Source organism: Rhinopithecus roxellana, chromosome 6 (assembly GCF_007565055.1).
Source record: "Rhinopithecus roxellana isolate Shanxi Qingling chromosome 6, ASM756505v1, whole genome shotgun sequence".
NCBI classification, from domain to species: Eukaryota; Metazoa; Chordata; class Mammalia; order Primates; family Cercopithecidae; genus Rhinopithecus; species Rhinopithecus roxellana.
In genome coordinates, this window is record NC_044554.1 from 12,968,521 (window position 1) to 13,112,699 (window position 144,179).

Consider the following 144,179-nt stretch of genomic DNA (forward strand, 5'->3'; position numbering starts at 1 on the left):
AAAGAGGAACTGAGAAAGAAAGAAGTAAAATCTCCTTGATATACAGATGACAAGGACTATGCCGGGGAGCCATCACAGGCCAGAGACGTGCCCTGTCTGCTGTTTTTATGAAGGCCATGAGAAACAACGGCAACGCTTGGAAGCTGGACTGGCTTAGGAGACACACGGGGTGGGAAGCCAGGTAGGGAGAGGAGCTCAAACCAAACTTAGGAGAGCAGAGCAGCAAGGAGAATAGACCATGACCCAGGGGCTTGCTTGGTCCCACCTGACTTAAGGTTTCACCATTTCTTAAGAGTGGCCAGTTGGGAAGTAGCACCCAAACCCCACTGTTTAGCATGTGTTATTTATTGCAGGGGTCACTCACCCCTGGGGCTTGTTAGGAACCAGGCCACACAGCAGGAGGTGAGCGTTGGGTGAGTAAGCGTTGCTGCCCGAGCTCTACCTCTGTCAGATCGTGGCAGCATTAGATTCTCAAAGGAGCATAAACCCTATTGCGAATGGTGCATGCGAGGGATCTAGGTTGTGCACTCCTTATAAGAATCTAATGCCTGATGATCTGAGGTGGAACAGTTTCATCCCGAAACCACCCCATCCTCCTTGTTCATGGAAAAATTGTCTTCCACGAAACTGGTCCCTGGTGCCAAAACGGTTGGAGACCGCAGATTTATTGGACAAGGAGTGATGCAAACGTTCATGGCATACTAAGCTGTAGCCAGTTCTCATTCTGAGCATGAGTTCAGGCATTTCAGGACATGCTTTCAGCTGCCTGTTGAGGCTCTTAAAGGCTAACCAGGAAAGGTTTCCGAACAAGGTAAGCTCCCAAGGAAGAGTGCCAGCAAGATCCTGAGTGAGCAGGCCACATGGGGAGCCCCTTAGGAAAGGCGCCTCGGCAGGCCTGGCTGCAGGCTGCATGGGCTGCTTGTTACACACAGCTTCTGCCTTGGGCTGATAGGGTTGTGCACTAGGGAGACGGGTAGCTTTGTTGCCAGCTGAGGGAGTCCCTTTCTACCTGAACTTGGTCTAGAAGGTGCTAGTTGTCCGACATGTTTACCGTACCATCAATAGCCTGTCCTGAGGTCCTCCTGGAACTCAGTGTTGGGCTTGTGAGGTGGAGTGAACTACTTTTCTGATTGAAAATATGCTCTCTAGGCCGGGTGCGGGGGCTCACGCCTATAATCCTAGCACTTTGGGAGGCCGAGGTGGGTGAATCACCTGAGGTCAGGAGTCTAAGACCAGCCTGGCCAACATGGCAAAACTCCGTCTCTACTAAAAATACAAAAATTACCCAGGCATGGTGGCACATGCCTGTAATCCCAGCTATTTGGAGGCTGAGGCAGAAGAATTGCTGGAACCTGGGAGGTGGAGGCTGCGGTGAGCCAAAATTGTGCCACTGCACTCCAGCCTGGGCAACAGAGTGCGACTCTGGCTCCAAAGGGTGAAAATGCTCTCTAAAGCCCACTTGGCCAGATGAGACCTGGGGAAACATCAAAGGAAGGATGAGGATGGAGTGAGGAGGCCTCTGGAAACTGGAGGATCTGCCACACTCGCCATTGGTGAGGACAGGAAGGGAAGGGGCAGGGGAAGACTCAGGCTGTTAGTGGGAGGAAATCGTGGGAAGGACAAAGCAGAGGGCTCTGCAGAGCCTGACAGGCCAGGCTTCCCAGGAAGAGGCCCAGGGCCACTGAGAGCCATCCAAGCAGCATCTCCAGGCCCCGGAGAGAGACTGGAGGAAAGGGACTGAAGGAAATGGATCTCATTGCCTGTTTTGCAATTTCCTGGATACTGACGAGGTTAGCACCTCCCTGTGTTGACTAGCCCTATGTGTTGCCTCTTCTGTCAAATGCCTATTCATATTTTTTCCCATTTTTCTTCTGAACTATTTGTCTATTTCCCACTCCCTCCACCCCACCAGGCATTCAGGATTCGATATATTCTTGAAGCTAATCCTTTGTCACTTAAGTGCTACACATATCTTTTCCCAGCCTGTGGCTTATCCTCTGAGTTTCTTTAAAGGACCTGTGATGAACCAAGGTTCTTAAATTTAATGTGGTTGAAATCATGAATCTTTTTTTTTTTAATGATTTGTGATTTTTTGGTGTGTTATGTTTAAGAAATACTTCCTTACTCCAAGATCAAAGAGAGATTCACTTCCACTTTCTTCTGGTCAGATATCCCACCCACAGGGATGCTGCTGTTGTTTGAGGACCTATGCCGAAGGCAAGGATGGGCAGACCCCAAACCTGACATGCTGTCCCCAGATGCCAGGAGGACCACATGTCAGGGTCTGCACAACCTTAGGATGCCTTTCCTGTAAACCAGCCCCAGACATCACTGGGTACAAGCTCCGCTCCTAATCTACCCCCTACTCATATTTCGGCCAACACAAAAGGTGCCAGTGAGCCTGAAGCCATAAGATCCCTGTGGCAGATTTGAGGGCCCCACATGCTGCATTCAACTGGGGGTTCTCAAAATATTGTGATCAGCACAGATCTGTCTGCTCACCACATGCCAGGATCTGCCAGGGACCATCTCACAGCTAATGATAAATCCTCCTGTCAGGGCCACAAAGCAGGGCTTTGTGACACTGTGTGAGCCCACATCTTCCCAGGGCAGGGCTCCAGGCTGAGTTGGTCAGCCCAGGCCACTGCAGACAATGGAGCCACAGTGGGGCAGGGTTTGCAACGGAAGTCAGTATGGAGGATGGTGACAAGAAGCAAACACCCTGACAGCAGCCAGGCCCATGCACGCCTCCCCGAGGAGGGAGGACAGGGCGGGGCAGGCTCCGCAGAATCAACTGGGCAACTTGAATCTTGCAGCATCTGGCTAGCACCCAGGCAGGCTCCACAGATGCCCGCCTGGGCCTGATTTTCCTGTTCTGTCTCCCACGTCTGCCAGGAGGCCTTGATAAATATTCAATAGCTCTGGCCTCAGAGCCTGTGTCTGGAGGACGTTCTTAGGCAGTGAACTGGAGAGAAGCTGAGAGGAGGCCTTTAAAGGAGCCCCAAACCTCAGCCTCTCCTTTCTGCTCAGGGTTTGGTTTTAAAGGGTCCCAGGGGAGCCACCCACCTACAGGCCTGAGCCCCTGAGGTCGATGCGTGGGTTCTCTGAGCCCAGCTCTTAGGGAAGAAAGAGGCAGAATTCAGGCTGCTAGAGCAGCCGGGATGAGAGAAGTGACGCTGGCAAATGTGATATTTAATGGATATTTTAAAACACCAATAGCAAATACAGTCATTTCTGGGACTTCTTTTTTTTTTTTTTTTTTTTTTAGAAGATGTTGAATTAAAAATTTGCATCTTCCCTCATTCTTGATCTCCTTCTGCAGTTCCACTTGAGCAACCCCACAGGCTCCGGTCTCACTTCTGCTCACACCCTCCACCTGCTGCCCACGCAACTTCCTGCCCCGCCCCCCTGCGCTGTCCCAGCTCACCTGTTGGCCATCAGACACCACTCACGATCCCTCCCTCTCACCACAGACTGTGGCTCCAACCATTTTGAGTATGAAGTTTCTCATTTATCTCAAAATATCTGACAGACTCCCTGCCCCATTCATTATATTAGACACATAGAGTCAAATATATATTAAACTTCAATTAGATCAATTCTATATTAGACTTCTATAAAACATCCAGTGAGTGAGAAACTATATAATGATCAAAGTGGCTATGAATTCAGTAATCACATTGTGCAATGATATTTTACTTATCAGAGAAGCATCTAGGCACCTTTGAGAACCAACAGGACATCCATGTGCAAAGGATGTGATTTGTTCAATCTAAAGACAGTGGAGAGAGGGGTGTGTGCATGTGGGCGTGAGCGCACATACACAAATTTGCTGGCCCCTCACAAAAGCTCTAGTTTCTGGAAGGAGAAACTGAGTGTCCTCAGGCCCAGCGGTTCCAAGCATTACTGGGTCCCTCCACTGAGAGAGCAAAAGACTCACAGGTCTCCAGGCACCTGGTAATAATGTGGAATTGGCCGGGGCTGCCTGCTGCTGAGGAAGTTCTTGTCAAGTCTGGCCTTGGTGGGAGCACCAGTGGTAGTCAGAGGTTCTTCACCTTTTTTAGGTCATAGACCCCTTGGAGTGAAAATGTTGGAGGTTTCTCCTAAAAAGCACACTGCAATTCAGGAGATCCTCCAGGTCCTGGAGTTCATGCATAGGCATCATGGACCCCACATGGAAACCTTCCGGATTGAGAGGTCTCAAAAGCTTTTCCAGTCCTAAGAGTACAGTTTCTAATTTGCAGGAGTCAGCTGGACTTTCATTCCCTGGCAGAGCTATTTTGGAGGATGAGAAGTTGTGTCTTCTCTACCACCACATATGCGGTCCACAGTGATGGAGGGGAGTGTCATGGTGCCACCTTGTGTTTCTGTCCTGAAATTGCAACTTCTCTGGGGCCTACGCTCAGGTCCGCACTGCCCACCTCCCACTCCATGAGCCTCACTCCCTACCACTCTCCCACCTTCTTACTCTGACCAAGCCACATGGACTCCTGACGTCCCTGCCTTGGGGCCTTTGCACTGACTGTTCTCCCTGCCTGAGGTCTGGGTTTAAAGCCGTATACACAAGTGCAGTTTGTATAGTCATATCATGAACCGAGAAAAAAAAGCAAATGTTTATGAAGATGCCTTCACTTTCACTTGGCCTAAAACGAGAAAATATCACACGAGTACATTAAAGAATGTTTTAAAATGTGAGGCAGCTTTGAAGAGAGATTGGGGAAGATGAGAGGGTATAGTAGCAAGCTCTCATTAAGTTTTGCTGCAATAACAAATAGCCTCAAAAATCTCAGTGGCTAGGCCAGGCATGGTGTTGGCTCACACCTGTAATCCCAGCACTTTGGGAGGCTGAGATGGGTGGATCACCTGAGGTCAGAAGTTTGAGACCAATCTGGCCAACATAGTGAAACCCCATCTCTACTAAAAATACAAAATAAATTAGCCGGGTGTGGTGGCAGGCAGCTGTAATCCCAACTACTTGGGAGGCTAGGCAAGGAGAATCGCTTGAGCCTGGGAGGTGGAGGTTGCTGAGATCACGCCACTGCACTCCAGCCCAGGCGACAGTATGAGACTGTTTAAAAAAAAAAAAAAAAAATCTCAGTGACTAACAGCAACAAAAGTATCCCTCAAATTGCTTCTTTATTTTTATTTATTGTTTTTTTGAGACAGAGTCTTGCTCTGTCACCCAGGCTGGAGTACAGTGGTGCAATCTCAGCTCACTGCAACCTCCACCTCCTGGGTTCAAGTGATTCTCCTGCCTCAGCCTCCCAAGTAGTTGGGATTACAGGTGTGCGCCACCACGCCCAGCTAATTTTTGTATTTTTAGTAGAGACGGGGTTTCACTACGTTGGCCAGGCTGGTCTCGAACTGCTGACCTACAGGTGTGTGCCACCACACCCGGCCTCAAGTTCCATCTTCATGGTGAGGCAGCTGTGGCTCTGCTTCCTTGCAGGATGGAGGAGCGAATGAATTGCTGGGAAGTCTTCTCACTTTCGTCCCCTTAAAGACGAAAGCCATGAGGAATGAAGAAGCTGGGGCCCCCTGCTTCCCTTACATCAATAGCCTTTTTGAGGCTCCTGGCTTTTTTGCCTTCACAGAGCAGGACTGAAGCTGTCCCTGCTCCACAGGCTTGAGCTGCAGCCATGGGGCGGAATAGAGCCTCCTGCCCCGGCCCCGAACCTCCCAACCAACACGCATATGGACCCAAAAGTTCCCAAGAACTCTGGGGGGATTGCACAACCCCAAAGCCCTTCTATTCCGACTGCCACAAGAGGGAGGAAGAAGTCTTCTGGGTGCCATTAGAAGACTTCAAGCAAAGAAAAGGAGGAAAATAATCTTAAGGGAAGCGGAGGCCAAGAGAAAAGAGAGGAAAGAGGAGGATGCGTCACATGTGTGGAGTATGGCAGCTATTAACCCGGAGCCAACCCTGAAGTCTTCTCAGCCTCTCACCTGAGCCTCTTCTCACCGCAAAACAGACATTGGAACGACCCACCTGGAAAACTGATGGGAGATTAGTTTCCCTCCCTTGAACGATCTCTTTTCTCAGCCACAGGAAAACAAGTTTCAAAGTTGATTGGGAAAGGGGGGGTGGGATTCAGATATGGAAAGAATGAGGAGGGAACAGATGGTGCCTACTAAGGCGACCAGATTTTTTCCCCCAGTTAATCTGGGAATGACCTAATTTACATAGTATTTGCATAAATTTCCATTTCAAATTAAAGCTGTCCTAACTTCAAGTATACAGGAGAAAATAAATGAGATCAAGCAATCTACTGTAACTGAACTCAAGCCGGTCCTGACTTCTGCGAAATGCAGGTCAGGGTTTTAAACTCCGGCACAGGAGAGGGAAGGAAGTTGGCCCCACTGTCCCTTCGCAGGAGGGGACTAGAGGAAGCCTGTCTCCATCTCTGAGATTAGAGAAAGTCATCACAAGGTCCTGGGCCAGATTGTGGGGAGATGAGGAAATGCTGCCTCTCTGCTCTACTCCTCCCTCCACTGCAGGGCCTCGTTAGGAAGAACCAAAACTAGGAATGGAGCAGAAAAGCCAGAGATGCTTTCCTGAAGTCAGACTGGACTAGCTGGCATCTCACAAATGAAGCAAAGGGAAGGTCAGCGTCAGGTCCAGCCTCTTCCAGGCACAGTAGACTGGGCTCTTGTGCAGGGGGTGCAGGGTTCACATGCCCAGGTGCATGGGACCTGGGAGGCATACACCCGCGTAGTGTGTGGGGTTGTTTTTGCCTGCCTGACTCCTTAGTGCTCCATCCTTTATTCTTATCCTCCACCAGTTCCCAGATCCCATCACACAGCCTCACAGACACACAAACATATGTGAGTGCCAAGGAACACACACACACACCCCCTAGGCATTACCACCAGCCCAGCCTGTGCAGTCCCAACCTAGCGACGGGAACTCTGGGAACCTAGGATGTGCTGGTCATCATGTTCACTCTATGTCCGGCCCCTTTGTCTATTTCTTGGATTAACTCAGATCCAGGGAAACTGCAAGGGCAGTGAATTCCTAGGGCATGTCAGATGGGGAAAGAACCAAAGTTGGAGGCTGGGACGGTGTCATGCTCTGTATGGAGTCACCAAGGAAGTACTGGCTGCTGCAGAAGGAAATCTCCAACACAATGAAGGAAGGCCAGCCAGTGGCCCTAGATGTCACCGACTTCAACGGAGGCTGAGTGGTCAAGGTGGACTTGAATCTGCCTTTCACACGGTCCTCTGATGGATGTCCTGAGTGCTGGTCTCTGTGTCTTCAGGTGCTACTACTGTCTTCTCCCCTCACGCACTGATTCCTCTGCACTGAGCAACCCTCTCTGTTTCCCTACACACCTCCAGGAGGCAGGAGAAGCCTTGCTCTATTTTGATGTTCACTGAAACAATTTCTGCTGAGAATTCTCAGGCCTCCCTGAAGTTAAGACAGAAAAACTCCCTGCCCAACCCCTTACTCCCCTGAAACAGGAGGGCAGAACAGCCTAGCTTCTTCACTGGGGAGGCAGAGAGTTTGAGGAAAGGAAGGTGAAGAAAAAAAAAAGACTGGCCAGGCATAGTGGCTCGCACCTGTAATCTCGCACCTGTAATCTCAGCACCTTGGGAGGCCAAGGTGGGAGGATTACTTGAGCCCAGGAGTTTGAGACCAGCCTGGGCAACAGATCGAGACCTTGTCTCTACAAAATAAGTTAAAAATGAGGCAGGAAGATCACTTGAGCCTGGGAGATCGAGGCTGCAATGAGCTGTGATTGCACTACTGTACTCCTGCCTGGTTGACAGAGCAAGACCCTGCCAGAAAGAAGGGAAGGAGGGTGGGAGGGAGGGAGGGGGAAAAGGTAAAAGGGGGTTCATTAATATTTCAAAAAGTTACTTTGCCACATGTTTTTTGAGAAATAATGATGCAGGGATCATATAAGCCGAAAGAAAGAAGAAAAGGCCAGAGAAAAGAGTGGCTAGCAAGACAAGGAGGGAAGAAAAGATCAAATGGAGACATCAGAGTCTAATTCTGAATTTTTCAAGGGCTTGCACCCACTGAGCCGCTGCCCCACCCCCAGACGCCCTCAGCCAGGCCACGCAGTACCGGAGAGCCAGTCCGGGTCTCTGGGCAGCTGCTGGACAGCTGCTCACCCGCTCATGCGGTTAAGATGAGTTCACCACAGAGTGGCACCACACAGATGCTCCTGCTGGCCAAAGAAGGCTCCGGAAGGCCAGGCATTCTCATTCAGCCAGCCCTTTGGAGGCTCCTCACCAGCAAAACCATTTATTTGGGGGTCACTCCATCCTCAGCATAAGAAATACCACACTTTAACCCAGAGGTTGGCAAACTCTGTAAAGGGCTGGACAGTAAATATTTTAGATTTTGCAGACCATTTAGCCTCTAAAGCAGAGACTCAACTCCCCTGTAACGAAAAAACTGCCATAGAAAATATGCAAACGAATGAGTATGTCTGTGATCCAATGAATAGACACACTGAAATCTGAATTTATATAATTTTCATGTGTTGTGAAATTCTTTTGATTTTTTGTTTTTTCATTTAAGATCATTCTTAGTTCACGGACCACACAAAAATGGCTACAGACCTGACTTGGCAAGTAAGGTGGATTTTGCTTTAAACAAGCCCCAAAGTAGAAAGCTTGGTCTTCTTAAATACAAATTGAGAATAGATTGATTTGATTTACAGAAGAATTTACCTTGGTGATCTAAATAGAGAGTTCCCTGAATGCATTCAAAATAAGATTTGATTGTAACTTTTTCCTGCGGTGTTAGCTGTCTTCCTTTTTTACTCTCAGTGTTTTTCTTTCTTTCTTTTTGAGATAGAGATGCACTCTTGTCACTCAGGCTGGAGAACAGTGGCACGATCTCAGCTCACTGCAAACTCCGCCTCTCAGGTTCAAGCGATTCTCCTGCTTCAGCCTCCCAAGTAGTTAGGACTTCAGGTGTGCAATGCACACCTAATTTTTGTATTTTTAGTAGAGATGGGATTTTGCCATGCTGGCCAGGCCGATCTTGAACTCCTGGCCTCAAGTGATCCACCCGTCTTAGTCTCCCAAAGTTCTGGGGTTACATGTGTGAGCCGCCACACCCGGCCCTTCAGTATTTTTCAAAATGACATTTGCCATCCACTAGTGGGCTGCAAAATTCATGAACATCATTTTGGATAGAATAGAACAAATAGAATAGAATAAAAACATATCAGAGTTCCTCACACACAAATAAAGGTTGGTAATATCTCATAACATTTTGCCAGGTGTGTATTTTCATGTGTATACATTCATATAGCTATGTTATATTGGGTTGTAATGTAAAACATATTTCTTGGCCAGGCGCGGTGGCTCAAGCCTGTAATCCCAGCACTTTGGGAGGCTGAGAAGGGCGGATCACGAGGTCAGGAGATCGAGACCATCCTGGCTAACATGGTGAAACCCCATCTCTACTAAAAAATACAAAAAACTAGCCGGGCGAGGTGGCGGGCGCCTGTAGTCCCAGCTACTCGGGAGGCTGAGGCAGGAGAATGGCGTAAACCTGGGAGGCGGAGCTTGCAGTGAGCTGAGATCCGGCCACTGCACTCCAGCCTGGGCGACACAGCGAGACTCCGTCTCAAATAAAAAGGAAAAAACCATATTTCTTATAATGGATCATGGTCAAAAGTTTGTGAAGTCCTGGTCTGATTAATATCAGGAAAGAGACAGGTTGCATTTCCAGCCCTCCCGAATTGCCCCGAGTCTCCCATTTCTCTCTCCACCCCATGAGATTCTCTGCTGATCAACTCCGAGACCGACAGAAGCAGGAGGCAGAGCACTCTCTAGGCAGATAGGGAAGGGCCCTCGGAGAACTTCCCACCCACCAAGGTCATTGTGCACAGGCGGCTTGCCTAAACATGCTTGCAGTGAAAAATTCTGTCCCTTAACACATGCGCAGTAAGGGAAATAAATCAATGTGGAGTGGCTCAGACTAAGGGCCCACATGTGCACTAGAAGGACAGGGGTGGAGCCACCAGGAATTCATGCCACATACAAATAGGGAACCCAGCCCCATCAGTGGATTATAGAAGCCCCTTGTATTCCACTGTGAAGAGGGCCAACCAGCAACCTGCTTTCAAAACCCTCTTTTTGCTCTTTCCTTTTTGCTTCATAAATTCTATTCCGTTCACTCTTTGATGTCCACATGCCTAATTTTTCCTGGTCAAGAGACAAAAACCCGGATCTAGCTGAGCTAAGGAGTAAAAAAGCCTGCATCAAGACCACTGTTCAGATGCCTCATAGTGACCATCACAGACAGGGCACCAGTAAAAGATGAAGAAGGGACAAGCCACACCTCACCTTCATTCTCTGCACCCCCACTGCCCATGTTTTGTTCACTCAGCACCTTGCAGATGAGAGTATAAGCCTGGAGTATAAGAGGTACTTAACAAGCGTGTGTTGAATGAATGAATGGCTGAATCCCAGACAGCAGGGCTGTAGGTAAAAAGGCCCTGAGATGTGAGGGAGCAGAGCACAATTGTGGAACTGAAACTCAATGCCTGTTCTCCCAACTACACCACCCAGCCTAAGCTTACACATAACATTCATTAAGGGTCTGGTCAGGTTTCCAGGCAGAGTGTTCTCCTCCCCACCGCTTTGCCAGGTAGCAAAGGGCTTATTTCTCCAGGCACATGAGCTACATGCACATACTTGGAAGAGCTCACCTTGGCATGAACAGAGGGACATCTCTATCACAGACTGAGAAATGCCAGTTATTCTCGAAGGCCACTGGCTTCTGGAAGACAGGGAACTGCACTCTAGCAAGCCAACGGAATGATTCATTTCCATGGGACTTGGAGAGCAGTAAAGCAGGCGGTGCAGGACTGACAGTTGAGGGACCATGCAGGGGAGGGCTGGGCTGGGAGCAGCTATTACAAGGGAGAAATGAGAAGGACTGTCTTGGGAGCAGTGGCAAAGGGAGATCTAGCCCCTTTACCCACAGAAGTCCTCCTCCATGAATGTTCTCCCCCTCAAGACTCCTGCTCTGTCTTGGCTTTGTGCCTCTGGGGCCGATGGTGGCATTACAGGTGCTACTTACAGTCACTGATAGTTTACTGTTCCAGAGGCGGTGGTTCCAAAAGGGTCTCTGATCCATGTCATATGGGCAGCTCCCAGGGAGGAGATAGACACCTCATCCAGGTGTCCTGCCAGGCGGGCCCATTCTGGGCTTCCCCCTGTCATGAACCAGGTTTGAGAACTCTATAATCTCACACAGCACCAGTGAAGCAATACGCTTTGGGGGTAGGGCACTCACAGAGCTAAAGGAGAGCAAGAGGAGTGAAGTGAGTGTGCATCCCCCATTCCCTCATCATTCCTGGGTAGGGGTGAGCTGGGCCGACAGTGCTGTCCTGTGTTCTGCTGCAGGACCACACAGGCTACTTGGCTCCAGGCAGAGGAGATATGCAGACATTGTCTAGATGTTGCAATGCTTCCTGCATGTAAGAGGGGTAGGGAGGGTAAAGAGGAAGCCTCCAGCCCCACAGCAAAGGGATTGTGGGCACCCTCTTGCTGGGAGGCGGCCTGGCCCCAGCTGGCTCATGGTCCAAGCAATGCAAGGAGCTCCCAGGGTCCCTTTCGGACGCCCCTGCCTTTGCTCTGCTGACCCAGGGAGAGCCACATGCTCCCCAGCATTGAGGCCAGCTGTGGCACAGCTCTCTGAACAGTGGGCCCTCCATATGCAAGGTCCCCCAGTTGTTCACGATTTTGAAGAGTCTGTTGTATGCTGATTGCCACAGTCACTCCTGTGTAACTCCAACAATGAAATGGGGCTCCATGCCTACCTACAGGCCACCACTACACCAGCAGGGACCTGTGCCCTGGGGGTGAAGCCTGAGAAAGGGATGAGAGACACGGAACTTTCTCTCCCTGCTCCCAGAAAGACCATTTTTGGTGCAGTGTTTTGTTCTGTTTTATTATTTTATTTTATTTAGGTGAAACAAACATCTGCTACACAGATCTTCATCCATTTTAAATGCCTCTCTAAACCCTTACGGGTGTTGTAACCCCTCCTCACTCCCATCCTGCATGTTAATTTGAATATGAACTTAATGGACTCTAAATAAGTCAGCCAAGATGCCATTTTTAGTGCAGCCAAGCAGATGTGTTTCTGGGGAAATGTGCTTGCATGGGCAACGTCACCCAAAAGGCACCTCAGTGAGCGCCCTTCCACCCAGGGGAACCCAAAGGGAAGCCGCAGCACAGCCAGCCTGGCATAATGCTGCGGGGGAGAGCATGGGGTGGCCGCCCTTTCTGGGGAATTTGCTTGTGAAAATGCTACCCCGTCTTCCTCGGGACTTGCCTCTGCTTCAAGTTTCCCCTCCCTTCCTATGGAGCACCTGCCAGATGCTGTGCAAAGGACTCTGCCCCTGACTTCAAGTGGCGCACAGACAGCCCAGTGCTGGGAAAACAGTCTGTGCTCAACTATTTTAATGGATTCAAACCAGAGATCAGGCTTTTAAATTCCACCTAGCCAAGTCCCAGCACTTTCGGAAATTCTGGGTAATGCAAGACAGGCCAAGGAGTGCTTAGGTTAGCCTGGGTGCACTCATCCCCACAGGTGTAGAATTCTTATCCGAAGTCTGAGATTCCTAGTTTGGGTCTTGGCAAGGACTCAAAGAGACTCTTTAGGCTATCTGAAAGCTGGAGCTGTCACTCAGGCTGGTTTTATCCCCTCTGCCCCACCAAGGACTGTTCCTGAAGCTGCACTGGTGATGGGGATATGGGTTGAGGCACAAAGCAGCCTAAATCTACACATGGAACTTTCTGTGCAGCTGCCTTTCAACAGAGCACAGGGTACCCCTGCATTAGCTACAGTGTGCACAGCTGAAAGAACGAGGTTCCAGATCTGGCTCTAGCTCTGCACCTAATTAGCTGAGAGACCTCACCCTTGCTGGGCTTTCCTTTTTTCTTTTTCTCTTTTTTTTTTTTTTAAGATGGAGTCTCATTCTGTTGCCCAGGCTGGAGGTCAGTGGCATGATCTCGGCTCACTGCAAGCTCTGTCTCCCAGGTTCACGTGATTCTCCTGCCTCAGCCTCCCAAGTAGCTGAGATTACAGGCACACACCACCACGCCCAGCTACTTTTTTTGTATTATTAGTAGAGATGGGGTTTCACCAGACTAATCAGGTTGGTCTCGAACTCCTGACCTCGTGATCCGCCCGCCTCAGCCTCCCAAAGTGCTGGGATTACAGGCGTGAGCCACCATGCCCAGCCTGGGCTTTCCTTTTTTCATCTGCATAACAAGAGGGTAAAGCAGATTAAAACTCCATGGGGAATTTCCTCCTCTCTAAACTGTGAAACTCAGAATTGTTACGAGGATTCAATTTGATAAGGTATGTGCAAAACTGAGATGCAGAGCCTGGATTTGCCTGGGCCGTCAATTCCAGACACTCTCCTACGGGATTTGCCAGCTCCTTAGATCAATGACTTAACAGAAACCTGGCTGAGCCCAGATTAGGTCTCCCAAATCCTGGGCTTGGGGGCCTGTCCTGTCGAGCCACTTTCTTAGAGCCAGGTGATATTCAAAGACCAGGGTGAATGGCCAGAAGTAGGGACTCCTCCTCTATGCCCATCCCCTGCTCTGAAAGTCCTATCCCTAGTGGCATCAAACAGCACCATGTCCTTAATGAAAACCCCAAGTAAAGAGTGGTGGCTCATTCACCCCCCCTCTACATTCCAAACACCTTCCACTTGGTGAACGACCAGTCCTGGCTTGCACCTTCCAAGCCTGCTGTTGCCTTGGCCATCTCTCTGAAACTAATAACAGTTGGCCTAAAGCACTGAGAGGCAGGACGAACCGAGCTGGGAGGAAAATCCCATGATGCCCACCTATGATATTTCTGCCACCCCCACCTGGAAGGGCTCCAAAGTGGGCCACCCAGCAGGTCTCTAGGAAAAAGATCTGATGGCTCCCCAGAGAAATTCCACCTAGCAGAAAAAACAGTGAGTCTTTCCTGAGTGCTTACTGTGTGCATGATCTCACTTAATGTACACATGCCACTATGGGGCAGACTTATGACATCATCATCCCCATTTTGCACAGTAGGAAACACAGCTCCGAGATATTCAATCACTTACTCAAGGTCACGCTGTTCGTAATTGCAGAGCCAAAATTTGAGCCCAAGTGCATGAAGTATCAAAGTCTACACTCTTAACCACTAAGCTGTGTCTTCTCCAAAGTGTGAACAGGACACCTTGGTGTTGTTCACTTAGTCTAGAGCCATTTTTTTGTCTTGAGACACTCATTTGGCACAGAAAGTCAAATAAATCACCAGAACCTGAGGGATTAAATAAATCAACCCTAAGCAAAGACCCTACAACTTAGAAGAAACAAACTACCAAGGTTTGCAGAGTTGCATCTCTGGGACTCAAAGAGCCTTTAAATATAAAAAGGGATTAAACTTTAGTGATAGCATTCTAGGCTTTGGCAGAAGTCAGCCCAGGGGAAGATGTAGCTGCCCCAGCTTAATACTCTGTTCCAACCAGGGACAAGGCCAGAACATTCAAATCAGGGAAGGGGGACTTCTAGTACAGCCCTATCAGATTTCCTCCAACTGCCAACCCTGGTGGTTAGAGATTTTATTTTATTAAGAAAAGCAGTGTTCCGGTGTCTTTCAGTTCATTAAAAGGCCACACGGTTAATTAATGTCAGAGCTGCCAACCCTCCGTACGTGGGAGGCCTGAGCCATGTCTCCCAGGTAGACTCTCCTGGTTATTTGGAAGACACTTTGGCTTGAAGCTGGAGGTTCTGGAGTTGCCGTAGAGTGTTGCTGCAACACGACAGGATAAATTCAGAAGAACAAGCCAGAGGCCAGCATGTGGATCCACAGCCCTGCCCTCAGCTACAGGGGGAGGCTATAGGGGAAATGTGTCCTTGTCTGGCTTCAGAGAAGGAGTTGAGAATACTCAACTCTCAACTCTGTGCCCACAGCTCAACTCTCATGGTCTCTAAAGGCCATTAGGCCCACAGCAAGGGTGGTGTGCTCTGTGCTGAGGATATTGAAATCCATGCTAAGCAGTTCCTCTTTCCTCACAGCCCCACAAAGTCAGCCCTCTGGCTCCTGGAAGCTGATCACTTTCCCAGAGACAGCTGATGAGTGGGACATAGGAAGAAGAGAGGTGCTGAAGGTAAAGCCAGTCCTTGATAATTATTATCATTCTGTCCCCTGCCATCATCTTGCTTTTCTCATATTATTTATACGATGGGAGAATGTACCAGACACACAGATCATGGTAGCTATCATACACACCATTCCCACCTAAGAAAAACTGCCCAGTCACAGCCCCCAAGGAGGGAAGTGTCCCCAAGCTGTCCCTCATTCAGCGTTTGCCTTGTTCTTAGCCATGTGACCCACACCTCCTCTTGACCAGCTGTGATTGGACAGGGACAGACGCCTTGCCCAAGACCTCCCATCCAGGGACTAGTGGGATTTTCTGATGTGGCCCAGCTTACCACCTCTGCCCAAATGATAATTCAAATTAGCAATTAGATCAACTGAATTATCTTTCCCTCTGCGAAAACTAATTTTAGGGTCTAAAGAGAATTTCTTTTATAGAAACACGATCTCACTGTGTTGGCCCGGCTGGTCACAAGCTCTTGGCCTCAAGTGATCTCCTGCCTTGGCCTCCCAAAGTGCTGGGATTACAGGCATGAGCCACCGCGCCTGGCCAGGAAACTGATTTTAGAGATAAAGAGAAAATGAGCCAACTGGTAGCAGAACAAAAGTCACGAAGAAACATTTAGAAGAGGTGAGTGAAGAGCGAAGGCAGAGAGTCGTATTGATGCCAGGGCCCTAGGACCAGTGGTTCTGAACCCAAACATCTCTGCACACCCACAGCGGTTGGCGGCATACCTTGCACAGGTGGCTAACACATTGTGCTCAAGGTAGAAAATGCACCTTTTGTTGCAACTGAGGATATGTATTGTTACAACAGTGCTTGTTGGACAGAATGTTGAGAAGAATACTCCTTGTAGAATGGGAGAATCCCAAACACACACATCGGAGGGAAGAAGTAGAGTATAATGACAAGTGTGTGCCAACACAACCAAGTTTCCCAGAATGTGTGAAAACTCTGTCTTGTGAGGACAGAAGAGAGCACAGTTGGGGCCATAACAGTTATTCTCAAAGATATGGGCTTGCAGAGTAACCAAGTTAATGCTATAATAACCAGGGATGTAATTTAATTCCTCTAAAGGCTTGCCAGAAATTCTGGGATTTGAACATGTGCCATTGTATTAGTCAGGACCTTTTGGTTTCAAGTAACAGAAACCCAACTCAAAATTAACTTACAAAGGAATCTGATGGTTCATGTCATTGAAAAATCTAGGGATAGAACAGATTTCAATGATGGCTGGCTACAAATGCCCAACATCATCAGGAATTATTATTTCTCTCTCTCTTCTTATGTTTCTTTCCTCCAGTTGGCATTATTCTTTGGTTGGCAGGCTCTTCCCACACTCAACAAGGTAACCAATATTGGCTTCATGCTTCATATTGACTTCCTTCCAGCTTAGCAGCATCAGCAGATAAGGAGTAATTCCCTAGATCCACAGCACAAGTCCCAGGATAGTTCTCACTGGTCCACCTTGGAACATGTATCCATCCCTGAATCAATTAACAGAGGCAGGGAGAAGCTGTGATCTGATTGGCCTGGCCTGGGTCATATGCCCAGTTCTGGAGCCAGGGCATGATATCACACAAATCCTCGCCTGTCTGGTCACAGGCTTGATCCCACTGCCTTTGGTGCGTGTTACTATTATCATCTCTGCCTCTGGGGTGCCATGTCCCTCCGCCATGTTCCACCCCATCACCAAGAACAATCCCACACAGCAGCTTCTCCCTCGCTTTTCACTCTTCTGGACTGAAACCTCATCATATTGCATCCAATCCACAGAGCCTATGTCACGTGCCTGTGTCCTAGCTGCAGAAGAGTCTGAGTAATTGAGTTCTGATCTCCACCCTGGTGAGGTGGCACCCCCACATGGCATATTTTCCAAATTTAAGAAGGTTCTTCAAATGATGATGGACTGGCACCAATATAACTTATACCTATTATGCTACACCACCCTTCGAGAAGTCAGATCTTCTGCTTCTTCTGGGTTCTGGACAGACTGAGTAATGGAGCGAACTCTTTATTTTCACATGTGACATCCCAATAAAACATGATTCTCTGTTCTTTGCAACCAGAAAGAAACCCAGTTAACAAACACAATTTGGCCAGTGTAATTTGGACAAAATTTAGCTTGGAGACAGTGGTTTTCATCCCAGCAGGATTGGCTCACAGAAGCTCATGGCTTCTTTACAAGGAAAGGCTCCAGTGGGGCTTTTGAGAGGGTCTGGAAAGCATGACCACATGGAACCCTCCCAGGAGTACCAGCCCACAGACATTTAATAGGCCTTGTTCCAGAACTCTGCAAATGCCACACTGGGCTACCACTGAACCACAAGTCATCCCCAGCTATTAACAAGAAGCTGGGTTGCAGGTAGGGACCCCCTAGCAAAGGTCTTGCTAGTCCAATAATTTCCCTTCAGAGCCTGGAATCCTCTGGCAGCGCTTCCCAGGGACTGAACTCTCTGACCTTCCTCCTGTGGCGTCTGCTGCTCCATCAGGAGCTGAAGCCAATCAGTAAGAAATCATTTTTGAGTATCAACGATGTCTCAGGCATTGTGCTCACACTGGACATGCTCTGTCTCCAGGGAGCCTTCAGACAAGGAAGCTAGTCAAGGCTTAAATGGCATGAGAGAAGGCCAGGGAGGGAACAAAATGTTCAAGTGCTATTATCCAGAAAGAGATGCATTGTTTTCATTTCTAAGCAGATTTATTGATCAGGGTCACTATGGACAGCAAGGTCTTTGACCTAATATAGAAGTATAATCGTTCTATTTTCTGAGCAGGTCAACAACCAAGAAATTTCTCTGACTGGAGAATTCATTTGTGTAAAAGCCGTCTGAAGATTTCACCATTAAATACGTTTAGTTATATTGAATAAATGAAGAGAATAAAATTAGAGGAAATAGTGACCACTTCAGAAAATCTAGATGCTGTAGAGCCAGTTGGATATGCATACCTAGTTCGTCTTGGGTGAACATTAGAAAGTCCAGTCCTTCTTTTTTTCTTTTTTTTTTTTTTTTGAGACAGAGTCTCGCTCTGTTGCCCAGGCTGGAGTGCAGTGGTACAATCTTGGTTGACTGCAACCTCCTCCTCCTGGCTTCAAGTGACTCTCCTGGCTCAGCCTCCTGAGTAGCTGGGATTACAGCCATGTGCCACCATGCCCGACTAATTTTTGTATTTTTAGTAGAGACTGGGTTTCAGCATATTGGCCAGGCTGGTCTCGAACGCCTGGCCTCAAGTAATCTGCCCGCCTCAGCCTCCCAAAGTGCTGCGATTACAAGCATGAGCTACCGTGTCCAACCTGGAAGTCCAGTCTTTTACCAATGGCCCCCGGCCCCACCCCTGACTCTCCTCAGAATACTGACATGTTTCACAAAGTGGGAGAGTGAATAGTTGTTCAAAATATGCGCGCTTACAGCAAGGGAAAAGAGGAAATGTCTGATTTGGACCCCAAATCTCCTCCAGGAATCTAGTCACCCCGCGGCCCACCGGCCTTGCTATTTCTGCAGAGGCGACAGGTGCCCCAGGAGACCACTAGGTGTCGCTGTGAACCTGTGCGAGCGCCGCCTCACCCTGCGGGCGCACACCAGCGCGGTCTGTTTTCAATCAACACCTTGTCAGTTTTTCTCCCCGAGGCCCCAGGGGTGTGCTAGGAATTTTTATTTCTTGAGAAATACTGTGATTCAGCTGCCCTTTGTTGGCCCTGCTGGAGAGAATGAAGGTTGTGCTTGCTCCTGCCAGCCCCCCAGGCAGGGGAGTCCCCTGCAAGCTCTCCAGGCCACTAGCCTCTCTCTATCTCCCTACCTCCCGTTATTCCTCTTGATTCTCCTTTTTGTCTTTCTCTCTCGGTGCCCGGTAACACCGATGTGCTGCTCAGGGAAAGGTTGCCATCCCGGAGGCCTCCTTCAACCCTTCTAAATTTCACCAGCTCCTAAATAAACTAGCTTGCAAATTCTGTCCTTATCCTCCCCTTCTGAATCTGCTCCCAGCCTTGCCCCTTTCTTTCAAAGCAACCACAAGATTGAGGCAGTGTTGGGGATGGGAGCAACAAGAGGCTCAGCTATCTTTTTAATTTCCTTTTTTTTTTTTTTCTGACACAGGGTTTTACTCTGTTGCCCAGTCTGGAGTGCAATGACACGCTCACAGCTTCCTGCAGCCTTGACCTACTGGGCTCAAGCAATTCTCCCACTGCAGACTCCCTAGTATCTGGGACCACAGGCCTGAGCCACCATGTGCAGCCAATTTGTGTATTTTTGGTAGAGCTGGGTTTTCGCTATGTTAGCCAGGCTGGTCTCAAACTCCTGGACTCAAGTGATCTGCCTGCCTCAGCCTCCCAAAGTGCTGGGATTACAGGCATGAGCCACCACACCTGGCCAAGGCTCAGCTATTCTTACTAGGCTTGTCAGACTCCACTCCTGGCACACAGGGGCTTAAAAGTCACATCTGCTTTCAGATCCTACCTCCCTCTGCCACTTACTAGCTGTGTGACCTCCCACCCTTTCTGAGCCCCAGTTCTTCATATGTAAACTAAATTTACACATATAAATTTTACATTAAATAGAATTATAAATGTGAAGACCCCACGTGATCTGGCATGTAGCAGGCATTCCATAAATGTAAAGTGATTTTCCTTATGACTACAGGGACATTTACCCAGTTCTGAGCCCAGCTGGGTGCTGTCTTGGTCAGTGGCCATAGTTTGCTTGGCAAAATGCCAGGATAGCTGTCCTGGGCCCTTTGGAAAAAGGCCACTTGTGGGTGGAGCAGCCGCTCACTCCCTCCTCCAGAAGGCTTGGTGCCGCCACATTCCCTGGTTTCCAGCTACCACATTGCTGCTGTGGTATTTTGGGGTGGCCACAGGGTGGAATCTTGACCTTGGATGCCCTGTGCCTGCTCTCCTCAGGCATTGAGGCCACATACCCTGAAAAGCTTGGGAGAAGGTGGAGGGAAGGGAGACCCAGTCTTTTACCAGAGGCATTCTGGACCATTCGCTGGACGCTAAATGGCTAATAGAGGAGTCACGCCCCTGCTGGCCAACATAGGTCACTGCAGCCCCTCAGCCTTTGGGAAGAGGCTGTCCCTGAGTGATTAGGATCTCTGCTTGGAAGGCACTTTACAGCCAGGATGAGGCTGCTTTTGTGGAGCAGCAGATATGTAGGGGATGTGTGAAGAACAGCGAAAAGAATAAACATTGCCTCTTGCATTGCCCAAAGCAGTGTGCTGGGCTTGGCAGGGGTGCAGGAGGCCAGGGGCTGTTGCAGACCCCTAACTCAAGCCTCAAAAGACAGGACATGCTCAGAACACGTTACTCCTGCAGACACTGGTGTTGACTCTGAACCTGTGAAGATTTCTGCAGCCATGAGCAGCACTAGACCTTCAGGGTAGAGAGCTGTTCAGCCAGAGGATCTATCTGGAGGTCCAGTCACCTGACCCCTTTTCTCATCAGAACACAAATCAAAGGCCATCACTAAGTCCTTCCTGCCTAGGCTCAGAGGAGACACACTTGGTTGCCATCCTGGCTCTGTCACCTCTGGACAAGTCTCCTAATCTCTCCAACCTTTAGCTTTCTCATTTGTAAAGTGGATGCGATCCTCAAGACACAGACCATTCTCAGAGGCGTGTCATGAGGATTATAGATGGTGCAGGTGGAGGGCCCGTTTGTGGTAGGCATGCACTGCCATCACGAGGTTCCAGAGACCTCTCTGCAGGCTGCAAAGGTGTGGCGGGAGCTGTTGCTGTTAACCTTGGTGAGGTCTGCCAGCACTCCAGACCAGACTCCTCAAACCAAAGCACACGGGAGCTGGGAAGAGCTGAATGCCCCACACTGCAGCCTGGGCTAAGGGTGCCTCACTTGTCTGTTTGAAAAACTTATGAAACCCTTGAGCATTGCTTGTGGGAATTTACAATGGTGCAGCCACAGTGGAAAGCAGTCTGGCAGCTTATCAACAAGGTAAATATAGTTACCACATCACCCAGTAATTCCATTCCTAGGTACATACCTAGGAAATAAGAACAAATGTCCACAGAAGAACTTGTATGCAAATGCTCATTGCAGCATTATTTATAGTAGCCAGAAAATGGAAACAACCCAAATATCCATCAACTGACAAATGGATAAATAAAATGTGGTATATCCATGCAATGGGCTATTATTCAGCCATAAAAATGAATGAATGGACCTACAACGTGGATGAATCTTGAAAATATTATGCTAAGTGAAATAAGCCAGACACAAAAGGACAAACATTGTATGATTCCATTTCTATGAAATGTCCAGTATAGGCAAATCCATAGAGAGAGAAAGCGGTTTAGCGGTGCCAGTGCCTGGGGATGGGGAATGACTGTTAATGTGTGTGAAGTTTATTTTGGGGATGATGAAAATGTTTTGGAATTACATAGCAGTGATGGTTGCACAACTCCGTGAATATCTAAAAACCACTGAATTCTATGGCATGTGAGTTAAATCACAATAAAATTGTTATTTTAAAAAGGACCCTTAGCCTGCCAGCTGGAGTGTGCTCTGACCGTGGACCAGCAAATGAGGTGGGCCGTGCGGGGAGTGCAACTCTTATGAGCCTTGCCTATAAATCAGATTAAGCGACTTCCCTCCCTCAGCTGCACCAGGTTCTGAAGGGGCTGCAGCAGCCACAGGCTGTCTCTGAACAACACCATAATGAAAAGGCTGCTGAGGGCACTGCAGCACGATGCTCACTCCAGGCCCTGGGCCAGCCTCACCCAGATTGCCCAGCTCGCAGTCACATGGGAAGAATCAGAGTTTACGAGTGCGCCCTGCCTCGGTCTCAACCCTGATAGGGATCATGTTTTCCACACCAGGCATCAGAACTGATTGTATGGTTTGTACCCATGGGGACAGTGGGATACACCATTTTAAGTGAGATCTGCCTCCAAAAATTTGGGCATCAGGCTCTGGTTTTCCAGGACACACTCATCACCTTCTATTCCCCCAAACAGACAAGTTTTCTAGGAATTTCAACTCTCTGGGGAGTCCTAGACAGAAGTCAGAGTTTCCTACAACACAGGTCTCCTGATGTTTAATCAGAACTGTACTTTTTCAGACTAAGAGCCAATCGAATGCATCGTTCAGCTTGAGGACTGCCTGCAACCACCTTCACAGCCAGGCACAGAGTCCAGACCTTGAAATCACCAGGTAAGCCTGTTTCCTGTTTCCTTGGGGCATTGACGGGCATCTTGTTGGGAAGCGCAATGTGGCAGGAACACTGACCGGTCTCTTCACTCTACCCACACACCTATGTGTGCACACATGATTGCCATCCCCTGCTGCAGACCAAGCATGGGGCAGTCACACTCAGGAGAGTCACTCAGTTACCTAAAATGGCTGTATCTGGTAGCTTCCACTGAGGGAGGGGCTCATGCCTGCTGGGGAGCCTTGATCTCATACAGGAACAGGGCTCAAGAGAACTCAGGACTTCATTCACATCCGGGACACTCCTTCAGAAAGGTACCACAAGGTTTCTACTGTCCTCCACCTCTGCCCCTTTGACCCAGCCCCCACCATCTCATATCTGGATGAATCCAACAGCTACAGAGCTGGTCTTTCTACTTCTACCCTTGTTCTCTCCCTTCCTTAAGTATCTTCTCAAATCAGCAGACAGATGCTTTCAAAACGTAAGTTGTGTCACTCCTCTGCTCAACACCATGCAATGGCTCCCATCATACTGAGAGTAAAAGCCAAAGTCCTTACAGCGGCCCACAAGGCCCTTTGTGATACGCAAACTCCTCTCCACACACATCCCCCAACCCACACACCCCCACTCGCCACAACACATACACTCACCCGCCCCCACCTCCCCACTGACCCCTCTCTCAAGTCCCATCCTCCAGCCTCATGCTCATCACTCTGTTCCTCCTGCTGTTCTTCCACTTCACGTTGCCTTGCACTAACTGCCTGGAAGGTTCTTTCCTGTTATCTGTGCAGCCCCTGCCCCACACATCCACCACTTGAATCTCCCCTTACCACAGGGGCCTTCCTTGGCCACCTATTTAAAGTGGCCATCCTCCATAACCCCGACCCTGTTTATTTTTCTTGATGACACTTAACACCATTCACATCTCTCATATATATATACACACACACACACTTATATTTACATATATCATATGTGTATATATATCTAATCTGTTTGTCTATCATCTCAGTGGGAATAAACAAAGACCAACCCTATGATAAAGTGAGGGCCATATATTCCAAGCTTGCTATATTAAGGGAGTCAGCAACTGGCACTTGCCTTTGGCGAGAGGCCCAAAGGCAGGCAGAGGAGAGGGACAGCTTCGTGGTGGAAACCGGGGAAGGCTTCAGGTGAGCCCTGCTTACAGGCTGTTAGCAGGAGGAAGCTGGAGGTGGGCTAGAGACAGGGCCGCCTATGTGATTGGTTAGGGTGCATATTTGGCTTTCTGTGATGGGTCCTAATTAGGACGCGGGGACAAAAATAGGGAAACTATCAGTTATTAACCAAGTTCTGGCCATTTGGGGTCCATTGGTACATGGGTTGTTTAGCTTCCTAGATTGTCACTAGAGATAGCAGTTTGGCCTCCCGAAAGTCTGATAGCAGGCTGGTTTCATGCATTGTTTATTATACTACCATAATTATCTATAATAATTGTAGATAAGGGAGTGGGTTTCCTGGGCAGGTTCCCTGCTGCAGACTGTGGGGCAGTGTTCTGTTTTTATACAGAGTCCAGCCATCTCTCTGTGGTTCTGTTGTACATTCAGTCTTTTATACCTCATTAGAATATAAACACTAAGAATACTATTTTATTTGCTATCGTATCCCCAGAGCCTAGAATAGTACCAGTTATCTAGCAGGTATTCAGAAACTATCTGTTGTTGATTATGATCATGTTTATCTAGCTCTAGTTAGAAAAGTTGTGATTTTGCTACATGATGTAGAACATAGGCCAACCACAAGCCTGCTTCATTCAATCCAGTTGTACAAATGTTTGTTGAGTGCTTGCTACATATCCAGGAGGCTCTGTGTTAGGCCACTCCAGGTTACACAAGACAAGTATTAGCTGAAAATGGATTGATGACCAGGATTCTAAATACTTTCACCTTTCCTCCAAATTTCTCTTCAACTTTAAATTCAACTCCACCTATAATACCACTGCAGGTTCCAGGCCCATTATTCTTTCAGAGGCTGTGCGGGCCCACGTCTAGTTTCTCCAGCACTCACTGCATGTGGAGCTCATTTAGCTCCTCTCAGAAAGGGCCTATGTGGCAGCCGGTCATCTTTTGTATGAGCTGATTATCTTCTTAGTTGGGTTATTCCCTGAGAGCCAGAGCCACACCTTGCCCCCAGTACAGGTGACACATAGGAGGGTCCCAGGGGTGATGGGAATCTCCCCCACTCCCCATTTTTTACCTTTGCCCTGAACTCCAAATCAAATATCTCACTGATGGTTTGTACCCATGGGGACAGTGGGATACACCATTTTAAGTGAAATCCATCTCACTTTCATCTTCTGCACACAGAGGTCACACTGGCTCAGAGCTGCCATCTGGAGGTACATTAACTGTCCTGATAGCCCAAGACTGGGAGCCCTACTTGGACATCCCAACTATTTTATGACAAGGGCTTTCTGCTTTTTTTTTTTTTCTTTTTTCTTTTTTTTAAGGTTCTGAATTACCTCTTCCTCTGGGGAAAGATTCCAGGGATTTTATTCCAGGCTAATTTATCTTTCAAGTAGAACACTCAAGGATCCAAGAAGCAAATAGGCCAGGATGCAGCTGGAACTAGAATTCTGTGGAATAGCTTATCAGCAGGCCACATTCAGCTGTAGAAACAGAATGGAGGCTGCTGAAGGGCAGGGATGGAGGCTGCTGTGTTTCCTAATGAGTCAACGCTTGGCACATGGTAGTTGCTCCATAGTTATTTACTGAATGAATAGGAAGGATAAACACACTCTAAGTTTGAAATGAGAAATCCCAAGTTTAAATAGCAATAATTTTCTTCAATGTTCACTCATTTTGTAGCTTAATTTTCACAGCCATTACAAAACACATTAAGTAAAAAGGCAAACAATGAGAACCCCAGGTGTGAAAGGAGGTTCTGGGGAGCAGAAGTGTCATTTCCCAGTTTCTTCTTGTGGGTCACCCGTGCTTGCTGCACAGGCTGAGTTGCAGACCCTGCATTCTACTGAGCACAACAAAAAGCTCCAATGTCCCAATCTACTGTGCAGTTTCAAAGTCTTCAACAATTATGATTGCTACGTGGTCTAATTCCTGAATGTATTTACCCCAGTTTTATAATGAATCAGAATGAGAAAAGTAAACAGTGGCTATAATCAACTCATACCTGTTTAAGGCCTTGGGAGGGAGATGGGAGAAAACTTTCACCAGATCCACGATGGTTGCTGTCTTCATTTTATTCAGATAATTTTTTTTCCCCAAAACCTGGTCAACATTGGGAAATTGGCTGCCTGCAACCAGTCAGACTGATTGCCAGTCAAGTCTTCGTTGCAACGTTGTAACTTCACCTTAGCCTCTGATTGGTTGCTTTTTGCAACCAATCAGATGTTTGCACAGGTGTGTGACCTTTGTAACTCCATATCAGTCTCTGATTGGTTGCTTTCTGCAACCAATCAGAGGGATTGTGGGCCGCCACTTCATTTCCATGAGGTGAGCATGAAGTGGCCAACGAGAAACCTCTAAGGGGTATATGGACTGAGAAGACTCTGCATCTGGGCCCTTGAGTCACTGCTCAGGCCTGTTCCCACACTGTGGAGTGTACTTTGGTTTTCAATAAATCCCTGCTTTTATTCTTTCATTGCTTGATTCTTTCTTTGCTTTGCTGGGCGTTTTGTTCCATTCTTTGTTCAAAACACCAAGAACCTGGACAACTTGCAGTCAAGACCTCCACTGATGACACTTTGACTTCTAGATTTCGCTGAACCAAATAGCCAGATATACAAAAGAAAAGGGGCGGCAGGTGTTCTCTCCTCCCGGTGCACTCTTGCCCCTATTTCTTGAGTTTCTCCGGGCCTGCCTTGAGACTAGGAAGACTCTCAGCTCTCCTTGCCCATCATCAGAGAAGACACTGAGCTCTTCAGGGAGGCCCCAGGCTTCAGGAAGTCCCTCTTGGTGCCTGACTTAAATCTCTTCTCTGGCCATTAAGCACAATTCCCTCTTGCCCTGTCATCACTGGAGAAGAAAGAACAGCTGCTTACCACTCTCCTTTTAATCTTTTTTTTTTTTTTTTTTTGAGACAGAGTTTTGCCTTTGTCGCCAAAGCTGAAGTGCAATGGCGCAATCTCGGATCACTGCAACCTCTGCCTCCTGGGTTCAAGCGATTCTCCTGCCTCAGCCTCCTAAGTAGCTGGGATTACAGGTGCCTGCAAACACGCCCAGCTAATTTTTGTATTTTTAGTAGAGACAGGGTTTCACCATGTTGGCCAGGCTGGTCTCAAACTCCTGACCTCAGGTGATCCACTTGCCTCAGCCTCCCAGAGTGCTGGGATTACAGGCAAGAGCCACCGCGCCCGGCCCTTTTAATCATTCTTAATGGGCTTATAAGTGGTTATTAAGTCCCCCTTCAGCCTTCTCAGAGCCTCATTTTACTTGCATTGAAGCTGAGCGCTTCAGAGGAAAGCATTTGACTCCAGGCCCCACAGATTTGCAATGTCTTAAATGGGCAATCAGCCACTTCACTCACTTTAACCTGCATAAATGAACAGTTCTGCCTTCTTTTGCAAAGTATAAAGTCATTCAAAGGAATTCCCTGCCAACCAACCCTTATTAATAAATCACGCCCTATCTAGGCCAGGACAGGGCATTTCACAAGTGCTTCTTTTGCTTGAGAAGTGACACTGGCACTAGGTACACAGTAAACAAGCTGCTGCTCTCTCTGAAGCTCTGCATTTGCTGGATGGATCCAGTCAGTCTCCCACAGGACCTTGTGGGCCTGGTAGGCTCTCACCTGACTCCCCAGTTGGGAAGGGAGTGCTTCCCCAATGAACTCTCACCTGGACCTTTCTTAGGGTTACTGGACTAGGGTCACAGCAGCTGGGCAGCAGGGCATAGAGCTCGAGTGAGACTTGCTCAGGCTCTGCTAGGCACATATTGGAAAGTTTCGTTTTCTATTCCATCATAATACCATTTATTTCCAGTTCATTGTTCATGCCTACAGGTGAAAGTCTGAGTTGTATGTCTAGACAGGGCTTCCAGTATGTCCTCACTCAGAATCCCACAGTTCCTTCCGATCATAGGAAGTGGGAAGGAGTAAGGCAGGTAGGTTGTAAGGCTGATAGCATTTCAGCTTTGAGGAAAAAGTGATTTCACTTCAATAGTAATTTTGACCAGAATGGCTAAAATTAAAAGGACTGACAATCCCAAGTGTTGACAAGGATACAGAGCAATTGCAACTCTTAGTGTTTGCTGCTGGAGTGTGAATCAGAGCCACGACTTTGGAACTCTTTGGCAGCATCCAGCAATTGCTCCAGCAATCCCACTCTTAGGTATATGAGCAAAAGAAGTGAGTGTTTATGTTCACCAAAATACACGTGCAAGAAAGTTCATAGCGTTGTAATTCACTTTTTGTTTTTGAGACGGAGTCTTGCTCTGTCGCCCAGGCTGGAGTGCAGTGGCACAATCTCTACTCACTGAAGCCTCTCAGGTTCAAGCAATTATCCCTGCCTCAGCCTCCCAAGTAGCTGGGATTACATGCTCCCACCACCACACCGAGCTAATTTTTGTATTTTTTAGTAGAGATGAGGTTTTGCCATCTAGGCCAGTCTGGTCTTGAACTCCTGACCTTAGGTGATCTGCCCACCTTGGCAAAGTGCTGGGATTACAGGCGTGAGCCACCATGCCCCACCTGTAGTTCACTTTTAAGTACATTTTTTAAAAGTAAAAAATTTGAAGCAGCTGCCACCCTAGTGTAGAATGGATAAATAAGTTGTGATATAATCATAGAATGAAATCAGACACAACAATGAAGAGAACTGAAGTACTGCTAGACAGGACAACATGGATGAATCTTACATGCAGGATGCTGATCTGGACACACAAGCACATTCTGTGTGATTCCACTTATATGAAATTCAAAAAAGGCAAAACTAATCTCTGATGATAAAGATCAGAATAGTGGCTGCCTCTGGGAGGAGTGTTGAACAGATCTAATGTGTTCAGTCATCTAGTTGAACACATTAGATCTGTATACTTTGACTATAAGTTACACAGTACCACAAGAGAAAACAAAAGAAGGTGCCTACTGCATTTTCTTCTTCCCAGATGACCAACTCTTAACGTATTCATCTGTTTTTTCACTGTTCTGCTTCTTTTGAAGAAGATTTGAGGTGACTTACAAAGGTGTATGGTATATTTATAAGTGAAGAAATCTGGGTGATGTTAAAACCAGGGCAGGAAAACAAGGTAGAAACCAGATGTAAGGATGGTCTTCACTATGTGTCAGGAAGTCCTGTGAACTTCCTGTGGTGAACAGAATAGAGCTTCCTAGCAGTCAATGCAAAGAAGAAACACAATTCCACACCCCAAAGTTAACAGTCCTGCTGATCAGAAGCACAGGTAGTTCTGAGATCTGATAGAAAATGTTCCTGTATCATTTCAGAACAGGAAACTATGTGATCAAACCCCTTTCTATTTGTTTAAAAATTTGTCAGGTATCTCATGTTTGACCCTGGATGTCTGAATCCCCTCAGCCCACATTGTCCCACCTACACCATGCCCACACTGTCCCCATAGAATTTAGGGTAAGGCAGCATCCCAGTGATTGACAGGTCTCTCCTTAGACCCTGTTTACTTTCCTGGGTGTGGTTTGGGGGAAGCCCTGTTAATGAAGGCTGGATTTCTGTTCTTTGGGGTGCCCGGCTTGCCATCCTCATTTCTGGAACCCAGACCAGCATCCTCAGCCCGCACTTTGCCACTCAGCTCATCTTTTCCCCGGTTGGCGCTTCTCAGTGGCCCCATCCCTTCTCCAGCAGCGACTCTGCATGGGGCCACTCCCTGGGAGCTGAGCTCTTTCCATTTTGGCATTTGGGTTAGTGGATCTTTCCACTTTCTGGATCCAGTTTTTGAGTTGAATGCATACATTTCCCCGGTCACTAGTGAAGAAAAAAACACAACAATCACATAAACCAGAAAATTCCAATGACTGTCTCTTCTCCCACTTCTACCCCGCTCTGTTCTGACTCCCAAGGGAAGATGAAGCGCACTAGAAGATGTGAATCACTGACACCGACAGCAGACATGTGAATAGCACTGCAGTCTCCACCAGCCTGCCCTTGTCACAAGCCATGCTGCTTGGACCACACAGGTAGCAAACAGCAAACCTCTCTGGACAGAAACACTTAGGGGCATCTCAAGGACATCTCAATTGCAGGATGAGAAGGCCATGTAAATCTTGAACTCTATGCAAGCTTTGGATAAATTAGGTTCAGTTTCTAATGGGATTACCCATTACTTTCTGATTCATTTTGTTTGTTTTAAAAGACCCCTGAATTCCTGCTATAAAAAGGAATTCACCAAGTGAGAAGGAAAAGGCTGATTTTTATTTATGTTAGGTTAGCAGCAATTTGTAGACACAGACACACAAATCTGGTCCCACTTGAGATGATGCAAGGAAGCCATTTTTATTGTGTCCGAGCCAGCAGACGCTAATTGATTTAAGCCAGTTGGCTCATGTCTTTCTTTTTTTTTCTCTCAACTACACAAAAACACAAAAATCCTCCTCTGCCTTTTGCTCTGGAAGATCAGGTTTAAGGCAAGCCCTTGCTTCTTGTCATTTCCATACAGCATGAGTGGCCTCTCAGCTCAGGATCCCACCAGCACTTATGCTAATGTGGGCACATTATGGTAACAAGCACCTAATAATAGAGGGAAATTTAATTCCAGCAGCAGCAGCAGCAGCGGCAGCAGCCTCTCACTGGAGAGGAGCCATCCTCCTTAGGAGGAGGACCGGTGCCGTTTGCATATGAGGGTGGCAGGAAGCCAACACACTTGCCTCCTGAATTTGGTTTCCTTCCCTTTATTCACGTCTATAATTGAGCCTTTGTAAGTGGAGGGATGAGTGTAAAGGAGCTAAATTTGGAGCTGATTTCACGGGGGTGATGAGAGCTCTGGAGGCCAGCTCTACCTTATGTTCATCTTGCCGACCAAGAAGAAATTCTTGGCCCTGATCTAGGGAAAAAAGAAACTACACTTGCCATTTCTCTGTATCTTCCACTACTAATAAAATGCTATTAGAAGCATCCAGGAAGAATATGGATGGGGGGCGGGGGGTGCAATGAGTACCAACAAGCAGGAAAAAAACATGGATTCCTGGATTCACCAGTTGCCTCAGCTGGTTCGTAATTTAGGAAGGGAGGCAAGAAAGAGGCATGGCCCTTGAACGTGAGCCTTTAGGTGGAGACCCACTGAGGCCTCACGAGTGTGATCCTGTAATTGAGCATCTGCAAGCCAGCTGGGTTCACAGCTGATCTCACATTGTTTTAGCCTGGAAGAGTCAGCACTATATAGGCGACATAGCCAAACGGATTGACAAAATGAGTTAAAACCAGGAAATTGGATAAGGTCCTCCATGCTTCCACCAGTCTGGAATATGAAAAGCATTCTTACAGTGGTATTGCCACTTAATTACCTGGATTTATGGCTTCTTCATCAAAGACTGTTCATCTGGATAGTTTCCTAAGGAGAAGACAGAGACGGCATCAAACACAACCCTACATTCCTCCCCCCAGGCAAAGCCATGCATCCTCACAACCCAAGTTCCTTACCCAAAGCCTTCTTGACTTCTAAGTCTTTAATAGGCACTGTACTAGATGCAGGGAACACAGCAGGGAACAAGGCAGGCATGGTTACTGCCTGTACAAAGCTTGCCAACTACAAACAGGTGCTGCAATGCAGAGTGATAAGGCTATGATGGGGAGATGTAGGCTGTCATGGGGTAGAGGTAGGGGTAGAAGGGACATTTAAACCACACTTGGGGGTTAAGGAAGCATCCTGAGTAAATAAAATCTAAGCGTAGAAGGAAGAGTGGAAATGCCACACAGCATGGCTAAGACCTACGTTTTGTCAGTGGATTGCTGTCAGGCATTGTCAAGGTGGACACAGTTGAGCTCCTAGGTGTCCGTACCTCTGGCCCTGGCACTCTGGCCCTCCCCTGCGGCCTCCCTTTGCCTAGGCCAATGCAATGTCGCATCTGGGCCTCACCTAAGTCCTGTGCTCCAGGTCTCTTCTGTTCCCTGATATGTCCTCGGTGCCACCCTCCAGGACCTGACTTCTGCCTACTGCACCTGTCCCTCGTCCCCATAGAAACACCCCTTCCCTCACATGCTGCCCTCTAGAGGTGCCAAAGTCAGGGTAGGCTAGCACAGTAGCAGGGATTGTGTTTGGAGTTTGGCAAGCTTTCCAATCCCCAGGTTTTATCACTTGAAGAATCCCCTACCTAGTTCCCCACAACTCCCCAACTCTGAAGAGAGAGGAAATGGGGATTATACAGGCTTCATCAATTTGACCAGCTAAGCAGTCCCACTTTTTGTGGTCACGGGTATTTATTTAATAGACTAATTTAATATTACGTAGTTCTAGAGCAATCTCTAAGTGGCATCCCCAAGGGTACTCACCTTAGACAATAAGACCCAGGAGACCAGAGACTGCCTCTTCTTCCTGTTTGTACACTGGCCAGAACATAGAAGACTTAGGGGATGGATGTGCCTGAAGCTAAAATTCCAGCGCCCTGCATTGACTTCCTCATTGGAGGAGCCATTGAATTACCATGCAACAAATTCATGAAGCTTGGACCATGACAAAGCCTTATTCATGAGGGTAGGGAAGAGCTGGAAGGAGCCACCTTCAAGTTCTTTCGCTTCACTTCCCGGGGGTAGATAAGGTTCTGTCAAAGAGAGAGAGAGAGAGAGAGAGAGAGAGAAAGAGATAGGTGGAGGAGAGGGAACTTTCCAGCTATCCTGTAACACTTTGCATTTGTGTGACACTTAACAATTTTCAAACTATTCCTCCATCTGTTATCTCAGGGCAGATGTCTTCACCCCCCATTTTACAGGTGAGGAACCTAAAGCTCAGCAAGGCCAGGGAAGTCCCCAAGGTGATAAGGCTAAGTGGGCAGAGCCAACCCCGGACCAGGCAGGGCCCTTTCTCTGTCACTTTTCTGCATGGTAGTGGAAGAGCAAAGAAAATTCAAATCAGCTGGGAGCAGTGGCTCATGTCTATAATCACAGTGCTTTGGGAGGCCGCAGTGGGTGGATCACTTGAGGTCAGGAGTTCAAGACCAGCCTGGCCAATATGGTGAAACCCCATCTCTACTAATAATACAAAAAATTATCCAGGTATGGTGGCACATGTCTGTAATCCCAGCTACTTGGGAGGCTGAGGCATGAGAATCGCTTAAGTCCAGGAGGCAGAGATTGCAGTGAGCCGAGATTGTGCTATTCCACTCCAGCCTGAGCAACAGAGTGAAACCGTGTCTCAAAAAAAGAAAGAAAGAAAATTTAAGTATCGTTGGAGGCTGAAGCACTAGTTTTGGTCTTTAAGCTTCACTCCCCCAACTCACTCTCGTGGAGAGCTGGTATAGATAATAAACACTACTACTCAATATTTATGAAATCCAGTTCTTCTGCAAATATATCAGCAGGCATGTTCAGTGGAGGGAACAAATTCTATCAGGAGCTCGTCACACAGCAATCTGTTCCAGCAGCCAAATGCAAGCACCTCTCTGAATGATAAGCATGCCCACAAGGCTGTGTCAGGCCTGCCTTCGGGGGAGATGGGGCCCCTATCCCCCAGTGTCTATGCCCAGTGCCCCACACTACCCATACTCACCACCACAACGTCTCTCTTTGCAGTCTTCGTTTCTGCAGAGAACAGAACAGGCAGAAGTTAAGCTTCTTGGGCATTAAACTGACCTTAAAATTCCACCCCCACAATGGTATTTCCCCTAAATAGGCTTCGATCTCAGTCTTGCAGACACAGCAAAGAATTGTTCTGTCTGTAGATGTGTTTGTTGACAGCTTTCCATCTTCTCAGAAAAAAATGCATACATATACGTATATACACACACAATAATACACATACAATTTGGGTTTTTTTACTCTTTTTCTAGCTTGTTATCAGTGGACTGAGAAAACTGGCTTTTAATGGCTTTTAAGATAAGAAAGAAAGATTGGATTGGATACCTCTTTTCATAAGGTGGGGGTTTTGTGCATTCATTCCCCAAGCCCTTTTATTTTATTTCATTGTTTTATTTTATTTTGAGACAGGATCTCACTCTTGTCACCCAGGCTGGAGTGCGGTGGCACAATCACGACTCGTTGCAGCCTTGACCTCCCGAGCTCAAGCCATCCTCTCAGCTACCTCCCCAGTAGCTAAGACTGCAAGCATACACTACCACACCCAGCTAATTTTTAAAATTTTTTCTACAGACAGGGTTTCACTATGTTGCCCAGGCTGGTCTCGAACTTCTGGGCTCAAGTGATCCTCTAGTCTCAGCCTCCCAGAGTGCTGGGATTGTAAGTGTGAGCCACCATGCCCAGCCCCCAGCCCCTTTTTAAAAAGTGGGATTAGAGACAGTTTGTGAAAATCTCATTTATTAAAATCATCACTTTCAATATGATCAATAACCACTATAATCAAATTTCTAACCCTGTTGAGACAAGCCTTAAGCATGTCAGACACATGCCTGTGAATGGAGTGATTAAAGCAAGCATTTTTTTTTTTTTTTTTAATTAAAACACTGTCCAATTCTTTGTTCTGTCTCCCCAACACTCTGGAGTCTACTTGAGGCCCGGCCAGGACACCTCCTCAGACCTGGAGCTGCTCAGATGGACCTTCCCCGCCCGCCCCCCAATTTACCCACTTCCCTGAAGTCATTCAGCTTTCTTAGCCCATCTCACCACCCCCATCTCCCCTTTCTCACTAGTCTGATCTAAATAATTTGTGGAAATGATCAAATCCATTAGAATCTGGGAATCAAGTATTATCTGTTCTTTTTTTTTTTTTTTTTGAGACAGAGTCTCGCTATGTTGCCCAGTCTGGAGGGCAGTGGTGCGATCTCGGCTCACTGCAACCTCTGCCTGCCAGGTTCAAGCAATTCTCTTGCCTCAGCCTCCCAAGTAGGTGGGACTACAGGTGTGTGCCACCATGCCCGGCTAATTTTTTGTATTTTTAGTAGAGACGGGGTTTCACCATACTGGCCAGGTTGGTCTCAAACCCCTGACCTTGTGATCTACCCGCCGCGGCCTCTCCAAGTGCTGGGATTACAGGTGTGAGCCACCACACCTGGCCTTATTTGTTCTTTCAAAAGAGGCCTGTGTCCAGCACAAAGCATTAGCTGTCCTCAGGACACCCTCCGTGGGCAGCAGTAAGCAGGTCTTGTCTACGTTTCACACGTGGAGAGTTCTTTCCTCCTGTGCCATGCAGCAAGGGACAGACCTAGGTGTTCAACTGAGCTGATTGGAGAGGGCGCTAGGTAGGGCACAGACAGGACCAAATTGAGAGATCCAGGTGGGCCAAGATACTGTGCCCCCACCCTTCCCATTCTCCAGCTGCAACCAACCTCCACTTCCTTCCATCTGCGGAAGATGCAGCTGAAAATGCTCCAAGACATGATCGCAGCCTGATTCTCTGCCAAGTTGGAACCTTTTTATGTAGCACAACAGAGCAAGCAAAAAACAACAGACGAGGGAAACAGGTACGAACTTATTTCCTTTCTTTGTCCTATGCGGGGGAAAAAAAAGTGGATATTAATTCACTTGAAAGTATGCTGCACTGGCACATACATGACACCATGGGGTTCTTTGGGCAACTATGCCCTTTGAGATACAGGGGTTAACTGAAAGAGGTGCCAGGGATAGGGAACAGAAAGACTAGACCACCACATCTGCTTCAAACAAAGCAGCTTCTCACTATTGGCTTTGGACTAGGGACGTTCTGAGAATTTGATGAGTTAAAAAGTATCCCCTTATAAACTTTAGGGAATACATTGTCTCTGATGAGAACACCTGGTGAGGACATGACTGCCCTAGTCAGACTGCCTAGCAAGTCTTCCTGCCCCATCCCTTTCTCCCCAAGAGCCAGCAGAGCAGAAGGCTTGGCTCACAGCAGGGAGACTTGAGAGCTGGCAGTTACATTTTGGTTTCCTGTCACATAAAGAGCTGGACTTGGACCCCACGACCTTTCCCACGATCACCTTGGATTCTATAACTCTGTAACTCTAATTTTCTTCTTTGCTATTTGACAAAGGTTGGCTGTCATATGGTATAACTAGTTTCCAGAGAGGTTGAGTCTGAGTCTGGTTTTCTAGGTAGTTTTTCTTTTTTAAGTCAACCATGTTGAAAACAATTAATATTTACAACATAAGTTAAAAGAACCAGGTTCAAGGTACATATTTAACATTTAGCCATAAATTACATGAGAGTTGCAGTGTCTATTGGATTTGTTTCTTCAAGAACTTCTATCCAAATCCCATTACAGTACACCACCATCCTTACAAGCAATTACTCTTTTAGAGCTGTTTTTATAAAAAAATCAATTTGTGAATAGAGTTCAAACAAAAATGCCTTTTTTAACTTCAGCAGATGCTCGAGGATTTCTTACCTTGAAGTCAAGGTTGCCCATAGCAACAAACTTTCACAATAAATATAGCAAAATGCAATGCACATCTTTATTCTAATGCCTTGTGCTTTTATACAGTCTTTCATCCATAGATTTTGTTATTTGACAGTTAATGGTTAATATTTAAAATGCCCTTAAAAGGCACACATGTCTCATCACCCCCTCTTTTTGCCATTGAGAGATCCTAGAACTCAGAGGTTCCAATACCTCAAGATACTTTGGCATAGAGCTAAACTTGGAATCTAGAATCCTGAACTCACTGGGACTCATCTATGAAGAATAATGAAACAAGATTTGTCAAAAATGTCTGGGTAGTGTCCTAAGCATTTACTCTATATCAGGAATACAGTTAAGTGCCTTGTTGGCATTTGCTCATTTAGTTGATTAATTTTACAAACAAGAGAATTCAAGCTCACAGAGGTGGTGACTTTCTCAAAGCCATATTCCAAGAAAACGGTAGAGTAAGACTCCAGCCCAGGCCCATCGAACTCCAAAACTCAGGCTCAGAACCATCTAAGCTGTAAGTTGTTAAGAGCTACTGAGAATCAAGAAGCCTGGCTCTGGGAGAAGTTTGTGATTCTTTGGTGCTCTCTTCATGTCACTCTACTACCTCACTTTCAGCCAGTAAAAGACACGTCACAGATTGGCACAATTAGAGGCATATTAGTGGGCAGGTGAAAATTGGAAAGAGAGAAAACAGGCCTGCGTTTATAATCCTTAAGAGTGAGAGACTGAGACCACATCCAAAACACTAATAATTTGGTCACACAAAAACCCAGCTGAGTCACTGGAGACACAAGCTTATTTCCCTTATTGGTTTTGTGTGCTTGCCTTAATTCCATACTATCCTTTAAATAATCTACAAATAAGAGCACGGCATATTCTATCACTATTCACAATAGGGCTTTTCTGAAGGTTTTATCCAGGGCAAGGTCATCAGAAGGTTGATGCCCCAGTCTCATTGAGAGCCTCAAGGACAGAGTAGGTTGCCAGTGAAAGCCAAAAGGATGGTTTCCTGGCCTAGCAGGTGAAAAAAAAGTGCACCAGGACCGAGGGGAGCTGGGATTCCTTCCCCCATATCTCCTTTTCCTGCCTTCATTCCAGGCAACCTGCCTTGTAGAGAAATCCTGATTCTCCATTTTTCCTTCTCCTAATATCACCAGAAAGTGCCCTAAGGGGGAGGGGAAGAGGGCCCAGCCCACTGGCAACTTACAGATGTTCCTTGTTCTTCCCAGTCTTGCAGGGGCAGTGTCTGTGGATGCCTTTGGCCAATAGGACGACCAGGGACACCAGGAGACCCAGAAGAAATATGGAGCCCAAAGTGATGACAAAAGGCACGTACCACGCGGATGGAGAGTAAACGTTTTTCCTCAGGACCTGGTAGGTGACCCTGGGCTTGAACAACAGAGAGCAGGGAGGGTGAGTGGAGGATGGTAGTGATTTTAACATTCAGCACTCTCTCGTGTTGAGTATATATTCCACTCTTTGTTATTACTCTATAAATTGGACATCTGTGTGCTCACAGTTCTTGCTGCTTCAACCCATCACCTTGTTTATAGTCTTTGCAGACATCCATTAGATCAAAACCCAGAAATTTTAGGGAACTGAAAACTGTAGGCCTAATTTTATTCTCTGTCTTCCACTTCCCCAAAGCTAAAAAAAGTCCATTGGCTTTTTTTCTACCATATCTGGGCATAACCCAGGGACGAATATAGCCATTGTCTCTCACCAAGACGGCATAAGCCACGAAAGTTGTTTTTTTAAACACCTTGTAGGCTTTTCAGTGTTTTCTCAACTATAAGCTGCCACTGCCAGAGGAGTGGGCTGATATCACAGCAAAGCCTCAAGTTCAGCATCTGCTTCCTAGAGCTGGAGACAGATAACAAACAAGTTACGGAGGTTTCAGGATTGGAGATGTCACAATTAGGTCATGCTCTGAGCCCAAGAAAGGTGGGAACTCCTCACTCAGGGGAGGCTACCAGCTCCTCCCACAAGGAAAGTCCTTAGGGTTGCCATATACCTTCATTCACTGGGGTCATATTGACGTGAGCACGGGAGAGAGAAGCGTGAACCAGCTCCTGGGAAGACTCTGAGAAGAAGCTGGCCGCCTCCATAGGGGGTTCTCTAAGGTTCTGATTATCTTCCTTCTGGCATGCTGCAGGTATGAGGCTGCTGACCAAGGGTGCAGCTTCTACTAGGAGGAGGAGGAGGAGGAAGAAGAAGAAGAAAGGGGACAGATGAATTAGCATAGATGCAAGCCAGTTCCTCTAAGGGGCAGGGGAGATAATCCTGTTGTCAGATTCCAGGCTCTCCCTTCCTTCTCCAAGCCGATTCTGTGATAGCACCTGGTCATTTTCTTCCTACCCTTTCCCACAGTCTGTATTTACTTTGTCAGTTTGAATACTTGTTTGTAATCTGTCTGCCCCTTTAGATCAGTGGCTCTCAGACTTTAATGCACATTAGAATTCCCTGAAAGGCTGATAAAAAACACTGCTCACTGAGCCCCACCTCCAGAGTTTCTGATCTATTAGGTTAGGGGATGGAGTTGGGGATTCCAGCTTCCAGCATCCTTCCCTGGAGGTCATGGTGATGATCATGGTTGCGTGACCTATAACTTTAACAATCTAGGCTGGGCCCAAGAATTTGCATTTCTAACCAATTTCCAGGTGGTGCTGATTCTGGTGGTCTAGGGACCACACTTTGAGAACCACTCACCCATACAATAAGCTTCCTGAGAGCAGGGATCATTTTTGGCTTGTTTGCTAAAGTGACTGGCACACTATAGGCATTAAATCGATATTTGCAGATTGGATGAATTTTTTGGAGTGGAGGTGGGGTGTAGGGTATAGATTGGTACATGGCGATTCTTCAAAAGATGTGGAAAAGGGCTCCCAACAGTAAGCAAGCAACCTGATTTCATGGATATTGATTTGCAAAGACTTCTGAACAAGCAGAGAGGGGTTGTGAAGGTAGCATCTGGCAGCATGCCCATGAAAATTGGCTCCTGTGCCACAAGCCACACAGGTGGTTGAGGTCTGATCTCTCACAAGTCTCTGCACAAACAATACACTCTTCTCTACCAGAACAGGAAATACGAGTGGTTTTATGAGTCTGAGGTCTCACCAGATTTTTGCCACCCTGTAGCTACTCCAGTCCAGCCCATGGTTGCCATTTTTGGCAACATCCTAATACCACAACTCTTCAGTCCACCCCACATATCTCCGGGGAGGGGAAAGAATTCCATCAGCATAACTCACAAGGGAACATGCCTGGGGATTCCGGGTCCTAAAGCCCTTACCCTGGGGGTTGTGGTGATGACAGTGGTTGGGTGGGAAATGACTTTAATACTCAGTGTCACTGTTCCTGTCTCAACAAGAGCCTCATCTTTCTTCCTGCCAGACAGCAAGTTATCATCAGTTATGCAGACAGTTATGTAGCTTGTAGTCCCAGATCGTATCAAGCCCACCAGCATAGTCAAAGGGAGATGTAAGCAGCAGGTGTGCGACGTTGGAACCAGCATTGGGAGAGAAGGTGAAATGATTGTTGATGTTACCTAAATGAGATTTGATGCAGGGGTGTTGGTAAAAGGAAGAAAAGAGAGTAAGAAATAAAAATTTAGAAGAAAACTGCACTCAATCTTTTTCTCAAATGTCCACACCTCAAGTGTAGACTGTATCTGTGACACACCAGAGCTGGATTAGTTATATGCTACAGGCTTTACCTGCACCAGAGATGGCATTAGTACAAAGAAACTCTTGCTCACAGCCAGCGTGGCTACAAACAAGGCTGAGTAGAAAAGGACAATAGGACAAAACCCTTAGCCTAGGCGCCATCTTGCTGAGTATTAAGCAGAGACTTTGTAACCCTGGTGCAGCCCTTCTGATTTCTCACCCGGCAATTATTTGGTAACAACACTGTAATTCACACTCAGACAAATGAGTGGGCGTCAAGAGGGTAGAATAGGTCACGTCCCTAGCCATAGGCCAAGTTCACTGCATGCTTTTCATGGGACCCAGTGGGTCACACTGGTTATGGATGTCCCTGGAGTCCCCCAAAAGAAGGTGCCTCCTGGCTTTGCAGGAATGGCAGTCCCAGGTCCTCCTGAACCCACCCCATCACACCCCCAAACACACACGCAGCACTGCTGGGGCTCATGGCTCAGCTCAGGGAGCCTGGGGCAGAGAGGCTGGCAGCCCAAGCACACCCCTGCTCATTCCTCCACTGGCTCCAGACTCATTACCAACTGAACACCAGTAAATGGAGCAGGAGATGATGCAATTTTTGCTCCCTTAACAGCAAAATGCTCCATAAAGGCCTTAGGGCTCTCAGTATGGATTATTTCCATCTTCAGCAACTGCAGTCTCGAGGCAGTTTCTGCCCCTGGGTTTTGTGACACAGCCAGCTCGAGAGGCTTCCTACTGTTCAAGTTCCTGCTCGGCCAAGGGCACAGCAGGCAGCAGGGATGGATTTTTACTCTCTCACGTGGAATTGTTCTGCTTGTTTAGGTTTAAATCTCTGGCCCCAGCACTTCATTAGATGAGCTATTTTGGTCTAATTTCCATTGAGGGGTGCTCTTTTTTCCCTAGAATGGTGTATTTTTAAAGAGAGAAGATGAATGGAGCAGAAGAGAATTCCTGAGGACACATTTCAAAATGCACTTAATCTATTTAATCTATTATTATCCAGAGAGAGGACTGGGATTCCCTGCCCCCACCACAAGCTTTCAGGAAAAGAGGTGGTTGAAAAGTTGGACTGCATTTTTTCTAATGACACTAATAGGCTTTATGACTCATACTGTAGTCAGGAATTAGGGGATGGGGTTCACCCTTTTCTTGGGCTTTTGAGCAGTCACATATGGGGTCTGGGAGGAGTACGACGAGAAGGGGAAACCGGGAGGAGCGTCAGGAAGCATAGGGGCTGCTAGATTCTGTATCTCTGCTTTCCTCATTCAAACACTTCCCCAGCAAGCTGGGTGCAGTGATGTATGCCTCTAGTCCCAGCTACTTGGGAGGCTGAACAGGAGGATTACTTGAGCCCAGGAGTTCAAGACTAGCCTGGGCAACATAGCAAGACCCTATCTCAAAAAAAATAATGCCCTCCCAACTCCCATCCCACTTTGCCCAGATCAGTGTGTGAGCACAGACCCCCACCCTAGACAACTTCAGGGTCCTCAGAGACAGGGTCAGGTTTGTCGACACCAAGTACTATACCTGGGCCAGTGGAATAATGGAAAGATCTGGGGCTGGAATCAAGGTCAGTATACGTCAGCTTGAAATTCTGAATATTTGTGCCAACTTTCAGATCCACTAGGAGGGCCAGGAAATAAGAGTTTGGAATACAAATGGGCTTTTCATCATTTTCTTCAAGGATGTTCACGGTAACCTAGAGTAGCAAGAAGGTGGTCATTCTCAGTAGCTAAAACTCATTGAGTGCTTACTGTGTGTAGGCAGTTTTCAGGCTAAGTACTTTTCATAAATTAGCTCATTTAAACTCACATGAGATAGATAACATGATTATTCCCATTTTATGGATGAGAAAATGGAGGTTTCGAGATAGTAGGTAATTGATCTAAGAGCATTCAGCTAGTGAATGGCAGAGCTGGGATTTGAATCCTGGTCTGTCCTACTCCAAATCCTATGCTATTAATTTCTACCCCGTGTGCATGTGTGTGTACACATGTAGTGTATGCATACCTTGTCCCACCCCCCCACACACACACATGCACCTGAACACATAGGCTCACCTGCGGATGACATTGAATTGTTTTTCCAGGAAGGTATGGATTTACGGTGACTCCATGTGCTGCCTTACCTGCTGCCCCTTGTGAATTGGAAGTTCTTTAACTCTGGCATATACAGAAATGGTTTTCAACCCTGGCTCTGCTTTCTTGGGCCCACTTCAGACCCAATAGATTGGAGGGTAGGGGTCAGGGCCCTCACTGATGTTCCCTAGCTGATTCTAATATGAGCCAGGACTAAGACCCACTGGGACAGAACAAGCAGGCCTGGTTAAGCTGGGATCTCATCTGTAACCTGGGCTATTAGCACTGTACTAAGCCCTAGGGCTAACCTGCCATAAGCAGGGGCCAGCCTATTCTCTTTCATCGCTGTCTTCTATGCCTGCTGAATTGGAATATAGCTTGGGATGCCTGCCAGCACAGAATCGTAGAACGTCAGCCCTGAAAGGGACTTGTGTGATCATTTAGTTCATCACCCTTTTTAAAAAGCTTATGAATTTTGAGTCATATTCATACTACCTTTGAAATTTGGGATTTCAGCTATTTCTGAGCCCGGGAATAAATTGAAATGTTCACTCTAGTTAGTTCCCAAAGTAGGGTCCATTCATTTTTCTAAAAAAAAAAAAAACAAAAACCCAGCCTAACAAACACTGCAATTATTTCCAACTTTCCTTGGGTAGCAATGTCAAACCTTGCACATCATTAAAAACATCATCCCATTAATTCGAAGCAAGCTATCAGAGGAAGCAGACTATTCAGGCACAGGGTTATCAGGAGACTCTCCATTTAAGAGAGAGAGAAATAGGGACACTGAGATAAGCATTGCTCAGACTCCCTCGGAAAACTGGGATCAAAGTTGAAAAATGAACTTGGTCTCCTGACTCTGAGCCAATCTTTGTCTATAGCTGCCTGCTGCTAACTGAGAGTTCATTTTGCCTTCATGCTTTTTTACTTTACTAATGGGAAGGACCAGGGAATAGTTTGGTCTTTGTGGCTATCATGTTGCCCCTGGATAATCCAAACCACTGACAACAGGGACCTATTAGGCCCTTGCCACTCGAGGTGTGGCAGGGGACCAGAAGTGCCACCCTACTTGGAACCATATCAGAAATGCAGAATCTCAGGTCCCAGACCCGCTGACTCAGAATCTGTATATAACAACATTCTCAGCCTCAAAGGTTGGGAAGCAAGATAGCAGCACAGCATCGTTTTAAGATCTACCCCATCTAGTGTGCGTAGAGGCAGGGTAGGAACATGGCATAACTGCTCCTGGGGAGGAAATGCATAACTCCAAAACCACACTCAACTTCTGGACAGTGCGCATTTCACCAACAGCCTTCAGTGAAGGCAAAGCAAGATTTAAAGGGCCACAAGAGGAACCTTGTCCCACAAAGTGGCTTTGTGGTTCCACCCGACATTCCAATAGCTGGCCACCAATTTCAGTGCTTTTCTCAGTCACCCACAAACTTGGGCCTCAAAAAAAGGTGGGGCCAGGTGCAGTGGCTCACGCCTATAATCCTAGCACTTTGAGAGGCTGAGGCGGGTGGATTACTTGAGTTCAGGCGTTCAAGACCAGCCTGGCCAATATGGCAAAACCTGTCTCTACTAAAAATACAAAAATTATCCAGGCACAGTGCTGCACACTTGTAATCCCTGCTACTTGGGAGGCTGAGGCATGAGAATCGCTTAAACCCAGGAGGTGGAAGTTGCAGTGAGCCAAGGTTACACCACTGTACTCTATCCTGGGCTACAAAGCGAGACCCTGTCTCAAACAAGAGAAAAAAAGAAAAGAAAAAGAAAAAAAGAAAAATGTGGATCTTTATTTCTCAGGGCACCTTGATTTGTTTCTCACCACATCCGCAGGATGTGGCCCTGGGAAGTTTCCTCATTGCCATATCCACACTCTGTAGGTGCCGGAGAGACCCTGAGTCAACCAGTTGGGTTACCGGGACTACAGCAAGCAGCCCCACTCACAGTGACAGAGCTTGTGTCCTCGTTGCTGGTGGCCTGGATTCTGAGAATATAGATAGGGGTTGTTTCGTAGTCCACTTTAGTTACCAGCTGGAGTTCTCCCATCTTGGGATTAATCCAAAATACGTTCGGGTACTGGAGGCTGGCCCCTCCGGTGGAGATGGAGTATGCGAGGCTGCACTGGGGGAGGTCTTTATCAGTGGCTTGCACCTGTCCCACTCAGGTTCTGGTTGGAGGAATAAAGTACCTGCAATAAGTCCTGCTTTTAAGGGGTAGGGAAGGATGATTCAGGAACCGATGTCCTCACTGCCATGGGAAGAAGGACTTCTGGAGGTCTCCTTGCTGTCCAAACTCTGTTTTATAGCTTCAATTCTACTAAATTGAAATAATGCTAACCATTACCTGCTAGGTAACTGGCCCTATGATCCAAACAGTCCTGTGAACTGTAATAGACAATTTATGCCTCTGTGTGTGTTTGTGTGTGTGTGTGTGTGTGTACGTGTCACGCATGTGCGTGAGACAGAGTCTCACTCTATCACCCAGGCTGGAGTGCAGGGGTACAATCTCCGCTTGCTGGAACCTGCATTTCCCAGGTTCAAGCAATTCTCCTGCCTCAGCCTCCCAAGTAGCTGGGATTACAGATGCCCACGACCACACTTGGCTAATCTTTTTGTATTTTTGGTAGAGACGGGGTTTCACCACGTTGGCCAGGCTAGTTTCGAACTCCTGACCTCAAGTGATCCACCCGGCTTGGCCTCCCAAAGTACTAGGATTACACTTGTGAGCTACCGCGCCCAGCAATTTATGCCTTTATATAGACTCCAGGGACACCAATCATTTTGCTATCAGAAACAATAGTACAAAGAACATACATCCTCACACATACATCTCTTTGCAGCAGTGTTGTCTAAAAGTCCCGTGTTTTTCAATTTTCTGTAATGAGCATGAATTGCTCTTATAAAAATAAACAATTGTTAAAGAATTTAGCAATTGATGATTACAGATTATAGATTTTTAAGTCCTCTTCCATTTTGCAATTTTTACAAATACTGTTGGTGGAGCTGCTAGCATTCTGGCTTGCTTGTTTTATAGGAGTTCCTTCTCATAAATTACACTCCTCAAGGGCAGAAACCTTCTCTTGCTCAATTCTGTATCCCAGCACTAAGTGTGTGACCCAAGGTAGGTGATCAAAAAGAACTGCAGTAAGATCTGTGAATTCCCAGAAAGCCTATTCCTTTCTAATTTGTTATTCACTGGATAAGGTATAAGAAATTAAAAGCATTTTCTTTGGACCTTTATTTTGCCTTTTGCTTGAAAACTTAATGTCAGGAAATGGAGACCATCCTAAAGAGAATGGATCATTTTAGAGGGAGTGTTTTGGTTTTGGTTTGATTTGTTGTTGTCTTTAATATGGAAAAAGGATCCATGATCTAAAGATGCAAGGCTGTGAGGAGTCTATCACACAGCATTTATAGTATTACCTTCAAACTGAGAGAGCGAGAGAGAGGCAGAAAGTGAAGCTGGAAGTGGGAAGTGAGTCTTTTCCTTAGTGGGGGAAGAGCCTGCTAAAAGCAGGGTGTTGTAAAGGGCAGAAAAATAGGCCTTCAGGGAATCCTAGTAGGTGAGAGAGAAAATGCCTTTATTTTGTTTGTAAATGAAGGAAATATAGACATGGGAAACCATTTCTGTTTTTAAATTTTAATTCTCCGAGTGAGCAGGATAAAACTCACAGTGGGGACCAAGAGAAAACTTAAGCTAGGAAAAGGGAGGATTAGCGGAATCAGGCAAACAGACAAGGAAGCAATCAGAGGCTTCCGAGAAATGCAGTTTAATCAACAGTTTTCAAAAGTCCAAGTTTCACCTGAAGGGCTCCTCAGCAACAAGGAAAATTTAAAAGAAATAAGAGGTGCACTAAATACTAATCAGCTGTGAATCACTGTGCACAACAGCATGCGAGGCCTCCAGAAGGGAGTTTTCCACTCCACAGAACACACATTTGGATGGAGTCCATTGAGAGCCCTCTGGTCTGTGTCTTGCCTGTTACTTACCCGGCCTTCTTCCTGACTCATCAAATACGTAGGATGGCCTATCAAAAATGAGAGGAAACTCATTTTCTGGGCTTGTTAGGATATAAATGTAGATATTATCTAAAAATGGAAATAGAAACACATTCAATCACAAATCCATACTCATCCATTTGTTTATTCAACGTCTTTAAAGAATCTCCTGTGTACAGGCTTTGCGTGTAGGGGATACCAGGTGACTAAGACATGGGAGCTCCTGCCTTTTAGATGCTGAGGGTGATCACCCTTTGATAAACACATGAGCGCACAGAGCACTGCAGAACCCGGAGGAGGAACAGCTTCCAGGAGAAAGAACAAGCTGAGCCTTATAAGGACAGAATTAGACAAATGGGGCAGGGACGATATTGGGGGGTGTTGCAGGTGTATGCAAAAATGCCAAGGTATAAAACCACATAATTCACTCTGGAAAACTTCAAGCTGTTTGCCTAGTTGGAAAAAAATGGGGGCTTGGAAGCAAGTGACAGGAGGTGAAGCCGGAGAATCAAGCAGCAACCAAATGATGAAAATTCTTGTATGCCAAGCCAAAGAGTTGGAACTTGAACTTGACAGCTACAGGAGATGCTCGAAGGCTTTAACCAAGGAAGTCATATGATGGCATTTGCATTTCCCTTCAAAGACTCTTACATGTTGCAATTCAGCCGAGAAAGAGGGGGTCCCTGCATGAGGGCAGTACTATTGAGATGGGGGACCTAGCACAATACCGAGTGTTGCCCAGCAGAGTTTAGTCATTGATACTCAAGAAAGACACTCATGAAATAAAACAAAATGATACTTGCTTTTATAGTAAGGGGGGCCACATCCTGCACCTGGATTATCACCGTATATTTATTGCCAGCTGCTAGGTTACTTGGATTTTCATAGTCTAGATCACCAATCAGCTAGACTAAAACAGAGATAGTAGATTATACAGATTAAACAATCCTATTTATTAGGCTGTGAGAGATATTTTCATATACTGCTAGTGGATATATAAGTTGGCAAAACACTTTTGGAAAACACTTTGCCCATAAAAACGAGGAGCTTTAAAAAGTTATGACCATACCTTTGCTCATTGCTAGTGAACTTAACGGAAATGATTTACCAGGAGAGAGAATCTATGTACAAAGATGTTCATTAAGCACTATTGCTCAGGATCACAACTTCAGATTCGTTGAAGAAAAGCACAAAACTGAATCTTATATGCAAGGTTATTTCATCATAGTAGTCCCCCCTTATTATCTGTGGTTTTGCTTTTGACAGTTTCAGTTACTTGCAGTCAACCACAGTCTGAAATAGTGAGTACAGCACTATAAGATATTTTGAGAGAGAAACCACATTCACATAACTGGTTTTCTTTATTCTTTTTTTAGAGATAAGGGTCCCCTTTGTTGCCCAGGCTGGCGTGCAGTGGCTATTCACAGGTGTAATCATAGCTCACCGTAGCCTCAAACTCGTGGCCTCAAGTGATCCTCCCATCTCAGCCTCCTAAGTCATTGGCACTATGGGTGTGCACAACCATGCCCAGTGTCACACAACTTTTGTTATAGTATTTTGGTATAACTTTTCTATTTTATTATTATTATTGTCAATACTTACTATACCTAATTTATAAATTAAACTTACCATAGGTATCTATGTATAGAAGGAAAAAACATAACTTATTTAGGGTCTGGTACTATCTGTGGTTTCGAGCATTCACTAGGGGTCTTGGAACATATCCCCGGTGGATAAGGGGGCACTACTGTATTTAAAATTCATATGCAGGCTGGGCACAGTAGCTCATGCCTATAATCCTAGCACTTGGGGAGGCCAAGGTGGGAGGATTGCCTGAGACCAGGAGTTTGAGACCAGCCTGGGCAACATAGCAAGACTCCATCTCTAGAAAAACCTGAAAAATAAGCCAGGCACGGTGGCACACTCCTGTAGTCCCAGCTGCTAGGGAGACTGAAATGTGAGGATCACTTGAGCCTAGGATTTTGAGAGTTTGAGGCTGTGGTGAGCTATGATTGCACCACTGCACTCCAGCCTGTGTGACAGAGTGAGACACGGTCTCTTAAAAATAAATAAATAAAAATAAAAAATACCTATGCATATATGTATAAAATAGACATAAAATATATCTATAGAAAAGAGACAAGAAGGACATGTACCAAACTATTAACACTGGTTTTCAGTGAATGGTGATGCTTTTCTGTGCTTTCTATATTTTCTACAATGAACATGTATTAATTTCCTAAACAGAAAAAAATAGAAATTATTTTTAAGATGGCACTATGAATAAAGTGGGTGAGATGGTCTTGGGGATTGAAGAAGGGTTTGGGATGGGAGGTGGAGAAGAAAGCTGGGTGAGGGGAAGGGTAGTGGGTTGCTGGCTTCCCTCCCTGAGGCTGCTGCTTTCCCAGCTCTTTCATTTTTCTCTTCTCCTTCCCCACCACCTTGCAGCAGGAACTCTGTAAGGAAAGGTCTAACTCCGCTCATTGGGACCCACTTTTCATGTCCATCCTTCTTCCAATGCAGCTTTTGTCCCTTGGAGTTGCCAGGGAGGGGGCTCCCTACACATCCTCACTGTCTCACACTCCTCTGGTCTCCAGTGGTTCCACGGTGTGGAATTTATCCAGACACACTCAAGGTCCCGGCCCTGCTTTCTATCACGTCACACCTCTATGGGCCGGGAATGAGCACTCAAATAAACAAAAGTGCCTGAGCACAGAGGGCACTGATGTGTCTGTGAAGGCATGCTAAGCAGGCACACAAACTGCATGCTATGCAAGAAAGAATCCAGTCCTTAGCAGCCCAGGCACAACTATGTGTAACAAACGATTCCTGGAACCGGGGTAAAATAAAGAGCGATTGGGGAACACAGACTCACTATTAAGCCTGTCAGTTACGGTCGCTCTGAGAGGGGGTTACCTTGGAAATTTCTCTCTATGGGGCAGCAAAAGCACGATGCATGTTGGACCGATTCCCGATGCCCTTTTAATGATGCAATGACCATTAACTGACCACAATTTTCCCAGAGCCAGCTGGATCCTGTAAAAATCTGCCACCGCTCCCCACTCCAGATGGCATGGTGAAGTTGAATCTGTTGTTTGGTGCCTCACTGTCATCATCAAAGCAGAACTTGTTCAGGTCAAGAAGCAACGTCCCCTTGGCTGTTCTTTCCGGCACCATAAGGCTGGTGAAAAGACACAATCCAGTATTTCCCCCAACAAATGGTAATCGACTGTTCCTTCTCACATGGGTCCTGGGCTAGACACCTCTACTTTAACTGCAATTCAAAGTGAGTCCATGGTCATTGCAGTCACCTCCTAACTGGTCTCCCTGATTCTGCCCTTGCTACCTTTGGGCTATTTTAAACACAGCGGCCAAAGGGATCCTGTTAACATGTTGTCAGATCATGTCACTCCTCTGCTCCTAAGTCCCAAATGGCTCCTCATTTCACTCAAAGTCCCACTTTTGATCTGCAGGATGCTTCATGACGTGCCTGCCTTTTCCTCTCTGAACTCATCTCCCACTAGCTCCTCTCCTTGTTCACTCTCCTCCTGCCACTCTGGCCTTCTGGTGCTCCCTGAACTCTTCATGAGGCTCTGGCCTCAGCATCACTGCATTAGCTGTGGAATCCTCTCCCCCCAAATACCCACGTGACTCACACTTTCGCTTTCTTTCATCTATCTAATCAAATGTCACCTTATCAGTGAGGCTACCCGATCTAGAATGGCAATATTCCCTGCCCTGTACTTCCTCTCCTATTCCCCTCTTTATTTTTAATTCCCAGCACACATCATTATCTGATGCACCATATATTTCTCTTGTTTATTCTGTTTATTGTCTATTTCCCTCCTAGAAAGTAAACTCTATGAGGGCAAGGATCTTTGCTTGTTTCTTGGCACACTCAATAAATATTTGTTGAATGAATGAACAATAGACTTATAAGACTAGCACAGTCGTGAAGAAGAATAGAAGAGAAATACAAATTTTACCTCCTGCCTGAAGGAGTTTCTAATTGGGCTAGGGAGAATCCCTGTACCCCTCATCTCCCATGCTTTGAAGATTGAGAATTCCTTGACTTGTGTTCTAGTGGCTTCAGTGGCCTAGAAGGGCCTCCTAACACCTTTATATTATTCATCCAAAAGATGTTTATTAATGATCAAATTTGGGGGTCTCAATCTCAGTAGACTCCAGGGTTTAGGCAAATAACACAAATGAATAAAGCTACCCCCAAACTCAGAGCCTTCCAATCAAGCCCAGCTTGCTGTAGGAGGCTTTGAGGGAGACAGTGAACACCTTGAGGCTTCAAATCATTGAGGGGCTTTCTCATGTCTCCAGGTTTCAGTTCCTCCATCTATAAAATGGACATAAATGATATCAATTAGTTTTTACTACATAACACACCGTCCCCAAACTGAGTGAATTAAAACAACAAGCATTTATGATTTCTCACAGTACTATAGGTTTTCCCACAGTCCTTTTGGTTTAAGTTTGGCTTAGGTGGTCTCTGTGGTCACTGACAGCTTGGCTGGGGCTGGATGGTCTAGGATGGCCTCACTCACATGCCCAGTGGTGGGAAGGTGCTTGGTTTCTGCTTCTTGTTGTTGTCATCTTCTAGGAGGCTAGTCTAGGCTCATTGTATGGAGGTCTCTGGGTTCCAAAAGTAACAAGAGAGGGCAAGTCCCAATGCACATGCATTTTTCAAGCCTCTGTTGTGCCATGTTTGTTAATGCTCCAGTGGTCAAAGCAATTCACATGGTCAAGTTCAGATTCAAGGAGACCCATCTCTTGATGGAACAGCAAAATCACATTGCAAAGGAGCATGCATGCAGAGCAAGCAGGGAGGAATTTGTGGCTTTTCTTTTTTGTTTGTTTTGGCTATCTTAATCGTATTTTGCCTTGGTAGAATTTCTTACAAAAATATATCGTGGCTGTCGTGAGAATGTGCCTGGAAGACCTTCAACCACTAGAGCATAACTGACCATCAGCCTCAGCTGCTGAGCTCTGAATCCATCACTGTGTTTGTGGTGAGGCCACGTATCAACAACTGGTCATGGCAAAGATACTAAGGCTCATTCCTGTCCTGTGTCAGCTGACACTGACTCCAGGACCCCCAGTGCCCTAGCTGAACACTCCTTAGACTGCATGGCAGCCTAGAATACGTCCAACTACCTTTTCTCCCTCTTTCCTTTACTCAGATCAGCCTTGCATCATGATCTGATGACTTGCCCAGCCTTGTCCATCTCTCTCCCCATTTTCTGCCACAGGCATCTCCCCTAATAATAGCCTTGCACATTTAACCCCATCTTAGCATCTGGTTCTTGGAGCATACACTTCTCTCGGCAACCAAACTCTGCTCCCTTCTTTGTTTTACATCCTCTTTTCATGGCAGATAAAATCGGCTCTGGGCTCAGTGCATACAGAGCAAAGTCTGACAGCAAGAATGGTCATGGGCCACTGACGATAACAGGTTTGCTAGCTGGAGCGAAAACAGGTGTAATGGAGTCTCCATGATGCCTCATTGGCAAAGATTACCTCTGTATTTCAGCAGGATTGGAGTCTGAGCATTCCTGCCTTGGTTGCACAATGTCATGGTTTCATTCATAGGGACTTAGAATAGACACTACTTATTCAACACCAACTGCATGCTGTATCATACCGAGCACTTTAAAAACACTATCTCTAATTTTCTCATCTCGGAGAGGTTTGTATTCTTGTCCCCACTGCACGGGGGAAGAAAGAGTGGTTCCGAGCATTTTCAAGGCCTGTCCAGGAAAGTGGATGTATACAGACTCGATCCTCTGCAGTGTTAGAGTCACTGTAAACTTTAATTTCCATCGATAAGTATCCAGGCTCACAGATGGTTTGGGGATCTAAGCCTTGATTTCAACTCTGCAGAAGCCAGGAGATTGCGTCATTTAAAGAATCCAAGGTTCTGAAGCCAGACATTTCAGGCACTCCAACAGAGGCCTCTTCACTTGGCCCCCCGAACTGCTTGGCCTGTTCTCTCATTCGTCCCTGACAGTTGAGTTTTTTCCCCTAAACGCCTAACTTAGAAAGCCACTCCCCTCATTCAGCAATCCCTGCCTCAAAAGCGGACTACCCTCGCTCCCAGCCATCAGACATGTTTCTCTCCCCATGCAAAGGCGACTGTGTCATTCTGAATCAGCCAAACTGCTCCTCCTCTTGCTCACAAACAGCTTGCGAAGCGCTTTCAGTGAAGCGCCTGACAATTTACAGTCAGAGCAGGGGTTGTCACGGTGCCTCGGAAGCCTCGCTGGGCCCTGGGCTCATTCATTATCAGCCTGGGAAAGCCGTAGGGGCCACGGTGCGAAGGGCTGGGAGCCTGCAGGGGCCCTCGCGGGCAGCAGGGGGCGCCCGCCTCCTCCAGGCCGCCCTCCTCCCAGCCGGAGCACAGCACGCGGCCTCCAGCAGCCGCGCTGACCCCACCGGCTCTGCCACCTGCTCTCAAGAACTTCATAGCAGAGACCGCGCCCACAGCCTCTGAGGAAGGAACAAACATACAAGAGCAAGTGTCAGAGACTGTGGCAGAACCACTGCCATTGTCACTTTGTTCTGTTTTGACCTGCTTGTGTGCTTGGCTTTGACATAGTCCGACTGGAGAAGCTATAAGGCTGGGAGGGTGGCGGGTGCTGCAGTTCAGGGCTTCTCAGCCCTCTCTGCACCCACCCTTATGCAGCCTTGGGACGCGGGGCTGGGCTTTAGGCTGAAGACCTCCACCGCTGGAACTGCAGAGGAGGCGTCCCTTTCGTTGCCCTTCCTCACATCTTGGCGTTCATAAGGTGGCTAAGAGGTCCTCCCACTAGAAGAGCCCAGAGAAGGGACTTGAGCCTTGGTTAGATTATCTTCAGTAATAAATGCAGTTAGTCCAGTTACGGATTTCACTTCGGCCTTCAGGGCTAATCTGGAGGGAAGATTATCAAGAGCAGGACTCTGTTTGGGCTTTGCCTGGACAGTCTAGGATATTCAAATTGCAGTTTCACCAGCTAATATGGAACACAGTCTGCAAACTATCCTCCCATACCCCAGGGGAATCTGGACTTCAGGAAGCCAAATATACAATTAACAGATATGCACTGAAGAGAGAAAATGGACAAGGAAGGTTTGAGACAGCACAGCCCTCTCCAGACATTCTCACTTCTTAACCTTCACCCCCCACCTCTTAGGGCAGAGGAACAAGGAAGAGCAGGAGGACAGACGAGGGCAGGAGCTTCCCAGGATGTACTGGAACCACCCAAGAGTGCTACCACAGATTTAAAATGTCAAATAAAGTGTAAGTGTGATGCTGCAAATTGTCTCTACTCCATCCCCAGGGCCCAGACATCTCTCAATTTATGCATGTAAAGGTGTGGAAGTCACAATCCTAACTACCCATACAGCTATACCCACCCATCTAATGGACTTGTAGGGCTTAGGTTGGGATAGGAACCTACTACATGCTCAAGATTGTGACTGACGTTATTGGGGTGTCAGCAAGAAGCAGCTGGTGAATTAAGATCATTCTAGGAGGGGTCAGTAAAGGGACTGTGAAGAAGGTGCTCACAGAGTATATGGAAATCTCATGGGACAGTGCAATATCTCCAGGCTCATGAGAGTGAAGCACCCTTACCACCTCTAGGCCCAGGGGAGCCAGTGGAGGAAGCAGGTCCTGCCACCAGGGACAGAGAGCTGCCTATGGGAATGGAAATATTCAGGCAGGGGAGGGATGTACCCAGCTCACAAGGAGGAAGACTGACCCTCCTCTCTCTCTCCTTCCAGGACTCTCCATTGGCCAACCAGAAGCTGAAAGGCAAGGGAGCTGGTTGGTACCTGATATGGTTTGGCCGTGTCCCCACCCAGATCTCAACTTGAATTCCCACATGCTGTGAGAGGCACCCAGTGGAAGGAAATTGAATCATGGGGGCAAGTCTCTCCTGTGCTGTTCTTGTGATAGTGAATAAGTCTCACGAGATCTGATGGCTTTATAACGGGGAGTTTCCTTGCACAAGCTCTCTCTTTGCCTGCTGCCATCTGTGTAAGACATGACTTGCTCCTCCATGCCTTCTGCCATGATTGTGAGGCTTCCCCAGTCACGTGGAACTGTAAGTCCATTAAACCTCTTTTGTAAATTACCCAGTCTCATGTATGTCTTTATCAGCAGTATGAAAATGGACTAATCCAGTGAATTGGTACCAATAGAGTAGGGTACTGCTGTAGATACCTGAAAATCTGGAAGCAATTTTGGAACTGGGTAACATGCAGGGGTTGGAACAGTTTGGAGGGTCCAAAAGAAGACAGGAAAATATGGAAAAGTTTGGAACTCCCTTAAGACTTGTTGAATGGCTTTGATCAAAATGCTGATAATGATATGGACAATGAAATCCAGGCTGAGGTGGTCTCAGATGGAGATGAGGAGCTTGTTGAGAACCAGAGCAAAGGTAACTCTTGTTATGTTTTAGCAAAGAGGCTGGTGGCATTTTGCCCCTGCCCTAAAGACTTGTAGAACTTTGAACTTTAGAGAGATGATTTAGGGTATCTGGTAGAAGAAATTTTTAAGCAGCAAAGCATTCAAGATGAGACTTGGGTACTCTTAAAGGCATTCAGTTTTATGAGGGAAGCAGAGCTTAAAAGTTTGGAAATTTTGCAGCCTGACAATGCGATAGAAAGGAAACTCCCATTTTCTGAGGAGAAATTCAAGACAGCTGCAGAAATTTACATAAGTAACAAGGAGCTGAATGTTAATCACCAAGACAATGGGGAAAATGTCTCCAGGGCCTGTCAGAGATCTCTGTGGGAGCCACTCCCATCACAGGCCCATAGGTTTAGGAAGAAGAAGAAATAGTTTCATAGGCCAGGCCCAGTGTCCTTCTGTTGTGTGCAGCCTAGGGACTTGGTGCCCTGCATCCCAGCTGCTCTAGCTGTGACTAAAAGGGGCCAAGGTACAATTCAGACTATTGCTTCAGAGGGTGGAAGCCCCAAGCCTTGCCAACTTTCATGTGGTGTTGAGCCTATGGGTACACAGAAGAATTGAGGTTTGGGAACCTCCATTTAGATTTCAGAGGATGTATGGAAATGCCTGGATGCCCAGGCAGAAGTTTGTTGCAGGGGCAGCCCCTCATGGAGAACCTCTGCTAGGGCAGTGCAGAAGGGAAATGTGGGGTTGCAGTTCCCACACAAAGTCCCTAGTAGGGCACTGCCTAGTGGAGCTCTGAGAAGAGGGCCACTGTCCTCCAGACCCCAGAATGGTAAATCCACTGACAGCTTGTACCGTGCACCTGGAAAAGCCACAGATATTCAGTGCCAGCCCATGAAAGCATCCGAGATGGAAGCTGTACCCTGCAAAGCCACAGGAATAGAGCTGCCCAAGATCATGGGAACCCACCTCTTACATAAGTGTGACCTGGATGTGAGACATAGAGTCAAAGGAGATGATTGTGGAGCTTTAAGATTTGACTACCCCGCTGGGTTTCAGACTTGCATGGGACCTGTAGCCCCTTCATTTTGGCCAATTTCTCCCATTTGGAACAGCTGTACCAATGCCTATACCCCCATTGTATCTAGGAAGTAACTAACTTGCTTTTGATTTTACAGGTTCATAGGCAGAAGGGACTTGCCTTGTCTCAGATGAGACTTTGGTCTGTGGACTTTTGAGTTAATGCTGAAATGAGTTAGGACTTTGGGTGACTGTTGGGAAGGCATGATTGGTTTTGGAATGTGAGAACATGAGATTTGCAAAGGACTGGGGCAGGATGATATGGTTTGGCTGTGTCTCCACCAAAGGCTCATCTTGAATTCCTACATGTTGTGGGAGGGACCTGATAGGAGGAAATTGAATCATAGGGGCAAGTCTTTCCTGTGCTGTTCTCGTGATAGTGACTAAGTCTCATGAGATCTGATGGCTTTATAAGTGGGAGTTTTCCTACACAAGCTCTATCTCTTTGCCTGCTGCCATCCATGTAAGATGTAACTTGCTCCTCCTTGTCTTCTGCCATGATTGTGAGGCTTCCCCAGTCATGTGGAACTGTAAGTCCAATTAAACCTCTTTCTTTTGTAAATTGCCCAGTCTCAGGTGTATCTTTATCAGCAGCATGAAAACAGACTAATACAGTATCCATCCAGGTCAGCATCTTGGAGCACAGAGCAGGGTGGAGACTGGATCTGAAGAGACAAGTCAGGGGTGCGTCCAGAACAGAGTTTAACCGTTTTGATACCAGACTTGAGGCCACATGGATCCTTTAGCATTATGCTGGGCATGCCATTTGGGACAGGGAGGCATGCACGAGTATAATAAAGGAATTTCTATTTCCCCTGCTCCTCCAAGGCAATCCTGGTCTAGGGTCCTTTGTCCTCTGCATGTATTGGGTCTATGTCCAGAGTCGCCTGGAGAAAACTTACAAAACCACTCAAAGATAAACTCAGGAGACTCTCCCCATGGGGACATCTGGAACTGAGACCCACCCCGGTCGTCAGCCTTGCTCCGGATACAGGGCTGTCTTTTAGCAAGGGCTACTGTGGAGTTGCTCCCCACAACTCCAATTCCTCCCAAAGAGCCCTCTTCAGCCTCTCAGGAGACCAGAGACTGGCTGGAACCAAACCTTAGAGATGAGGCTTATGTGAGAAAGTACTAATCATGTGACTCTTTGACAAAATAGTAGAAAGATAATATTGTTTTCAAAAAGCATATTAACCCAGAATCACAAGCGACTTTATTGTAAAATAATAGCAAATAGATTGTGGGACAAAGAATTAGTCAAAATATACAAAATCACTTGTATCCCACTTGTACCTGCATTTTTTCCCTTTTGGATGTCTTTTGTTTATATTCAATTAAGTTGTGTAAGGTGAATTCAATGCTTTGTTTGGTTTTACATAAGTACTTGGTTTGATTTATTCATCTGGCTGGTGGTGTGTTTCTCTGGGAGTTCCTATTCACTGATCCTAAGTCTCAAACATCTATTATAACTGCTAACTAACAGCCCCATCTTGCCACCCGTGGCAATAAACAAAAACAGGCATGGTCTAGAGAGGGCCTAACAAGTCCCTGTGGTCCTTTTCACCAACGGAGATGAGCAGGATATAGAAGGGAGCAAAATAAAAAATAATTCTTAAGAGTAAGAAAGTGAACAAGGGAGATAATGAAGAAGAAGGAAAATGAAAGAGAAGGAAGAAAAAAGGATGACAACAGGGAAACCTGTGGACAAAAGTGAACAGTTCACATCGATTTATTCTACTGAGCTGTTTCTCCAAATGCTTATAATTCTACAGGTCCTCCTGAGAATATACCAGATAAGCCAAAGGGTGGAGGACCACCAAAGAGGTAGAATGTCTAACCCAGGTTTCGAAGTGTGCATACCTGAAGGTGAACCTTTGGCATGTGGCAGGATTGCCGCTGATGTCTTCCACAATGAAGGTTATCTGGACGTGATTCTCCTGACCCCCATATGGTCTGTCCTTCACTAGAACTTCCAGGGAAATGGTGGGATTTTGTCTCAATTCACCTGCATCTCGGTCTATCATTTGGGCCACTTGGATTGCACCAGTCACGAAGAAAGCAAAGGTTAGAATGTGACCCTTTGAAGAGAAATGAAAAGGAATACAGAAACTTGGAGAAAACTGGAAAAGACCATTCTAACGTGAGGAAGAGCTTATGGAGAGCATAATCTCTATACAAATACATTTTTGAAAACTCATTAATTTCCTCTGTTAGACATTTATTGGGGTATCTGGCCTGACCCTTCTAGGATTTTTCACACTGCACTCCAGAGTTGGGTCCCTGGTGGCAGCCCTTGCCCAGAGTGGACTGGACTGGTGAATAACTGACTCCAGCTTGACCCACAGGGCTCTCTTATTGGAGAATTTGTAACTGAAAGGCACACATTGGAAGATCAGTCAGGCTAATTGTGGAGCTACAGAGCCTAGGTCCCTGGAGCAGCACTGGGTCACATCCTTCGTATGCCCCCATCTTTTGACATTTTCTTAGGAGATGCCCAGATTCCTGTTGATAGATGTCCCTGCCTTTTTCTTTTATTTGTCTTTTTTTTTTTTTTTTTTTTTTTTTTTTTTTTCTGTTAGCTTGGTTTGCCTTAGTTTCTGTTACCTGTGACCAAAGAATCTTAATAAATATGCTCAACAAAAAAAAAAAAAAAAAAAAAAAAAAACAACTCGCTCTGCTTGTTAAAAGTTGAATTTTGCAACACTAGAGTGAACAGAACTCTCAGCTATGGTTGTCCCTACACTATCAGCTGACAGGGCATTAGGACATTTTCAGAGGCAGTGCACAATTATTGCCTTTGTCTGGCTCTCCTGGGAATATGTTCCACTCTACTCCAGCCTGGGTGACAGAGCAAAAAAGCCTGTCCGAAAGCCCGAAAAGCCTAAGGAGCCAATAGCACATTTTTTTTTTCTGGGATCGTCTAAGGCTGGAAGTCCTTTCTGGTGATGCGATCAGGACTTACAGGAGTGGGACAGTCTGGTAGTGGTTAAGAGGACAGGCCCGAGGAATCAGGTGGCTTAGGTTGGTACTTTGGCTTCACGACCTACAAGCTGTAAGACCTTGAACAAATTGTTTAACCTGCCTGAGGCTCTCCCTAGGCCTCAGTTTCCTCATCTGTAAAATGTGAACGATGATAGTTCATTGAGTTGCTATCTTGAGTACTTGAGATGAGATGTATGTGAATAATCACTCAGCATAATACCTGGTGTGTACTAAGGCCCCAGGAAAAGATGGTTATAGAAGTGCAGAGAAGGGGAATTCGTTCTCTTCAGAGATATTCAGATGGGAAAATAACTCCATCGGTCTGGCAGACTGAGCAAAATGACACTGTCCCATACAGTTACCACTAGTCACATGAGAGTTATTGAGCAATTAAATGGTGCTAATCCAAATTGAGATGTACTGTAAGTACAAAACATACAACAGTCTTCCAAGACTTGGTACCAAAGAAAATGATACGAAATATCTCATGAATCACTTTTTTTTTTTTTTTTTTTTGAGACAGGGTTTTCCTCTGTCACCCAGGCTGGAGTAGAGTGGAATGATCATAGCTCACTGTGGCCTTAAACTCCTGAGCTCAAGAGATCCTCCTGCCTCATCTTCCTAGGTAGCTGGGACTATAGGTGTGGATCACCACACTCAGCTAATTTTTAAACTTTTAGTAGAGACAGGGTTTTGCTACATTGCCGAGGCTGGTCTCAAACTCCCGGGCTCAAGCAATCCTCCGGTCTCAGCCTCCCAAAGTGTTGGGATTACAGACATGAGCCACCATGCCTGGCCGTGAATAACTTTTAAGTATTGATCACGTGTTGAAATGATAATATTTTATACATGTTAAATAAAAATGCCTAATTAAAATTAATTTCTCCTATATCTTTTTACTTTTTAAAAATGTGACTACTAGAGACTTTGAAATTATATAAGTGACTTGATTCTATTCTTATTGGACAGTGCTGATATAGCCCCTCTCTTCAGAAGACTTCAGGGAACCCTCAGGATAAGTAACCCATCCATCCTTACACACCTGCCTTTGAGAAAAAGGTGATGGGATTCAGGACACATTATCTCAAAATATGGCACCTTGGCATTTGAGAAAACAGCAGAAGCAGGAAGGTCTCTGACCTTCTCCTGCCCTTCTTCCCTGAAGCAGCCCATAAAAGAGCTCTCTGGCTTTCGTTTGAAGCAGTCATAAGATCTTCATTCCAGAGGTATCCTACCTATACCTGGAGGAAAGGAACATCCTATTCTGGAAGACAGAGATGCCAGGAAAAATCTGAACAAACGGACCTCACTGAATTCCCCAGGTTTATTATCATTGGGTCATACCCTTTTGTCCTGCAATCATACTTCTCCATAATTACTCACTTCATCAAACTGAGCATAAAAACACATGGATTTCCCTGTTTCTTTGAGTCTTCATTTCTGAAGACTCTGGTGTAACATAAAACTTAACATTGAATAAATTTGTATGCTCTTCTCTTGTTAATCTGTCTTTTTTTATAGAGGTCTCAGTCACAAACCTAACAATGGGTAAGAAAATAAATCTCTTCACCACCCCCGACCCATCCCCCACAAAGGTGAAGAGTCACACAGCTGTCAACCCTATTTAGTTTTCCCAGCCCCCATGCCAGCTGCTTTTAATACATCTATTACCTTGGTAACCAATGATGACCCCAGTCAGAAAGACGTGCCCCATACCAGAAGATAAGAAAAATACAATCAGCCCTCTGTATCCATGGGTTCTGCATCCTCAGATTCAACCAACTGAGGATTAAAAATATTCAGGAAAAATAAATGGCTGGTTGCATCTGTACTAAACATGCACAGACATTTTTTTCTTGTCATTATTCCCTAAACAATACAACAACTATCTACATAACATTTACATTGCATTGGTTATTATAAGGAATCTAGAGATGATATAAAGTATATGGGGGGATATGCATAGGTTATATGCAAATACTATGCCATTTTATAGGAGAGACTTGAGCATACATGGATTTTGGTATCCACGGTGCGTCCTAGAACCAATTCTCATGGGTGTCGAGGGACAACTGCATTGTAAAACAATTCAAATGGCTGAATTAGAGGATGCACTTAAGGATGGAGGTGAGTGGCTTACACTGATTTATCATGAAATATTTGCTAACAGTGGTAATGCTGTAGAGGAGGTGGCTAGAAAAACCTTCATCATCAGGATTCTCCACTGTGATATTGGCCATGATGGTTCCTAGACTCAGTTCCTCCAGGATCGTGTACACTCATGTCTGACTGGAACAGAGATACTGCAGACACAACTAATTTTCAGGGGCACGGGAAGGTAGTGTCTAGGTGATTGATATTTTGGTTAGTGCTAAATATAGTGCAGAGCTGTTCAAGTTGTATCAACATGCTCAGAGGGAGAGCACAGCAGTGGAAAGGAGGGGTGGCTGGCTTTTGTATTCCCAAAGATCACATCCCTGTGGATGTGAAGAAAGTACCATGCTGTCGTTGCAACAATTTACATGGGCCACAGTCTCTGACTCTACGCACATCTGCCTGATGTCATTTCAGATTGGCTTTGGCATTAACGTCTTTTGAAATAAAGATAGGTGTCCTATCCGGCTATCTTTTCTCATTTTCCCACTTTTTGTGCAGATTTCCCTGAATTCTTTTAGAAATCAGTGTGTCCAGAGTTACACGCCAGGGTCATGTACAGAGTTGCGGGTTCCCTCCCTTGTTCCTGACTCCTATCCCATGGCTGCCATCAGAAGCCAGAAAAATTGTAAAGCTTCTGTATTCTCATGCCTTTGCTCACTTTTTTTTCTTCCTTGTCTTTTTTTTTTTTTTTTTTTTTTTTTTTGCCTGAGGATATAGAATTTATGCACAGAACTCGTGCACCTTTCCAAGTTGTATTAATCATGAGGTCAGCTTTCTGAACTGAGAAATAGGTCCCCTGGCAGAAGACCAGGCCCCATCACTGTCCTCCTTCTTGTAAGATAACCCCAAATCACCAACTTACCCATCTTCCTCAGACCTCCGCCGATGCCTTTGGAACAGGCCAATAGTGAGACTGATAGGTTGGGAGTTTTAACTAACTATACATTGAGTAATTTTGAATGCTCTAAGGGAGGCTTATTGTTTAAAATAACTCTGCAGGAATATGGGGCAAATAGTCACCTCTAATTCCCTGGTTTCCCAAGTGGAGGTCTTCCCATATGGGATCTTCAAGAGGGGTATAGTACTTCTCAGATCTAAGTGACTGCATTCCTTTCATGAGCTCGGAATATTTCTGCTGTGCTATCTCACCATCCCTATAAGGTAGGTAAGGCCAGAGGAAGGAGAAATGGCAGGAAATCAATAGCTAGAGTCAGGGGTAGTCAGAGAAAGGCAGGAACCAGGGCCTCACCCCAACCCTCCCTACCAGGGCTCCTCCCTGGATCCAAGTTCCCCCCACATCCATTCACAAGGTGGTCTTCTGTGGGTATACTCCATTGCTGGGGGACAGTAATCATGTTCAGCCTAAGGTCACTCCAGGGTCCCACTGAAACAGGCCCATTCATCCTCTCCCTTACCTGACATACCTCCTTCTCAGGGAGTCTGTGATGCTGCCCCTGGTGGGTCTAGGAATAGGCAAAGGGGGATGGGGCCAAAGAGATGGGGTGGCAGGAACCGAAACCAGAACCAGGAGGGAAGGAGATGGCCCCAGCTCCCTAGGCTGGGCCAAGCCCCTCAGTCCCTTCTGTGAGTGCCCCTGTTGCTGATATAGTATGCTTTTGCTTTGGTCATCATGAGTGAGTTCTGTTAACTTCCAACAAAGAGGTCACTAAGATGCCTGTGCTAATCACACAGCCGTGCACTACTGCTCCAAGCATGCTCCTAGTAAAAGCATCGCCAAGGAGCTGGTTAGACATGCAGACCTCAGGTCTGCCCACCCCAGCTCTCCGAACCAGGATTAGCTTTTTCACAAGATCTGCCCAGCAGATCTATATAGGATTTAACATTTCAGAAGGAAGATTATAAGGTGATGCCACAGGTGGCAACCACAGGCTCCCAGCCTCCCACAGGACAGAGAGAGGACACGGAGGAAAAGCCCCTTCCTCCCATCATCCCTCCTTCCTTCTCAGGCAGTGGTTCTCAGCTGGGGGGTGGGGGTGGTGTCTGAACACATGTTTGATTTTCACAACTAGGGGAGAGAGCTGCTATTGATGTTTAGGGGATAGAAGCTGGAGATGCTGCTAAACATCCTCCAATGCACAGGACAGCCCCTCTACAAAGGGGTACCTGGCTCAATGCCAGCAGTGCTGCTGTTTAAGAAACACTGCTCTGAAGGCTCATCTAGTCCATGCTGGGTGCTCCAGAAACCCAGATCCCCAAGAAGGGAACTAGTCAGGCTATTGGCCACGACACAGCTGCTCAGGTGAAATATTCTCTCCTTGGTTAACCTGACATTGAGCCTGGCAGGAGATAAAATCTTTAGTCTATTTGATTTTTGAATCCAAGATACAGGTATATATAAAATATCATTCAACATAGACGACAGTTAAGAGCTATTCAAAGCACAGTGAAGCCAGGTGCCATGCAGCCACCCTGACAGAGTAAAGCTCTGCTACCACTTGTATTCCCACACCCTTCTTCCCTGTAACACATGACCCCCAGAGCCTGGGCCAGCAGCCACACTCATGGGGAAGGGTGTGAATGCTGGGAAGCCATGGATGGCTTCACCACTATGAATGAGTATTCAGTAAGTGCCCAAGGTGTGCATGACACTGCCAGGCACCAGGTGGAAAAGGACTGAGTAAATACAAAAGAAATGGGCAGGAGGGGAGAAAGACCTACCTACCCAACTCTAAAATAAAGTGCTCTGCACACACAGCAAGCTCCGTGCACAGGAAAACAGTAAATATGTCAGGTGCAGTTCTGCTCTTGCTGCCCAGGTTGGAGTGCAGTGGCATGATCTCGGCTCACCACAACCTCGCCTCCCGGGTTCAAGCGATTCTCCTGTCTCAGCCTCCTGAGTAGCTGGGATTACAGGCACCCGCCACCATGCCTGACTAATTTTGTATTTTTAGCAGAGACAGGGTTTCACCGTGTTGGTCAGGCTGGTCTCGAACTCCTGACCTCAGGTGATCCACCCGCCTCGGCCTCCCAAAGTGCTGGGATTACAGGCGTGAGCCACTGCACCCGGTCTGTCAGGTGCTTTTATAATAAGATGCTCAGCTTCAATAATGGCAGATCATGCATCCTGAGTCTATAAAGCTTTCTGACATTTGTCACCACCCAGGGGTAAAATGGGAAGACATTCTCAAGAATAGACATAGGACTTGCTTTGGTTGTGTTAATTGCATGAGTTTAACAAATAGTAAAGATAGAAAGGCTGTCTGTACATTTTACATTTGTATTTCACCCTCAAACTCAGTACACTTGAGTCTGTTTGAGGATTTAATTTTGTTAATCCTGAATTAAAGAAGTTATCATTAGTGCTAGCACTGATTTATGGGAAAAGGAGGCTCAGAAGCTCAAGGAAACCATGAAAGCCCCCGAAGTCAGCATGTAGTTTGAAACCGAGTAAATCCTTTCAAATGGTGATGGCTGAGGGATGAGGATGACTCTCATTGACTGCCCCCACTCCTTCTTTTGGAGTGAGGCTCTAGCAGACCCATCCTCACCTTCAACCAAGGAATGCTGTTTGAAATAAAGTCGACTGACTTGAAAAGCAAACAAACAAACAAAAGACTGTTACACAGATCATGCTGTCTGCCTGGGGATGGAGCCCAATATGTTCCTCTTTCAAACCTAAAATAAGAACCAGAGAGTTCCAGGCTGACCTCTGGGTGCATCCTAAGCCAGCAAGGGTCATGTTCTCTCTCAGCTAAAGTCAGTTTCTGTATTTTGGAAGATGTCGTCCAAACCAGATGGTTTATAAGCTCTGCCCCTGGGGAGGACTTATTATTTTTCCCTTTGCAACCCCATTAACCCTCCTCCCCTCCTCCCAGATGGGATTTGTGGGGAAGGTGTCAAAGAATGCATCTGCTCCAGCCCTGCAGCCATCACCTTCCTCTGGGGGTTCTTGAAGAATGCAGAGCTGTGTGGGCCCATACCTGAGCCTGAGTCTGGGTTGGGATATCATAACTGTTAATAGGCTGCCTGGACTTTGCTCCAGGAGCCACCTGTCAGCCCAAAGGCACTGAGCTCTCCTTCTGAACCTAACCCAGCATCAGGTGCTGATGGAAAGCATTACATAACAATTTAATAACAGCAGAAAGATTGAGGGTCAAGGTTTGAAAGAGGAACGTATCAGGGCTCCATCCCCAGGCTGTGGGGGTGGAGCAGATGCATTCTTTGACACCTGCCACTGGACTGGAGACTGTGTTAACATCCAGAAGTTGTACAATTGTGGTATGTTTGCCAAGCGGCACCAGGTTAGTCTGGGAGTAAGGTTGCCTTAATACCTCCCAATCTTGGAATACTTTTGCAAGCCCTCTACCCACCTCTGAGGCCTAAGGGTCTTTTATTGGTGGAGTATCCTGTGCTGAATCTATTCATAGCCATTCATGCTATTAAAGGTGATTTTGCCACTTTCCTTGTGGCTGGCTCCTATGCCCATCTCAGGGACTGGGGCAGGCAGAGGCTCTGTAAGCAGTATGCCAGGCTGTTTGCAGTGCCATCTACTAGCTCACAATCCCATCATCTCCTCCTAAATCCCCATCTACGATAGGCTCAGATCTTCTTTTGTGTCTGGGATAGTGCCAGGCACATTTTCACAAACTACCCTCCACCCGATGCATTTACCCTTCCCACCTCTGCTGGACAGAGGAGCTGCCAGACACAGCCGGATGACTTTTTTGGATCCATGATGGCAGGAAGAAACTTTAGAGCAGCCAGTAAAGGGCAGGCACCCTGAAAATAGCCCTCTCCTCAGTGCGAGGATGACATGCTAGGAGCGGGCATTAGGGAGTCGTGAGTGATGGTGCATGCTCTGGGACGCTGCTGTTACTAACGTGTGGCACTTTATTTTAAAAGCACCCTCTGCATGTGCACAGCGGCAGGCCACACCCCAGGGCATGTGTCCACCCCTTCTCCACACCATATCCAAAATCCCATGGTGCATGTCAATGTCAGGGTACAGGAGGCAGAGGCAGCAAAGGTGGAAAACAGCAGTCCGGAGAGTCCAGAGGCCAGGATAAAGACTCTGAAGAGCTCATGCCTCTAATCTCTCCTGCAGGCCAGAGCAAAGGGCATCCCTCTGCCTTGTATTAAATGTGCCAGAGGAGATGAGGCCACCTAAGAAGGACGTGCCTGCGGCCCAGGGAGTCCTGCATGCCCTCAGGCCTACCTGGTAAAGTGAGGTGCTTCACCTGGAGCGCTGTGGAGGCTTTGAGGCCTCTACTGTCCCTCACCTCCATGATGAGATGGAAACTGCCAGGGAAACATTCCACGTAAGAGAATCAAGCTTTGCTGGCACTATTTCAAAACAGGATGGGGAAAAATATGGAGTAGGAGGAGTGAGAGCAGAGCCTGTCCTTTTGGTGGTGACCCTCTCCGTAATGCCCCCACAGTCTCAGGGCCTGCAGGGCGACCTTTCTCCTCCCGTCTCAGAACCCACTGGCTGCTTCTCATTCTGCAGGGGCTGTTCACCACCATCGTCCCACCAGGTCAGCGTCTGCTCTAGCGCCATGCTGCACACTCTATCCCGGTGTTTCTCACAAGAGCCCTGGAACGTGCATATCACTCCCATGGGAGGAAGCGAGGCTCCCACGGCTCACATGGCTAGCTCTTGTTCCCACACCTGGCGCAGAGCCAGGAGCCTCACCTCCTTCACCCCAAGGCCAACATGTTTTCATCCACAAAGCCTGGACTTTCCCCAAGGCCTGCTCACCCTACTTTATTGCTTTCCCCTCATCAGACCCTTTGTTTGGATGGCTGCCTCTCCCAAACAAGAAGGGGTTGGAGAAGTCTTGTATAGATCACCCTTGACATTAGTGACTCCATCTTAGAAAAAAAAATGCCATCTTACATTTCAAAAGGCATCAAGCCAGCAGGGTCCAGCTGTTCACCTAATCAATAGAGACAACACTCAACCAGATAAGGGCATAATCCTTTACTATCAATCTTCACCAGAGGACTCAAGGGCCGTAAAACGAGCAGGACTTCACCGGCTTGACATGGCCATCTTGACAGACCCCACCTTGCTGTCACCTGTAATCAGCACCCAGCATCTGCCCAAATCAAAGACTCGTCCTTGCAAGACATTGATGACCATCTGGATATGGCCAAGACACTCTCCTTGTCCTTGGAGAGTCAGACCTTGGACATCACTGTCCTTGGTCTGGTTTATTAACCTCTTTTTCCTATTCCCTTTTCTCATGATGTTAAATGTTACTTTGTTTGATGTAGAATGTTTAATTTATAACATTTATGTGCTGATGAAGTATACTATGTATGGTTTACAATATTGACTGACCTGTGGAGTGGCTTGAGTCTGTGTGCTCTGACTACTGAGTCAGCAAGAAGTCTAAGCAGAGTTGCCTCCTTGGGAATTCCATGTAGCTCATGGCTTTTAGGATTGAAATAGCATCAGTAATGGCCGGGCGCGGTGGCTCACGCCTGTAATCCCAGCACTTTGGGAGGCCGAGGCGGGTGGATCACGAGGTCAGGAGATCGAGACCATCCTGGCTAACAAGGTGAAACCCAGTATCTACTAAAAATACAAAAAATTAGCTGGGCGTGATGGTGGGCGCCTGTAGTCCCAGCTACTCGGGAGGCTGAGGCAGGAGAATGGTGTGAACCCAGGAGGCGGGAGCTTGCAGTGAGCAGAGATTGCGCCACTGCACTCCAGCCTGGGTGACAGAGCCAGACTCTGTCTCAAAAAACAAAAGAAAGAAATAGCATCAGTAAAAACCTGACCTTATGGAAAGACACAAATGTGCATGAACCTGGTTATGTCTGACCTTGCACTGCTCATGACACTCCTGTACTTGGGCACCCTTTCCCATACTGTCATTCTTGTTCTCTGGAGACCAAAAGAGGCCTCTCAGACAATTGCCTTATTTCCCATCCGTCTCTGGGGTTCACTACCATCTGAGCTTACAATGAGGCTGTAGACTGCTCAAGGGCCCCCACCCAGCTACCCTCAGGTTGCACTGTGACCTATTCCTTATGTTTTCCTTGACCCTCAGATCAATAGTACTTCAAGCAAGGTCAGTAGCAAGGCTACCTGCTGTGTCCTGCTTCAAAGTCTAGTTCTGTTATGGAGAAGAGGGTGCCATTAGCAGACATTCTGAAGCTCTTTGAGGGAGAAATCAGGAAATACTAAAAAACAAGGGAAAAAATTTGGTGAAATCAGCCCACCTACCCACCCTTCCCTGGAAGATGTGTGTGCTCATTTCCTATTTTATATTCTTAGCCCTTGGAACATTCTCAATGCATCAGGATGCGGTTCAAATGAGCAGTTATCCAATTTAATCGCTCTTGAATCCAGAAACTTCTGGCTCTGTTGGTCTGAGCCCTGGTTGACCACACCCTGAAAACCTGGTGAGTGGATCCTGTTCTAACTACAGAAAGTATATAAAAGGCCCCTGTCAAGGCAGGCTCTGCTTCTGAGTCCAGTCTTCTTATCCCTATCACTGTGTTCTCACTTCTTCTGGACAACTTGTGATTTTGATTCTATGCCTTCGCTTTAACCAACACTGTTTAAATACACCTACTACCCACTAGGTAATATACCAAAGTGAGTAAGATCCGTCACTACCCTTAAAAACAACTTACAATATAGCAGGGTATAAAATGCACAAGCATCACTCATTGAAATGACTAAAGGAACAAGGGACAAAGGTGAACTGAGAATGAAACGTAGAAGGGCTTACAGTATAGCTTGGAAGCTGGTTTAGGGATATAGAAGAGCTGTTTTTATATCTAATCCCTGGCATGTGGCCATTGGGAAAGTCCTTCCTACATCTCTGTTTAGTTGAGAGTCTTTGTAGTCCTTGGCTCCCAGCCCAGCTCTCTTAATGACACCCTGCCCAGAACTCCTTGATCTGATAGAAGAGACAGGTTTGTGTGTACAGCCCACTGAGGGCCAGCCCATAGGAGGACTGTGCCTGTGCCACCCATGGCAGCTCATCAAGATTGCTATGTTTCTCCTACGTTGGAGTCAAGAAAACAGGGGAAGAGCCTGGATAAGAAGAGCTGGGTTCAAAATCCAAGTTCTTTTTTTTTTTTTGTGAGACAGAGTCTGGCTCTGTCACCCAGCCTGCAGTGCAGTGGCACTATCATGGCTTACTGCAGCCTCCGCCTCCCAGGCTCAAGCGATACTCTCATCTCATCCTCACGAGTAGCTGGGACTACAGGTGTGTGCCACCACACCTGGCTAATTTTTTTTTGTATTTTTTGTAGGGACAGGGTTTCACCATGTTGCCCAGGCTGGGCTTGAACTGCTGAGCCCAAGTGATCCACCTGCCTCTGCCTCCCTGAGTGCTGGGATTACAGGCATGAGCCACTGTGTCTGGCTTAAGCTCTGGTCCTCACCACAAGGTCTGGGACAAGTGCCTTTCTTGCCTATAACTTAGGGCCGATACAACCAATTGCTCCTTCATGTTATTGAGGATTAAATGAGAATGCGTGCCGTAAAATATGAAGGCTCGCAGCAACGTTACAGACTTACATGTTTATATTCATTTCTTCCAAAGGGCTTTAAGGTTAGAAGGTTTCATTATTTCCTGCTAGGATGAGGGATGTTCTATCCTCAAGGCCTTAGATCTCTGGATCAGATCATCAGTGGAGGTTTTGCAACCACAGCCACAGCCCCTGAAGTCTAGAATCAAAGGAAACACCTGCCAAGGTTTCCAACCCAGCAATTTGCTGTGTTATGAGTGCTGCTGAGCTTCCAGTACAAGAAGCAAGTGTGCACAGAAGATAGATGAAAGGCCTCCTTTGAGGCCAATATAAGGTTTTCAAGCCATTTTTTAATGTTTCCTTTTGTTTATTATTTAATAATGTTTTTCTAGTTGTAATGAACATATTTTATGCAAAACCGAGGCAGACAGAAAAGTATAAAAAAGAAATGAAATATGCCACCTATTAAATCTCATTTTGGTGATTAGCCTTCTGTTCTTTCCTATGCAAACGTATACCCTCCAAAAATAGTTGGATGATGTTGTCATCAAAATTATAATATCTGTTCCTTGCATTTATATCTTGAGCATTTACCCCTATTCTTAAGTCTTATTTTACAGGCTGGTTAGTTAACGATGGCACAGCATCCTACTACAGGGGTTTATTTTACTAAATCATTCTTGCTGATCATTTAGGTATTTTCTGCTCATTTTTAAGGGGAAATATTTGGGTGATTCCACAGAGCACCCTTCTTCCAGCCCCACAAATTGTGCAAGTACCTTGGCAGTACTCCCAAATGTGGGGTTTAAATCCCAAGCTCCCCATTAATATGCCAGCTCATGGCCTGGGAGCAATTGCCTAGGCCTGCAGCTGCCCACACACAGAGCCATCCTGTGTCTTTGAGCAGAGCCTTCCCTACAGAGAAGCCTCCCATATCCATAAATCAGAGCCTGAAGCTACATATGATAGAACAACTGGGTTATAGAGACTCGTGGGTTGGGAAGGAGATTTACTATATGTATCTGAATCAGGGCGTCCTTCCACATGTGTTTTGAAATGCTCCAGGAGCTGGGTCTCCAATTCTGGTTGGTCCCAAGCATGATAAGGTCTTGGGATACAGAGAAGACAGACAGGCCCTACGCTCCAAAATCTTATGGTCAACTGAGGGAACAAAGGTTTGGGGAGGTGCTCCAAAGGGGATACATACAGGATATGATGGGAACTCAGAAGGACTTTTAGACTCATCTGGAATACAACAGTCACAAATTAGGGTAGTAAATTAAGTTTGTTTGGTAACTCTGGAGCCAGAATATCTGGATGTGAATCCTAGTTCATCACTTTCTAGCCATGTGAGTACCTACAAAGAGTAATAATACTAGGGCATGCCTCATGGGTTATCATATAAAGTGCTAGAACAATGCCTGGCACATAGCAAGCCCTCAATAAATGTTAACTACTGCTGTCCCCTTAGAAGGGATCCATGAGGGAAAGGGCTTCATTTTATTCACTCCTATATCCTCAGTAACTAGCACATAATGGATGCTCAGTAAATATTTGTTCGATGTTAAATATTGGAGTTTTCTTCTTGCTCATTTCCCATCTAAATAAGATCAACATTCCTACCTTAGAGAATCTTTAAAAAGCAACAACAAAAAACCATCCTGCAAAACATTTTTTAAAAATCTATTTGAATGTGATAATGCTAGACTTAGCTATAAAATCTTCTCCAGTTGGGCCCACAGTCTCAACAACTCATGCAGAAAGGAAAGAAAGGAAAAAAGAAAAACAGCAGCAGATAAAAAGGATGTGGAGAACTGTAGAACTAGGCACACAAGAATTTTCTTTTTAATTTTGATTAAGAGGGTGATTTCCTGGAATCTTGATTTTTTTTTCTTTTTAACACCAGGCTAATTTCTTTTTTCTCTGAACCTAAGGGCTGTGTTAATGGGAATAGCAGTTTTGTACTTAGAAAGGAGATAATATCCAAAGACTAAAAATATTGTGTCATGTGGCCATTTGCCAGCAACTCAGCAAGGCTCTCTGTAAAACCTGGCATTTTCTCCCCCTTTTTAAAGGCTTGTTTAATCAGAGCTGCTCCCTTGATATTCATTCTTGGAAAACAGAAATTAAATGGAATGAAAAGCAACTGCAGCCCCTCTCTGCCCCCAGTCCTGGCTAAGAAAAGTCCTGAGTAATCAGATCAATTCAGTTAACAAATGCTTGTCAGACAAGCTCTCTGGTTTTCCTGCTGGGAATATTTCTTTACCACCACCCCAGGTTTCTCTATTTGCAGCCCCTTTGCAGCTAGGTTTGCTCTCAGACACAAAAGCTTTAGTTTGGAAGACAAGAAGCCCATCCTTCCTGTCCCATTCACCCTTGATTGTGCCTTGGTGTAGGGAGAAAGGAAGGTGGGAGGGAGCTGGCCCAGTTTCCAGAAATGTCAGGCTCCCTGGGGTAAGAGGGGAATGCCACCTCCAGGCTCACTTCCCCACTGCAGTCGGAGTCACAGGCCAATGATTCAACCTGTGCCACTTTGCAGCTATCAGTTGCTTTCAGGCCTGCAGTAGAAACAAACAAGAATTCAGCCTCTTGTCTTTTATAGAATAGAGGAGTCAACTACCAGGCCACCACAGGCCGAGTTTCCAGAGGGAAAGACCCTTATTCTGCCCACATCCAGGGAGTGTCAATGGCTCCACAAGCCACTGAGTACATGGCTCCAAACCCACCCCAGAAGGCCAGAGCACTCAGGACTGTGGCAAGTTACAAATACGTTGCCACATTCCTATATTTTTCAATGGAAGCTGAATGTTTTGTAAAAGCCTCAATTCCTCTCTTTGTTTTCCCCTGTTCCACCCTTGTCTCAGCTCAGAGGTGGGACGTGGAGGAGGAAGGAGGGAAGAGTGCCTAGAAGAAAAAAACTACCGTTAAAAAACTACCCACTGCAAGCCCTTAACGTGGCTCCTGCTTGTGGTTCATTGTTCTGAGGATGAGCTAAGTGGGTTACAGGCAAGTACTTGAATGTTTTTAAGAAGAGACAGGATGACAAATGCAAAACGCTGTTATTAATGTAATCCTTCACCGATAAAGCTGCAGATCCTATGCCCTCACACTCTGTCATTCTTTTTCCATAATCGGCCTGGGTTCTGTGCTGCAAGATTCGGGCTTTGCTAATCTTAATAACAATGATTCCCATCTATCTGAGTGTCCCTCTCAACATACAAACAGCCAGCAGTGACCACATATTTGGAGTGGGAATTGTCCAATACCATTGCTTTTTCCTTTTATGAGCATTTTAACAAGAACCTGGAGTAGAATGAGGAACGCCTTTTGCTAAGACTTCAGGTGGTGACTCCTGAGTTGGCAGGCAGACACCAGGGCAGCTGAATGAGTGGGGCAGGTGGGGATGTACGGTGGGGACAGGGATGCTGTCACTCAGAAAAGAATGGGGTGGGAAGCCAGTGGCAGAACTTGCCAGAACAGAGTAGAAGGGAGTTGGGTCAGGAGACCTGGGTTCTCACTGGAGTTACCTGGCCCCTCAGTTCCCTCCCTCATCCAGAAATAAAGTACTGCTCAATAGACCTGAAAGATCCCATCCAGCTAGGACCCTTGATAGGGCCAGGTTTGGCATATGATGACCACTTTATTCACAGGAAAACAAAAACTCACAACCGGCTGCCACTTCCTAGAGCCATGAGCAAGATGAAGATAGAAAGAGAACAATGGCCCCTGCTGCCCTCCTAAAAGTCCAGGTAGTAGCTAGGTTATTGCTCTTTCAATTTAATCCTTTGTCTGCCCTGGTGAAGACAAAGCACACTGCATTTTATGCAAAAGCCCTTCCTCAATGGAAAGGCCAAGAGAAAGCCCCTTAATGGAGAAATTGCTGCACTAGATCATTTTGCCTCCAGCTGCGAGATTGATTAACATCCTGGGAGTCTCCAAGGAGGCTCTTCTGCAGTCACGGTGGCCATTTCCAAGCAGAGGGGGAAGCAGAGAGTGTGGGAGTTGAATAGGAGGAGGGTGGTCTCAAAGAGCCTCCTTCAGGGAGTGGAGAAGAGGTGGGGGAGTACCCAAAGAAGAAATGCCAGTAAATATAATTATTCACTTGCAGATCATCCTTCTCACGTTCTGAGCCCATTATTAACGCATACCTCCAAGCTCTATCTGCATGCCCACCACAGCACAGAAGGTACCCAGGGAGGGGTAACCAATGCTAGATCTAAGCCTGTGCCTGGCCAATGCAGTAGCCACTACCCTCATGTACGTGTGACTATGAGCATTAAAATGTGGCTGGTCTGCACAGAGATGATCTGTAAGTGTAAAATGCACATGAAATTTGAACACTGAGTATGGAAAAAAATGCAAAATATCTCATTAATCATTTTATGTTGACTATGTTGAAATATTTTGAATATACTGAGTTAAATAAGCTATTAAAATTAATTTCACTTATTTTGTTTTACTTTTTTTTTTTTTTTTTTTTTTTTTTGAGACGGAGTCTCGCTCTGTCGCCCAGGCTGGAGTGCAGTGGCCGGATCTCAGCTCACTGCAATCTCGGCCTCCCGGGTTCATGCCATTCTCCTGCCCCAGCCTCCCGAGCAGCTGGGACTACAGGTGCCCGCCACCTCGCCTGGCTAGTTTTTTGTATTTTTAGTAGAGATGGGGTTTCACCATGTTAGCCAGGATGGTCTCCATCTCCTGACCTTGTGATCCACCTGTCTTGGCCTCCCAAAGTGCTGGGATTATAGGCTTGAGGCACCGCACCCGGCTTTTGTTTTACTTTCAATGTGGCTACAAGAACATTTAAAATTGGCCGGGCGCGGTGGCTCAAGCCTGTAATCCCAGCACTTTGGGAGGCCGAGACGGGCGGATCACGAGGTCAGGAGATAGAGACCATCCTGGCGAACACAGTGAAACCCCGTCTCTACCAAAAAAAATACAAAAACTAGCCGGGCAAGGTGGCGGCGCCTGTAGTCCCAGCTACTCGGGAGGCTGAGGCAGGAGAATGGCGTAAACCCGGGAGGCGGAGCTTGCAGTGAGCTGAGATCTGGCCACTGCACTCCAGTCCGGGCGACAGAGCGAGACTCCGCCTCAAAAAAAAAAAAAAAAAGAACATTTAAAATTACACATGCAGCACTCATTTCTGGTTCACACTATAGCTTTGCTGGACAGAGACGGTGCAATATTGAACAGTGTTGGTCCAAACAATGTACCAGCACATGCCTTTTAAATTTCACTAAAAAGAAGGGAGCAAATACAAGTGGCTTCCAGATTAGTACCTATTTTACATTTACCGTGATACAGCTTCATTTTATTAAGCTGGAGAAGAGTTGTAAGATTTGTCATTTTAAAGGGGTTGAGGTTTCAAAATGCATCCTAGAGCTATTTTTAAAAATCCATTATTCATTCTCTAGTTGCTGCCACAAGCAGGGTGACTCGTAGACCCCACCAGGTTAAGATGACAGACACAAACTAAGCCTAGGTCACTTCAGGCATGTGCTTTGGTGTGTTTTAAAGTCTGTCCCTGTTTGTTCAGTCCAGTGGTTCTCGAAGTACATGGTACATCAGAATCACCGGGGAGGTTTGCATTCAAATTCAGTGTTCTCATGCAGTGTCCAGGAATCTGCATTTTTAAAATCAGCCTAAGTATGTTCTAATGCCTGAACACACTTCTAAAGCCTGCAAAACACTTAAAAACCGGTGTTTCCATTGGGTGTGGTGGCTCACGTCTGTAATCCTAGCACTTTGGGAGGCCAAGGTAGGTGGATGGCTTGACCCCAAGAATTTGAGACCAGCCTGGGCAACATAGCGAAACACTATCTACAAAAAATACAAAAATTAGCTGGGCATGATGGTGGGCACCTGTAGTCCCAGCTACTCGGAAGGCTGAGGTGGAAGGATCACCTGAGCCAGGAAAGTTGAGGCTGCAGTGAGCCGTGATTGCACCAGTATACTCTAGCCTGGGTGATAGAGGTGAGACCCTCTCTCAAAATAAACAAACCAATGTTCCCAGCCTTTTTCACCAGAATAATTGCCTCAGATATTTGCCAAATATGCAAAATTATTCTCAGATAATGCAGAAATGCAGACTCAGACTCGAAAACTCCAGGAGTGGGACTTGGAAATTTTGGGAGATGACGTCACAAACCAGCAGTCCTCAACCCTGGCCATGCATTAGATTCCCTGGGGGCTTTATAGTCCTGATGCCCAAGCTGTATCCAAGTCCAACCACATCAGACTTTCACTGGGTGGGACTTAGACATCTGTGTTCTTTAAAGTTCTCCCAGTGGTTTCAATTTACAGCCAAGGTTGAGAAGCACAAGTTGGTCTGTAGCAAATTAACCCACCTCCCTTCTACTTTTACGAAGTTAACTATGTCATTTGCTTCTACTTAGTACCCCCAAGCGCCCAGAATAAAATGTCTAAGTACAAAGGCTATAATATGTTATGTCCTAAACTGTTATTACCTTTTTCTAATCTGAGAAAGTTTTCTTCCAGATTATGTCCACCGCTCCTGCAGGCTGACTGTTGACTTTCTGTACAGCTGTTAGTTCCAGCACAGGTGTTAAATATTTCATTAACAATATGTGCTGCAACTCTGAGTACCCCCTCTCCAAACAACCCCTCAACTCACTGCAGAAGCCACAAGCCCCTGCAGCTGCTCTCAGAACACTTTTGATGGCACTACTTTTTCTGAAGGGAGCAACACCTGCTGCAGTTGCTTCCCACCTGGGCAGCTTTCCCACCTCTGAAAGGGTAACTACCTGATTGATGAGGTGTTTTTAAAGGGGCCATGACCTTATTCTGCCTGCATAATTTGGAGAGATACATTTAAAGTGGAGATTTAAAAACAAATATATATTTGTCTTCACAACTGAAATTCTTTCCAGTTTGCCCCCACTGGATCCTATACAAACTTTACAGTGATTGCCATACTGAATTGTAATTAGTGTATGCATGTGTCAAAAATCAGAACATGATAACCCAAAATATGGCGTCTTGGCAATTGAAAAAAACCTCAGAAGCAAGAAGCCTATTTCTCCCGACTTTCTCCCCTGAAGCATGATCATAAAGGAATTCTCTGACCTACCACCCCTAAAAGTAGGTCATAAGAACCTGATTCTAGAGGATTCCAGACCCTACGACCAGAGACCAAGAAGAATCTGAACAAACAGGGCCTTGCTAAGTTCCCTCAGTGTATTACCTTTAGGTCATACCCCTTTTAGTCCAGTTACGATTCTACACGACTGCCCATTCTTCATCGAACTTCAGCATAAAAATACAGTTTTCCCTGAGAGTCTTTGGGTCTTCATTTATGAAGCCTCCCATGTCACGTAAAACTTTGGTTAAATAAATTTGTTACACTTTTCTCTTCTTGTTAATCTCTCCTTTGTTATAGGAGTGTCAGCCATAAACTTTTTGACAAGGGAGGAAAAGCTATTCCTTCTCCCCCACGCATGAATCTCTGCCATTCAGTTTATACTTCATGAGGTCAATGTGTCCTACTCAACTCTGTTTCCAAAGTCTCTAATAGGATGCCTGGTACACAGAGAGTTCTTTGTAAATGTTGAAATCAACTAAATACGTAAGTGAGGTGCTATACTTTGGGTTTCTGACCTTATCTCCATCCAGAATCCTGGGTCACCAGTAAGCAAAAGTGGCCATAGGGCACAGTTCTGGCCAGTGAGATATAGCAGAAGTCCTCTGAGTAGGGCTTCCAAGAGTTTTTGTTTTCCTGACCAAAAAAAGGGACAGATTGGGCCTGCCTTCTCTACCCTGTATCCCTCCCTGCTTGCTTCTTTCTTCTTCCTGCATGGAACTCAGAAGTAAATCCTGGAGGTGCAGCAGCCATCTCGCAATCATGAGGTGAGAAAAGGAGGACAGTGCCAACAAACACGCTCTGGTTAGAAAAACAGAAGCGTAGGAAGAGCCCGGGCTCCTGATGGTAGCAGCTGCACCAGTACTGAACTCCCTGCCTGCGTCTAGACTTATTAGAGAAGAAAAAAGTTCCAATGTATACTCCCATGGTTAAGTTTTGTTATTTGCAGACAAACACATTCCTAACTAGTATGAGAAGGATGTTAAGAAGTATGCATTTCAAGCACCTAGGATTGCTCTTGACACATAGACACCCATTAAATGTTTGCATATTCATTTATTCATACAAATATTAACATGAATGAATTCTGAATGAATGAGTTAATGAATGAATGGGTGATTTTTTTTTTTTTACACAGGATCATCTTCTAATAAAAACAGACTATTCCCTTACTTTAAGTTGTATCCAATAATTTTATAACAGCTTTGTTTCAGAGTCTGTAGACTATATATATTGGTCCTAGCATTCCCGAGGCTCATTTCTTCCTGTTAGAAAAAGTAGTCCAATTGAAGCCGCAAATCATGCAACAAACAGTAGAAACAGCCTCCTGGTGTTACCAATTCCCCGAGTGTCATATTTCAAGTATTCTGTGTAAGGCAGGGTTGGCAGAATGGTTTCCTGCTCCAAGGTTAGTTGGGTGGGATTCGCCTTTTTTTCCCTCTCCAACCTGGGCTGCTCAGCTGCAGTGTGTGCACAGGGCACGTTAGTGGGCAGAGCCAGGAGCTAAGGCATCTACTCCCAGGGACCAACTGAGAGGCTTCACCTGAGGATTGGTGGTTACAGTTGCCCCACTAGTAGCTACATTAAGAAAACTGATTAAGAAGGGAGACATCTGCTGTCTCAGACTGAACCATGAGGCAATTCCCAGGACCCAATCTCCTGCTCTACAACCTAGAATTCTGTGGACTCTTTAATTTTTTTTTTTTTTTTTTTTTTTTTTTTTTTTTTTGAGACAGGGTCTTGCTCTATTGCACAGGGTGGAGTGTAGTGGCATGATCATAGTTCACTGTAGTCTAAAATTCCTAGGCTGAAGTGATCCTCCCACCTCAGCCTCCCAAGTAGCTGGAATTACAGGCACGCACCACCATGCCCAGCTAATTTTTTTATTTTTTGTAGAGATGAGGTCTCACTACGTTGCCCAGGCTGGTATCAAACTCCTGGGTTCAACTGATCCTCCTATCTTGGGATTACAGGCATGAGCCGCCGCATCTGGCCTCTTTTCATTTTTTAAACTTGGCTCTAAGCAGCTTGGCTTCATATCTTGAGAAAGGTATGTAAATGCTTGGATTTGGGGTATACATTTTATGATTTTAAAATAGAGCTGGTTTTTATCAGCTTTGATTTTTAAAATATTGAGCAGTTATGATATGCCAGGCACTGCACTAAATGGTTTTACATGCATTGTCTATGTAATACTCACAGCTTCTGTACTGCAATAGGTGCTGATACTCTTCTTGGTTTACAGATGAAGAAACTGAAGCTTAGAGAGGTAACAAATGGGCCTAGATCACACAGAGCCACACATCCACTCTAGAGTGTCTGGCCCCAGAGCCCCTTTATTCATTCCAACTATCCTGCATACACTGCGTTTGGAAGTGGACAGCACATTCCCCCGATTGCCACGCCCAAACCCACCCCACCAAGACTCAGGACAGCAGGCTCCTGTGTCTAACCTAACACGGACAAACACCACCTCTTCCATATAAGGACGCTTACACCGAGGGGAATGTTTCGGCTTGTGTCTTCTGGATCAAAGGCCTCAACCTGGTAAATGAATCCAGGGTTTGCTCCTTCTACTATGTAGAGGTGTAGACCTATACCAGTGTCCAAAGTGGAATAAGAAACATCTTATTAAAGCAAAAATGGGGAATTCCAAAATCAGGGCAGCTGTACACAACCAAGGGAATCAAGCGCGTTGGCATCGTGGGGCCAAGAACGCAATAAAAAAATCCATGAGCAAGACCACTGGCCAGCTGTCCTGGGTGGATCCATTTAGGGGAATTCATAAAGTGCTAGGGTTGGCCAAGCGGGTACCGAGTCTTCATTCATGTCCTCTGTTGAGAGGTGCTCCAGGGTGATGCTGTTTGAGTTGGGGGAAGGAGGAGGTGAAGAGGCAGAGAGTTGGGAAGTGAACCCAGGTAGGAACCTCTGGTGTGAGGCTCCCCATGTGCTGAATCCACTTTAATGTGCAAATCCCTCCTCAACTGTGCTAAGTTACCCTTTTAAGGACACTTGGCAACTCGGCAGAAACGAGCCGCTGAAATGAGGGACCTTACAGCAGAACAGAGATAGACAGAGTAAGTAGGGGAGGGCTACAGAGGCTCAAGGGAGGAACCAAAAATTGATTTCATCTGTTTCAGAGTTTTTCACAGTGATGCGGGAGGAGGGAGGAGCAGGCGGTACCAGCACTGACCGAGGGGCCACAGAGCTCTCATTGGGGCATTTTCTTTTTTCTGAGTGATGACGGACAATATGAAGAGTAACTTGGCCGGGCGCGGTGGCTCACGCCTGTAATCCCAGCACTTTGGGAGGCCGAGGCGGGCGGATCACGAGGTCAGGAGATCGAGACCATCCTGGCTAATACGGTGAAACCCCATCTCTACTAAAAATACAAAAAATTAGCCGGGCGTGGTGGCGGGCGCCTGCAGTCCCAGCTATTCGGGAGGCTGAGGCAGGAGAATGGTGTGAACCCGGGAGGCGGAGCTTGCAGTGAGCTGAGATTGCACCACTGCACTCCAGCCTGGGCCACAGAGCGAGACTCCATCTCAAAAAAATAAAGAAAGAAAGAAAAAATAAAGAAAAGTAACTCACTCTTTTGGGGGCACCATGCTGAGGACTTAACATACATTTTCTATTTTCATCTTCATAACAGTTCTGTTAATATAAAGCAGCTATTGTATTTATTCTTTTAGTGTAATTAGTGCTTTTCAAATGAGAACACTGAGACTCGGGGAAGCTATGAAGTCGTCCTAGCTAGGACATGATAGAATCAAAATTCAAATCTAGATGCCTTACATCTAAGCTTGAGCTTTCACTCCCTTTTTGTCAGTCTCATGCTTCATTAAAAAAAAAAAAAAAAAATCTACTGAGGGCTATGTCCAAACACTGATCTACACACTAGGAATACAGCAGCTCACAAAACAGAACCTTACTCTCATGCAACTTCCGTTTCCGTGGGAAGATATGGATAGCAAAATAATTGAGTAAAATCTGTGTATATTAGTGAGAAACATTATGAGAAATATCGGGGAAGGAAGTGTTACAATTTTAATAAAGTGGCTATGGAAGGTTCACTGTGGCGGGGAAGGGCATGACACTTGTCAAGATTTTTTTTTTTTTTTTTTTTTTTTTTTTTGAGGTAGGGTCTTGCCTTGCCACTCAGGTTGGAGTGCAGTGGCACAAACACAGCTCACTGCAGCCTCGACCTCCCGGGTTCAAGTGATCCTCCCACCTCAGCCTCCTAAGAAGCTGGAACTACAGGTACCTGCCACCACACCTGGTTAATACTGGTATTTTTTGTAGCGTTAGGGTTTCACCCTGTTGCCCAGGCTGGTCTTGAACTCCTGACCTTAAGCAATACTCCCACCTTGGCCTCCCAAAGTGCTGTGATTACAGGTATGAGCCACTGCACCTGGCCTTAAAGAAATGAGGAAGGGCCAGGAGATAGGAGGGGAGGCAGAGGAATCAGCAAAAGCAAAATGCTGAGGTAGGGTCATGTCTGAGGCATTTGCAGGTCAGTAAGGGAGCCAGAGACTGGGTCACAGGGACTGAGGGGGAGAAGGGGAAAGGAGGAGGTGTGGGAGGGTAAGGAACGTAGGCAGCTTGCCAGATTTAATGGGTTCTTAAGAAGACACCCTTTGAGTGAGACGGGAATTTCTTGTAGGGTTTTAAGCAGAGTGCCTTGATTTAACTGATGTTTTAATGGGATCCCCTGGCTGCTGTATGGAAAACAGACTGCAGGGGGGCTGGGAGGCCAGCTGCCAGCCATTGCAACAATCCAGGTGAGAAGGGATGAGTGGCTTGGACCATGGTGGTAGTGATGCAGACACTAGGGCGGGGTCAGGTTCTGGGTATATTTAGAAGCTGGCAAGATTTCCTAATGGATTTCATGTCAAGTGTGAAAGAGAGAGGAGTCAAGGATGACTCAAGGCTTGGTCCAAGCAACAGGAAGGATGGAGTTACTGCTAACCAAAATGGGAAAGATACAGGAGAAGCAGATTTGGGTGGGGGGTGCAGGGTGGAGGGTGGAGAGGAAGCCAGGAGTTTGGTTCAGAAGCACATTAAGTTTGTGCTGTCTGTTAAACATCCATGGAGATGCTGGGTGAGAAAGGTGGATATTTGTGTTATGACTGCCACAGTTCAGGGCAGAACCTGGACTGAAATGACAGACTTGAAAGTTGTCAGAATAGAGATGGTGCTCAAAGCCATGAGCTTGGGGGAGATCCTGTAAGACGTTAGTTACTGTGTGCTTTGGTCCCTTACATTGTCCCTATTGTAGCAGACACACACTGCCCTCAAGGAGTGAGAGTCCATGGGGAGAATGAACAAGCCAGTCAGTGACTGGGGTACACAGGGATGAACCTAGGGGCGGCTCAGCCAGGTTCCTCCACAATGATCCACTCGAGGTCTCTCTCTGAGCTTCAGTTTCCTACCCGGGACTGGGAGGGGACCAGGAGAAACCCTGCCTGTGAAGGGCTTTGCATTATGATTGGGAGTGTTGAGCTGGAGGACATTTCATTTATTCCCTGCTCATTAAGCAGCTGCCTTTTCCAGGGAAACAGCTGTTTGTTTATATACTTTTTGTTTCTCTCTGTCCCTCAGGGCCCTCCCTGATGCCACCGTCTGGGCTGCAGTGCACATCCTGGTGTATCCTACCTTCCGCCAAGTCGCCTTGAAACTGAGGTGGCTCGTTCACATCTGTTACCTGGAAGGTGAGGACTTGCAGGTCTGTGACACCAACCTCATCCTTCACATAAATCTGCAAATCAAATATGTTTGGTCCTGTTTCAAAATCTAGTTGTTCCTTCCCAGTGGTGACAACCTGAAACAAAATGCAAAATTCTTAGTAACCTTGTGAAAGAAGATCTGTTTTGCATGCATGCACTTTGCAAAGGAATATTCCTAGGAAGGAAGCATCTGGCATCCCGGAAACCAGCATTCTTTCACTGTCAGAGGAACCAGTTGTTTTGCCTTCGTCCTTCCAACATAAGCTCTATGATACTTCACTAAAGGGACTCCTGCATGTGATGCTGCGTTTCCTAGGAAAGAAAAATAGGAGACATTCTGATGCAATTGACTGGAGATGGAAAGCCTGATAATTAAAAAACAGAAAGCCCTCCACTACTTGGGGGTAGGCTCCTAGAAAAATCTTTAACTACCCTGAATATAGTTGGATTTCCTCATTGTTAAGAAAGAATACTGAGCTTTCCTGGGATTGCCGTTAAGTGATATCTTGACTCATCACTTCATTCTAATTTTCCCAGAGCCACATCCAAAAATAAACAAGAGATGAAAGATACATCTACGTAAGTAATGATATTTACTTAATCAACAGACTGTTCACTTTCTTTGTGCCTTTCCATACATTCTTCCATTGTCAGGAGCTCTTGTTGTCTGCACTATCAGTATTTTGGAGATGTGGGAGGGATGTGAGGAACCAGGGCCAGAGAGACATCACCAGAATCTAGAGCTATTGCCAGCAGGAACTCTGGCAGTCTGTGTTGGGAGGGTCCTGCTCAAACCAACAGGAGACCAGCCTGTGACTCTTCGTATCTATAGGCACAGACTCCCAGCAACTTAGAGCCTTGAACTCCCAGAAAGCCTGGAGCCCTTCGGGACACTGAGGACTAAATTCCATGTATGTCCTTAATTAAGCCAATAGAAAATTTTAGTTATTAATATGATTGGGGCCAGGTGATGAGACACTCAGCATCTTGCAGTGAAGACAGAACTTGGCTCTAATTCCATTTCCACCACTGAACTTCTGGGTGGCCTTGGGAAAATCACCTTCCCTTTCCCTGAGTTTGTTTCCATGTGATTGTAACTAGGGAACTAAACATTGCCCTAGTTAAACAGCTGAAGAATGATACAAGGTATTAAAAAGCTAGGTTAAGGTACTATGGAAACTGAAGGAGAGAAAAGTTCACTGTGAACTGTGTTTAGCTGGGGAAGGCTTCGTGGAGGAGTTGGTAGGTATTGTGTTGGACGCTGCAAGTTCTAGGTTGGTTAAGAGAAGAACAGGGCCACAGATGTGAATGAGTACTTGTGGTGAAGGAAGAGGGTATGGAGGACTGTTGGGGGTGGGGGGAAGACATATTCTTGTGTCTACCAGTGAACAGAAGCAGCCTAGGAGGCACGTAAGTGGAGATGAACTGGTCTCTATGGTGGGCACATGGTAGTAAGGGGCAGCACAGGGGTCAAACACATAGACGCTGGAGCCAAACTGACTGGCTTCAAAGCCCAGTCTTCCCATTGCTTGACCTTCCTATGTCTCAGTGTTCCCATCGGTAAAATGGGGATAATAACACCTACTTTTTGGGTTATGAGGATTCAATGAGCTAATCTATGGGAAGTACTTAGAAGACTGTCTGGCACTGAGCAAACACTCTGCAAATGGTGTCTTTTCTAATCATTAAGTAGTCAAAAACTGTTCAAGGAATATATGTCCACTAAAGCAGGTGGGCTTCTGTTGAGATGATCTGCTGTCATGATTTACACCCTGGCTCCCTGCTAAGCCTGGAGCCCCCTCCTGCACGCCAAGCTTGGATAGATCCTTGACCTCAGTATTACCTGTTGCCAGCCTCTTCTCCTTGGGGAGTAGCTCTCACACCCCAGAGGAAGGAAATAGAACAGTGAAAAAATGGTCCAAAAAAGTTGTATCTTGGAACCAGAAGAATGGGGTTGCTCTCAACACAAATGGAAAAACTGTTCTTGTTGTTGTTGTTACCGGCATTTATTGAGCATTTTTGTGCCACACTTGCCAAGTCATTTTGTGGAGCATTTCATTTAATTATCACAATGACCATAGGTTGATAAAACTTCCACCATTTCACATTTAAGGAGATTAACTAGGAGAGGGAGGCGAAGGAGCTCTCCTAAGATCATAGCTGGGAGTGGTGGAGCCTCAATTTGGTTGTGGGCAATCTTGCTACAGAGTTTTAGTGAAAGACAGTAAGTGTTGCTTTAGGCATGTTAAATTTGAGGTTGTTCTGGATAAGGCCGAGCACATTTGTAGGCCACAGTGCTCACGACGGTAGATGGGAAAAGAGAGGAGTCAGGCTCAGAGATGGACAAATGAGAGGGGCAGGTGCTGGCCTCCAGAGGATCTCAGAGAGCCCCTCTTTCCACAGCCGGCTGGCAGTCACTCCTCCCTGGCCTCTTAAGCTATGCTTCTGGTGCTGCTCCAGGAGAATACCCTTGACCCATGATTAGCTACAAGTGGCTGAATGAGGATCCAACATCCCTCCTGCTGGCCAATAGCAAACCAGTGCAGTATGAGGGCTATGAACAAGGATTCTTGGAACAGCCTGCCTGATTGCAAATCTCAAGCCTGCCATCTCCTAGCTGTGTGAACTTGGGCAAGTTGCTCAACCACTCTGTGCCTCAGTTTTCCCGTCTTCAGTGTGCAAATAACAGTACATCACTTCACAGCATTCTTATGAGGATTAAATGAATGCCTTCACAAAATATTTAGGGAAATTGCTGGCATATGGTAAATGCCTCGTTAATGAAATGTTAGCATCCTCCTCCTCATTATTATCATTACTCCTCCTCACCACTCTACACCACCAGAAGTCTCAATAGCTGTGTCCCAAAGAGGCTTGGCCTCTTGCATAATTTGGAGTTTACCCTCAGAAAGTACAAATGAGTCACAAGAAATGGTGACCTAGACTCGCCATCCTCCAGAATGCCAAGGCTATCAAAGGAGGGGCCAGGTTCTGCCACAGAGATTTTCATGTCTGGAAGGCTGCAGGAGTAACTCTTGTGAGTGATTTCGGTTGGAGAGCAGGATCTTCTTGGAGAGATGGTAGACGATGTTGGGTAGTTTCTGGGGAGAAGCAATCAGTTCTTAAGAACAGTTTCATGAGTTGTGAAACTGTGGCCATCTTAGTACCAACACAGGGTTGTACGCAGCTGTGGGGTGTGGTGCAAGGAGTGCATATGACTAGGACAGTACACCAAACACTTGAGCGTAGCTGAGTTGCGGTACTAAGCATTCTGCCCTTTCTAGAGGTTAGGAACAGGATGGAATTCTTCCTTGATTGACAACCCTGCTTGAATCCCATGGAATGTGGGAAGAGCAGGTCCCATGAAGACAGAGTTGAGAGCTCACCCAAACAGCGGTAGATGTGCATGGCAATATGACAGAAAGCCTGGGACTAGAAATCAGGAGACTGAATGAAGTTCTTATTTCACCTTTTACAGCTATATGATCTCAGATAAATCATTTAAACTTGCTGCATCTCTGTTATATCTAAAATAGGAATAAAACATTTCTAAATAGTGATGATATTAATGTTAGTTGTAACAATCAGGAGATCAAATCGCGTGTGGTGGTGCAGTGCCTGTAGTCTCAGCTACTGGGAAGGCTGAGGTGAGAGGATCACTCGAGTCCAGGAATGCAAGTGCAGCCTGGGCAGCATAGTGAAACCCCATCTCAAAAAAAAAAAAAAAAAAAAGAGATCAGGTATGTGAATGTGCCTTGGAGCCTCTATGCAAATTCAAAGGAGCATGGTCATTTTCATCAGTAAAGGCTGTAGACCGTAAATGCTGAGGAAGAGAACTCCCACATGGAGACAACCCGCATGTCTGTCAATTGATGAATGAAAACACAAAATATGGAATATAATATAATTCAGCCATAAAAAGCAATGAAGTACTGATCCAGGCTACAATATGGGTGACCCCGGAAGTTTATGCTAAGTGAAAGAAGTCAGTCATTAAAGACCGCATACTATAATGATTCCATTCATAGGAAATGTCCAGAATAGGCAAATCCATAAAGACAAAGTAGATTAGTGGTTGCCAGGGATTGAGGGGATAAGGGAATAGGTGAGTGACTGCTAATGGGTACAGGGTTTTGTTTAGAGGTGATGAAAATATTCTAAAATTAGATTGTGGTGATGCTTGCATGACTGTGAATATACTAAAAACTACTGAATTGTACAATTTAAATGGCTGGACTATATGCTGTGTAAATTATACACAACAAAGCTGCTTTTTAAAATGAGAGCACTGAAGCCAGACTGCCTGGCTTCCAATCTCAGCTACCTACTAGCTGTGCAACCCAGGGTAAATTACATAACCTTTCTGTGCTTCATTTTCCCCATCTATGAAAAGGAGGTAATAAGATAGATACAATCCTTATGTTTTGAAATGAGAAAAGCAAACACATGCAAAGCACTGTCAACAGTACCCAGTGTACACAACTCGCTGTATGAGGGTAAGAAATTGACAAGGCTTACAGGAACCGAGGAGCAGCAGCAGCTGTTAAAGACAAGCTGGATGTCTAGGGAGTCAGTGGACAGGGCAGTTCAGTCACAGAACCAGCATCTGGGACCCAGGAGTGTAAACCGCATGCTGCAATGTAGACTGACTGTGTGCTCCTTACCTCCCCGAGGGCTCCCCCGGGGTGATGAGAATACCAGAAATCTGGGCTCTGGCCTCGAGTCATGGGTTCCGCAGGTCTGCTACAGGGCCCCAATATGCATGCTTTTTCCAAGCTCCGCTAGTGATTAATGATAAGCTGAGTTTAAGAGCACCTGGTGGGAACCTCAGGGAAGTAACCCTGACTCATGACCCAGAGGAATGGCAGGTTGGACCAATGGCAGAGCTGATGATAACAGCAGGAGGTTCCCAGGCCAGTTGAGGAAGGAGGTAGGGGCAGGGAATACTGAAAAAATAGGCAGATCCAGACATGGGACCCTAAAGACGCCTTAGAAGTCATCTGCAGTTACCAGTGGAAAGCATGCAAGAAGCAGGCTTGTCCCTGCTTTAGGCAAGTGACAGCTTTGGAAAAGAGTCAAATGACAAACTAGAAAACAGAGCAGCAGAGGCATGCCTCTTGAATGCCAATGGTTGGCTCTGAATTATCCAAGAGGAAACATTCACATGGTAGGGCTGGACAGTTAGACTTATATTTTTATTAAAGGGTGTATGGCTTTTTAATTAAACAAGTCTCCTCTTAGATTATCTTCTGAAAAACTCAGACTCATAGGAAAGCAGAATCACTAGACACAAGTTCATCAGGGCATGGCTTTTAAGGAGATCAATATCCAAACTACTCCACCCAAAGGATTTAGATACTGTAGGCACACCTAACACCTGATGTCCTGTGAGGGGTGGAGGCAAGAAGAAGCAGCCTTCTATTTGCAACACATTGAGTATAATGCTTATGTGAACTGTATGGAGTGGAGAAGGTCCAAAGGCTACACAGGCATCTTAGCACAGAAAGCCCTGGGATATCTCAAACAGGACTTCTGGATCTTACAAGAGGGAAGATTAAACCAGAATGGAGGAATTAATCACCTATCTGGAATCCCATCCACCTTCATTTTCAGGATCACCTCTTTGCAGACAACACCCATGTTGGTAAGTTGTTGCTTACTTCAAAGTAGGTGCCTGACAGCCGAATCACCCTGAAGGCTTCAGTGAGGGGATTTGAGTTGATTATCTGGGGAAGTCGTGGGATCACAGGTGACAGTGATGCTAATAACTTCACAGAAAACTTGTGCACTGAAGTCCCAGGTGGAGAATTCTCTGCCACGTTGCCTACAGCAGGTAAGAGGATTAGGTGTAGTGCTTCTCCCCCTGTGGAGTAAAAAGGGTGCAAGATGACATGAATGCAAAGCCTTTTGCTGGGAACAGGGACTTAACAGCTTGGTTTGTGGTTTCAAGTCGTAGCTCAGGGTGACGATGGGAGCTGGTCACTCCCCAAGAACAAATGCTCTTGCCAAGTGCTGGCAATGGATATGTGAGATCTTCTGGGAGCCAAGAAAACAACCACCACCAAACAACCAAGAAATCTGCTTCTGTCACTCAGTAAATAAAGCTGCTGCTTTTCTCTTGTCTCCCTGCTTCCCTTCTCTTTTCTCCCAGCCTTTGGGAAGAGCAGGGAAAGAGAACTGTGACACCTTAGGAGACAGACGTTGCCTGAAAATGTCATCTCTCTTGCCAGGGCCCTGTAGCTTACAAGAGTTTGTTTTCCTTCTCCGTGTCAGTGATCTAGAGGTCATCTGAGAATTGAGTGTGCATGACTGGAGAACACCAAAATCATGGTAAATCTCTCCACATCCATTAGTAATCTCAAGGACAATTTTTGGTTATTATCGGACTCTGCAGGCATCATGCGGAGGGCCAAGCAGTATTTCTTGGTTGGTAAATTAACAATCATTCCACAGAGGAGAAAACAAGAGGCTCAGGGACAGCATGTGAATTGCCTTGGGCTGCCTTACAGGCAGGGAATTTTGCAATTTAAGAGAAAGCACATTTCTTCCAGGAAAGCCTTGGTACCATTCTAAGGTGCATGACACTGCAAGACTTTGCCAGTGCAGATAAAAGGAACAAGCTGTGTTCTCACATGCTTCCATGATGACAGTTACTGTTGTGGGCTGAACAGTGTCCCTAAAAGATTCATGTCCACCCAGAACTGAAGAATGACCTTATTTGTTTTTGTTTTTGTTTTTTTGAGACAGTCTCACTCTGCCACCCAGGCTGGCAAGATCTCGGGTCACTGCAACCTCTGCCTCCTGGGTTCAAGCGATTCTTGTGCCTCAGCCTCCCAAGCAGCTGTGATTACAGGTGTGTTCCACCATGCCTGGCTAATTTGTATATTTTTGAGAGAGATGGGGTTTCACCATGTTGGCCAGGCTGGTCTTGAACTCCTGGCCTCAAGTGATCCACCCGCCTCAGCTTCCAAAAGTGCTGGGATTACAAGTGTGAGCCACCATGCCCAGCCAAGAATGATCTTATTTGGAAATAGAGTCTCTTGTGGGTGTAATTGGTTGAGAGGCAGTCATACTGGATGAGGGTGGGTCCTAAATCCAGTGGCCAATGTCCTCATAAGAAGACAGGACATGCACAGAAGGGAAAAGGCCATGATATAATGGAGGCAGAGACTGGAGTGATGCAGCTACAAGCCCGGGAATGGAAAGCAAACGCAGAAGCTAGGAGGTAGGCATGGAGCAGATATTCCCTCAGAGCCCCCAGCAGGAACCAACCCTGCCAACACCTTGATTGTAGACTTTTGGTCTCCTGAGCTGTGACAGAATAAATTTCTGTTATTTTCAAGGCACCCAATTTGTGGTAGTTTGTTACAGCAGCCCTAGGAATTGAATACAATGATCATTTATCCAATGTTACAAATAAGTGCAAAATGTAAAATCCTGTATTTCATTTACTCCTCAAACACTCCTCTCAGACAGGTATTAATGTCATCATTTTACAGATGGGGAACCTGAGCTGAAATTCACACAGCAAATAATAAATAACAGAGCCAAGATTTACACAGGTACCCCTTCCTAGCCAGCTTCCCAATCTTGGCTGCCATCAGAGCCTGAGAAGAAAACCCTGAAGAAGTAGGAGGCACGGGGTGGGTAGGGACAGTAGAAGATTCTGTTCTGCTGAAAGGTATAAATGTTCTAGGAACAAACAAACCAGGATGTTTTATTTCAGTTGGTGCGTGGTGGGGTGAGTGCAGAGGAGTAAACGGAAAAGAGGAAAAAATTGAAATATAAGCACATTCACTGATACAAGCTTTTATAAATCTAAAGTCATCTTATTTAGTTTAGAGGCTAAAATGCATAATGCATAAGTTATTGTCACTCTCAGAATTATCAAGTTTTATGGACAAGGACTGTGCAAGGACTCAGAAATATCAAAACAGCTGAAGTTGAGGGTGATGCGAATATGAGTAGATTTTTTAAAATCTTTTACAATTGACTTTAATATTATAGCATTCTTATGATAAAAACCAGGAAGGAAAGAGTATGATTGAAGTATTTGAGACAAAACTCTCAAAAATAGTTTTTCAAAATGAGCAAAATAATCTGTTGCTTTGACGGGTTGGGTATTTGGGGCATAATTCCCTCCCATTCTCTTTTCTCATGAGTGAAAGTCACCAGGGCAGCTCTCTGAGCTGTTCATGAGAGTGCTCCCTCACTGTTCAGCAAGACAAGCACAGCAATACAGGAAATGGAAGGTTGGCAGTCTGTCTCATGGGATGCCCATCTTCTCACCCATATTCTTCCCTTGCCCCTTCCAACCCTCCCCAGTGACTCGTGCCGCTCCAGGCAACAAGCAAAGTTAGAACTTGCTATGTTTTTATCAATAATAGCCTAGGGTAAGGTAGTGCCTAGCCCAAATGAATAGACTAAAATAAGTACCCACTTCATTTACCAAGCACCTGCTCAGCTGGCATCGTGCTAGCTCCTTGACTGCCTGATCCCCTTAATCCCAGCACAATCCTCCAACATAGGTATTGCTGTCCCCATTGCACACATCTGAGATTTTAAGCTCAGGAAGCAGTCATGGAGGACCCTGGTTCATGGCATCTGGATCTTGTAGCTGACAGACTACACATACCTACTACAGACAGTCGGTCACTCCATGCCTGTCACATGACCATGCACATAGGATGCATCGTAGTTATTCAGTGACCCTGGGACACTGCAACAACATGGCTGTGGGAGCTGGTAAAAGATTGACCTTCAACCTAGATGTTAGATCTGGATGATGTGATTTGTAAGAGGCTGTTTTTGGAACAACACAAAGAATTGAGCTGCAGTGTGAGCGTGGTGTGAGCTTGGGTAGGAGGACTTGCTAAGCTCCACTCAGGGCTCTCCACAGCCTCACCCCAAGTGGGGAGTTCACGGTGGCTCCCAACCTTAGTGCAGCTCCTTTAGGGAGCTGGGCTGTAGAGAAGCCATACTCCCCAAATATTGCCTGGTGATAGTTCCTGGTTTGCTCTGCTAGAAGTATATCCACTGATTTTCTTGAATTGATCATAACTTTGATAATTCCTGGATCTGAGAGACTAATTCTATGAAAGATCCAGCATTCCAATCCTAGGCTTCTGAATCCAAGGACAGCTCCATGATGTCTCCTTAAATCAGAGATGTCTCCTTAAATCAGTGAGTTTTTCATCTTCCTCCTTGAATGGTCGTATTTTGAATGGCAGTGAGGGAGATATTTTTGAGAAGTTGATATAGCAGTGACTCTCAAGCAATTTTTATTGGGAACTGCCTGTCTCATGTATGGCAAAAGCCAGACTGTCCTTGGATATGCCCTTTCTGCTGATATTCTTGCTAGAAATGGTCTTTTTTTCAGGGTGGCCTGTCTTCCCAGGACAAGGCCATGTGTGCCAGGGTCATGCAAATGAATCCTTAAAACTTTGAGGCAGACGTCCTAGTGATGCTGATTTTTTTTTTTTTTTCCTTTTAAACGAAGTCTCGCTCTGTCGCCCAGGCTGGAGTGCAGTGATGCAATCTCAGCTCATGGCAAGCTCCGCCTCCTAGGTGCATGTCATTCTCCTGCCTCAGCCTCCTGAGCAGCTGGGACCACAAGCACCCGCCACCACGCCTGGCTAATTTTTTGTATTTTTAGTAGAGACGGGGTTTCACCATGTTAGCCGGGATGGTCTTGATCATCTGACCTCGTGATCCTCCTGCCTCGGCCTCCCAAAGTGCTGGGGATACTGATTTTTTTAAAAAGATAGCGAAGCTGGGTTCTCCTGACCTTAATTCAAAACCCAGTTTCTCCAGCTCTATTGCTATTTGTAAAAGAAGTAGCAGTAGTAGTAATAGCAATAACAAGAATAATAAATGACTAGGGTCCATACCCTAAAAATAGAGTAATTAATAAGATACAATATTCACAAAATGTTAAAGCCATCAGTTATACAGGTAAGCTTAAGCAGTGTCTCCAAAGGCACCCATCTGGTCAATGGCAGAGGGAAGACTAGAGGCCAGGTGCCAGCTCTCCCTAAAACACTGCATACTTTCCTTCCATTGCTGGTCTTCCAGGCTTTCTTTGGTGGTCTGAGTGTTAGAGAGCAAGAAGGAGGCTCTAATGGAATTTGACTTACACGTGCATCTTAATTAAGAATCGAACTAGAATTGCTTGAAGCATGTACTTTGGAAAAGAAAGAACATGCAAAAGATTCATTGTCAGCCACGCGGCCCACTGAAACATCTTGCTTGTGGCTGAGATCTGGATGCATGATGTGCTCATTTGTCTCCCTTGAATCACTGCCTCTCCAGAAATGGACCAATGGGGCCTCCCTGGGAGCTTATGTTGGGACAATTAAGGCTTCCACAGTCTCAGAGAGGAGGAAGTTGGCCACCCTAGATCTCTGACACTGAAAGTGGAGATGTGGGTCAAGAATGTGGGATGATGCCATCTTCCTAGGGTGTAGCTGCTCTAACATAGAGCTCTGCTTTCAATACACAGAGCAGGACTCACTGAGACCATCACTCAATAGTTACCTCTTCATTCTCTCTAGTACCTAATCAAATGGCAGTGAACAAGATCAGTTCTGTGAAAAGAACAAGAGATTTGGAATCAGACCCCTGGCTTCAAGCCTTAGCTTTGCCACTACTTGACTGTGTGACCTTAGGCTGGTCCCTTGACTTCTCTGGGCTGTGACGCTACATTAACAGTAGCCACTAAACAGGGTCCCATTGCTAACGAAGACTCATGGGACCCAAATGACAATGCTTACAAATCTACAGTTTCATTACAGAAAACGGATAGAGCATAGCAACAACATGAAAGTAAGGATACGCACTACAGCTGAAGGCTGCCTCGGCAAGAGATCCACAGAGGCCAGGTGCAGGCTAGGCTCTTACTGTTGTCTTTTCTCTATGGGATGGAAGAATGCGTTTTCTTGGATCACGAACCGCCAATGTATGCACAAATGTCTTGGAATTATGGAGTTTTTGCTGGGATTTTCTTTCTGTTTTGCTGTAGGTATATTCTTGTTATATAACTGGCCTCAACAGCAGAACCCACGGAAGGTCCTCGTCAACACCAGGTGCAAATAATCAATCTCACTGTTATCAATAAACAATGCTTACAAGCTGCTACAAACCATTCAGAAACTCCTAGAACCCATGGTTACAAAGCAACACTATTAATCAGCATGCTTCATGCCTTGACCAGGGATTAGTGTGATGCAAGAACTTCAGCAGAAAAGTTCAGGCTAATATCAGGCCTATGGAAACTTATTCTTACAGCACAGATACCACATAAGAAAATGCATATGCTCGGCTGGGCACGGTGGCTAACGCCTGTAATCCCAGCACTTTGGGAGGCTGAACCGGGTGGATCACCTGAGGTCAGGAGTTTGAGACTAGCCTGGCCAACATGGTGAAACCCCACCTTACTAAAAATACAAAAATTAGCAGTGTGTAGTGGCAGCTGCCTGTAATCCCAGCTACTTGGGAGGCTGAGGCAGGAGAATCACTTGAACCAGGAGGTGGAGATTGTAGTGAGCCCAGATTGCGCCACTGCACTCCAGTCTGGGCAACAGAGCAAGACTCCGTCTCAAGAAAAAAAAAAAAAGAGAGAAAGAAAGAGAAGAAAATGCATATGCTCAGTAAACTATAGAGCATTGTCAAATGTTGTTTCAACATATGCAACTTTTTCCTATTTCTTTAATTTCCACAATATATACGCCTTCCTGAATGGGATGTTCACCCATCCCCTTTTTGGGGGGGAACAAGGGACAATCCAGGCCAAGCAAGATTAACAGAAAAGAGCCCTTTATAGGACATAGAAGAAAAGGTGATCCAATTAGTGATTCTGTACGTTATATTAGGTTGGTGTAAAAGGAATTGTGTTTTTTACCAAAACCGCGATTAATTTTGTACCAGCTAGGTCATAATCGGCAAGAAACAGATGTGTTTATCTTAGAACATCACTATGGGATGGGCCTGAGAAAGGCTTGTTTCTTTCAAATCTCTTCCAACTACACAGAGGCGAAAGTGGACGGATTCCAGTGACTGACTGACTGCTTGGGCTGGGGGTGAGGTTGCCATGGGCAAGGAAAAGCTGAGAGAAGGGACTGTCTTTTGTTCTTCTGAGGTGACTCTGGACAGGAAAGTGACATGATGGAAAAAGTAGAAACCTCTTGCAACATTCTTTGGGTCCTATATATAGGGTTAATTGGCTGATAGAAAGACTTTCTAGAAATGGATTGCATCTTCCAGCCTTTTCATATATAAGAGCATTGAGAAGCATTTACACTTTAATTCCCAAGAATAAGAAACTAAGTCTCAGGCCTTTGATTTCCCAACACTGGCTAGCAGAGAACCCTGGCTAGCAGGTACAGATGATGAGCTGAAGAAAGCTGTGATCACCTCTTGCCCAGAGCTTGTGGACAAACTCAGTTCAATGGGTTTGGTACCTTTTCATGTCCATGCGAATCTTCTAGTTCCCAAGGATCCCTTCTTTCATTAAATACCCTGGCATTTTTCATTTCCAGGAGGGTAATACAAAAGCTGGTTCCTTGGATGCTTCTTCAAAACATAGACAGCTTCCGCATGCAGTGGATTTAAAAATACCAAGGGTCCTTCTCTAGGTCCTTCGTCTTCTGGGACTCACACGTGATCCTTTGGGACTGATGGAGCCAAAATACTGCTTTGTCTCAACTCTTCGCACTGGGGCAGTTGAGAGTTTTGTCTAGTTTGTATTCTTGTAGAGCCTCCCTTTGTAAGCTGTTGGTGGAATTGGCACTATAGCTTCACAAAGGGAAACTCATCTTCATAGGAGCTGGAAAGGACAGAAGCTAATTTAAATGTCAATATCAAGTAGGAAAAAGATCTAAAGCTCTACATTTGGGGTGTATCAGTAAATGTGGGGAAAAACCATACCAGACTCAAAAAGTATGAAAATAAAAACAGCAAATATGTTTTGGATACCCTCTAGATATGTGGCACAGAGGGACAATGAGCAATAAGATATATGAAATCTGTTATTGCAGGGCTGACATTCTAGTTGAAGAGGCAGAAATGGCCATATAACAGATGAATTACAGTATGATAGCTCATGCCACTTTTAGCTGAGCACTGAATCTGTATTAGGTGCTGGACTGAACTCTTGGCATGCAGTCCATGTGCAGGCAGGAGGAGCTCCAGGGTGCAACAGCAGGAGCACTCCCCAAGAGCTAGGTCAATCCAGGAAGGCTCCATGGGAGAGATGGGGCTTCAGTTGGGCCTTGAAGGAAGCATAGGAGTTAGACCCCATGAAAGGAAAGAGGATACTTTATGTTACTTTATTTATTTATTTATTTATTTATTTATTTATTTATTTGAGATGGAGTCTTGCTCTGTTGCCCAGGCTGGGGTGCAATGGTGCAATCTCAGCTCACTGTAACCTCTACCTCCTGGGTTCAAGCAATTCTCCTGCCTCGGCCTCCTGAGTAGCTAGGATTATAGGCACCCACCTTCATGCCCGGCTAATTTTTTACTGTATGTTACTTTATTTGAGATTATTATAGTAATGCCTGCTTCCAATACCCTGAAGGGATACTGATGTGGCTGCCCTGCTAGAAGCCTCTGTAGCCCAGGTGTTGGAGTGTGAGGGTAATGACCAGGTTCTCAGACTCACAAAAGAAGATGAGAGAGAAACAGTTTGTGCACAGTAGCCCTTCCAAAAAATAAGATTTGACCTAAGGGATTCTATTGTGCGTTTTAAATAAGAAATCTCAAGTATTTCTTGCAAACCTTTGCGATCTATCCCTTTCACACTTCTGATAAAGTTCCAAATGAGAGTGTTCAGTGTAAGAAATTGGATTCTTCCTAACCTCACTCTTTCCCCAGTGACAATAAAACTCACCTCCACTCAAATGATTATGGCCCTAAAAGCCCATATTTCTGGGGGAAATCTGAAATGTTTACTTCAGGTGACAGTCTGAACTGCTTATGGCCCACTTCACATTCACAGGTTATCCTGCCCTCTGCTGAGTTGAAAAGCCCAAGATAGAAGCGGGTTCAATATTAGGAAACCCAGTTATTTATTTATCTTATTAGCATATCGAAGAGGAAAATTAAATGGTCATTTTCATAGATCTTGAAAAAGCGTTTGACTTAAAAATCCATTTTTATTTAGAAATAAGTACTCAAATATTCTTACATTTAGTTTTATTTATTATATTTTATTTAGAAATAAATAATATTCTTATATTAACAAGAATAAAAGCCACCTCCTTAACGTATAAAACATTTCTCTCCCACACCAAAAGTTAACATCATGCTTAATGGGAAACAAGACAGGAATGTACACTCTTGTCATTATTTAATAATGATCAGAATGTCCAGGCCTGGCAGTTAGACAAGAAAAAAAAATAGGAGCTATAGAAATAGGAGAAGAAGAATATAAATGTTCATTTTTTCAAATGTAGAAAATTCATGAGAATCACCTGAAAAACCATGCCAAATAGTAAGATCATTTGTTAATAGATTTCCATACGTCATACAATAACCAGATGAAAGATGTAGGGAAGAAGAGATTCCATTTACAAATGTAAAAAAAGAAAAAGTAAAATAACTAGAAATAACCATAATCAGAATGTGCCAAATCTCCGTGAAGGAAACCTCAAAATACTCCTAAGAAAAACAAATGAAGACTCAAACAAGTAGCTAGAACCCTGTTCTTGGATTAGGAAGACTCAAGATCATAAGTAATACTCACTAACACTTACTAAGCATTTGCTATGTACTCAGACACTCCTCTAAGTATTTCACTACATAATTCATCAAAGATGTAAATTATCCCTAAATTAATTTGCAAATTTGACATAATTAAATTCTATACATTATGCATATACTACCTATTCAGAAATAACATTTAATTTTAAAAGCTCAATTTCAATAATCCAAGCTGACATAAAAAAGATCATCTAAGATTCTTGATGCCCTTGAATGAGGAAGAGGGAGTAAAAGGATCACTAGATTGAGTCTTTGGCCCTTCTATCAGATGGTATTTTCTTTGTTCAAGAGGAACAAAGAAACTTTTACTCACTTTCCTCAGTTACTCACTTTCCTCACAGGATCGCTTGTCAACCTCAAGTTGCCCTACGAGGCTCCAGAGAAGGGCCAGAATCTCCACAAAGACTCACTTGACATACACACAAAGCTCTGCTACCAACACTATTTTCCCAAGCTTAGATCTCAGGAGGACTACCAAATGCAGGCCAGTTAACCCAAGAGGGAAAGTGAAGTCTACACCAACATAGATTAGATTAGGCTCTTCAAGCATCTCTCTTCTCCAGGGCTCCTACCCGGTCCCCCAGGGCTCCCTAGAACTGCATCACCTCATTCATTATTGCAGCTAAGCCCTCAGTTGAACAAGCCTCCCAGGGGCAATTTCCTTTTTGGGGGACATTGTCATACAATGGTATTATGAAGACCGAGTAGGCAAGCAAGGTTCCAAAGCAAAATTGAGTTCCCACCTGACATGGCACCCAGGAGAGCCAGGAGAATGATTGCTTCTTGCATACTTGATGGTCATAACTGTGTGTGCTTCCAGCACATTAGCCACAGCCTGAATCCCGTCTACACCCAAAGTTTATTCCAGACGCCACTCAGCTTCTCCTCCTGGTTTTGTTGCCATGTAAGAAATCAAACAGAGGCTTTGATGGTAGCCAGGAGGGACTCCAAACACCACAGGACTGTTTGTTCTTTGATTACCTGCTTCTGTGACTGCATGGTACCCAAAAGACCAATCAGCCAGTCCTGGTCAGCTCAGAGTTCACCTTAAAAGTCCACACTCACCAAGTGCCTCAACCGAGAGCTCCAAAAGAGAAGGCAAAAGAGAGAGCCAAGACACGGAGACGACAGTTAAGAGCTGGACATGCTTAGTCGGCCCACAATGGTGTCAGTCGCCCTGCAGCCAGGCTTGTGATCATTCTCAGAAACAGGGCTGGGAAGTGGGAGTTATTCTGCTGTCCTGAATCAATGAGTAGAACTCAGACTCAGGAATTAACTGGCACTTGTTCTAAAGACAAGATCTGAGAGCTGGGAGCAGACCCCTCCTCGAGGCTGACCTGAGGTGGAAGACTCTGCCCTCTGATTCCACCCCTCACCACTGCCCCTCCAGCCTCGAAGAAGCCTGTGAAGGAAGATTACTGAAGTTGTGAGGCTTCCGCCCACTGGCGAGTGATGCAGGTGTTGCCCTTCACGATGTCTTGCTGTTCCACACAGCCCTGTGCCAGGGCCCAAGACGTGACATGTGAACAAATGCAGGCTGGGGTCTAGTCTCCACTGAGAAGGAGCAACAGCAGAGCAGAGAGAGGATGGCCAAGGACTGGCCTGTCGCCTTGACATGGTGCAGTGAGAGAAGTAGTGTGCACAGTGGAAGGCAGCTAGGCTTGGACCATCTCTCCCATTCCTCTGCCAGCTAGGGGAGGAGAGCGCAGCAACCCAAGGCTGGGGGCAGGAATGCAGTGAAGAAGGTGGGGAGTTGAGTCAGAACCTCCCAGTCTGGATGAGACCCCAGAGGCACTCTGAAAACTACACACATGCCCCACAAATGAACCAGCTTTTGGCACCTGCTACACGGAAGTCACCAACGAGGGATAGAGGGAGACAGTGTTGTGGAACCAAACTGGGGTCCGCTCACCCGCTGCAGTAAAACCAGATATCCACACCGAGGTTTTTGCAGCAATAGAAAGGAAGGTGTTTATTTGCAAGGGTGCCAAGCAAGAAAAGCTCAGAGAGTGACGGATTTGACCCAGGCCACGCCGCCTGCCAGTGTCCCCTGTGTCCCCTGCATCCCAAACCTAGGGTGGCAAGGCTGCTCTTCCCTTCCACCACATCCAAACAATTGACAAGCCCTTTCCAGCCTCCAGGTGCCTCCTGCCAGACCCCTTCCCAGGCTTGCTGCTACTGCCCTGGCTTAAGGTCCTTGCCTCTGGCCTGGGCTCTGGCCCACAGCACATCCTACAGAAACTTAGGTTCATTTCACCAAAGTACAATTTTTGTCATTTACTTTCCTGCTCAAAATAACAACGTTTCCCTTAAGAAAAGTTGACTTTTCCTGTATAAAGCATGAAGGAAAGGTAGTAAGATTAGGAAAGTTAGTCTATAGTTCTCTGTTTGAAGCACATAGATGGTAACAAAAAACAAAACAAAATGGAGTTTTGCTGTGTGACCTTAGGCAATTTACCTAACCTTTCAGAATCTCAGTTCCACTCACTTATGTAAATCAGGGAAAATAATACCTGCTACACAGTATCATCTCAAGCAATACACAAGAGAAAGAAGTGAAAGAAACTGGCCCATACTATGTATTTTAAAAATACTTTGTGTGTGTGTGTGTGTGTGTGTGTGTGTGGTTTTTTTTTTTTTTTTTTTTTTTTTTTGGAGACAGAATCTCACTCTTACTCTGTCTCCCAGGCTGAAGTGTAACTAGTGTGATCATAGCTCATTACAGCCTCAATCTCCTGGGCTCAACCAATCCTCCCACCTCAGCCTCTGGAGTAGCTGGGACCACAGGCATGCACCACCACACCAGGCTAATTTTTAAATTATTTTTGTAGAGAGGAGGTCTCCCTATGTTGCCCAAACTGGTCTCAAACTTCCGGGCTCAAGCGATTCTCCCACCTCGGCCTCCCCAAGTGTTGATATTACAGGAATGTGCCACACTATATTTTCCTAATAGGACCCTAGCAAGGGCCAAAACATAGTAGATACTCAATATACATTGGCCAAATAAAAAGAGAAATAAACAACAGTTGCCAAGCTACTAATTCTCACCTCTCAGTTTTTCCTGACATGTGAGTTACTGTAAATAATCCATTTCATTATGCATAATTAAAGCTGAAGCAATGGCTCAGATTAAGTTATGGAAAACGTCAGAATAATTAAACTTTTGCATTAAAGAAACTCACATCTGTTTAATTTTCAGCCTGACTGCACAGCATTTTTCATGCTGCCCTGTTTTTACCAGGATAGCATGCCTCCCCTTACTTGCCTTCCCTGGTTCTAGGGAGCAAAAGGGTCATCTTTTGGAATTGGTTGTGGGTGTTTTCTCCTGTAATTACAGCTTCTGTTTCCAGCCCCGAGGTTGTTTCTGCCATTGCCATGGGCTGCTGCCCATGTGTCAATTCCCATCTCCCTCTGAAATCACCTAGTCCTAGCACCAGAGACCCAACTGGGCCTGAATCGCACAGAGGCTGAATGGGACCTTGCGGTCTCTGGCTCTCCTGTCCCTGACTGCCAGCATGCTGAGTTGTCCTGGGTCCACGAAGGTCTCAGCTGGATGGGATGAATGGGTCTCTTAGGCAGGGCAGGCACCCCTCCAGCTTCACATGAGACCCAGGAGCCTTTTCCTACATGCTGTCTGGCTCAGCAGTGATTCAGGTCCTTAGAGTATTTCAGGGGACTTCCCTGGGAACTAGCTACTGTAAGGGTCTAATTTGCTAGCAAAGGAGTTGAGGTCCAAACATTTTTTGACCTGGAACTTGGAACCCAATTACCCTCACATAATCTATAACATATAGTCATGCACCGCATAACGACATTTCCATCAAACATGGACTTTGTACACAATGGTGGTCCCATAGATGATAATGGAGCTGAAACATTACTGTCGACTAGTGATGTTGTGGCTGTTGTAACATCATAGTGCAACACGTTGCTCATGTGTTTGGAGAGATGCTGGTGGAAATAAACCTACTGCACTGCTAGTCATGCAAAAGTCTAGTGCATACAGTATGTACAGTACATAACACTTATGATGATAATAAATGTATACGTGGCATTTTAGAGTATACTCCTACTTATTAAAAAAAAATAAAGCTGGCTAGGCACCATGGCTCACGCCTGTCATCCCAGCACTTTGGGAGGCTGAGGCAAGTGGATCACAAGGTCAGGAGTTCAAGACCAGCCTGGCCAATGTGGCAAAACCCCGTTTCTACTAAAAACACAAAAGTTAGCTGGGCGTGGTGGTGGGCACCTGTAGTCCCAGCTACTTGGGAGGCTGAGGCAGGAGAATCTCTTGAACTCGGGAGGCGGAGGTTGCAGTGAGCCAAGATCACACCATTGCATTCCACCCTGGGTGACAGAGTGAGACTCCATCTCAAAAAAAAAAAAGCTAATTGTGCTAATTGTAGAACAGCCTCTGGCAGGTCCTTAGGAGGTATCCAGAAGAAGGCATTGTTTTCATAGAAGAGGACAGCTCCATGTGTGTTATCGCTCCTGAAGACCTTCCAGTGGGACAAGATCGTGGAGGTGGAAGACAATGACATTGATGATCCTGACCCTGTGCAGGTCTAGACTAATGTGTGTTTGTGTCTTCATTTTTAACAAAAAAGTTTTATGAGTTTAAAAAAATAGAAAAATATAGATTAAGGCTATAAAGAAAGAAAATATTTTTGTACAGTTGTGCGATGTCTTTTAAGCTGTTATTATAACAGAGCCAAAAGTTTTAAAAATATAAAAGTTTGTAAAAATGTTACAGTAAGATAAGGTTAATTTATTATTGAAGAAAGAAAATTTGAAAAATAAATGGAGTGGACTAAGTTTACAAACTCTACAGTAGTGTACAGTAATGTCCTAGGCCAGCACATTCACTCACCACTCACTCACTCACCTACAGCAACTTCCAGTCCTGCAAACTCCATTCATGGTAAGTGTCCTATAGAGGTGTACCATTTAAAAAAATCATTTATCCAGTATTTATATTTAGTTTTTAGTTTTTGACAGAGTCTCGCACTGTCACCTGGGCTGGAGTGCAATGGTGTGATCTCGGCTCACTGCAACCTCTGCCCTCTGCCTCCTGGATTCAAGGGATTCTCCTGCCTCAGCCTCCCAAGTAGCTGGAATTACAGGCACCCGCCACCACGCCCAGCTAGTTTTCTGTATTTTCGGTAGAGAGAGGATTTCACTATGTTGGCCAGGCTGGTCTCAAACTCCTAACCTCGTGATCCACCCACCTCGGCCTCCCAAAGTGCTGGGATTACAGGTGTGAGCAATCGCACCTGGCCTTATGCAGTATTTTTACTGTACCTTTTCTATGTTTACATACACAAATACATGCCATCGAGTTACAATTGCCTACAGTATTCAGCACAGTAACATGCTGTACAGGTTTGTAGCCTAGGAGCAATAGACTTTACCATAGAGCCCAGGTGTGTAATAGGCTATACCATCGAGGTTTGTGTAAGTGCGCTCTATGATGTTCGCACAATGATGAAATTGCCTAGTACTGCATTTCTCAGAATGTGTCCCCATCATTAACTAACTGTACTTGTCTGTACTTTAAATATTACAGCCTTAAGATGAGACACAGAAGTACTGTGCAATGGCTGGGCTCTGTTAGCAGCTCCACGGGCGTTGGTGGGCTGGCCTACAAGCCTCCTCTCCTTTGTATCTGCGGGGCAGGTCTGTTCATGGTCCGTTCTTTCAGGACTGAAACTATGGGCTTCCAGGAACCCAAAACCTAGAACAGAACACCCAGGTTCCACCATTCGAGCACCTCCCCCATCTCAGGCCTCCCTCAGGAAAAGCACTCAGGGAAGACCCATGCTCGCAGCAATGGTGCCATGCAGATGGCACAAAGCTGCTTGCAAGAATGGAAACACATCCCTCCCCGTGTCTTCTTTGTGGGCCACTGCCCTAGCACACACACTGCTTTAGCACCACATCGCATGGATCTTTTATACATCTGTCTCCAGGCAGCCTTGGCAAGTTTTCCAGGACAGAGCGGCTCTTATGCTTCTTTGCACTCCAATTGCTTCGCATTTAACACTGTGCCAGATGCAGAGCGAGTGCTCAAAAAACATGGAATCACTGAACTGGCTTTCTACTTCCTTGCCTTGCGCCATGCTCTCCTCTCACACCCACCCCAAACATCGACCCAGTGAGAGCCCCCCAGCTCTTGCAGGGATAGAAATAAAGAACTCCCAAAGCCCTTCTCACGTCTAGAACCCTGGAGCTGCATTCCCCGACTGGCCTTGAGGACTATGGGAGGGGCTCCTCTGAAGCCAAGGCTCTCAGGACCCACTGCTAGGGTCCTTTTCCTGGCTTCACGGGTAGAAGAGTGACTAAGAAGACGTCCTTGGGGCTCAGCCCCACCTGACTCCAGGGCACATTCTGTGAGTGTGGGCTGGGCTGCCTGCCCTCTGGGCTCACGTCCCCAGATAATTCTTTTATTTTTTTTCCAAATAGTTTGTGATATAATTCACATTCCATACAATGCACCCAGTTAAAGTGTACAATTCAGTGATTTTTAGTATATTCATAGAGTTGTGCAACCATCACCATAATCAATTTTATAACATTTTCATCCCCCCCAAAGAAAAACCTCTTCAATCCTTAGCAGTTACTCTCAATTTTCCTCTAACTCTCGCCCCCAACCCTAGCAACCACTAATCTACCTTCTATCTCTATAGATTTCCTTATTCTGGGCATTTCATATAAATAAAATCATACAATATGTGGCCTTTAAAAAATTTTTTTTTAATTTTTGAGATGGAGTCTCACTCTATCACCCAGGCTAGAGTGCAGTGGTGCGATCTCAGCTCACAGAAACCCCTGCCTCCCAGGTTCAAGTGATTCTCCCCTGTCAGCCTTCTGAGTAGCTGGGATTACAGGTGCACGCCACCATGCCTGGCTAATTTTTGTATTTTTAGTAGAGACGGGGTTTCGCCATGTTGGCCAGGCTGGTCTCGAACTCCTGACCTCAGGTGATCTGCCCGCCTTGGCCTCCCAAACTGCTGGGATTACAGGCATGAGCCACCGCACCCAGCAATATGTGGCCTTTTGTAACTGGCTTCTTTTACTTGCGTAATGTTCTTTGGGTTCATGTATTTTTAGTATGGCTCAATACTTCATTCCTTTTTATTGCTGAATAATACTGGGTTGGTGCAAAAGTAATTGCAGTTTTTGCCATTACTTTTAGTTACTTTTGCACCAACCCAATATTATTCCATTGTATGGATATACCACAATTTAATTTTCTTATTAATTAGTTGATAGACATGTGGGTTATTTCAACATTTTGGCTATTACAAGTAATGCTGCTACGAACATTTGTGTACAAGTTTTTGCATGACATAGGTTTTTATTTCTCTTGGGGAAATACCTAGAAGTGTAATTACCAGGTCATATGGAGACTCTACTAGGTCATTCTTGTGGGCAAATGTCTAACTGCTTTGAAGCCAGATCCTTCTCCAGCATCCTTCATTGGCTTCCTGGAGCCCCTATCCCAAGCTATGGGTCTTCTCCTACCTACACTCTCTGCCACTTTGTTCAAACATCTTCATGCCAGCTGATTCCTTCTTCCGCTTCTCCCTTTAGGTGACATTTATTATTCACTCAACAAATATTGACTACCTACAGTGTGTCAAGCCCTGTTGTGCATGCTAAGGTTATAGCAGAGAACAAAACAGATGAAAATGCCTGGCCACAAGCAACAAATGCTGTAGAAGCACCCCTCCTTCCATCCATCCAGTCAGCCAGCTGTGGCTCTGCTTGAAGCCCACCACATGGCAGTGCTGTGCTTCCATCAGGGTGGAAGGTCTGCTATGACATGGTTCTCCCATCAAGGAACTCAGCCCCAGTCCAGAGACAAACCAGTAAGCCCAGGATTACAACCAAGTAATCCAGGCATGCCTCCACTGAACTCCCCACAGCATGCCTGAGCTGTGGGGCATGGGAGAGTGGAGGGAAAGAATCAAATTCAGGTCAAGAGTGAAGCTGTCAGAGAAGGTTTCCAAGGGCAGGAGTGAGCTGAAGAAATGAAGGGTAAAGGCAAAAGGAATTAACAACGTAGAGGTATGAAATAGCATGGCTCACCCTATGGCATTATGCCAGCTGATTTATCCTTAGGGAAGCTCAATTTTTAAGAAAAAAATTTATTTTTGAATAGGTAATACATGCACACAATACAAAATTCTAAATCTTCAAGAGAGTAAACAATGAAAAACATGTCTTCCTGTCTATCTCATTTCCCCAGAAGCTGTTTCCCTCCTCAAAGAGAGCCATTATTGTCACAGCCTTGTAATCCTTCTAGAAACAGTCTATGCATATACAAACATATACTCAATAGCATAGTCTCTGCTTTATGGAAACATAGTCTGTGCTTCATGCTACTAATGGAAGCATATTATATCCTCTCTGCTTTACTTGGTTTTTCCTCTTACTATATCTGGGACATTGTAACATATCAATGGTGCATACATAGTATCAGTGCATTCTTTTTGGTAACTACATAACTGCATAATATCCATTGTATGGATGTGCCACATATTTATCAAGTCTGCTATTGATGGGTGTTTGCTTTGCTCTCAATTTTTTTCTGTTACAAGTAATGCTGCAATAAACATCTTTGAATCTATATAAAATCATACCAGAGTATATTTGTAGACTAAATTTTTTAAAATGGACTTGAATGGGAGAAAACATTAACTTTTTGATAGACATTGCCAAAATACTCCTCAAACAAGTTGTTCCAATTTATACTCCTACGATTGACATGTGAGAGTGTGAGAGAATCCCCCAAATCCTCACCGATATAGTGTTATCAAACATTTTACTTTTTGCCAATCTGTTAGGTTAAAAATATTGTATCTCATTTCAATTTGCATTTCCTTCTCATGAGTAAAATTGGGCATTTCTATCATTTTTCTACTGGGTTGTTGGTATATTTTCTACTGGTTTGTAGGAAATCTTGGTATGTTAAGGAATTTAGTACTCTATCTGTAATATGCATTGCGAATATTTTTTCCTCTTTATCATTTGATTTTTGACTTTGTTTCTAGGGATTTCTGCCATAAAAATTTTAAAAATTTTTATATAGTCAAATGTATCACCTTGTGTTCTATGGCTCAATTTTTGCTCGCTGCTTAGAAAGGATTCTCTCTGAGATAATAATAAATACTTTCCTATTTTCTTCTAATACTTTTATGGTTTTGTTTTCAAATATAAGCTTCTGATTTCCTTGGAATGGTTCTGAAATGGGAAAAGTTCCTTGTCCCCATTGCAGGGCGTGCAATGGGGGTGTGGCTCACTTCTTCAGTGCCCTGCTGCTCAAACTTCTAGGGGAGCATACAGACCAGATGGGCAGGCTGTGGGGCTCCAATGCCACGACAGTGTCTAGGGGTAAATGTTTACAGCTGAAGCCCCAGGGGAAGTGTGTTATAGTGTGCACTTTTAGTTTAGCCGTCCGTAGGCGGCCTGTGTTAGATCAATTAGACCCCTGCCTTATCACCAGGACAGATGGCTTTCTGTATCCGGGGTTTCTTGCCTTGGTGTACCGGAAGAATCGGATCACACGTGGACTTGGAGAATGAGTGCAAGGTTTTATGGAGTGGAAGTAGCTCTCTGCAGATGGGGGAGCCAGAAGGGAGATGGTTTTCCCCTGGAGTTAGGTGGCTTGGAGGCCCCGCCTCTCCTCCAACTGCCCCAGGCAAATTCCACGTGTTCTGCCAGCATGCCAGTGCCTGTCAGTACTTTCCTCATGACGTCCAGCTGCCCATGTGTTCCTCCGCTGCTGTGCTTGTCTCGACATCCAGCTGCTTGTGTGTCTGCCTGCTAGGGTCTCAGGGGTTTTATGGGCACAGGATAGGGGTGTGGCAGGCCAGGGTGGTCTTGGGAAATGCAACATTTGGGCAGAAAAACAAAAATGCCCTTCTTCACCTAGGTCCATGGGCACAGGCCCCAGTGTGGAGCCCTAGCCAGGGACCAAGCCCTTCTCTACTCAGCACTTCTCTGCCTCCTTCCATATCATTTAAAGGGACCATGCCCTTCCCAGTACTTCCTTCCATATCAGTTCCTTAAGGTGTGAGGTGGGATCCAATGGGAACTTCTCTTTCCAACAACTGCTCTTTAGCCAACTTAGCCAGAGTGCTGGGGATATGGGAATACTTTTCCCTTCACATTCAAAGAGTAGTTAAGCTTAGGATAGGACTATCAATCAGAGGAAATGTGCCTCTAGCCTGTTTCACACAGCACCTGGAAGAAAAGAGGAACTAAGTTTCTTTTAGCTCACACCATGCCACTCAGGAGAAAGCTGGAACTTTCCCCCTGTGTGAAAGAATCAATCCAAGACTTGCTTTTCCTGGCCTCAGTCCCCTCATTTGCATAGATGTGGGTGACCCAGTGTTCTGTGTGTATCAGCCCTCTGCTTTGTACATAGTAATCCAATCCTGCACAAAGCAGTGGGTGAAACACATCTCAGTGTGGGTGCCAAAAGTAAGTCTGATTCTTCAGGCCAAAGTACTCAGTGTTCTCCCTCCTTCCCTGCCTTTGCCTAAACTGGAAATTATGTCTTTACTCACCTCAGCTCATGCAACAAGACCAAAGAGAGCCTCTTGACAGGCAGCAGGTCCTTTTGACCTTGCAGTCTTCTACTTAGCAATTCTGACTATTTTGATGTATTTATTTATTTGTATTTTCCTCCTCCCAAAAGAAAGAACTTAGCCAGTTTTTAACTTTCCTCTGAAGCCCTCCTTCCCATTTTCTAGGTTTTCTGTTATTTAGAATTAAGTATCTCCTTGTTTCTACACACAAATGAGGGGTGTTTATTTAACCATCAATATTGTCAATACTTTTATATTTATCAAAATATTTAATAGCTTTCTTTATGCAGTTTTTCTTCTTTCAATTTTTTTTTCTAGGTTTTTCTTCTTTCTTACATCCTTTAGTAGTTCTTTCATCCAGAGTGTATAGTCAGTGAGTACTTTTAGTTCTGTGTGTCTGGAAATCTTTATTTCATCCTGGCGTGTGTATAATAGTTTAGCTGGGTATAGAAGTCTAGGTCAACAGTTATTTTATCTTCATTTCTTGAAGATATGTTCTCCCTGTCTTCTAATACCTATTTCTACCCATGAATAGTTTGCTGTTGGCCTAACATTGGTTTTGGTATTTGGTTTCAGGAAGCTGTCTTTTCTTTTTTGGTAGTTTTTAAGCCTTTCATTTATCCCTAATGTCTTATAATTTTAAAATTCTAATTTTGCTTTGAGACTGTGAGGTTAGCTGTTCTTGAAGTCCTATTGTAACTTTCTATTTTTTGAAAGGATAACAAGTTTATAACTTTTTAAAGCTCAACTGATTTGTTACCAATTGAAAAACAAATTCATTGAGTGGATGGTATTAGTATCAAAGTTCTGCTTTGTTATGTTTTCAAAACCATAAGTCTAAATAGATTTGACAGAAGTGCCTACAAATCAGGACTTCTGCTGAGTAATGTCAGATAACCACAGTCTTACTGTATATGAAACATAACATTAAAATAACAAAAATTTCATAGATAACATTTCACATGTAACAAATCATTTTTGTTATTTCATCATAATCCTTTACAGGTATGTTTAATTAAAACCGATCTCCAAAGGAAAATAATCTTAATTTTCAAAGCAAATAATAATATGAGTTCTTGCAAGACAAAAATTTAGAGTTGCATTTATTTGGTTTGGTTTTGCTTAGCTTTGATGACTTAAGAGTCTCTTCCCTTTTTTAAAAAAACTGGTATACTCTCTTCATGCAATCAAAATATTTCAATTCAAAAAAATTTAACTTAATATCCATCTTTTCAGAAGCTTATTATATCTTAATATGAGATTCTTCTGTTTGTGTATGTGTATGAGTGTTTGTACATTTAAACCTGCATTCTCAAATAAGTTCCAACTCAAGCAGTTGGACTTTTAAACAGCTCTTGGTGCTCCTGTGGGCCCTCCATACCCTGCATTTAAAGTCTCTACTATATTAAAAATAAGAAAACTCTTTGTCCACTGGGCTCCTAATAGAGCTGCCAGTAATTAAAAGTTTTCTGGACATCTAGTTGATTATACTCATAGCTACACAAGCTTTGCATTTTCTAGATAAGAAGACAGTATAAATGATTTGCCCAACTCACAAACCAGTTAGCAGAGGTCCAAGAACGGATGCCAGTCCTCTGGCTCTTCAGCTCTGCTATCTTTCTCCTACTTCAAAAGTGTGGTTAATAATAATAGGAGGAACATAGAAGCAGCAGCCAATGACTGATCTGCATATACTGCTTTACAGAGAGCACTTTCGCATGCAGACAACATCTTCTGCTATAATTGCTTCATTGGCCATCTCTTAGAACTTTCCAATCAATCTTCCAAACTGCCACCTCTGTCCCTCAACAGATAATGTGAGAATATAGATATTATCTGACAAAAATCTGGTTGTGGAGGACAGTGGCTACTGAACAGGCAAATCACCATGGCTGAACAGAGTCCTGAGGAAGGGCCTGACGAGTGGGAGTGGATGGCCACTAGCTATTTGGACATGATCATCACTGTCATCACAGAATTCCCAAGGGCACAGCACATAGGGAGGTGAGGTCCTCTGCTTTGGGGAACTCTGATCTGGAAGATGATAGATAGAAAGTGAAAGCTCTGCCAACAGTGCTTAAAGTGGCCCTCAGATATATCTGTGTGTGGATCTACACATGTGCGAAGGTATCATGATTTAATGAGACTGGTTTTTAAATGTGTACATCTCTTTGAATACTGTTCTTCCACAGAGGAGATGCCCTATACCTGCCTTTTTGCTTGTGGGTATAGTTGGAAGTAGGGAACCCCTTTGGAAAAGTGGGATGGTAGAAAAGGAACAGTACTGACTTTGCAGTTAAGTGGACCCAAGTTTGAATCCTAACTCCACAAACTACCAACTTTGTGCTTGTATGAGTGTTACTTAGCCTCTTCCTAGTAAAAGGAAAGAAAATGGGGCCAACTTCTATCTCATCCATGTCCAAGATACATCTTGTCCAACACAGAAGGAAAAATTGACCTATGGGCATCAGAGAAAGCTAATCTTGACTGTGGGAAATCAGTTTATACTTGTTTTGAAGCTTAGTATTTTCCCAAACCTATTGCTTTTCTTGAAAAAATAACTGATGGAGTAAAGCGGGAATGGATGGATGAGGTAAGCAGATATTTTGACCCAGAAATGGTAGCAATACAATACAGGGAAACTAGAAAGGAGAAGCCAGACTGCTGCATCTCAGGTGAGGACCAACTGTGCTTCAGTCTTCTCTTCCAAGAAAAACCTTCCAGCCAGAGAGAGCTGAACAGACTGATGAAGGAGAAGGTGAAGCCAAGACTATAGAAATGACAGTGAGAAAGCAAAGTAATGCAAGTAATGATGCAAACACCACCTGCCTGGGGAAGAAAAGACCCAGGAAGGTGTCCTGAGTTCAGCTTCTGCAAGGAAGCCCAGTGCTAAGCTCTTGACATGTGGCTTAAAATTCAATGGGGTAAATACTATACTAGGCAAAGGCTCCCACCAACCCTGAGAATATGTTTTAGAATTGTATAGGTATAGACAAAAATCTTGGCTGCACTGATGATTAAGAGGATGACTTTAGGCAGGTAACTTAATCTCTCTAATTTTATATATTGTGAATAGTAATATATACACATAAAATCATATCAATTAAATGACATGGTATCTATAAAGTTCTTGCTATAAGGTTGGCATTCAATAAGTAATAGCTTTTATAACAAGCATTAATTTCATAAAACACAGACTTAATGTGGGCAAAAGATAACTTTATTTTTCCTGTTTCTGGCCTTACTTTTCATCTTGAGCCTTCTCAAACCATTGTGGAAAACTCAAATTAGCTATTTTCAGGTAAACCCAGTCAGATCCAGCAACTTCCCGGGCATCTGGTTTTAGAACTGAGTTACAGTTCAGATTTTCTTCACCCCCTTTCCTTGTATCTCTGAGGTTTACACTGATGTCTGGCTGAATTCCCACTTGCCCACACAGTGTTGAGGGCTGGGTGAGGGCATGGGGAGAGGGCACCCCCTTCTTGGTGCTCTGCTGGCCTGCTGCTTCTGGCACATCATCACCCTGCCTGAGACCTACAGGTCTCCATGGCGTCCTCCCAGGCTTCTTGTAGTCCTGACCGTGAGCTGTGCCTTCCCCACATAGGGTCCCTTCATCCTGGTCTCCAGGCCTCACAGGCTTGCTGTCTCCCAGGTATCTTCTGTGTGTCCTCACTCAGGAGACTTGGGTGTTTTCTGATGGCTGGCACACCCTTTTAGGGATATGGAAAACTCAGGATAGCCTCTGGCCCCATATGTGGTGCCATCATTTCTACCCACTACTGACACAACAATGGATCAGATGTAGACTCCCTGGAGTTTATCCTCATATTTAAAGGTACTCCCCGGACACGCCCGCCTCTGTGAGTTGGCTACTGTCAGAGGATGTACGCCTTCCATGTTGCATCTAACTCTCTTACTCCCTCTTCAACTCTCCTCTCTCCACTCAGCCTGAAGGCTTTATCTGTTAGCCCAGAAGCCAGGGAGGATGTGGATGGAGAGCAGGCAGGTAGAAATGGGCACTACCTGCTCACATCTTCTTTCAGATTTTTCTTTTGTCTATGCCTGGCTAATGCCTTCTGCAGCCTAGGAGTTTGGTGTCTTGTTCTCTGTTTCTGTACTGTTTGGATTATGGAAAGCGTATTTGTTCACTAGAGCGACTATAACAAAGTGCCACAAACTGGATGGCTTAAACAACAGAAATTTATTGTCCCATAGTTCTCGAGGCTTGAGGTCTGAGATCAAGGTGTTGATCGTGTTGATTCTTTTTCAAGGCTGTGCAGAGAATCTGAGCACACCTCTCTCCTAGCTCCTGGTGGTTTGCTGTCCTCACCCTGGTCTCAACCTTCAGTGAAGACATGGCGTGCTTCTTTCTCCCTGTGTGTGTTTCTGTCTCTGTGTCTAAATCTCCCCTTTCGTAAAGACACCAGTCATATTGGCTTAGTGCCCACCTTAACAACTGCATTCAGACTTAACTAATTCCATGTGCAAATAAGGTCACCGTGATGGTTAATTTTGTGTGTCAACTTGGCTAGGCCATGGTACTCAGATATGTGGTCAAACATTGTTCAGAATGTTTCTGTGAGGTTGATTTTTACAAGAAATTAATATTTAAGCCAGTGGTCTTTAAAGCAGATTTGCCTCTATAATGTGCATGGGTCTTATTCAATCAGTTGAAGGCCTCAATAAAACAAAGATTGACCTTCCCTGAGCAAGAAGGAATTCTGCCAGCAGACTGCCTTTGGACCCAAACAGCAACACTGGCCTCTTTCTTGGGTCTCCAGCCTGTTGGCCTGCCCTGCAGATTGTGAACTTGCTGAGCCTCCATAATCATATGAAACAAATCCTTAAAATAAATCTGTCTGTCTGTCTGTCTGTCTATCTATCTATCTATCTATCTATCTATCTATCTATCTATCTATCATCTATCTTCCCATTGGTTCTCTTTTTCTGGAGGACCCTAAAACAGACACATTCTGAGGGTTAGAACTCCAACATAACTTTTGGGGGGACACAATTCACTGTATAGCAGACACTATTCAGCATCCAAATGAATGAGGTGCATGAGGATGGGGGGCATGTCCATTGATACGATACAGTTACCCCAAAGTCGAGGATTGCCACCACTACAAACAAGCACCATTGTACAATCCCTCTGACAATGCATGAGGGCTCTGTACATTGCTCCACAGTTGTGATATGGCTTCTCAAGTCTCTTAATCTGTAGGTTTCCCCTCTACTCTTTTTCCTTTGTAAATTATGTGTTGTGAAACTATTCCCACAGTCTGTATTTTAATAAGTATGTTCCCATCTATTGTTTAAAATGTTTCTATTTTCCCTGTCTTTCCTGTTAACTATCCCATCCCAAGCAACTCACCCCACCCCCGACTCTCCAGCCATAGCGGCCTCTGTCTCCTCAAGGACACCAAGCCGTGCAGGCCCAGGGATTTTGCCACATGGTTCCCTCTGTCTGGAACATCCTTCCCTCAACTTCTCCCAGCTGGCTCCTTTTCAACACACAGATTCTGCTTGAGAGGGACCTCCCCTGACCCCACTCCTGATCATCCTCCCTCCGAGTACCTCCTTCCCTTGATTCATGATTTTATTGATTTATTTATTGAGACAGGATCTCTCTCTGTCACCCAGACCTGGAGTGCTTTGGTGCAGTCATAGCTCACTCACTGCAACCTCGAATTCCTGGGCTCAAGCAATCCTTCCACCTCAGCCTCTCAAGTAGCTGGGACTACAGGCACATGCCACCATGCCCAGCTAAATGTTTAGCAATTTTATCTAGAGACAGGGTCTCACTGTGTTGCTCAGGCTGGTTCCTAACTCCTGGGCTCAAGCGATTCTCCCGCCTTGGCTTCCCAAAGCACTGGGATAACAGGTGTGAGCCATCGGGCTAGGCCTATTCATGATTTTTACCACATGTTTTTACTATGTATTTCTTCAAGAAGTTATTTGTTTACAGCCCCTCAGATTGTGAGCTCTGTGAGGGCAGGGACCATGTGTCTTTGTGCATGACTGAGCCCAGTGCAAGCCACAGTGCCATTAACTTGTTAAATAAATGAATGAATCAACGAAGGCATGTTGGCTCTGAACTCAAACTGGTGGCAGAGATTCTGCCTAGCAACCCAGTTCCTAAATCCCAGATGGAGGCTATTACAGAGAAGACAATAATAAACGAAACACCAGTTGTAAGCACATGAATCAATTAAAGCCCTGTTTACACTTTTTTTGTCAAACATAATCAGTTAGCATTTGAATTAAGGTCGGACTTATTGTTTATAGCCGCTATTGCTTCTCAAAAATGGATATGAATTCCATGTGCTTAAAAGGCTTGATATCCAGGTTAAATTGCTTGCTATCTGGGCAACGGGGCTTATCTTTCCTCATCCAGATGTGAAGAGTCAGAAGGTACCACTTGCTCTCATTTTTACTCTGCAGAACCTGAGGCTTAGGTGGTCTGGAGGAGGTGGTCTGGAGTCTCGTCCAATCATAGGGTAGGCAGTTGCAGAGCAGGAAGCATGTGGACTTTGGCATTGGACCTGGCCTTGAGCCCCGCTCCTCCAAGCACTTGCTTTGTGACTCTGGGCAGGTTACTTAAGCTCCCTGATCCTGCTTCATCATCTGAAAAGTGGGGGCAAGAGTGCCTCTCCATTGCAGAACAGATTGTAACAATCAAAGAGGATCATCTGGGTGAAGTAGTGAGTCCTGGCACATGGTAGGTGCTCAAAACAGCATTCTCGCATTCCACAAAAAGTTACAGGGCACCTCCAGCATTCTCATTATTTCAATCAAGGTCTCCTTGTTTATGGTTTAAGATGCTTTCCACTATTCCATAAGTGTAAACATACAAGCAAAAAAGGGCAGCTTTTCCTTGAGATAAAAAATTATAATCCTCTATAAAAGAACTACAAGGAAGACCCTAATTGATGAATTTTCCAGTGACTGTCGTTGTTCAACTACTTTAAATATCTTTTGGAAGTAGCTAGGCATTCATTATAAATAAACTATAAATTAGACTTGCTCTCCACTTATAATACAAACTATGATAACCAAGTACACAGTGACAGAAACAGAAATATTATATCCCAGCTATCTATAATAAGAGCAAGCATTTATACAGTGCTTTCCATTGCCAGATACTGTTCTACATGCTTAATATAGAATAATTCTTTAATCCTCACAACAACACTGTGAGACAGTTGTACTAATATCTACATCCCCTATTTTACAGGTGGGGAAACTGAGGCACAGAGAAGTTAAGTAACTTGCCTAAGTTTATAAATCTAGGAAATGATAGAGACAGGATTCAATCCCAGGTGATTTGGCTCCAGTCTGGGTTCTGGCAGCCCCTCTGTCCTCAATTATTGCACTATTCAGAGCACTTATATACATAAATAGCACATTTGTCCATATTGTACACCATAAATATATACCAAATTTTGTCAATTAAAAATTAATTTAAAATAGATAAGTAGGCTAGGTGCGGTGGCTCACATCTGTAATCCCAGTACTTTGGGAGGCCGAGATGGGCGAATCCCAAGGTCAAGAGATGGAGACCATCCTGGCCAACATGGTAAAACCCTGTCTCTACTAAAAATACAAAAATTAGCTGGGCATGGTGGTAGGCGCCTGTAGTCCCAGCTACTCGGGAGGCTGAGGCAGGAGAATCACTTGAACCTAGGAGACAGAGGTTGCAGTGAGCTGAGATCGTGCCACTGTACTCCAGCTTGGTGACAGAGCAAGACTCCATCTCAAAAATAAATACATAAATAAAAAATAAAATAAAATAGATAAACAGCACATTTGTCCTCTTAAATAGAATGGTGATTCCATCGCCTAGTGTTACTTCTTATTCCTACCCCCATATTCACTGGAAGGAAAAGTAACTGGACAAAGGTGTTTGTGTGTGGCAGAGGTGGAGGAGAAGAACCTACAGAACTGAGAATTCAATCTGGTTCCATTTTGTTCCTCCTTTGGTTCATTTGTTTGCTGCTATAACAAGAAATCCCACTGTCAATCATTGAGCAGGTGGGGTGGGAGGAGTTGGTCATCAGGAAGGAATGGGGTCTGGGTGCTCTTGGCTGTCAGAGATGGGGGACAGGATCTTTAGTGTTTTAAGCTAGGGGTCTCTTTTGGGGGCTTTGTTTGGGGAGAATAAAAAAGTGCCAATCCCCAGGGGATTTCTAGGGAAAGGCCTGGGAAGAGGGATCGTGAAGGCAGAATCCTAAATCAGCCCTGACCCGTGCCTCTGAGACAAGAGGACCGCTAAGGAAAATGGCTGATGACTGGGGAGGTGGAGTGAGCAGCAAGAGTGTAAATGTCTCACCAGTCTTGGAGGAATGGGCTCAAGCCAGTTCGAGGTGACATTATCATGTCCGAGTATTATGGAGATACTCACACCTGGAACCCATGTGGTGCAAATGGCAGACTTTCCAGCTCTCCAACCTCAGTAGAAGGGCCAAACCAGGAACCCACAGTCCACGCCCACCGTGTTTGTCCCGTCAGCTGGGGGCTGCCTCTAATGTCCCCAGGGAGCCCTGCCCAGCCAAGGGGCCATGAACACATACTGCCCCCAAACCAGGGCCGCCCATTGTCTCCCCCTGTGAAAAACAAGTACAGAAACATTTCGTTTTTCCAGTCTCCCTGAGTGAGAGGAGATTAGAAAGCACCACTGTCAAACTCTCATTTCAGAGCATTCTGGTTCTGTACTTTGGGTGCTCCATGGAGACAAGAAAATATGCTGCTTACAGGTTTTGCTAGAGTTCCTTCTTCTTCACCATGGTGTAGCATGGATTCCATTCCAATTTACTTTTTTGTGTTTCAGAGGCTCCTGATCTGAGGATCTATGGGAAACCTACAGGGGTTTGCCAGCCACAAAGTCCCATCTTAGCGTTAGGGTTCCAGGAGCAAGTCAGGATTGGGGAAGACAAGAAGCACAGGACTTGAAGGGAGACCATAAATCTGAATTAAGGGGAAACAACAGAGTGAGAGCTTGAGAGACCTACAGAGCTGAAGGAGAAGAGTAAGGCTCTAAGTAACAGGCAAATGGCGCTCGGCACCAACTGGAAATAGGAGAGAAAATGGAGAGTGAGGTGAGTTTGGGTTTGGGTGGAGGCCATGAACAGGGCAAAAATGTCTGGGACTCATTTGTCAATGGGGCCAGCCATGGGGCAGGGGCAGTCCTACTGGCCTAAGGATGCTTGCCCAAGGCAGTCAGATTGAGGCAAACTGAAAAGAGGAATGTGTTTATTTGGTCCTTGAGTTTTAGACATTTCTCCAATAGGCTTTTAGGAGAGAATATTCTAGCACAGATGTCATAATTATTCTTTGAAGTCAGTGAGCTCTCCAGACATCTGAACTTGAGAGGAGCAGGAGTGTGCAGTAGAGGTCAATGTAGGTTTGCACTCAGGTCTTGCTTGTTCCTACCCCTAACAAGGTGGGGAGGGGGTGGTCTGAGTAGGATCAACAAGACTTTTCTCTTCAAGCATTTCTGAGGTTTTTCATTAGGCAAAGTCCTGTCTGCCCGAGGTATCTCCAGTTTCTGTGTTTCCTCTGACTGGGGATAAAGGCTCTGCCCCTGTTAAAGGGATAGGAAGCCAGAGGGAAAGGACTCCAGGAACGGGAGAGAGCCTCCCCCAGGCCTGGACAGAGTCCTGTTGCTGCCCTAGGCAGAAGGGACCAGCTCCTACAAACTGGACACAGGACTCTGTTTGTTTTATTGCCATGCCTGCTTACAGATGCCTAGCTGATAAGATTAGTTGACACACCAGTGTCCCTGGGAAATTGTAAGTGATGCAAACAAGCATGACAGGAAACATTGAGAACAATATGAGGTTTCTGTGAACTCAGGCTGGAGGACAGCTTTGCTTTCATGAATCAAATCCCTGAGCTGATAGCCTATGCTGTGGTCTAGTTGCTACAGTTGGGATAGAGGCCGGAGTTTCCTTGGAGAATTCACCATAGACTAGATTTGGTCACGAGTTACCTGACTCACGGCCTTTGACAATGCCTATGAGGGACGGACTGTGCCATTCTAGCCATGGCTACTGGGTGGTACCCAGATTGGTGGAAGTGGCCATCACCAGGAAAGTCAATTCTGACCTCCTTGAATTACAACCGAGAAGGGGGTATTTGTAGCAAATGGAGTCTCAGAGAGAGATAACAAGAAGACATTTCTTTATGACTGAGTCTAGGAAACCACCTTATGTGTACATTTGAATATCATAAGTTAAAAATATCATAATTTAAATATATAGCCTTTGGCAGTAATTCTTGGATTGGTTTAATCAACTATGCATGGTATACATGTGTGTACCTGTGCAAATCAAGGAATTTTCTGGAAAGATGCCGTACTCCCAGTAAGTAGGACTGCAGTGTGATGGAGATTAGAGCCTCCCTATCTTCATCCTTTTCTGGGGTAATTTGTCCTTCTACAATCCCAAGGAGGACTCTCATTTACCCTGCTTTTTTTTTTTTTTTTTTCTTTTTTGAGACAGTCTCACTGTGTCACCCAGGCTGCTGTGCAGTGGCGTGATCTCAGCTCACTGCAGTCTCCTCCTCCAGGTTCAAGCAATTCTCCTGTCTCCGCCTCCCAAGGAGTAGCTGGGACTACAGGCATGCACCACCATGCTCGGCTAATTTTTGTATTTTTAGTAGAGGGGGGTTTCACCATGTCAGCCAGGCTGGTCTCAAACTCCTGACCTCAAGCGATCCACCCACCTCGGCCTCCCAAAGTGCTGGGATTATAGGCGTGTACCACTGTGCCCAGCCTCATTTACCCTGCTCTTATCACACCCTGTCCACAGATGACTGAACACTCTAACCCAAAAGACCCCAGGCCATGGGCAGGGCTGTGCCTGTCACACTTTCTCTGTTTTTTTTTTTTGTTTTTTTTTTTTTTGTTTTTGTTTTTTTTTCTCTTTCAATACATTGACCTAAGAGACATGGTGATGTTTCAGTAATGATAAGTGCTCCAACTCAATGGTTATATAGACTCAGGAGTGGGGAAGTGTGCCAATGAGGAAATGGAAAAGGCAGAGAGAAGAGGAAGACAGGAGCAGACACACAGACAAGCAGAGAAAAGAGGAAGACTGTGGCCTCATGAGAGAGGCAGGGAATGTTTGGGATCCCAACATCCTCGTTCCACTCTGAGCCTTCATTGTCAACCTTGGTATCCGGATGTTGCCTGTCAAATCTTTGGATCCTTACAGTAACCCCCATTAAACTCCAACTAGTCCAGGTACATTTCTGTCCCTTTCAACCAAGTAATCCATAAGACAGCATGATTAGACAAGATCAGAGAGTAAGCATCTAAGATCCCAAAGACAAGCATATCTAAATGAGAACCATTTAGATGTCTCCAATTTACTTTAAATACTCCAGTGAGGTAGAGACAGGGATATTATGTGTGTGCTGGTTCATTTCTGCTTTTACTCTAAGGGCAGTTGCTCTAATGGAAAATTCTACTCCAGGGTAGTGAGCTGGTATTTTATCAGAAAGGACACACTCCAGAGGCAGCCACTTTAAGTGCTTCTTTGATCGATGTCTCCCTGAATACCTGAGGCTTTGTTAATTAGCACAGTGAATGTCAGAAATGGATTTTTATTGTTTAAATTAGTTCATCATTAATAAGTACAATGAATATTAGAAGTGGACTCTCCTTTGTGAAACTAAAGGTATTCAAGATGTGTGGACTGGCCAACATATTTTAATGTGTTACATTCTCCACTGTTACGTGAGGAAAGATGTCACTGGAAAGGGGTCCCAATCCAGACCCCAAGAGAGAGTTCTTGGATCTCGCACAAGAAAGAATTTCAGGTGAATCCATACAGTAAAGTGAAAGGAAGTTTATTAAGAAGGTAAAGGAATAAAAGAATGGCTACTCCATAGGCAAAGCAGCCCCGAGGACTGCCAGTTGCCCATTTTTATGGTTATTTCTTGATTACATGAAAACAAGGGGTGCACTATTCATGAGACATATAGGGGACCTTCAGATCATATAGGGGAACTTCCTGACATTGCCATGGCATTTGTAAACTGTCATGGTGCTGGTGGGAGTGTAGCAGTGAGGATGACCAGAAGTCACTCTCGTCACCGTCTTGGTTTTGGTGGGTTTTGGCCGGCTCCTTTACTGCAAACTGTTTTATCAGCAAGGTCTTTAAGACCCGTATCTTGTGCTGACCTCCTATCTTATCCCATGACTTAGAATACCTTCACTATCTGGGAATGCAGCCCAGTAGGTCTTAGCCTTATTTTACCCAGTCCTTATTCAAGATGGAGTTGCTCTGATTCAAACAGATCTGACAGTGTGGTAGATACATAAATATGTGGCCCAGAGCCCTCCTTCAAGGACTTGCTACCCTGCTGTGGGGAGTACCATCAGGGGACAGCTTCAGCTGCCTGATCCTTCAGGGTCTGCTTTAGATGCAGACAGCCTCCTCACCCACAGCCCTTATCTGCTGCCTGAGCCAGGTGGGGGATAAAGACCCAACCATTTGACCCAGTGCAAGATAATCCTGATGGCTAATATTTGTAGTGTGAGGCATCCCCCGCCAGGTTGCTGAGGGATGTGTGTCTGCTTCCTGAACCCTGCAGGCCAGGCCATGAGCCACGGCTATGGTATCCAGCTGAGGAGCAGGTATCCCTGAGAAACCAAACGTGTCAGAGAGTATCTGCAAACCTACCAAGGAGAACAATCCCAACACACACACACACACACACACACACGTGGCAAAGAGCCAGAAAATTAGCTTAAAAGCAGCTTAGAGTTGGGGGGCAGTGTGGATCACTAAAGCTGTCCTGCTGCTGTCCAGGAGTTCCTTGTATGTAAGTCCTAATAAACTAATTTATTTGCTAGGCTGGACTTCTTTGAGTCATTTTTTGGTCTCTCCACTCCCCCCAGTTTGGGAGAAGGTTTTTCTCATTACAATATTCACTCTAAAATTCAACATTGGGTTGGTTGAGGCTTTGCTGGACATGCATTATGGTTCAACTTTTCCCTCTGCCCAATCTAGATTCCTTCCCTTTTTCTTTTTTTTTCACTTAGCTTAAACTTTATTGAACTTAAACTCTTCTAACAGAAGAGAATTCAAATAGACCAGTAAAAACAAACAAATAAAACAATGCAGAGCAGTTATTTACCATGAATAATTCCCTTCAATTTGTAGATTATAAAGCTCCATCAACATGGAAATAGACAAACTCCTAATCATGTGCTTTTGGTAAACTAGCAAGAGAAAACAAGTGTAATGAGTATAAATGAAGTTTAAAGATGGTCTATACTCTTTGTGATATTTAATTATTTGGAGATTTTTTTTTTTTTAAAGCAGAACTAGCTGGCCGGGTATGCTTTTTTGTTTTGTTATTGTTTTCATTTTTGAGATGGAATTTTGCTCTTGTTGCCCAGGCTGGAGTCCAGTGGCATGATCTCAGCTCACCGCAACCTCTGCCTCCCAGGTGCAAGCAATTCTCCTGCCTCAGCCTCCCGAGTAGCTGGGACTACAGGCATGCACCACCACTCCCGGCTAATTTTGTATTTTTAGTAGAGATGAGGTTTCTCCATCTTAGTATCTGTCTTAGTATCTGCTTCCAGAGAACCTAAGTGGCTGGGAAGTTCAAGATTAAGGCACCAGCAGATTCAGTATCTGGAGAAGGCTACTCCCTGTTTCCAAGATGGTGCCTCTTCCTCTGTGCTCATGTGGTGGAAGGGATGAACAGGTCAGGCAGCTCTCTGAAGCTTCTTTTATAAGGGCATTAATTCAGCTCACAAGGGTGGAGCCATCAGGACTTAATCACTTCCCTGAAGCCCCACCTCTTAATACCATCACCTCGGAATGTAAGTTTTAACTTACAAATTTTGGAGGGACACATATATTCAAACCATAGCACTAATTTATCTTAATCTTTCAACAATGATTTTCAACTAAAAAGAACTTAAGAGTGGTGCATCATGACCAAGCTGACTTAGGTCAGTTCACCATAATGGTGATACGTGGTTTAGTTGTAGCTGAGGGACTCTTACATGACTCATCCCCTCATTTCATTCGAGTCTGTCTGTTCAAATGTCATCTCTTCCAAGCAGCCTTCCCTAATGAATCTAACTAAATCAGTCAAAGGACACACACACACACACACACACACACCCCATTACTTGTCACTGTGTCTGAATCCTGCATTACTTTTTGTATTATCGAACCTGAATTATATTTAGTAATTTGTTTATTTGTTTCTATTTCTCTCCTCCGCCAGCATGTAAGCCTTATCAGGGCAGGGACCTTGTGCAGTGCTGTATTCCTAGAGCCTGAAAGCGTGCTGGACACATGTCAGAAGTTAATTGTTACCTGTTGATTGAGTACATCAATGGAACTATGCAAAAAAATCTACCTCTGTCAAGTGGCAGCTATGGAGCACTGGGGCTTTAAGGCATCTACACAAGTGGCCAGCAGTCAAATTTGGGTCCTGTAACTCTGCTTGGTGACCCTCTTCCCCTTGACATTCCCACCTTCTTGACCACCTTGATTCCTGTTCTTTCCTGTAAGTTCAATTCATGGTCACCAAGAAACAGTTCATCTGACCAGCCCGATTACATAAGTTCAGTAAATGTTTGTTTCTGTGTCAGATGCCATGTTTTGACTCTCCATGGGTCACTGGTGTCTCAAGAGGAACACTTCAATATGATGACAGGTGACTAATTAAAAGGATAGGGCCTGGGAGTGGGGCTGATTACTAAGTAGAAAGCCCATGCTAAATAAATTGACAATGCAAACACAACCCCGGAGTAGATTTTCAGTTCACATAGAACAATACTGTTTTCAAATATTGCTTAAGTAGATAAGAAGCAACTACTTATCTACCAAAAGCAGTGATGTGTGGATACAAACCGTTCTTATCTATTCATTAAAGCAATTCTCGTGAGTTTCTATACTGGGCAGCAGTTTGTTAATCTAGTTGTAGCATATATTTGAAAAAAAATTGAAAGGATGTATATCGCTAACTAGATCTCTCCTCCCGGAATTAGTCTGAATGAGGGTTTAATTTTAAGCACTAAGGAAAACAATACCAACATGAGTGAGTCAATTAGTTGTGGTAGTGGTGGTGATAATGGTGGTGGTGACGATGGCAATGGTTGTAGCAGTGGTAGTGGTGGTAGTGGTAGAAATAGTTAACACCACTAGCCTCTAACTATGGGCCGAGCTCTGAGAGATAGACTGTTAGGACCTCCCATTCACCAGATTTAGCTTCAGTCTTCTCCTCCACACAAGCCTGGGTTTCATAAAATGTGTTGGGATTGGCAACTGCGCACTGTTGACCTTCTGTCCACAGGGCCTCACCAAGTTTAGATTTGGAGAAATGTTGCCATCTAGTGCCCCGCAGGAGTCTTCACTCTTCAAGCAGCCAAGCCAGTCTCCCTCTGCTTAGCTCCCCCACCTCCCTCCCAGGTAAGAGACTCGGCATGCTGCAGGCCAGAAATGGTGAGTATGCCCCTTACTTATAGTAGAAACCATGGAAATGTCTCCAGAGGTTGTTTCAGTGTTTTTGTTTTTGTTTTTGTTTTTAATTTCTTTTCTCTTTACAAAATGTACAAAGAGAAAGAGCTAGACAGGGGCAAAGAAACAGCAATAGAATTAAGAGTTGGTAATAAGTTAACATTTGCCATGTCTAGCAAAACTCAGTGAGGAATGGGAGAAAGATGTTCAGGAGAGCTCCAGATATAGTAGTGAAGTATGTGAAGAGGGCCATTGACATGGACTTCACTGGCACTTTGGGTCACCTCCAGGTGATCCACCTGGATTTATTCCTCAGCACAGCAAGTGCTGTAGACTTTCCCACACTCACCCATCTAAAGCCCTCAGTCTGTTCTCTCAAGTTTATCCTCTTGGCTTTCTGCAGCAACAGCTAACTAAACCCATCAGCTCCTTTGTGCTCTGGGTGTGTTGACCCTCCTGTCAGGTAGAAGAAGGATGTTTTCAAATGGAAACTTTCAAAGACTGAACAATGATTAGTTATTCTATAAAGGGGCAAGAGGCAAGCCAGGTGGGGAGGGTAGATGCTTAGGGCAGTATCTCTCCAATCCCAGACCCACTCAACTTTCAACCATGATTTTGTCTTTCATGGTGTTGATACCTCTTGATTTGGATTTACATATTCATTTGTTTAATGCCAATCTTCCCAACTGGTCTATGAGCCCCCCGGGGTTTCTGTTCACTGCTGTATGCCCAGTCCTTAGCAGACAGCCTGGCACACAGGAGCACTCTGATGAATGTTAGACAGAAGAGTTGGTGCACATCTTTGGGGATATTTGGGTTAGTGAATGGAGACTGAGGCACACCACACTGGCAGTGTTCATTCGGAAGGGACAATGAGACTTCGTCCAGACTTGTGATTTTTGAATTGTTGAACTTTGGATCCCTTGATTTCCTTGAAATGCTATGTTGGAGCCCCCTCCTGCTTTTTTTGAAGAGATCCTTTCTCACCATCTCCCCATCCACTTCCACTGGGCCCCGCCAGGCCCTCGAATGGCTCCAGGTAGCACAGTTTGAAAACAGCAGATCCAATCCCTTCATTTTACAGAAACAGAAACCCACAGAAGGTGAAGAAATGAGGAAACGTGACAAAGGTGAGAGACGGGGTAAAATGTGTATGTCAGAGAAGGGAATTGCTTTGTCACATTTTCCCATTATGGCTCTCCACTGTAATTCCAGAATACTCCGCAAGATTTGTTCTTCCTCATCCAGGAATTCACAGTGTGATGCATCCAGCCTAGGCCAGAAACAAAAGAGGCCTGGAGAGAATGTCAGGGGTGTGGTGTAGAAGTCAAACCTTGCTGGGTAGAGGCGGTGGCTTTGAGGACTCTGGCGACGGAGAGGGTGTGTACACCGTTAAGAGCCCATCTGGGAAACCACAGCCTGTGGAGATGTTGGGGACAAAGCCTTTTTGTCCTTTGCCACCCGTAAAGCAGTGCTTTTCTGAGCAGCTCTAATTATAAATCCCTGTCCTGCTAAGATGGGTAAACTTGGCAGCATTCGAGATCTGCCTTGTGTCTTAACTATTTCTCAGTTGGTTTGGGCTTGGCAAAACCCCAGATGCATTTTGCCAGGCACTCTTTCCCTTAATTTCTAATCCCTTGAGTGGCTTAAAGGAAATTTCATCCATATGCTTCTGAGTCACTTACTGTGAACTCATTTTTTGGTAAAAGAAATATGTTCTTAAGCCAGCACAGTCCAGAGAAAAGCACACTTTTAGGCTGAAATGGGTCATGCTTTCTTGAGGAAGAATTTCCTGGATTTTCTGAGTACAAGGAGAGAAGGGGAGCAATAGTTCCTGTCCCCACATTCTTTCCCCTTTCTGAATGTACTTTCTGGGGCTTGCCTGAAAGCCTCCTCTATTGTTTACAAAGCTGGTAAATGACATATCTGTGTTTGGATCTAAACAAACTCTGTGGGTTTGTGGTTTCTTGAAAATTCCCATTTTTAACCTGAGCTGGAAAAGAAACAAACAATTATTGAACACATACTACATGTCAGGTGCATCTTGGCAGCCTGGTAAGATAGACATTATCCTCGTATACAAGGAATCTGAGAAGTGGAGATATGAATTCACTAGACAAGCTATGTACTTCATAAAAGGTGAAGTCAATTCACATCTAGAGCTGTCTGACTCCCAAGTTCATGTTCTTTCCACCTGGCCGTGCCCATTCCCTTGCACAGACAGAAAGGAGGCCCAGCACATTCTAGTTGACAGTCATGGGTCTAGTAGTGGGCACAGATTTTTTGCAAAGTGAACAGAAACTGAACTTGGCATTGCTGCAAGAGTTATCCTTTTCTTATTGACTCAGAAGAGTTTGGGATGCTGCCTTATTCACTGTGGTAAGATGTCAGACATAGAAATTGCCAGTCTCAGAAGTGAAGTTTTTGATATTGCTATTAATAATGACAAGTGGCTAGGTATAACTATCAGCTGATAGGAATTACAGGTAATTACAGGAATTCTAGGTAATTACAGGAATTACAAGAACATGTTAAATGATACCATGAGGATGCAATCAGCAAAATGCAGAATGGTAAAAATTCTGCAAAACAAATAGCTCAGTTTCTTCAATAAATAAACGGCAAGAAAACAAGAGGGCAGGGAAGTCTACAGACTATGAGCGACAAGAGCTCTTTCAGCAGAATGCAATGCGTGGGTCTTATCTGGGTCTGCATTTGAACAAAACAAGAAGAAAAAGGAGATAATGAGGGAAATTTGAGAACTGACTGAATATTTTCTAATATTAATGAATTATTGTTATTTTTTAGATGCAATGGTATTGTGATTATGTTTAAAGTAAGAGATTATCTCTTATAAATACTGCTGAATTATTTACAGATGAAACAATATGATGCCTTGGATTTGTTTTGAAGTAATCTCAGGTGGGGTGAGGAGGAGGGTGGGCATGATTGGGGAAAAAGATGAAAGGATGAAATAGAGACTAGCCAACTCTACTAAAGGTGAGTGATTAGTACAAGGGGTTCATTGGATTAGTCAGACATTTATATGTTTGGAAGTGTCCACAATAAAGGCAAATTGTTTTAATTATGATGATCAAAATTATTCTAATGAATTTATATTTCTTTCGTCCACATTTGTATCTTAATCTTTACAACAACTCTTTAGAAGTTCTGACATGAACATGCTACAGGTTTCTGTAGTGTTGGTGGTGGTGGTGACTTAAAAGGAGGAAGGAAGAAAGGAAGGAGGAAGAGAGGAAGGGAAAGAGGAAGAAGAGAGGAAGGGGAAAGAAGAGGAAGAGAGGAGGGAGGAAAGGGAAGGCGAGAGAAGAAAAGCTGAGCCAATGGAGGAGGGAAGTAATGTCTCATCAAAGAAAGCCAAGTTCCCGAAGATTCAAGTCCCAAAATGTATAGTTCACATGGGTTCAGACTTCATCCCTCACTTCCCTGATATCTGGATTTCTGAGCTGAAGTGTAGGTGCGGCCTGGGTGCCAGAAGTCTTCAAAGGTAAAGAAACACTTCACCTTGACCTCTGTCCCTGACTCCATGGAGTTGCACTTATGTTGATGCCTTAATGCTGCTCTGAATAATGTGCACTGTAACGTATATTGAACAGTGACAGGCAGTCATACTTGTGAGATTCTTTTTCAAATGATAACTTCCAGATGTTTTGAGCAATCTTAGGCTAACGGTAAAGTGAAGGTACACTCTCTGTCCAGAAACCCATGAAGATATGAGAACTTCATTAGGCATTATGACATCTTATATCTTCTTTGTAACTTTTTTAAAAATTAAAAATTTAAAAAATTTTTAATTTTTATTGTTTTAAAGATAGAGTCTCACTCTGTCACCCAGGCTGGAGTGCAGTAGCACAACATGGCTCCCTGCAGCCTCGACCTCCTGGGCTCAAGCAATCCTTCTTTCTCAGTCTCCCAAGTAGCTGGGACTACAGGTGTCCACCACCACGCTCAGCTAATTTTTTAAAAAATTTTTGTAGAGATGGGATCTCATTATGTTGCTCAGTTTGGTCAAGAACTCCTGGCCTCAAATGATCCTCCCCCCTTGGCTTCCCAGAGTAATAGAATGACAGGTGTAAGCCACTGTAGCCAACCTCCTTTTTAAATGGACATGTTTAAAAATACACACAAAGAGAGGCAGCGTGCCCCATGAAACCATCACCCAACCCCAACAATTGTCAATAGCCATCTTGTTTTGCCTACACCTTTCCTATCCCCACTCCTGCTGGATTGTTTTTAAAAAATTCCAAGTGTCATTAACATTTCATCTGTAGAACTTCTTTATGAATTGCTACTTTTTATTTCGGATTCATGGGATCAAGAGATGAGCCTCTGATGGATTTGAAGAATGAAGAGTCCACCCAGAGATAACCAGAGTCTGTTGGATTTGGAGGTCCAAGGAGGAGATGGGGTGGCAGGTGGCAGAGGCTTCAAGGAAGAAAGGTAGCAGGTGCTTTGTGAATAAGGAGTGGCGGACTGGAGCTGAGACCCATGCAGCAATGGCTGCAGTTACAGGAGGGCACTCCCCCATCCAGAAAGGGGGAATGGGCTGCTTATGGAAGATAGTAGAGAGGGTCTGGTTCTGCCTCCATGACTGTCATTACCCCAGAACTGTCCTCAAGGTCACTATGCCAGGACAGTGAAAGTTTGAGATCCTGCACCTTACTCACTTAAACAGTCAAAACTTTTATTTCCGTCCAATTTGATACAGACCTTTCTAAACCACATTACACACTTCCCTGCCTTTTTCAAAGAGTATTGCATGGAACATTCGGCCTTCTCTTGATGGCTTAAAGGCACTACCATCAATGACTGTTTCGCATTGACCTCAAATGTGTCATGCCTCTAGAGCTTCTTGAGAATGATTTTACATGGGTGCTCCTGAAACAAATAGCTAGCTGCTAGATCTTTCTATTTATTTTTCTTTTTTTTTTCTTCTTAGAGACAGGGTGTCACTCTGTTGCCCAGGCTGGGGGTGCAGTGGCACCATGATAGCTCACTGTAGCCTTGAACTCCTGGGCTCAAGTGATCCTCCCTCCTCAGCCTCCCTCGTAGCTGGGACTATAGACATGTGCTACCACACCAGGCAAATTTTTGTATTTTCTGTAGAGATGGGGTTTCACCATGTTGTCTAGGCTGTCTCAAACTCCTAGGCTCAAGCAGTCGTCCTTCCTTGGCTTCCCAAATCACTGGCATTACAGGCATGACCCACCGTGCCCAGGTTCATTTTGATTTTAATAGGATAAAGTGAAGATGAAAAGGATTATCTCTTCTCTCCTGTCAGTTGTCCCTTTTTATAGCTATCAATACACCTGACTGTAAGGGCCATCTTTGTTCTGTCTTCTAACTTGGTGCTTCTAACAAAGCTGTGAAGATGTTACACCTGTGTCCCAGGTGAGAGGAAATTGACTGTGAGTGAGACTCCAATGGGCTGGCCTCTGAGGAAAGTGTGTGGATTTTATGACATCCATTTTGTGTCTTCAGGGTCTCTTTGTGGCTTACTTTTCGTTATTAGCTGAGTCCTACACAGTTAAAGCTGCTGAGTAGGTGATCTATTTCTTCTGTATTGCTCACAGGTATTTGACACTGGCTTTTCAGAAAATAAGCTAAATTAGGTCTCAGCATCTCCACAGATAAGAAAATATGGCGAAGATGGGTAATAAGTAGTCTGAACATATAAACACATCATGGTAAAAAAAAAAAAAAAAGAAAAGAAAAGAAAAGAAAGAAAATTCTCCCAGATATCCTTGGGTCTTGGCAAGAGAGAAGTTAGAATGGAAATAGTAATTTTTAAAAGCATGTTTTACTCAAAAGAAGTACATCTAACAAAAAGAAACACAGAATTTCACGTTAAATAAGAACGTATTCAACTACATCAAAATCAGTAAGCCTGGGAGCAAAAAGATGCTCGTCTGATGAAGTGGATCAAAAATGCATTCCCAAAACATAATATGAACACATCCATTTCTGCATACAGATAAGAGGGCAGGACCAAAGGACATCACCTCCTTGGCAGCTACTACACATTTCGTTCTCCTACAAGAAGTCATTCTTCCAGTTATCCACCTGGAATGGCAGTCATTTTTCCCTTTATCCAACTGATAACTCCCTTGCTCAGAGAGGAGACCTGGTGTTTTAGATTTCATTTTGTCCAACAGGGAAGTAAGGTTGGTGTACTGAAAAAAGACACCGTTGATGAGTGTTCATGGTGTTATTGGGTTCCTAATTACGAGAGACTGAAATATGGTGCTGGCAGACAAAGGGCCTGGATGTTAGGAATGAAGGTTTCAAACTGAAGGGAAAAGACAGAGACATTTTATGAACTGAGCCAGTGAAGCATTGAATCAACACGTACTGTGTAGCAAAATCATCTAGGGAACATTTTTAAAAATTCATTCTCCTTATTGATATATAATTTGTAAATTTCATGTATAGATATTAAATATACAACACTTAAGACACCATTTGAAAATGGGTTTTGATAAATGCCCATGCCTTGTAACACCCACCATTATCAAGACATCAGACACATCATTCCGGAAAGTTCTCTCTGGCAGTTTCCAGACACTCATAGATGCCCTGTCTTAGAGGCAACCTCCGCTCTGGTTCTCTGTATTTTAGTTTACTTGTTCTAGAATTTTATATAAGTGGAATTATGTAGTAGGTGCCCTTTTGTGTGTCATCTCTTCCACGCAGCATCATGTTTTCCAGGTTCATCTGTGTTGTCATGGGAAGCAGTCATTTGCTCCTTCTCTATTACTGAGCAGTATTTTATGGTAGAGATATACCACAATTTGTTTATTAATTTTCTAGTTGAGGAACATTTGGATGGTTTCCAGTTTGTGCTATTATTAATAAAGCTTTTAAGTCTACTAGTTTGTGTCTATTTTCATTTATCTTGGGTAGACACCCAGAAGTAGTGTTTTTGGTCACTGGGTAGGTGTATGTTTCACTTTATGAGAAAGTGCCAGACCGGTATCCAAAGTGGTTGTACCACTTTATACTCCTACCAGAAACAAATGAGAGTTCCAGTGGGTCTGCATCCTTGCCAACATTTGATGTTGTCATTTTTAAATTTTAGCCATGTTAGTAGGTTTTAATTCACATTTCCCTCATGACTAATGATGTTAAGTGCCTTTTTGTGTGTTTACTGATCATTTACAAATTTTCCTTTGTGAAGTGCCTGTTCAAGCTGTTTGATCAATTTCTTCTTTTTATTACTGAATTGTAGCAATTGATAATCTATACTGGTTATAAGTACTTTGTCAGATATATCTGTAGCAAATATTTTCTGCCAGTCTGTGATTTGTTTCTTTTTCTTAACAGTAGCTTTTGGTGAACAGGAATGTTTAATTTTGATGCAGCTCATTTTAATACTTTTTTCTTGTGTCATTATGTGGAGAACCTAAACATGAGAGATTTTTTATGATTAACTGGAAAACCATACCCTAGAGGTTTGATTTCTCCAATCATTTTAATGTGCAGCCAGGGTTGAGAACCCCATCCCTAAAACAAAATATGACTTAAGAAGCAGAGAGCTCTAAAAAAATGAAATTCTGAAAATACAATAAGGCATAATCCAGATGAACACAAGGGAGGGGGTACTTAAACTCCTGAGCTGTGTGTCAGCGCAGGGAGCATTTCACTATGCAGGTAGAGAGGAGCACAGACAAAGGACAGCACAGGAAAGGCTGGGTCATGGTCACAGCTCTGACCTCAGGCCTGTGCAATGCTCAGATGGCAAAACATGGACTTTGTAAAATTGTGTTTCAGGTAAGAAGATGAACAAAGGAAGGCGATGGCCTGGGGTAGATGGTGGAACAGATGACGGCACTGCCCAGCTGCAATTTTACTCTAGCCTTGCCATCTGGAAGCAAAATCTTCAATATTAGTGGAGCAGAACACAGATGGTTAAGAGAGAACAGAAGCTAAAGATGGATGGACAGAAATTTAGGCAGCCCCGAGCAGCCCAAATGAGCTCAGGTCTCCAGGCCCCATGAACTACAGCCCAGGGAACAGGAAGACCTTTCAGAGGTAATTGAGGAATCACACCGTAATCTCTGGAAATCACTGAGCAAGCGAACAGTGCCAGAAAACTCAAGATAAGAAAATGTTCCAAGTTTTAAAAATGGGGCTGTCAGAAACTGTCAGGCCACAGTAGTGTCCAGCATCTGCCTCAGGAATGTGGCCCTTGAAGCCTGGGCAGCCCCAGGCAGCTGTCAGGAAGTTCAAACCCTCTCTAGCTGCAAATAAACTGCATTGACTACAAATCCCGTTGACATGCCTCTCCTCTCTGGGAGAAAGCTTGTGAACACAGGCCCCACCCAGCCCTGCTTCACAACACTTTTAGCTTCTTTTACAATAGTTGCAATTCTGTCACTAATTATTATACTTATTGAGCACATACTATATGCTTGGCTAGTTATCTCTCAAATTCTAAAACTCTTGAGTCCTCAAGAATACACATTCAGCCCAGATCTCCAAAGGCCCCAGTTTGAAAATCACTGGATTAAAAGTTAAGAGTTGGTAAATGAATTTTAAAAACTGCGATACATCCAGACAATAAAATATCATTCAGTACTAGAAAGAAATGAGTTGCCAAGCCATGAAAAGACATGAAAGAAGCTTAAATGCATACTGCTAAGTGAAAGAAGCCAGTCGGAAAGGCTACATACTGTCTTTATATCCCAACTGTATGACATTCTGGAAAAGGCAAAACTATGGAGACAGTAAAAAGATCAGTGGTTGCCAGGGATTGGGAGGGGGAAAGGATGAATAGACAGAGCACAGATAATTTTTGCAGCAGCACAACTACAGATACACCTTGTTTTATTGCACTTCACTTTATTTCCCTTTGCAGACATTGCATTGTTTTTTTTTTTTTTGAGACGGAGTCTCACTCTGTCGCCCGGGCTGGAGTGCAGTGGCCGGATCTCAGCTCACTGCAAGCTCCACCTCCCGGGTTCCCGCCATTCTCCTGCCTCAGCCTCCCGAGTAGCTGGGACTACAGGCGCCCGCCACCTCGCCCGGCTAGTTTTTTGTATTTTTTAGTAGAGACGGGGTTTCACAGTGTTAGCCAGGATGGTCTCGATCTCCTGACCTCGTGATCCGCCCGTCTCGGCCTCCCAAAGTGCTGGGATTACAGGCTTGAGCCACCGCGCCCGGCCTGCACTGTTTTTTTTAAAGAAGGTTTGTGGCAAGCTTGTGTTGAGCAAGATCTATCAGTGCGATTTTTCCAACAGCAAGTGCTTACTTCATGGCTCTGGCTCACATTTTTGTAATTCTTGCAATATTTCAATATTATATCTGTTATGGTGATCTGTGATCAGTGGTCTTTGATGTCACTATTGTAATTGTTTGGGGGTGACACAAACTGCACCCATATAAGGTGGTAAACCTAATCAATAAATGTGTATCTGTGCTTCCTGCTCCAGAAACCAGCCATTTTCCCATCTCTTTCCCTCTCCTCAGGCCTCCCCATGCCCTGAGACACAAAAATATTGAAATTAGGCCAATTAATCACCCTATAAAGGCCTCTAGCTTTTCAAGTGGAAGGAAGAATTACACATCTCTCACTTTCAATCAAAAGCTGGAAATGACTAAGCTTAGTGAGGAAGGCATGCCCAAAGCTGAAATAGGCCAAAAGCAGGGCCTCTTGCTCCTGTTAACCAAGTTGTAAATGCAAAAGAAAAGTTATTAAAGGAAATTAAAAGTGCTACTCCAGTAACCACACAAATCATAAGAAAGTGAAACAGCCTTGTTTTTGACATGAAGAAAGTTTTAGTGGTCTAAATAGAAGATCAAACAAGCCACGACATTCTCTTAAGCCCAAAGCCTAATTCAGAGCATGTCTCTTCAGTACGATGAAGACTGGGAGAGGTGAGGAAGCTGCAGAAGAAAAGTTTAAAGCCACCAGAGGTGGGTTCATGAGGTTTAAGGAAAGAAGTCATCTCCTTAACATAAAAGACATCTTCGTGCACCTAAAAGTGCAAGATCCAGAAGATCTAGCTAAGATCATTGATGAAGGTAGTTACATTAAACAACAGATTTTCAACATAGACAAAACAGCTTTCTACTGGGAGAAGATGTCTTCTAGATGCCACCTAGAACTTCTATAGCTAGAAAGGAGAAGTCAATACCTGGCTTCAGACTTCAAAGGACAAACTGACTCTCTTGTTAGGGGTGAAGGCAGCTGGTGACTTTAAGTTGACGCCAATGTTCATTTACTATTTAAGAAATCCTAGGGATCTTCAGAATTAGGCTAAATCTGCTTTGTGCTCTATAAATGGAATAACAAAGCCTAGATGGCAGCACATCTTTTTACAGCATGGTTTTACTGAATATTTTAAGTCCACTGTTGAGACCTGTTCAGAAAAAAAAGATTCCTTTCAAAATATTACTGTTCATTGACAATGCACTGGTTATGTAAGAGCTCTGATAGAGATGTATAAGGAGTTTAATGATGTTTTCATACTTGCTAACACAACATTCATTCTGCAGCCCATGGATCAAAATATAATTTCAACTTTCAAGTTTTACTATTTAAGAAATATAATACATTTCATAAAGCTATAGCTGTCATAGACAGTGATTCCTCTGGTGGATCTAGGCAAGGTAAATTGAACACCTTCTGGAGATGATTCTTCTAGACATATTGAAGAACATTCATGATTCATGGAGGAGGTCAAAATATCAACACAAACAGGAGTTTGGAAGAAGTTGATTCTAACCCTTATGGATGATTTTGAGGGATTCAAGACTTCAGTGGAGGAAGTAACTGCAAATGTGGTAGAAATAGGTAGGGAACTAGAATTAGAAGTGGAGCCTGAAGATGGGACTGAACTGCTGCCATCTCATGATAAAAATTGACAGATGAGGAGTTGCTCCTTACGAATGAACAAAGAAGGCGGTTTCTTGAGATGTTATCTACTCCTGGTAAAGATACTGTGAACATTGTTGAAATGACAACAAAAGATTTAGAACATTATGTAAACTTAGTTGATGAAACAGTGGCAGGGTTTGGGAGGTTTGACTCCAATTTTGAAAGAAGTTCTACTGTGGGTAAGATGCTATTAAATAGCACTGCCTACTCTAGAAAACTCTTTCATGAAAGAAGAGTCAATCAATGTGGTAGACTTCATTGTTGTTGTATTTTAAGAAATTTCCACAGCCACCTACCACCTTCAGCAACAACCACCCTGATCAGTCAGCAGCCATCAACATCGACCAGCAAAAAGATGACAACTGGCTGAGGGCTTAGGCGATCATTAGCATTTTAAACAATAAAGTATTTGTTCATTAAGGTGTGTATGCTGTTTTTTAGACATAATGCCATTGCGCACCTAATATACCATAGTATAGTTTTAATGTAACTTTTATATGCACTGGGGAATAAAAAATTCATATGACTCACCTTATTGCAATATTTGATTTATTGTGGTGGTCTGGAATCAAGCCATGATATCTCTGCGATATGCCTGTATTCTGTGTGATACAATAATGATAGATACATGTCATGCTACATTTGTTAAAAACCCATGGGATATTATAACTACAACATCAAGAGCAAATTTAATGTAAACTATGAACTTTGGGTAACAATGATGTGTCAATTCTGCCTCAATTGTAACAAATGTACCACTTTGGTGCAGGATGTCAATGGTGGGGAATGATAATCCAGATGAAGCAATGGGGATAGATTATAAACTACCAGTAGAGAGAGTTCTCTGTATTGTCTTCTCAAATATGATATTAACCTAAAACTGCTCTTTAAAATACATATAAAAAAGGTTAAGAACTTAAGATAAAATTTTTGTGGAGAACTTTTGGACTCCCAAGAGTACATTTGTGAATCCAGTTAAGAGAAGCAATGTGTGAGGCATGTTGTATGCCTTATTTCCAATTCTTACAATCACCTGCAGGATACATATTATTATCCTAATTTTAGAGATGAATTAACTGCGGCAGGTTGAAGTAAATTGCCCCAAATCACACTGCTAGTAACTGGGAGGACAGGATTTAAATTCAAATCTATGTAAGTGAATGAAAACCCCATGCTCTTGACCATGATATCCCACTGCCTCCCATTTGGACCTCAGCTTACCTGGCATGTACTTACCTGGCTTCATGTCCATCTCGGCCATGGGTGTCCAATCTTTTGGCTTCCCTGGTCCACACTGGAAGAAGAATTATCTTGGGCCACACATACAATATACTAACACTGCCGGGCCTAGCAGCTCATGCCTGTAATCCCAGCGCTCTGGGAGGCCAAGGCGGGCAGATCACTTAAGGTCAGGAGTTTGAGACCAGCCTGGCCAACATGGTGAAATCTTCTCTCTACTAAAAATACAAAAATTAGCTGGGCATGGTGGCGAGCACCTGTAATCCCAGTTACTCTGGGGGCGGGGGCAGAAGAATCACTTGAACCTGGGAGGTGGAGGTCGTGGTGAGCCAAGATTGCACCACTGCACTCCAGCTTGGGTGACAGAGCGAGACTCCATCTCAAAAAAACAAAAAACAAACAAACAAAAAAACCATACTAATACTAACAATAGTTATGAGCTAAAAAAAAATCACCAAAAAATCTCATAGTGTTTTAAGAAAGTTTACAAATTTGTGCCGGGCCACATTCAAAGCCATCCTGGGCCACATGGAGCCTGCAGGCCATGGGTTGGCCAAGCTTGATGTAGGCTCTTCTCAGCCTGTTTTTTTTATGTGTGTGTGTGTGCTTCTCCATTCATTCCAGCTGTGTTGCTTCCAGAACCCCTGATCTACCCTCAGCCCAGTCCTCAGTCTTAATTCCTATCCCTGCTCACTCAGTTCTTGCCAACCTTATTCTAGCTAGTTATCCTCCTAACCAGCGTTATGGGTACCTCCAGTGTTTGATTCCACCCCTACCTGTGTAACCAGGTGCATTCAGCCAGGCCTCACTCAGCCCAGCCCAGAAGAATAAGTCAGGGCCCTGTCCTAGTATAATTCTGAGTCACAACAGTTTGAGCCATGAAACAGAAAAACCCATGACTCCTTCCGCTGCTGCTGGAGGAAACCATGTCTTCTCAGGGAAAACCGGTCAGCTACCCAGCTGGGAGTGAGAATCGCTGGGTAGAACTCCAGGGATCTTCGTGGCAGCTGTTACATCTTCTGTCTATGAAAGTGAAGCAATGTCTTCCAGAAGTCAGGTGGGTGCTATGGCATAGTAAAAATAAGAGGCCATTAACTGAGCTCCATGTCCCCAAGTCCTAGTGACAGTCTACTCAGGGGCCTCGGAGAACTTGGGAAGGGTTGAGGCATTCTCATCTGAGTCAAGGCTAACACCATGAATGCCAAGGCCAATAATGATTCTATATTTGAGAGTTGAGAGCATGTTCAGTCCTCAGAAGCCGTGGTCCTGATTTCCTTCTCCCTGATGAGCATTTCCACCAGCCTCACAATTATACCTCTGAGCTGGTGCAGGGCTATTGATCCCATGGTACCCACCCATCACCATTCCCCCATAGCCCCACATCAAAGAGTTCATCAAGACCAAGTTTTTAGCAATAGTTTATTATCCATTCATCTCCTTCAGTCCTCTCTGAAAAAATAAAACCAGGGAAGTGAAGCTATGAAATGACTAGAAGGCTTTCAGTGATAGAGTCGTGCATGACTGCTGCTCATTCTTAGCATGTTCTCTACCAGATTCACCTGCAAAGGCCTTACACTTGCCCAGACACATAACAGGTAGAAGCAGAGAGAATAATCTTCTGGACTCAGCCTAGTCACAAAGCAAGGTTTCTATGTTTGGCAAATAACAGTTTTATTACAATTTGGCTTCATACATAATTATCCACAGTTAAGAATGTACTAATTTGTGATCATGAATATTTCATCCTTGTGACAGTTGTATTTTTCAAAATAAATTATTTAGTCATCCTCCACTGTATAAAAGGTGTATTAATTTCCTATTGCTATTGTTACAACTCCCACAAACTTAGCAGATTCAACAACATATAGTTATTATCTTAGAGTTCTGTAGGTTAGAAGCCCAATACAGGCCTCACCAGGTTAAAATCAAGGTGTAGACAGGGATATATTCATTTTGGTAGCTCTGCAGAGAAGACGTTTCCTTCTCTTTCCCAGCTTCTAGAGCCTGTCTGCATTCTTCGGCTTGTGGTCACTTCCTCTACCTTCAAAGCCAACAATGTTGAATCTCTCTGACCCTTCTTACATTGGTTGCATTTTTTTCTGTGACCACAGCAGGGAAAAGTTCTCCACTTTTAAGGACTTGTGTGATTACATGGGTCCCACTGGGATTATCCAGGATAGTCTCCCCGTCTCAAAATCCTTCACTTACTCACATCTGTAAAATCCCCTTTGTCATGTAAGGTAACGTATTCCCAAATTCTGGGGATTAGGAAGTGAATATCTTTGGGAGGTCATTTGCCTACTGCAAAATTAAAGGATAAGCTTAATGCCATTCATACTTTAAGTGCCTCTCATAATGCCAGAGCTTGTGAATTAAGAGTTTATGAGACTGGTATCATATATCTCAATTTTTTAAGAGAAAGACCATCTTTCACTTATTAGGCTTATCAGCAGTACAGAACCAATTATTTGTCAAAGAGTATCTACTGAAGCCTACACTACGAGATAGGTCTACCATGTAGAGCATGGTAGCGCATGATCTTTTAGGGAACAGGGTTTGAAGTATACGCTAATTTCACAGTGCTCCATCCAGAAGGCCCTGTCATGCTTCTGGATTTACAGGTTAAATACAAAACTGTCGAAGTGTATTTTAAACTGGTGGAAGTCAAATTCTGGGCCATGTCAACTTCAAACATGGTATCCAGATGGGTCAACACCATGCTCTGCAATCTGCTCCTTGAAGATCAGGCGGCCCCAGGTGCCAATTCTTCTCCTACAAAGAGATCTGGATTAGTGCTGTCCAAGAGAACCTTTTGCAGTGATGGAAATGTTCCATAATCAGCACTGTTCAATACAGCAGCCACTGGCTTTATGTGGCTACTGAGCATATAAAATGTAGCTAGTGTGACTAAGTAACTGATTTTTAAATTTTGATTAATTTAAATTTAATATAAATAGTCACATATGGCTACTGGCTACCATATTAAATAGGGCAGATTAAAACCCTTTGGGAAAAAGAGAACTTGGCTTGGGCATCAAGGTCATGTTTTGATCCTGTTGACCCTGTCTAGAGGGATGCAGAATCAGGCATTCCATTCTACTGTGCATGAGTCACTGCAAACTCAAAGCATTTCCAGGGTTCTGAAAGCTCAACTAAGCACCAAGCCTACTCATTCAGCATCAACACACATAGCACCCTGAGTGTCCAAAGCCACAGGGTTTATGTTCTAGACCACAGGACTGGCTACCTGGCCGTGCTCAAGGTGGTAGGATCAATGGACAAGAATGTGCAAGAATTTACAACTCAGCCTTGCCATCCTTTGCATCTCTCAGCAGAAAGCAGCAGGAAAAGGCACAGACTATAGCATGGCTTGGCCTCTGTGGTTACAGAGGCCAAGTACCCCTAACACCCAGATATGGTAATCATGCCTTACTTCTTAGTTTATTCCCACCATTACATTTTGCAAACTGGAACTCCTAGGAGATTAGAAGGATATGCTGATCAAAAAAAGGGGACATATTCAAGGAGTGTCCCTAGGTCAACTCTTCATTCAGTCTGTCATATGCCTAGTAACTCTAAGTGATAGGTACACTGGTATAATCCTGAGCCTCCCAAGGTACAGCCTTTCACTACTATTCATCATATTGGCTAAGGTGTTCACCAACAGAGCTCATTTTCTATCAGACCTACAAGAAACCTACAGTGGCTATAGCTGCCCAGATGTGCATATGAAATGCATTTCATTTTTATGGATCCTCCTAATCGGATTGCTTCAGTAATATAGCCCCAGTTTATGCCCCAATTTTTACAAAGCCAAAGTTAAAAACAATTTGTCTTTTATGCTCTACTGCCACCATCACTAAGCTCTCACTGCTCCTTACAGCTATATTTTCCCAATACATCCATCTGTTCGGCTACATTTACTCTACTTCTTGCCAGCCCCCAAAATTTCTTAAAGCCATCAAGGTAGTAATAACTACCAGTACGAATGTCCTGTTGACAGGCCAATTTATACCTTATCTTTCACCAGATCAGATCTACCTATAAGATTCAGTTGAATCCCTGGAGAACCTGTCCCTGTCAGGAACCTAGTAGAGATACTCACCAAAATCCTCATTTCACTCAATTCATCCATATATCCCAAACTCCAAGTAGATGAAAAACACTTCCCAGTCTTACTTCTGTTGCCTAGGTCATCCATTCTGGTGGACTGGAGCCACAGGAACTCTTCATCCCCCAAGTCTAACCCCTCCTTCATAGCCCCTTCCTCTTAGGCACCAAGATTGATGTCACGTCACAGCAATAGTCCCAGGCTGCTTCCTATCCTCATCAAAGAAGCCAGTGAATTTCAGGCAAAAAAGCTTCAGTTCACTGTCTGAACTACTATTGTGCCTCTGACATACCCAACCTTCCAATAATAATACCCTTTTATCACCATTAAGTATCAGGACCTAATAAACCGGGCCTTGAATAGAGGAAAATAATGCCTCAAGATAGAGGTCTTTTAAGAAAAGGCCATCCCTCTTAAAAAAAGGGCTGTTCTCTCATTCATTCCATCTCAGTGGATGGACAACTGGATTCAATAAATCTTTTTGCTCACCTCCATATGCCAAGCTCTGTGCTACGCACTAGGGATCCTAAAATATTTTCTGGGCTCTCATGGATCTCACAATCTAGAGAGGAGAAAAGCAGATAAATCTATCATTCCAATACAGAGCAATTATGTTCTATGAAAGAAATAAGACAAGGGCATTCAAAGGGCATGTTTCTCATAATGGGGAGCAGGTTGTGGTAGACAGAGAAGACATACTGAGTAGAGCAGCAAGTAGGTGAATGGGAGTTAGGGGAATGGGAGTTAGGTGGGAGGCAGATATTCTGGCAGCAGGAGTAACATGTCCAATAGCACAAAAGAGCTTTACGATCAACCAGTAGACGGACCACCAGAGTCTGAGGCATGCAAGATGAAGCAGGGGGGCATCCCTAGAAAGGGGCAGGTATCCCATGCTGAAGGGCTTTATTTTATTCTGAAGGTGCCAGGAAAACCACGGAAGACTTTTTAAGCCCGAGAGAGATATGATCAAGTCTATTTCAAAATAAGGGCTGTAACCACAATACACAGACTGAGTGGGAAGCCACGTCTGGAGGCTAGAGGACTTGTGATTCAAGAGTGAGATGACAAGAGTCAAATTATTTTTGACAAGAATGCAAGACCATTCAATAGGGGAAAAGACAGTCTTTTAAACAAGTAGTGCTAGAAAATCTGAATATCCACATGCAAAATAATGAAGTTGGATCCTTAACTAACAACATATGCAAAAATTAACTGAAAATGCATCAAAGACTTAAACACAAGAACTAAAAATGATAAAACTCTTCAAAGAAAACATGCAGCAAAGCTTTACAACATCAGATTTGGCAATGACTTTTTTGGATATGACACCAAAGACATAGGCAACAAAAATTTTTAAATAGACATGTTAGACATCATGAAAATTTAAAAATTCTGTGCATCGAAAGACACTATTAAGAGTAAAATGGCAACTCACAGAACGTGAGAAAATATTTGCAAATCCTGTATCTCAAGAGGGATTCATATGCAGAGTATCTAGAGCCCTAGAACTCAACAACAAAACCACCCAATTAAAAAATGGGCAAAGGACTGGAATAGACATTTCTCCTAAAATATAGGCAAATAACCAATAATCACATGAAAAGATGCTCAACATCACTTATCATTAGGGAAATGTAAATCAAAACTACAATGAGATACCACTTCACACCCACTAGGACGGCTAGTATCAAAAAATTAGAAAATAACAAGTGTTAGGACGATATGGAGAATTGAAACACTTATGCACTGCTGGTGGGAATGTCACATGGTGCAGCTACTGTGGAAATAGTATTATGGATCCTCAAAAAATTAAAGATAGAATTGCTATATGATCCATTAATCCCACTTTTCAAAGAGATATTTGTATGTCCACATTTATAGCAGCATTATTCACAATAGCTAAAAAATGGAAGTAACCCAAGCATCCATCAATGAATAATTAGATAAACAAAATGTGATATATACATAAAATAGACTATTATTTAGCCTTTAAAAGGAAGGAAATTCTGACATATGCTACAACATGGATGAACATGTTAAGTGAAATGTTAAGTAACATGTTACAAGATATGTTAAGTGACATGTTAAGTGAAATAAGCCAGTCGCAAAAAGAAAAGTACTGTATGAATGCACTTATATGAAGTACTTAGAATTAGTCAAAATAATAGAGATAGTGGAGTGTTGGTTGCCAGAGGCTGAGGAAGAAGAAACTGGCCAATAATTGTTTAACGGGCACAGAGTTCCAGTTTTATGAAATGGAAAGTGTTCCAGAGACAGATGATGGTGATAGCTGCACAAATGGTAAATGTATTTAATTCCACTGAACTGTACACTTAAAAATTCTTTGGGAAGGTGAGTCGGGCAGATCACCTGAGGTCAGGAGTTCAAGACCAGCCTGGCCACCATGGTGAAACCCCATCTCTACTAAAAATACAAAAATTAGCTGAGCGTTGTGGCACGTGCCTGTAATCCCAGCTACTCAGGAAGCTGAGGCAGGAGAATTGCTTAAATCCGGGAGGCAAAGGTTGCAATGAGCCGAGATAGCACCATGCACTCCAGCCTGGGTGACAGAGTGAGACCCTGTCTAAAAAAAAACAAACAACAACAAAAAATTCTTAAGATGGTAAATTATATATTATTTATATTTTACCACAATAAAAAAATTGGGGTGGCAGGGAGAGAGATGACAGTGGCAAAGGTGATAGAGAAATGGGCATTGAGAACTATTTGAGGTATAAATATTAGAGGTAGGAATGATAGGGCTTGATAATTCAAGTGGCTATGGGGAGACTGAAGGAGCAGCAGGACTCCAGGAGGACACCAGGTTTCTGGTTTGGACAACTGGGTAGTTGGCATCATTTGCTGAGACAGGGAATATAGTTGTCTCATCAGAAGACCCGATGAGGCCTCCGTTCCCCGAGACCATTTCTCACCCTTGACTTACATCAGCTTCACTTCCTGGATCCTTGGGCTTTCATGGTTTCTACCATAGTGTATATTAATCAAGCTTCAGCCTCCAGCCTTTCTCTGCCCAGTTGGCTGCTCTCTGAAGAGACATCTACCCTGATTCCATTCTTGTTCTTTCCCTGCCCCTTGACACCTTCATAGGGTGGATTCTTCAGTTCACCTCACTGACAGCTAGTCAATTCCCTACCCTAATTAGCCAGCCCAATCACCTGTGCACTTAACCAACCCACCCACCTCATCACTGAGGCCTCTATTCACTATCCCCGCTGGCCTTTGCCTTGCCACCACTCCAGGCTCCATACATCCCAGCCTGAACCCAGCCCCTTTCTGAGTCACTCAAAGCTCAGCCAAAATGTAAGTTTGATATCAATCCACAGCAAAGTTCTTGCACAGACCATAAAAGAGATATTTTCTGAACCCTAAGAAGAAAAGGTGATGGTATGTAGGAACTCACATAGGTTTGCCAAGAATAAAATTGAATACTTCCCTTTTTGAATAAGTTTAGTGGATTAATCAGGAAAATGCTGTGAACAGAAAGGAATTTGACCAAATTTTTCAGGCCATTATAGACAAGACTGAATGATAATACAATCAGGTGTGTTCATATTTGGTTGAATAACTATAGCCCAGGAGTATTAATTGATTAATTCCCCTACAAGTGCTCAAAGACTCTCCTTGGTCCTACCTTTAACAAAGCTCTTATCAAGTATTTGGACAAAGAGAGGCATCACATGTATTAAGATCTGAGAATGACGTTGAGCTAGATAATTTAATTGGTAATCAAACTGAAAGAACTGAAAGATCTACGTAAGTTGAAATAATGGGTCACAACCAACAAGAAAATAATGGAGATAAAGTCCTTTTAAGACCAAGAAACACATGTGCAAGGATACAAAATGAGTGATATCTGAACAAGTTTATTTAAAACAAACAAAAAACTCAGGGTCTAGGTGCTTCAAGGTCAAAAGAAACCTACTCACTGCTCCAAGCCCACAGTGCAGTTGGAGGCAGCAGTCACTGCAGATGGTGTCCAGAACAAAGGAGGCGAAGACTCCCCACTGCTGTGACTATAACCTCCAGCTTGTGGTGGTGGGCTTCAGAGGGCCTTCACAAATTTGGCAGTGGCAGCCTCTAGAGTAGAATTTTAAAAGGGAGGGTTTAACTTTATATACCTTGACTTAATGCATATTTAGCATTTATTATTTTGCATTTAAAAACAAAGAAAGAAAAAATCTGAAGTATAACATGTTAGTTGAGGATGTAGAATTTGGAGTCAGATGGAGTGTTCAAATTTCTATTTAGCTACTTAGCTGTGGGAGCTGGGGCAGGTCATATCATTTCTTCGGCCCTTGGTCTTCTCATCCCAAACAATGGGAAGATAGTGGCACCATAAATTTCCCTAAGAGTTTATCTAAAAGACATGTCTAAAGCACCTGGCACATAATCAACACTCTCACTCCAACCATAATCAGAGAAGGACCCGGACTAAGGGTCTGGAAAAGGGAAGAGAGATCCTGAGAAGGAAACAATAACTGCTTGAGAGGTTGAAGTATTTGAAAGGTTATTATGGGGAAGGAGAATAACTCTTTTTTTGGTATTGCTCCAACAGGCATAATTGAAATCAACAGGTAGAAATTCTTGTGGTGGAAATGCCTTTCCACTCATCACAAGGAAGAATGTCTCAACTCAGGCCACTCATAAAAAGTGGTGAGTGCCCCATGGCTGGAGGTTTTACAGTGGAGGTTGTACAACCACCTGCCAGAGATGATATTCAAGGAGGTCTTACCCTGGGAGTCTGGTTAGCTTGGTGTTCTGAAACTGGATTGATCATTAGAAACATAAGGAGAGCTTTTCCAAATGCCAGTTCCATGGCCACACGCAGTCCTAATGAATCAGAATGGCTGTGGGGGCAAAAAGAATATGGATTTTCTAAAAGTTCACCAAGAGACTGATGAAAAACCAGGCTTGGAAACCACCAGGTTATAACCTTTCTGTTTCCTTGAGTTTAAGAATGTACAACTTGACATATGTTGCGCTGAATTTTGAACAATAAGGTAAAGTCAACTAGGACCAGGGTGTCTTTGAAGGAAACAGGAAAGGAGAAAGAGTGTGAATAAGTGAGTTACCCCATCCCTGCAACAACCCAGGCATGACCAGGGTACAAAGACTCCTTGTCCAGGCAATGATATGAACCCATGGGGACCCTGCTGCCCTCTGACAAGGGAACACTTGGATATATGTCAACTTTCTGCAAACCACCAGCATAAATTTTCTTTAAAACCAAAGTCACAAATAATCCCCCCCAATAGAAGCATATGACTTATTTTGTTTTCACACAAGCTCAGTCTTAGATAAAACAGGAGACAGAGAGAGCGATATCAAGATGTTACAGCCAAAGAAGGAAGCAGAGGAGAGGGGCAGCCTTTGTTACTTTTTAATTGGAAAAAGATCTTATTTCAGACAGCAAGACATTTAAGAAATGCCATTAATTGTTTGCTGCTGTCACCAATGAGAAAAAGGTGAACAGGTAGGAAGCAGACTTCTAAAATTAGCTATCTTTAAAAGTTGAGGAGTCCTTACTTCTAGCAGAGGCAGGTTACTGTATTAAATACTAACAAAGTATGAGTTAACAGTGACTTCTCCAGTCCTCTTAACTGGTTAACCTCTTAGTTCTAATAAGATACTGGTTTATTGTCAGGGCACAATT

At 44.8% G+C, this 144,179-nt stretch overlaps 1 protein-coding gene and 1 long non-coding RNA gene across 2 annotated transcripts in view; both read right to left on the minus strand.

Annotated features, from left to right (window-relative positions):
* Nucleotides 1-28,914: 28,914 nt before the first annotated feature.
* CDHR3 (cadherin related family member 3) lies at nt 28,915-96,958 on the minus strand. The gene is given in 22 exon segments (XM_010380651.2): nt 28,915-29,219; nt 30,755-30,783; nt 30,785-30,801; nt 32,953-32,986; nt 34,834-34,845; nt 36,956-37,137; nt 39,041-39,172; nt 39,174-39,295; nt 40,953-41,124; nt 43,454-43,676; nt 45,495-45,597; nt 46,307-46,412; nt 48,517-48,688; nt 56,855-57,044; nt 60,117-60,261; nt 63,140-63,162; nt 65,310-65,392; nt 67,191-67,285; nt 78,180-78,277; nt 81,339-81,504; nt 87,070-87,272; nt 96,913-96,958. Coding segments are annotated over 22 exon segments (2,658 nt in total).
* A 38,854-nt stretch (nt 96,959-135,812) lies between these two features.
* LOC115898260 overlaps nt 135,813-144,179 on the minus strand; it is a 9,393-nt gene continuing 1,026 nt past the window's right edge. The window contains exons 1-3 of the long non-coding RNA XR_004057947.1: nt 143,259-144,179; nt 138,995-139,067; nt 135,813-137,166 (exon numbers count right to left, since the gene is read on the minus strand). The exon at nt 143,259-144,179 is cut by the window's right edge and continues 1,026 nt beyond it. This is a non-coding gene — a long non-coding RNA (uncharacterized LOC115898260). The remainder of the gene's footprint in view (nt 137,167-138,994; nt 139,068-143,258) is intronic.